We start from the raw sequence: 144179 nt of genomic DNA on the forward strand, positions 1-144179 counted from the left end.
TTCTAAGAATTAACTCTAGTTCTTGAAGTCACTTTGAAAGCCAGAAATCCCCTTCATTTTAAATGGAGTTCATTTGGGAATTTTTAGCCGTGGTCCAAAAATCCAACATTCATTTTGTTTTATTAATATTTTATTTTTTTAAGTAATCTCCATACCCAATGTGGAGCTCAAATCCACAACCCCAGGATCACAAGTCACCTGCTCCACTGACCAAGCCAGCCAGTTTATTTTGGAATAAACTTGGTTCAAATATGGAAACTAAAAAGATGTGGAAAAAAACACAGGAACAGTGCAATTAATTGTCGTAAGGTGAGCAGAATTGTGTGACTATTTCCCCAGATGGAGAAGAAGAATATAACCTGCCCTCAAAAGTCTCTTGTGCCCCTTTCCTACAATTATCTGCATCTTCCTTCCTCAAGGTAATTGCTGCCCCAAATTCTAATACCAAAGGTATGTTTTGAATTTTTTGTAAGTGAAATCACACAGTATTGATTTTTTCTTGTGTCTGGTTTCTTTGTCCAATAATATAAGGTTAATTGATGTTACTGCTTGTGATAGTAATTTGTTCCTCCTCATTCCTATGAAGTGTTCCGTTATAAGACTCTTCTATGGTTTATCCAACTGGATTGTTTCTAGGTTTTGACTGTTAAGAGGAATGCTTCTAAGAAAATGCTTGTCCATGACTATTGTTGCGCATATATTCACATTTGTATATCTAAAGAGTGAATTTTTTTTATCTTTAACTTCAGCGTATCCTATCTTAAATTTAGTAAATAATGACAAATCGTTTTCCAAATGGGTTGGACCAATTTATACTGCTGGGAGCAGCATCTGGAAGCTACAATTACCCCACATCCTTGGCAACACTGGGTATTATTGGTACTTCTAATTTTAACCTTGCAGGAGCTAGGTTAGTAGTAGTCTTTCATTGTGAGTATGTTGCATTTTCCTGATAATGAATGATTTGAGAAGCTTTTCATTTGTTTCCTTGCCCTGTGTCCAAAACCTTCTGTGAAGCGCCTGTCCAGGTTTTTTTTTTTCAACTTAAATATGCTTTATTGTGCTCTCATCACTGAGGTAATTTCTTTCAGAAAGTGGTTGATTTTCTGTTTCTAGAATTGATGTTCTTCTTCTCTTCTATAAGCCATTGGATTTGTAGGTGTTTGCAATCTTTAGATAAGCTATCTAGCTGATCTCCTGCTAGCTGAAGTAGTCTCAGCCTGCTACTTCTCCACCATCTTGACTCCTCCCCTGTCCAGGTTTTTTAACCATTTTTCTTTTGGGCTGTTTTTTTTTTTTTTTTTTAAGATTTTATTTATTTATTTATGTGTGAGAGAGAGAGGGGGACTGGAGGGACAGAGGGAGAGGTGCAGCCGACTTAGTGCTGAGTGCAGAGCCCAAAGCAGGGCTCGATCCCACGACCATAAGATCATGATCTGAGCTGAAATCCAGAGTCAGATGCTGAACCACCTGAGCCACCCAGGCACCCCTGGGCTGTTGCTTTTTCTTACTGATTTGTCGTTCTTTTTCATATTCTAGGTATAAGCCCCTTCATGATTACTTGTCTTGCAAATATTTTCTCACACTCAATAGTTTGTCTTTGTACTGGCTTAGTGTTGTCTAAATTTCTGGTTTTAGTGAACATCAGTGAATCCAATCTTTCCTTTATCGTTATTCAGGGATTTGGGATGAGGATATCCTATTTAAGACACCTGCCTACCCCGTATTTGTTATTATATTCTTCTGGGTGCCTGGGTGGCTCAGTGGGTTAAAGCCTCTGCCTTCGGCTCAGGTCATGATCCCGCATCGGTCTGTCTGCTCCGCGGAGAGCCTGCTTCCTCCTCTCTCTCTCTCTGCCTGCCTCTCTGCCTACTTGTGATCTCTGTCTGTCAAATAAATAAATAAAATCTTTTAAAAAATAAATAAATAAAACCAAAATATACCTGGAATTGATTTTTGCATATTTTTTGAGTTAAAACTAAAGAAATTTTATCAACCCAGCACTATTTATGTAAAAGGCAGGACTTTCCCCAAAATGTGTCTTTTTCATAAGTCAAATACGTGTATATGTGGGTTGGTTTCTCTTCCGGTTTTGTCTCATTGTTTATCTGTCTTGGTGCTATAACTTCACTGTCTTAAACATTTCACCTTGATAAATACTGATATCTGATAAATTCCTCCAACTTCGTTTTTTAGTGTTGTGTTGGCTATGCCTGCCTCTTTGCCTTTCATATATGTTTTAGAATTAGACCATCATTTTACACACACACATACACACACACACACACACACATTCACACACACATGAAGTCGTTGGGTTTTAATTTGGTTTGCTTGGGATCCATAGATCAGTTTGGGAAGGAGTAACACATTTTTTTTTAATGATTGATTGATTGATTGATTTGACAGACAGAGATTACAAGCAGGCAGGGAGGCAGGCAGAGACAGAGGGGGAAGCAGGCTCCCCACCGAGCAGAGAGCTGGATGTGGGGCTCCATCCAAGGACCCTGAGACCACAACCCGAGCTGAAGGCAGAGGCACAACCCTCTCAGCCAACCAGGCACCCCGGATTAACACATTTATAATGTTGACTCTTCCTATCTAAGAAAATAGTGTCTCTTTCAGTTTAGTCTTCTTTTATTTCTCTAAATAATATTTTATAATTTTCTGTATAAAGTTCCTATAGATCTTTCATTAGATTTACTCCTATGTAGTTGATTTTTTTTAATGCTATTGCAAATGTAACACTTCTAAAATTTCATTTTCTAGTTGTTTATTGCTGGTATACAGAAATGCGATTGATTTTTTTCTACATTGACCCTTCGTGCAATGACATTGCTGAATTCACTTAGTCTACTACTAGTGTTTATTGATAGATTTATTTAGACTTTCTACATACATAATTATGTCATCTGCAAATAACAGTGTTTTATTCTTTTTTTTTTCTTACCTTATTTCACAGGATAAGAATCTTGAAAAGAAGTAATAACAAATGTTCTTGTCTTGTTCCCAATCCTAGGGATAAATTTCAGAATTTTACCACTAAGTAGGAAGTTTGTTATAAGTTTTTAGTAGAAGCCCTTTAATCCATTAAGATTCCCATCTATTTCTAGTTGTTAATTTTTAAAAATGCATGCTGAATTTTGTCATTTTTCTGCGTCTTTTGAAAGGATCATATGATGTTTATCCTTGAATCTATTAATGTGAATGATGTTGATTGATTCTCAAATGTTAAACAACCTATATTCTAGACTAGATTCAAATTTGCCAGGATATATTATTATTTTTGTATATACCAAGATTTGATTTGCTGATATTTTAGTTGAGATTTTTTTTCATCTATATTATAAGAGTGATTGGTGTGTACTTTTCCTTTTTGGTGTTGTACTTGTTGGGTTTTAGTATTAAGATTGTGTTGGAGGGTGCCTCGCTGGCTCAGTTGGCAGTGTGTGTGACTCTTGATCTCAGGCTGATCTCTATACCCACACAGGGTATACAGATTACTTAAAAATAATCTTTAAAATTTCAATATTTCCTGTAGAGCTGGTTTGGTGTTTGCAAATTCTTTCAGTTTTTGTTTGTCCTGGAAGCTTTTAATCTCTCCTTCTATTTTCAATGATAGCCTAGCTGGATATAGTATTCTTGGCTGCACGTTTTTCTCGTTTAGTGCTCTGAAAATATCATGCCAGCTCTTTCTGGCCTGCCAGGTCTCTGTGGATAAGTCAGCTGCCAATCTAATACTTTTACCATTGTATGTTACAGACTTCTTTTCCCGGGCTGCTTTCAGGATTTTCTCTTTGTCACTGAGACTTGTAAATTTTACTATTAGGTGATGGGGTGTGGGCCTATTCTTATTGATTTTGAGGGGCGTTCTCTGAACCTCCTGAATTTTGATGCTCGTTCCCTTAGCGAAATAAGTCAAGCAGAGAAAGACAACTATCATATGATCTCCCTGATATGAGGAAGTGGTGATGCAACATGGGGGCTTAAGTGGGTAGAAGAAGAATCAATGAAACAGGATGGAATTGGGAGGGAGACAAACTATAAGTGACTCTTAATCTCACAAAACAAACTGAGGGTTGCTGGGGGGAGGGGGGTTGGGAGAAGGGGGTGGGATTATGGACATTGGGGAGGGTGTGTGCTTTGGTGAGTGCTGTGAGTGTGTAAACCTGGTGATTCACAGACTTGTACCCCTGGGGTTAAAAACATATGTTTATAAAAAATAAAAAATTAAAAAAAATAAAAAATAAATAAAATCTTAAAAGAAAAAAATCTTAAAAAAAAAAAAGATTGTTTTGGCCTCATAAGATGAAGTTGGGAAGTCTTTTCTCTATGTTTGTGTGAGATTGTCACTATTTCTTCCTAAAATGTGTGGTATGATACACCAGTAAAGCCATCCAGGCTTGTAATTTTCTTTGAAGGGAGATTGTATTTACAGATGAGATTTCTTTCTTTAGCAGATTCAGGATACTCACATTTCTCTTTCTTCTTGTGTCAGTTTTGGTAAGATATATTTTCCTAAGGCATTGTCTGTTTCATCTAAATTTTCAAATGTATAGGCATGAAACTTTCTATCATCTGCTTTTTATTATTTTAAATATCTGTAGAATTTGAAATGATGTCCCTTTCTCATTCCTCAGTCTTGACAGAGGCTTTTCAATTTTAGTCCTTCTGGAAAACCAGCCTTTGGTTCTGTAGAGCTCCTCTATGAGATATATATAGATATATGTGGGTATGTGATGATACATATATATATATATATATCTGTGTGTGTGTGTTCATGTAGGCTCCACACCCATTCCCAAGCCCACTCTATTCCCAAGCCCAATTTGGGTCTTGAACTCAGGACCCTGAGATCAAGACCTGAATTGAGATCAAGAGTTGGATGCTTAACCAGCTGAGCCACCCAGGTGCCCCTATCCCCTCTATGATATATTTTTACAGCTTATTAATTTCTGCTTTTTGTTATTCCCCCCTTCTCTTTTGTTATTGGGGGGTTTACTTTTTTGTTATTTTTCTAAGTTCTTGGGATAATGGATAAACCATTGTTTTTTATCCTTTTTTTCTTAATATATGCATTCAAGACTTTCTAAACAGCTTTAGCTTTATCTTAGAAGTTTAGATACATTGTGTTTCCAGCATTATTCCATTCAAAATGTGTTTTTATTTCCATTGTGATTTCTTTCTTGACTCATAGGTCATTTTTAATTAGGCAGCAAAAATATTGTTTATTTCCAAACATTTGGGAATTTCCTAGATTCTCTTTTGCTGTTGATTTCTAGCTTAATTTCACTGTGGTCAGAGAATATACCATGCCTAATTTTAATCCTCTGAAAGCTGTTGGGCCTAACTCTATGAGCTAGCATATGGTCAATTTTGGTAAATGTTCCATGTATATTTTAAAATGCTGTGATTCTGTAGATATTTGGTACTGTGTTACAATATGATTATGTTTTTTTTTACTTGTGTTACTTGAACCATCTATCTTTTTACTGATTTTTAAAATCTACTTGTTCTATCACCTCCCAAGAAAATGATATTGAAATCTCCCATCATAATTGTGAATTGGTTTATTCTCCTTTTATTTCTGTCAACTTTTTGCTTTATATATTTTTGAGGCTGTGTTATTAGTATATACAAATTAGGAATTTTATTTCTTTCTAGTGAATTGACCTTTTATCTTTATGTAATGTCTCTTTATAGCAGTATTTTTCAATTGTGGGTATTGACATTTGGGGCAGAATAGTTCTTTGTTGGAGGGATGGAGTGCCATCCTGGGTCCTGTAGGATGTTTAGCAGTATCGTTGTTCTGTATCCAACAGATGCCAGTAGCATTCCCAACCCCAGCTGTGACAATCAAGAATATCTCTATATATTGCCTAATGTCCACTGGGGGGCAAAATCACTCCTGGTTGAGAGGCACTGATCTACAGCAATACTTTGTGTCTTCCAGTCTATTTTGTCTGAATTAAGAATGGCATTTTCTATTGGTATTTGCAATAGAAAAACTTATACATTCAACCTTTCAATATCCCTATTTGTGATGTGTCTCTGATAAGCAGCATTAGATTGACTGATTTTTTTAATCCAGTCTGACAATCTTTTTTTTTTTTTTTTTAAAGATTTTACTCACTTATTTGACAGAGAGAGAGGGATCACAAGCAGGCAGAGGGGCAGGCAAAGGGAGAGGGAGAAGCAGGCTCCCCGCTGAGAGTGCTGGACATGGGACTCGATCCCAGGACCCGAGGATTATTACTTGAGCCAAAGGTAGATGCTTAACTGACTGAGCCACCCAGACACCCCCAGTCTGACATTCTCTTAATTGTAATCGAAGTATTTGTCCCTTTTGACTTTAATGTGATCCCTCACGTTTGGGTTTAAATATGCTAAATGACTATTTGCTTTATATTGAAGCCATGTTTTATGTTCTTTGTTATATCCCTGTTATCCTGTGTTCTTTTTTCTCTCCTTTCCTGATTTCTTGGGTTCTGTATTATTTTACTCTTTTGCTATCCTTCCCATTAGTTGAGCATTCTTTTATTATCCTCCTAGTTGTTGAGAGGTCACGACATGTATCTTTAACTTACGAAAATGTAATGTTGATACTTGGGCCACCTTCTGTGTTATTACCTTAATACTTTCTGTATTAGGACCTTAGACGTTTTTATTCCATTTCCTTCAATCTCACACTTTGTGAATTTTTATTTCTCCATAAATAGAACCCAAGTAATTCATCATTTCTTAATTTCATACAGTCACTGTTTATTTAGACTGACTCAAGTATTCATGTTTTCCATTGTTCCTCGTGTCTTCCTGCATCCCCCTGCCTCCATCTGGAATTATTTTCTTTCTGCCTGACTAGCTCCCTTTAATCTTTCACTTAATGCACATCTATGATTGCTGAATTCTCGAGGTTTATACTTGCCTCACAATTGTCTTTCTCTTTTATTTGAAAGACAGTTCACTTGCTTTTGGGATTTCAGACTGTGGTTATTTTCTTTCTGTGGTGAATCAGGTATCAGTCTTTTGGCCACACCATTGAAGAGAATGTAGTTTTGTGTTTGCCTTCTCTTTGCCTATGGGTTTCAGTTCTACTAAAATGTTCTTGGATGTGGTTTTCTTTGTATTAATCAGGCCCTCAAAATACTTTTTAACCATGGCTTAATAACTTTCATCAGTTTTATTTTTTTTTAAAGATTTATTTATTTGACAGAGAGAGATCACAAGTAGGCAGAGAGGCAGGCAGAGAGAGGGGGAAGCAGGCTCCCCACTGAGCAGAGAGCCCAATGAGGGGCTCGATCCCAGGACCGTGAGATCAAGACCTCAGCCAAAGGCAGAGGCTTAACCCACTGAGCCACCCAGCTTTCATCAGTTTTAGAAAATTCTTGGCCATCGTGGCTTCTGATCCTGCTTCTATCCCATTCTCTTTTTTACCTCCTCATCTGAGACTTCATATTAGACTTTCTAATCATATCACACAGATGGAAAATACCTTACAAATATCAACCAGTATAAAGTCAATGTGGCTATACTATATTATTTTCTGGTGTTTTTCCTTTCTTTTTATCTCTCCGGGCTTCAGTCTGAATATTTTTCTTTGTGGCCTATCTTCCACATCACTAGCTCTCTTTAGCGGTATCTAACCTACTATTAAACTCTGCTTTGGTTATTTATCTCTTGCTACATAATAACGTACTCCAAAATTTTCTGGCTTCAAACAACTGCCACCATTTATTTGCACATGGTTCTGCAATTTGGGCGAGGTTCAGGAGGGACAGTATGTCTCTGGGCTAGACATGCTGTGGCCTCGAGTAGCTTAACTGGGGTTGGTGGATCCAAAAGACTTCAGTCACATGTCTGACACTTCAACGAGGGGGGTTGGAAAGAGTTGGGGACTGGCCCAATGTCCCCTCTCTCTCTCTCTCTGAATTCTTTCATTCTGTGAGGTCTCTCTCCATGTGCCCTTCCCCTCCCAAACCAACAACGAATTTGTAGGTATTCACATGGTGTGTTGGAGCTCCATGAGGGTGAAAACAGAAGCTGCTACCCCTCTCAATGCCTCGGCCTAGAACTAGCCAGGCATTGTGTCTCCCACACCCTTCACTCACCGAGTAGCCCGTCGGATGGTTGCACCCAGATACTGTACTCTCCCCAGACTCCTGCAACCCTGCTCTGTGTGGCATGGTCTCCACTCCTTCCCCAACCTCCTGGTTCCCCATGGCTCCTTGACCTAGGACCCAAGACAGTGACAGGTGCATAGTGCTACTCAACAAATATTTTTTTACAATAAACAGAGAAAGGAATGCAGATGGGCCGCAGCGCTCTCTTCAGCAGTGCCATGCTGATACTGGAACCAGGCTAGCCAAAATGGTGGCCAAAGCTGCAAATTCTTCTCATGTCTTTTACATCTTGAGTCTCCTCCTGCACAAAAAGTTTAATAACTCACTAACGTCCTCCAGTTTGCTCTCAGCCAGAACAGGAGAGTGAGAGGGCGAGCGTGAAAGCAGTCGCAATGGAGGTGGCCTGTGGACTCTGGGTGTCCAGGCGTAGAGTTCCCAGGGTCTGAAACAATCCTCCTTTCCTTCTGCAAATAAGATTCCAAGTGGCTCGGGTAGTACCTTCAGAGACCATACAACGCTTCTGGATCAGTACCAGGGTGCTCTCTTCTTGCCTTAGTGGCCCGAGTATAGCAACACAACTGACCCAACCCTTGACTCCTTGTCCTATCATGTCCGTGTTGACTTGAATGGTTCCTTCTGCCGACTCAGAACGGTCCAACACTCATCGAGGGGGTGTACTCGGTCTCACCGCAGGTAGTACAGGACAGCCCCTCCACTGACTCTCAAGAAGGTGTCAGTATGTGACTGCCCTTTCTCTTTCAAGGAATGTGAGACCAGTTCCTCAGGGACATTTGAAAGACGCCTCTCGTGGCAATAGTAGTAGAAATGAACTCTGATGCAAAGTGCAGGGAACACCCTCGGACATCCGTGTGTGTGTGTGTGTGTGTGTGTGTGTGAGAGAGAGAGAGAGAGAGAGAGAGAGATTAAAACCAAATTTTCCTGACTCCCTTTCCACAGTTCTTTCCACCGCACCATGTTACCAACAACCACCACCACAAATACTACCAACTAATATTTAGTGAGTCCTTACCATTTGCCAGGCATTGTTCTGGGTGCTTTCCAGATATCACCTCATACATCATTTGGGGAGAAAGAATCGATTTAAGGCAACTGAAGCATCAGAGAGTGGGTAGAATCTGGGGGACAAATCTGAAGGAACTATTGGAGTTTTATTAGGAACTTGAGTCAAGAATACGAAAGGTGAAGGTGAAAGCCAGACGGGTTCAACAAATCGTGTGGATGTGTGTGAGCGAAAAGAGGAACAGCAAAAAACAGACCAAAGTGCCAAGAGCAGGGCAAAGCAGTAGCCCGTAGGGATTTTAGGATAATAAAATCAAAAGTGATCAAAGGACGTTGATATTATTATCATTTGTGAATTGAGTTCTTTCCAAGTTTCAGAAGCAAAATTAATGTGTTCTATTCTGACATAGCAAAGAGACCAGCTCTTGGGGCCAAAATAAAATAAAATACATCAGACTCTTAATGGTCTTAGTGGTATCTCTAAAGGGTTAGTTATTATCTGTTAAATATTTGAATAGAGCATTGTTCTGGAATAGCCACAGGAAGAGGCCTTTGCATAAAAGCAGAGGAACCAGTCTGAAAGCCCTGTCTGCAGTGAAAGCCACAGGGCAATGCTTCAACCCCACAACACTGTGTCGACAAGGTGGTCTGCGCCCAGCCTGGCTGCGGAGACAGATGGGCTCTGAGCCAAACGCATGAGGAGATTCCCAGGACCAGCCAGAAGGAGCCTGGAAGGGGACCCCCTGTGCGCTTGTTATTGACGCTGACTCGGTCAGGGCATGACAGGCAGGCAGAGGACATGTGCTGAGCCGTGAGACCAGGCTTAGAAGAAACCCTGAAACCAAAGCCTAGCTGGGAGAAATCTCTACATTCTCAAAACAGAACAAAACAAAAAAAAACAAAAACAAAAACCCTATCGACAATCCCCTCTTTGGCTTTTGTCTTCAACCTCTCCCTCGACTGCTTCTGCTCATTGTAAACTTACATTTCTCCAATCTTTGACCAAGCGACCAGTCACAACAGGACAACTCACCCTTCATGCACTCTTGAGAGACCTTCTCTACCACCGGGAATGAGGTGTCTACACTTCCTGGCTGTCACTTACGAAGCCACTGCTCCTTGGTTTCGTCCCATCACCATTTTGGTGACGCAGTTCCCACCACGGTCACCAAAGACATCTCAGTCACCAGATTCAGTGCACCCATCTCCTGCCTTAGCTCCCTTGACCTTCCTGTGGCATCTGCCTGGACAGGTCCCTCCTTTTGGAAATTCCTTATTATTTTTTTTTCTTTTTGGCTTCTCCAGCACTACTTTCCTCTTCTTTTTTCTGCCCGACCCTTAAAGGTTCATGTTGCCCGGCTCTATCCTTGGCCACTGCTTTTCTTATTTGATACAGTGCCCTGGGAACCTCCCACAGGGTTTCAATCACCACCTGTATATTAACGTCACTCAAATCTCTACATTCCGCCTCGCCTTCCTTCTCTAAGCTGTACATTCTGCTGCTCACTAAACACCTCTTTCTGGATGCCCCACGGAAATTTCAACACACAAAACCACTCATTATCTCATCCCCAAATTGCCCTTTCTTCATGGATTTCCTCAACTGAGTGCCAAAACGAATCATCCTGTTGCTTAAGCCAGAAACCAGGGAATGGTTTTTTATTTCTTCTTCCTACTCAGTTGCCACCCAGTGAGTCACCAAGCCCTGTCTCAGCCCTTCTGTCTCCTAGTGAGACCCCCCCGCCCCCGAACTGAGCTTGTGCCTCTAGACTCTTACCCTCAAGTCCACCCCCACACTGGCCTCCAGAGTAATAAGTCTGGCCCCAAACCGTGACCATGTTCCTCCTCTGCTTAAAGGCTCCCGTGGCTTTCAACTTGACAGCCTGTCTGTCCTCATTTCTTGCCTCTCCCCCATTGCCACGCTAGGCCCACAGGGAGGCCAGACTGGAGGGGGCAAGCAGCCAACAGCTAGGGCTTTGGCAGCTAATCACAGGGATTTCGGTTTGACATATGAGGATATAGGAACCGTTCTCAGGTTCATGAGCAGGGCATGATGACAGATACACAGGACAGGTCGTAGAAGTGGGAAATACGTTCACAGACTGCTAGGAATCGAACGTTGGTGTCCTCCCAAAACTCAGATGCTAAATCCTAATGTCCCATGTATTTGGAAGTGAGGCCTTTGGCAGGGGATCAGGTCATGAGGGTGGAGCCCTGATAAATGAGATTAGTGCCCTTATAAAAGAGACCCCAGAGATCTGCCATGCCCTTCCCTCCTACCTGTGGAAGAACCCAGAGTAAGGACTGTCCTCGAGGAACCAGGAAGTGGGGCCTCACTAGTGGACAGACTCACCAGCACCTTGTTCTTGGACCTCCCAGCCTCCAGAACTGTCAGAAATCAGTCCCCCCTTCTGTGGTATTTTATTGTAGCCACCACCGGAAGGGACTGACACTGGTGGCGACCCAAAGCTGGTCTCTTTGCTATGTCCTTTTGACACGGAGACAAAAGGACCTAGACTGGTCTTCCACGGTGAGAAAAGAGGACAGGTGAGCCTGCAGGACCCATGGGGGAAGGCGTGATATCTAAGTAGTAAGGAAACGCATGAGTAGGTCAGTCAAGCACTAGTAACAATGTCAACAAGCCTCAGGAAGTCTAGAGACTTCAAAGCCCCATTACTGGAAGCCCAGCACCAAGAAAGGTGCAGGGGTTGGTCCGCCAGGCAACACACACACACACACACACACACACACACACACACACTCTACAAAGCAAGCGAGGGAGGCAGGTACTGATGGAAATGAATAGCTTCTATAAAAGGGAAGAGCAGGAACGCTCAGAAGAGGGGACAGACGCGAACGAGAGCCATCCTCGTGACAAACGAAGGCCACAGCAAGTAGGTTACACTCAAGGGCTGCGCCAGTGACTTCTTACGGGTGGGCTTCGACATGATGAAAGAAGCAGATTCATCATTAGGCAGATTGAAGACACGTTGTCCGAAATGTTGCCAGGATTGGAAACAAGTGACACGCCGGAGTTAAGTCCCTTTCCCCAAACTACAGGCCTGCAAGACCCACGCGCTGGAGAAGCACGACCGCGCTTGGACTCTGGAGTCCTGTAGGTCCGCGTTCGAATCCCGCCTGTGCCGCCAGGCCAACGAGAGCCACCGCCCGTGACTCCGGCCAAGAGCCTGCCCTCGGTGGGTCACGGTGCATTGTCAAGGGCAGACCTGGGGAGAGGACCAACAAGGTCGCCGACTCCAGAGCGGGGCTCTTTGCAGGCAGCCTGAAGCGCAGGGCAGCGGGTCCCCTCGCGTCCCGCAGGCCTGCAGCGCCTTTGTGCCCCACTCGCCGGAGAGCACCCGCAGCAGTGGCCCGCGGGGGGACGGCCAGGCGGGGGCCGGGCGTGGGACTGGGGGGCGCGAGGAGGTGGGGGAGCGCCCCCCTAGAGCGGCGCGGGCCGGCGGGGAGGGGGGCGGCCAGGTGGTGATTGGCTGGGCTGCGGCAGGCAGCTCCGGGCCCAGAACAAAAGAGAGCGGGCGGCGGGCGTCCCCCGGAGTAGGCGCTCCCGCCCGCTCCGCGCGGGCTTCGGTGCTGGGGGAGGACGCGCCCGCCCGCGGAGCAGCCGGGCTGGCGCGCTCGGTTTCTGGGCGAAAGCCGGCCGTGTACCTAGGAATTAACCGGCCGGCGCGGGAGGGGAGGGGAGCGGGAAGCGGGGCGGGGGGGATGCTGAGCGCGCGCGAGAACAATAATAAGATCGTGTTTGCGGTCGCTGCCCGAGGAGGAATTCGGAGGAGGCGCGAGGCCCGGCGCTCGCGCCGCGCCCGGGAGCCCGGGAGGGAGGCCGGCGGCGGCGGCAGCGGCGGCGGCGGCGGCGGCATGAGGCAGGCGACGCGGCGCCTGTGAGCAGCGCGCGGCGGCGGCGGGGACCTCGGCGCGGGCGAGAGCCGAGCGGCCGGGGGCTCCCCTCCCCCGCTGCCGGGCCGTGATTTGCCGGGCCTGCTGCGCCCCCCGCCCACCCCTCGCCTCAGCCGCCGCCTCGCCGCTTCCCCTCGTCGGAGCGGCCGCTCGCCCGCCCGCTCGAGGCCCGCGGGGAGCGCGGCGCAGTCCGTCGGCCCACGGGGGGGCGGCCTCCCGGCATCTTCGCGGCGACCAAGGACGACCGGGGGAGGAAGCGGCCGGGATGGCGCGTCCGCGGCCCCGCGAGTACAAGGCGGGCGACCTGGTCTTCGCCAAGATGAAGGGCTACCCGCACTGGCCGGCCCGGGTGAGTACGGCGGCCGCGGGCGGGCCCGCCCGCCCACCATTTTCCCCTTCATGATGGCGCGCCCGCCCCCTTCCTCCATCCGCCGCGGCCCGGAGCCCGGCGCCCCGGAGCCCGGGCGCCCCGAGCCGGCGGCGGCCGGGGCTGGAGGCGCGGGCGGCGCTGCGCACGGAGGCCGTGCCCGGGCCGGAGCCGAGGGTTCCGGGCCGCGCCCGCTCCCCGCGAGGGCGGCCATCCTTCCGCCCCCTCTGGAAGGCGGCTCCGGCCCGGGCAGGCCCGCCGCGGGGAAGCCGGGCAGCCGCGGCGCGGGGGCGGCGGGCCCGGGCGCGAGGCAGGGCTGCGGGCAGGGTCGCGGGTGGGCCGCCGGGTCCCGGGCGAACGTCGGGGCACGTAGGGGAGCGTGATGCAAATGGCTGGCGGCGGGCCGGCGGGGGCCGCGGCGGCGGAGCCTGGAAAGGGCCAGTGGTCGTCCGGAGGCCAGCAGGAGCCTCTTGGCAGCGGTTCATCCATCCCTCGGCGCCTCCGTCGCCTTCCAGACTTGTTGAGTTCCCCCCGAGCTCCGCCGGCCGCATCATTGTCCTGGCGTCCGCGCCTGCCCGCCGCTCCGCGGACCCGCCCGGAGCAGCCGGGAGCTCGCAGCCCGGCAGCGGCTGGCGGGTCCGCGGAGCTCCCGGTGCCTTTTCACCTCCATGTTTGTTTTAGGTCGGATCCCAGACCTTCGGCTCGGCCTCCCGCTACAGCCCACAATAGCTCTCTCTTCCAGGTCGTGGCTGGCGCTTTCTCTCGAAAGCATCTGCGTGTAATACACAGCCTCGATTTTTTTTTTTTTTTTTTAAATCGGGCCCTTTGGGCGAGGAGGAGATCAACACTGCCGTGTGTGCTTTGTGTCTTAAAAATAAACCCCGTTTACTTTTGATTTTTATGCTAGTTGGCAGTTAGGTGTTTGAAAGGAGAAATAACAGTGAAAAGGAGGGTCGGGGCATCTTGGAGGCTCTGTTGGTATCCTTGGGGAACAGAATAGACGTGGGAAATATTGGCATAAATAAGAGTGTGAGCTCTAAAATGTTGTATTACAGTCAAGTGAAGGTAGCTAGACCGGGGGGGGGGGGCACCCATTCACAAAAGGAAGTGACATCACGGGTGGCCAGGCTGAAATTAGTGAAGTTGAAGTAATGGGTGGACATAATCACTTTTTTTTTTTTTTTTTTTTTTTTGCATTTAGTTCCGCGATTGTAAAATAGAAAAAAACAAAAACAAAAAACCCAAACCCACAAAAAACAGTTGGCCTGGGAATTGGGGGGCCTGGTATTGGGTTTGGGCTCTGTTATGGACTAATCATTTCAGCTGTCTGAACATCCAGTTCTGAAATCAGAAAATTATCATCTCTAGGATTCCTTCCAACAACCTCTGGTTTCCAGTGAGGTTCAGGTTCCATTAGGCTGTGATTATAACTTTGGAGAGTCAAAAACATACAAACAAAAAACCAAACCAAAATTTAAAATTTCATTAACAAGTTGCTTACTTAGGTTGGCCACCTGTAGTCATTTTGAAACAAAAAAGTGCAGAATAAGTAGTTCTAGTTCTATATCTGATTGCACACAAAATTCCTAGAAGTTGTAATTCCAAACGAAGGCAAAATGGAAAATAAAATGAGGAAACAATCAGGTGGTTAGATAAAATAAGTACAGGAAGGAAAAATCTGTGTCTCTTCCCCATTTCATGTAAACTCCTCAAAGAAAGGACATGTGTTTTCTTTTTTATAAAATGGTATTTTATAGTGAGTGGCATGTTGTAATTTCCAAGAAAAGGTAATGGTTAGAAAAAGATGTGAGTCCCTACTCTGGCAGTTACCATGTTGTATGCTCCATGGATGTTCTCAAGTTGCTTCCACTCCAGGTGGCTAAGGCATTATCCCCATTCTACACCTCGCTATAGATGTCTGTAGATGATGTTACAAAATGCTAACTGGAAAAAAAAATCCTACTTCTTCATATTTCAAATACTGGCATTCGATATGATGGCGCTCTTGTGGGGATTAGATTCTGTATGGCCCCAAGGGATCAGACAGACCTAGGAGGAAAAACATGGGGGAGCCAGATTTTGGGAGGACTCTTCTATCGAAGAAGGTCCATGCTTGAATGGAGAAGCAACTTCCCTGCCGAAGGGATGCTGTTGGGTCCTAGGCAGCCCCTTGTGAGGAATGTGGGCCCAGAGGATTCACTCCTCTAGCAAATTTGGTCAGGTTGGATTCCGCTTTTGGCCGCCCTTCAAACTCTGTGACCTTAGGCATATTCTGTAATCTTTCTAAGTTTTAATTTACTAGCCTGTGAAATAGGCATAATTCTCACCGCACAGATTCAGTGTGTGTAAAAGTACCAAGCAGCTACCTTTTTTCCTTTTTCGATTTCTGACTTTCCCCTTGTATCACTACACTGTTTTTAATTTTCAGCTTTTGAGTAGATAGGTTATTTTTTCCAACCTTTTGTCATGAATCGTTTCAAGTGTATAGAAAAGTTAAAACAGTTGTCCAGTGAACACCTTTATATCTACCACTTAAATTCTACAATTAACATTTACTGCACTTGCTTTATCTTGTGATTCATGATCCATCCCTCTATCTGTACAGCAGTCCATCTTATTTTAATGTATTTTAAGGTAAGTTGCAGGCATCAGTATAATTTACTCCTAGATACTTCAGCATGCATTATCATTAACTAGAGGTCAGTATGTTTTATAGATCCCTTTTCTTTCTTTCTTTCTTTCTTCTTCTTCTTTTTTTTTTTTTTTTTTTTTGCCTTTTGAGATAAAATTTATATAAACTGAAACACACTTAAATGTACCATTCAGTGAGGTTTGATTAATGTATATGCTGGTATAATCCAAACCCCTTGTAAGATATACGGTAGTATCAGTACCCATGAAAGTTCCCTCGTGGCTCTTCTCAGTTAATTCCTGTCCTCTTCTCTGTTCAGATGCATCATATTAGCATTCAGTGGCCAACTAGCTGTTTCTAACAGAATATATTTTATATTGCATATGACTTAAAAATACAAGTTTTATTTGTACCTACAGATTAACTAGCTTGATATTAAAAATACTTATGCTAAAATAAGAGTCTCTGAACCCTATTGATCATGTGCTCTATTGGTAAAAATCCCTAATATATATAAATTTACTTTAAATTATATCTCCATGTAAAATGCACTATTGCTTCCTACATTGTAAAATAAATACAAAAGAAAGCAGATGACAGATGATGTAATTTATGTTTTAAAATTCTTATTAGCAAAATATTGATAGTAGTAGATTAAGTCTATTTTTAAAAATAACTTTTGGAATTTTTTTGCCTGTTTCTTCTGAGATCTGACTAGATAGTCACAGTTTTTCTAAAGAGATTTTCTACAATAGAACTGTCAGCTAGGCCATTTCCTTGCTTGTGCTTACATTATTGGTATTATCTTTGCAGGACTCCTTTTAGCCACTTGTTCATTTGGCAAGAGTTCACTTAGAAGTGAATATTCCATAATTTTGCTCAACTAGGCACTCCCAAATGGCGTAAATCACAGTGTGCTCAAAGTGAATAAATACAGCCATCTGAATAAGGACACCAGTGCCCATTTATATGTTAAATATCTGTAAAATTTACTTTGTAGGTAAAAGAATAAGAAACTAAAATAGAAATTGTACCATTTTCTTCTCACAGCCTTCCCCCAAATTATCTTGTATATCTTCTGAGGTGTGAGCACTCTCTGTGTGTTACCCCTGCTCTGAAAGATGGAAGTAAAAAGCAAAGCAAAACAAAAAAGTCCCCAAACTCTTGTATTTCAACCAAAACTCTTTTTTAAAATTTAAAAACCTTCGATGAGATCTCTCCAGCATTGCTAATAGAAGAGTAAATAGATACAATCACTTGGGAAAACTGGCCCAATCTACCATAGTTAAACACACACCTATCTTGTAATTGAGCAGTCTGTTCTAGGCATCTACCCGAGAGAAGTGAGTGTTTATGGCCATTACAAGGCTTGTACGACAAGGCTCAGTCATGACAGCTTTATTCATCATAGCAGAAGATTGAAAACAACCCAGATGTCCATCAGCTGGAGAATGGCTAAACCAAACCGTAACGCCTTCATGGAGTGGCGTACTGCTCAGCAGTAAAAAGGAACAGACTCCGGAGGCCCACAAACATAGGGCTGTATTTCAAAATTTGGGATTGAGTGAAAAAAAAAAAGCCAACATGAATAGATTCTGTGTGATAACATGACCATCGAAAACAGGCAAAAGTGGGGATCAGTCTGTAGTGGTTGGAGGGGATGTTACAGACTGGGAGGAAGCTCTGAAAATGTTTGTTATCATGATCTGGATGTGATACACTCAACTTTATCAGACTGCACAGTTAAGATTTGCACACTATCCTGTGTGTAAGTTTTACCTTACCTTCATACTTTGAAGTGGGAGAAAAGAATCTAACACTTCAGACTTCATGGATTGAATTTGACCATTCTCAGCTTTCAGTGAGAATTTTATTTTTTCTTTGAGGCTTCAGTGCTACCAATTTGCATCTTCCTGTTCCCTTTTGACTGTCTGAGAAACTCGTTTACTACTTTACAGCTTTCTGTTTACATTTCTTTTTAGTTCTGGTTTCTGCCTGTCTTTGGTTTAACTATATTGGTTTTTCTAATCCTTTCATGCTAAATCATTGCTCGTATTTTTAATCTAGCTCTCAACTTCTTACCTGATAAGTCGAGAGCTAGATAAAACATTTGGGGGTGCCTGGGTGTCTCAGTCAATTGGGTGTTTGCCTTCAACTCAGGTCACGATCCCAGGGTCCTGGGATTGAGCCCCATATCGGGCTCCCTGCTTGGTGGGGAGCCGCCTTCTCCCTCTCCCTCTGTCCCGTTCCAGTGCTCCTGCTCTCACTCTTAAATAAATGAATAAAATCTTTAAAAAAAAAAAAAAAGGCACTTGATCGCCATTCTAGGACAGCTTGGCTAAACTTTTACTGAGCAAAAGTTTACTGTGTAAGCCACTGTGCTAAGTATAGTTTTTCATTTTTCTACCAACAGATTAAATTTTCAACAATTTAAAAATATTATAATTACATATTAAAGTTTCCACACCTTTTTTTTTTTTTTTAAGAGTTTTTATTTATTTATTTGACAGCGAGAGAGGGAACACAAGCCGGGGCAGTGAAGAGGGAGAAGCAGGCTTCCCGCTGAGCAGGGAGCCTGATGCAGGGCTTGATCCCAGTGTTAGGATCATGACCTAAGCCAAAGGCAGAGGCTTAACAACTGAGCCACTCAGGCTCCCCTTCGTACCTAAACACTGATTGAGAATCCTTAGTTCTGATCCATAGTACTTCCAGTTTCTTTGCTGTTACTAAACTCTGAACCTTTATTTCTGGAGACCAAGCTACATAATTTCAGGGAATGACTTGGGACTTAAATTCTTTTTAATCTCAACATGAAGTAAGATGTTTATATTCCTGTTTCTTTGGCATGAGTCCAGAGTAGCCCATCATTGGTTCATCCCTTAGGTAGAGTGGCAGGAATTCATCAGCCTTTCCCTGGAGACTATATTCATGTTGCTGAGGGACTGGCACGTTGTCTCATTTTCTTCTGCTTAAATCTGGGAACAGATAGGCAACTTAAACCCTCAGTGTCAGTATGTACATTTGCTCCCATTTCAACCTGCTGAATCAGTATTTCTGGCACATCCCCTTTGCTGTGCCGTAATGACTACTGTTTCCCCGGGATTTGGAAAATGTTAATTCTCTGAAGCCAGGTTTCTACTATATGAGATTGTGTTTCATTCTTTTGGAAAATGACTGATAGTTTAAAATTATATGACTGTATTGAAAATATCTATTAGCATAAGAAAAACATTGTAGGCTAGTAAATATGGTAAACCTAATAGGGAAGAGCCCAAATGCTCCTGTTTATTGGAGAAAGTTACCTTCTGATGCAGAAGATTGTCCAGATGTTCAATCAAAATCCAGTCTACTTGAAGCTGTGATTAGTCCACTGCCAAAAGGCTTCTTAATCAGAGCCTTGCTTACTGGGAGCATGGTCTGTGGACCGTTAACCTGTCAAGGACCAGATAAGTGCAGAAATGGAAAGTAAGAATTTAGAAAAAAATATTTAAGCAATCTGGTAGAGTAACTTCATGTTTATGAATTTAATTTTTAAAATGAAGTTTATGTTTTCTGTGACTTTATTTTTCTACTATTTCATCTTTCATGTATTTTATAAAAATGTCTGTAACAAATTAGAAATTAAAAAAAAAAATGTCTTTCACCCCAGAGTACTGACTATAGAGGATCCTTAAAGGTCAGTAGTACTCCTTGCATCTAAAACAATCTGCTCATACGATAAACTTTTTTTTAGAGATTTTATTTTGGGGATACCTGGATGGCTCAGTTAGTTAGGCATCTGACTCTTGATTTCTGCTCAGGTCATGATTTCAGGGTCATGAATAGGACCCTGCATGGGGCTGTTTGCTGGCCATGGAGCCTGCTTAAGACTTTCTCCCTCTCCGTCTGTCCCTCTCCCCCCAACACTCTGGCTCGCTTGCTTTTGCTTGCTCTCCTAAAAAGAAAAAAACATTTTAAAGTAATCTCTACACTCACGACCCCAAGATCAAGAGTCACTTTGTCCACTGAGTCAGCCAGGAACCCTTGCTCATATTGGAAACTATTTTAAACTGTCTTCAGCTATTTAAAAGAGAGAATGGATTGACTCTTATAAGTATCTCATCTGTGTAAAAAGTTTTTATTACTTAAGTAATAATATTCATTGTGGAAAGATTGCTATCCCTCTGCCTTGTCATAAGCATCATGAATATGAACCTACATATATAAGTACATAATTTTTGTAGTTATGTACAGTTTTGTAGCCTTTTATCCCCATTTAAACACTATATCTTAGGGAACTTTCTTTTTTTTTCTTTTTTTTTTTTAATACAATTTTTTATTTTTTATAAACATATATTTTTATCCCCAGGGGTACAGGTCTGTGAATCACCAGGTTTACATACTTCACAGCACTCACCAAAGCACATACCCTCCCCAATGTCCATAATCCCACCCCCTTCTCCCAAACCCCCTCCCCCCAGCAACCCTCAGTTTGTTTTGTGAGATTAAGAGTCACTTATGGTTTGTCTCCCTCCCAATCCCATCTTCTTTCATTGATTCTTCTCGTACCCACTTAAGCCCTCATGTTGCAACACCACTTCCTCATATCAGGGAGGTCATATGATAGTTGTCTTTCTCTGCTTGACTTATTTCGCTAAGCATGATACGCTCTAGTTCCATCCATGTTGTCGCAAATGGCAAGATTTCATTTCTTTTGATGGCTGCATAGTATTCCATTGTGTATATATACCACATCTTCTTGATCCATTCATCTGTTGATGGACATCTACGTTCTTTCCATAGTTTGGCTATTGTGGACATTGCTGCTATAAACATTCGAGTACACGTGCCCCTTTGGATCACTACGTTTGTATCTTTAGGGTAAATACCCAATAGTGCAATTGCTGGGTCATAGGGCAGTTCTATTTTCAACATTTTGAGGAACCTCCATGCTGTTTTCCAGAGAGGTTGCACCAGCTTGCATTCCCACCAACAGTGTAGGAGGGTTCCCCTTTCTCCACATCCTCGCCAGCATCTGTCATTTCCTGACTTGTTGATTTTAGCCATTCTGACTGGTGTGAGGTGATATTGCATTGTGGTTTTGATTTGTATTTCCCTGATGCCGAGTGATATGGAGCACTTTTTCATGTGTCTGTTGGCCATCTGGATGTCTTCTTTGCAGAAATGTCTGTTCATGTCCTCTGCCCATTTCTTGATTGGATTATTTGTTCTTTGGGTGTTGAGTTTGCTAAGTTCTTTATAGATTCTGGACACTAGTCCTTTATCTGATATGTCGTTTGCAAATATCTTCTCTCTTAGGGAACTTTCAATGGCAATGAATATATTCCTATAGCATTATTTGTAGTAACTGTCTGGTGATTTATGGTATAGACCTGTTTGTTATAAATTATAACCAGTTCCTTTATAGGGACATTTAGGTTATTTCCAGCTTTTTTTTTTTAATTTTTTAAAGGTTTTATTTATTTATTTGACAGAGAGAGAGAGAGATCACAAGTAGGCAGAGCAGCAGGCAGAGAGAGAAGGGGAAGCAGGCTTCCTGCTGAGCAGTGAGCCTGATGCTGGGCTCGATCCCAGGACCCTGGGATCATGACCTGAGCCAAAGGCAGAGGTTTAACCCACTGAGCCACCCAGACCCCCCAATTTCCAGCTTTATACTCAGATAAAATAATGCTCAGAGAAGCATGCATTAAGCTAAATCCTTAGTTAACTTCCTCAGGACAAGTCTCTGGGAATATCTCAGTCAAGTGGCATGTGCATGGTTTAAAACTTTGGATTTACATTGTCACATTGTCCTCCAGAGACGTTTTGACTGTCTTACCCAGTAGAAGAATAAGAGAATACCTGTTTCCATACATACTCATTACAAGTAGAGGTCTCAAATTTTTAAAAATATTTGTCAGTTTAATAAATACAAATATTTAAATGAATTAATTTATTTGTTTACATGTTAGGCAGAGTATATATATATATCAATCATATGTGACATATCAAATCATGTATCATATATGTCTTGATTACAAGTGAGGACAAATACTTGATAAAGCTACTGTAAGTTATAAGAAAACCAAGACTTAAGAAATTCACCTAAGGTTACGTACTGAGTAAGTGTGTTAATCCCCAGATCGTTAAGAATGCCACAGGAACATAAGAAATGTGACAAGAGTAGGTAAAGGGACTGAAGAAGCATTTGGTGGTGCATAAGACCGTTTCTGTATATATGTGGTACTGAGAAGCACCTGGGAGGCCAGCACTCTTGTGGTTGAGAACATTTATTGTGACATTAGTATATTATTACTATTTTTTATTATTATATATTATTATTTTTATTACATTATTTTTCTCTAGTCTGTATCTCTTGGCAAGCCCTTTGACACAAGGCAGTGAAAACCAAGTAAGATATTAGTTATGCATACAGAGAAAGCAGAGACCCATTAAAATCAATTCCGAGTGAATAGCATGGTGTTGACGTAGTGTAAGTTCAAAAACTTTATGTGTGAGAGGATACATACACTCTGAATACCAGGTGGAGCAGTTATGAGAGTTACTGGTTCAGTAGAGCCTAGAAGCTAAATCATAAGAACTACTACTAGCCACTGTATTCTTAATCCCTGTAACAGCATCTTCGTGTGTTATTTCACTGCCATTCATAACATGTAATAGCTTCTCGGCTGTGTTAGTAAGTGAATTTTTCTATTCTATTTTCTTACCAAATAGGAATTTGCTGCAGTTAGTCAGGAATAGCTGTATAGTCACAGGGAACCACATGGAGGTAAAAAGAATGAAGTAATCTGGGTGCCTGGGTGGCTCAGTGGTTAAGCATCTGCCTTTAGCTTAGGTCATGATCCCGGGGTCCTGGGATTGAGCCCCGCATTGTGCTTCCTGCTTCCCACTCCCCCTGCTTGTGTTCCTGCTCTCTATGTCTCTCTCTGTCAAATAAATAAATAAAACTTTTAAAAAATGAAGTAATCTGGTAACTGGTGAGTTTTAAGCCTTTAGAAGGGATAGCCTTCTACTCAGGTATCTGAGTAAGACTTCCTATGATGTTGGAAAGAACAGTGACACCAGGAGTTAAAATTCACATACTTCATTCCACCACTGTCTTGGCTTGTCAGGTTTGGACATCTTTTTTTATTATAGCCTCTTTGTAAAATAGGGGGGATGATAATTCTTAATTTCTTTCTCATTTTTCCTTGGAATCAAATGTTGAAATGTACATGAAATAAGTTTGCTAAAAGAATCATAGACCATATATGGGGAGGTGTGTGTGTGTGTGTGTGTGTGTATAGTCTGCCTAACTTGTAACCAGACATTATATACACACACACACACACACACACACAACCAGACAAATAATGTTTGGTTACAAGTTAGGCAGACTATATATATAGATATATATGTGTGTGTGTGTGTGTGTGTGTGTGTGTGTGTGTGTGTGTGTGTGTGTGTGTGTGTAGTCTGCCTAACTTGTGTGTGTGTGTGTGTGTGTAGTCTGCCTAACTTGTGTGTGTGTGTGTGTGTGTGTGTGTGTGTGTGTAGTCTGCCTAACTTGTGTGTGTGTGTGTGTGTGTAGTCTGCCTAACTTGTGTGTGTGTGTGTGTGTGTGTGTGTGTGTGTAGTCTGCCTAACTTGTAACCAGACATTAATTCAGTTACAGATTTGTGTTTATTAATACCACAGTGTCATATAGGCCATTTACCAAAGTCTGTCATATAGGCCATATACCAAAGTCCTGCAGCTAATATCATCCTCAGTGGGGAAAAACTGAGAGCTTTTCCCCTAAAGTGAAGAACACGACAAGAACGTCCACTATCACCACTGTTGTTCAACATAGTACTGGAAGGCCTTGCCTCGGCAAACAACAAAAAGAAATAAAAGGCATCCAAATCAGCAAGGAAGAAGTCAAATTTCACTCTATACTCTGGTACTCTCTATAGAAAACCCCAAAGGCTCCACCAAAAAACTGCTAAAGCTGATACATGAATTTAGCAAAGTCTCAGGATATAAAGCCAGCCTACAGAAATTTGTTGTATTTCTCTGCACCCGTAATGAAGTGGCAGAAGGAGAAACCAAGGAATCCATCCCATTTACAATTGTACAAAAAAACCATAAGATACCTAAGAATAAACCTAACCAAAGAGGTAGAAGATCTGTATAATGAGAACTGTAGAACATTAATCAAAGAAATTGAAGAGGACACAAAGAAATGGAAAAACATTCCATGCTCCTGGATTAGAAGAAAATATTGTTTAAATGTCTATACTACCCACCCAAAGCAATCTACACAGTCAGTGCAATCCAGATCAAGGTAACACCAGCATTTTTCACAGAACTAGAACAAACAATCCTAAAATTTGTATGGAGCCAGAAAAGACCCCCAAATAGCCAAGGTAATGTTGAGAAAGAAAGCAAAGTGGGAGGCATCACAATACCAGACTTTAAGCTGTATTACAAAGCTGTAGTCATCAAGACAGTGTGTACTGGCAGAAAAACAGGCAAATGGGTCAATGGAACAGAATAGAGAACCTAGAAATGAACCCTCACCTCTGCAGTCAACTAATCTACAAAGCAGGAAAGAATATCCACTAGAAAAAAAAAGACAGTCTCTTCAACAGATGGTGTTGGGAAAACTGGACAGAAGAATGAAAGTGGACCACTTTCTTATGCCAAACACTGAAATAAATTTAAAATGGCTTAAAGACCTAAATGTAAGATAGGAAACCATCAAAATCCTAGAGGAGAGACCGGCAGCAATGTCTTTGACCTTGGCCACAGCAACTTCTTACTAGACACGTTTCTGGAGGCAAGGGAAGCAAAAGCAAAAATGAACTATCGGGACTTGATCAGGATAAAAAGCTTCTGCACAGCAAAGGAAAGAATTGACAAAATGAAAAGGCAGCCGCCGGAATGGGAGAAGATATTTGCAAATGACATCGGGTAACAGGCTAGTATCCAGAATCTATAAAGAACTCATCAAAATCAACATCCCAAAAATAAATAATCCAGTTATGAAATGGACAGAAAACATGAACAGACATTTCTCCAAAGAAGACATACGAATGGCTTAACAGACACATGAAAAATCCTCAATATCACTCATTAGGGAAATACAAATCAAAATCACAATGAGCTACCACCTCATAACTATTAGAATGGCTAAAATTTACTCTGGAAACAACCGATGTTTGTGAGGATGTGGAGAAATGGGAACCCTTTTGCACTGTAGGTGGGAACTCAAACTGGTGCAGTCACTCTGGAAAACAGCATGGAGGTTCCTCAAAAAGTTAAAAACCGGGGCGCCTGGGTGGCTCAGTGGGTTAAAGCCTCTGCTTTCGGCTCAGGTCATGATCCCAGGGTCCTGGGATCGAGCCCCGCATCAGGCTCTCTGCTCCAGGAGAAGCCTGCTTCCTCCTCTCTCTGCCTGCCTCTCTGCTTACCTGTGATTTCTCTCGGTCAAATAAATAAATAAAATCTTTAAAAAAAAAAAAAAAGTTAAAAACCAGAGCTGCCCTATGACCCAGCAATTGCAGTACTAGGTGTTATCCAAAGAATATTAAAAATGCTGACTTGAAGGGGCACATGCACCCCAGTGTTTATAGCAGCACTATCAACAGTAACCAAATTATGGAAAGTACCCAAATGCCCGTCAACTGATGAATGGATAAAGGTCCGTGTGTGTGTGTGTCACACACACAGGAATATTACTCAGCCGTCAAAAGTGAAAACCTGGGGCCCATGGGTGGCTCACTTGGTTGAGTGTCTGACTTTGGCTCAGGTCATGATCTCAGTCCTGGGATCAAGCCCATGTTGGGCTCCACGCTTAGTGGGGAGCCTGCTTCTCTCTTTGCCTTTGCCCCTCCCCCTATTTGTGTTCTCTCTCTCTCTCAAAACTCAAATCTTTTTAAAAAAGGAAATCTTGTCATTTGCAATAATGTGGATGGAACTAGAGTGTGTTATGCTAAGTGAGATAAGTCAGAGAAGGACATATACCATATGATTTCACTCATGTGGAATTTAAGAAACAAAACAGATGAACATAGGGAGGGAAAGAAAAATAAGATAAAAACAGAGAGGGAGGCAAGCCATAAAAGACTCCACTGTAGAGAACTAACGGTTGTTGGAAGAGAGGTGTTGGGGGGGATGGGCATTAAGGAGGGCACTTGTGATGAGCCCTGGGTGTTACATGTAAGTGATGAATCACTGTATTTTACTCCTGAAATCAGTATCACGCTGTATGTTTAACTACCTTGAATTTAAATTTTAAAAATTGTGTTTATTAAATTTCTATTTGCTTTCCCTTCTTTTTCCGTAGGAATCGTGTTAAGATATACCTAACAGTTACCTACTAGGAGAGCACCAAACTCCTTGTCATACAGTGGTAGAAACCTAGGAAAGTCTCAGTGGATATTCTTGTGGTTGGCAGGTGTCTTTCAGTAGTTTTCTTGTGGCTTTATAATATTGACTTGGCTCTAGGCTCTGAGTGTTGTGGGCATTTCTCATTGGCACCCCTCCCTCAGATTCCTGAGTGTGGTGGGCCATTTCTGGAGGTTCAAGCTTAAGTCTTTGGGGGCAGACTGAACTGGACTGCGTTGGCGCACAGGAAGGCTCTGTGAGAAAACCACTTTTCCCACTTGAGCACAGACACTTGAGCTCTGAATGGACTCTCTCCATCTGATCATAGTCTATAAGGCTGCCCGGAAGTAGACGTTATCTGGTTGTCAGAGTGGAGGGAGTCCATGCTAATAACGAAGTCGCCTCCACGGGGACTGGAAAATTCTTGATAACATTAACGTCTCAGTTTCTGTTGCAAAATATATATAAGATGAGAGCTGTTAGAAAGGCTGGGTTTGTTCGGTTCAGAAGTGGTTGCCAATATAAAAATGAGTGTCACAGAAGATTCAAAAATTTTTATGTAGGAAGAAATGTCAAAAAATAAACTCATGTCTTCAGATCTGTTTTTCCTTTTTCTCTGTCCCTGAAGTAGAACTTTTGTGCTAATGGCGTCTTTAACTTTGGAGGAAATGCATATTCAGAGGGAGTGCTATGACAGATCCTTGGTTCATTTTTTTTTTTTTAGAGTTACATATGTTGACTAGATTGAAAACTAATTCCCTCTAGACCTCTGTTTGACTTTCGAAATGAGACCAACTACTTTCAAACAAGACATAAGTGTTCTTATTTCCCCTCACTGAACTGCTACGTGAGGATTCAGTCAATAATTTTGAAAATGTTTAGATCTTGAAAATGAGTCATTGTTGCTGATTGATTAATTCTGATGCAGTCTAGTCCGGTGGCTTTCAGACTTTTCTTGTACTATAGTAAGAAATAAAGCCCATAGTAAGAAATAACTACTAATTTCATACACACACACCTGTAATAAGGTTTCACCAAATCATACTATATGTGATGCATTCTGATATTTTTATATTTTTATTTTGTATAAAATCAGGTTGCAACCCACTGAATCAGTTTCACTTCCTACAGTTTGAAAACCACTGGTCTGGTCTGTTAGGCCAAAGGGAAATTAATCTATGTGAGTTTTATGTGTGTGTATATATATATATATATCAGTAGTTGGATTTTTTTTTTTAAGATTTTATTTATTCATTTGAGAGAGTGAGAGTATGAGCCAGGGGGAGGGGCACAGGGAGAGAGGCAAGGAGATCCCCCGCTGAGCTGGGAGCTCAGTTCCAGGACCCTGGGACCATGACCAGAGCTGAAGGCAGACACTTCACTGAGCCACCCAAGTCCCCGATGACAGCAGGAGTTTTGAAACGAGTTAGCAGTCCTGAGCATTTGATTGTGCTGTAGCCATGGTGTGGTACCTTCCGAGGCCGGTGTAGTCATGGGACTAACATTCCTAGTGGTTCTGTATTTCCTTTTAAATCACTTGTCTAATCAAAAAGAGACTTCCTTGCTATTATTAGATTAGCCTCAGTAGAGAGAACCAAGTCTTGATGGTAGTAAGGCATTCTTCGGTTTCTGTAAAAGGTGCATTTCTGAAAAGGTGTAGTAAACACAGTTTAGGCTCTCACATCCGGCTGGTTCACTCACACAAAGCAAGTACACGTCTGTTAGAAAACACGCCTGCTGTACCGAATGGAAGAATCCTGGAGCTGGAAGGATCCTATTAGGTTAATCTTTGTGCTATGCCAGATACTCCGAGCTCTGCTCGTTCTCCGGCTCAGTGCCTCTGTTGCTGTGGGGGTCCTCCGGCCCTACCCAGTGGGAGGCCAGGTGGGCGGGGAGAGACAGAGCCTGTGATAGAGTTATGAAATACGATGGTTTCCACTGTTTGTTTTTAATAAGCTCCTTGTCTGGGCGAGGATTTATTTAGCTACTAGGGATCAGGTAACCCAGAACAAGTGTGTCCCTTGTTTTGTATTGCACTAAGAGCAAATTACAGAAGTAGAGCAGTTCAGCGGGAGTGGGCAGTTGGAGCCGCTTGCTGGAGTGACAGGAGAGGACAGTGACGGGGGACGCCTCCTTTGCCATCCCTCAGTGTTACTGTGCACTCGGAGTCAGACCGGAACCTCTCCATGTCCTCGTGCCGCATCCACTGCCTCTCCTTACCCACATGTCACCTCCGAGGTCACCTAGACTCTCCCACTCTAGTCTCCTCTTCTTCTTTGAGACATTCTTCCTAGAAACCCCTTCCTGGTCATCCTTGTAGTCATCTAAGGATGTCTGCTCCAGCAGGTGCCTCCTGCAGCCGGCCGGCCGTTATCACCAAGTGTGCAGCCCGGCCCTGCCGCAGATTGCTTTCTTCTAGGTCCTCAGTGCCCCTGTCCATCCTTCTTGGGTGTTCCAGCACCCCTGTACTGTTCTCCAACTCAGATGTCTCCCCCTCGTTTTCGGCACATCATTGTACCTTCGTATTCCGTATGTTCATTCTGAAGGTAAAAGGGAAGAGTAAGGGCTTCGTGGGCAGAGGAGGTCACGTCGGCAGGGTGCCTCTGTCCCTCAGCAGACGAATGACCTTGGGTAGATTACCTAATCTCTTTGCCTCAGTGGACTCTTCTATAAAGTGGAAACAGGAAGGACTTGTTTTCTGAATTGTTTCAAGGATTTCGAACATAAACAGCCTGGAGTTTAACATGACTAAAAAATATTTGTTTCCCTCGGGTTCACCTGTTCCCTGTGCTCCTTACTAAATCCCTCCTCTTCCTTGATTCCACCTTTTCCTCCTCGCCTACAACATTCAGTAAGTATTTTTGGAATGTTTGCTGTGCTCCAGGTGCTCTCATAGGCCCTGGGAGTACAGAAGGGACTTCAGCAGCCTTCTCCCTCCTCTCGCTCTTTCTCTCCTGGCCAGAAATAATCCTCTCTCCTGTCTCTTCTAGGCACTGCTCCCTCTGCTTTCCTTGGTAGCCAGGCTTCTTAAATAACTGACCTTACTGTCTTTCTGCCGCTTTCCCAAAGGTCACCGTGATCTCCCAGTCCAAAGAACACATTTCAGTCCTCCTTTGTCGCTTCTGTGGAATTTAATACCGCCTTTAAAAAAAAATTCTTTTCTCTTGGCTTCCTTCCTGTATTTCTTTTCTCGAAAGGTCCTTCCACTTCTCTGACTGTGCCTTTGCAGGATCTTCTTTGTCTTCAAGCCACCATTTAACAACTTCTAAACCCCTTTCAGGCCCAGAATCAGCTGTTGTGGGCTTTAGACCCCTATGTCCATTTACCGTCTCAACAGCTCCATCTAGCCATCTCTCGGGTACCACAAATTCATTGTCAAAACGAATCTAGCTGCCCCTCCCTGCCTAAATATTTCTGTTTCCGTGAGAGATTACAATTCAGTCACCCCAAAAGACAAAGACCTCAGATTATCCTAGGTGCTCTTTTTCCCTCATCTCCCACATTTTACTGGTCACTAAAGATGTCTAGATGGCCATGCCAACACAGGCCTGCTGGTCGTTAGATAGAGAAAAGTGGTGTGAAGTCTGATTCATCACACAGCCCACGGCATAGTAAGGATGCTGAATGCAAGAGAACTGAGACATATTCATGTTGTAAACAGGACATAATTTCAGTAAAATAATAAGATATTAAATTGGTATCATTAATTTGGATTTTATTGATTTACTTCATTTCTACTTAATATATAAATTAACCTTGGTTTTATAGTATATGGTTATAATATATTGTTGCTATATTTGAGCATGTTCCAGAACATTATGATAAAATTTTATGACAGCTGGGGTTCTACAAGATTTTGTTCCCTTTAAAAATAATTACAGACGGGGCTCCTGGGTGGCTCAGTGGCTTAAGCCTCTGCCTTTGGCTCAGGTTATGATCTCAGGGTCCTGGGATCAAGCCCCGCATTGGGCTCTCTGCGCAGCAGGGAGCCTGCTTCCTCCTCTCTCCCTCTGCCTGCCTCTCTGCCTACTTGTGATCCCTCTCTGTCAAATAAATAAATAAAATCTTTTAAAAAAAAAGTTTAAAAATAATTACAGGGATGCCTGGGTGGCTCAGTGGGTTAAGCCTCTGCCTTCAGCTCAGGTCATGATCTCAGGGTACTGGGATCGAGCCCTGCGTCAGGCTTTCTGCTCAGCAAGGAGCCTACTTTCCCCTCTCTCTGCCTGCCTGCCTGCCTGCCTACTTGTGATCATCTCTCTGTCAAATAAATAAATAAAGTCTTAAAAAATATAAAAATAATTACAATTGCCCCTTGAACAATGAGGGGGTGGGAGTTGGGGCAATGACCCCCATGGTCAAAAACCCAAGTATAACTTTTGACTTTCCAAAAACTTAAGTACAACTAGCCTACTGTTGACCAAAAGCCTTACCAATAACATAAGCAAGTTGATTAACACATATATATGTTTATTCTTACGATAAAATAAGAGAAAGAAAATATTGTTAAGAAAATGATAAGGAATGGGGCGCCTGGGTGGCTCAGTGGGTTGAGCCTCTGCCTTCGGCCCGGGTCATGATCCCAGGGTCCTGGGATCGAGCCCCACATCGGGCTCTCTCCTTGGCGGGGAGCCTGCTTCTCCCTCTCTCTCTGCCTGCCTCTCTGCCTACTTGTGATCTCTCTGTCTCTCTGTGTCAGATAAACAAATAAAATCTTTAAAAAAAGAAAATGATAAGGAAGAGAAAATACATTTACAGTACTGTATTAGAAAAACCTCACATAATGTATATGATGTGGGGCCCTTGTAGTTCAAATCCATGTTCAAGGGTCAGATGCAATTTAAGATGCCACAGATTAAGAGACCTCAACAAATTAAAATGAATTCGTGACAATGAGGGACCTAGAGAGAAAAACATAGAAGGACATAATCAGGGATTTGAATGTTTAGTCAAAGAAGGAAAGATGTACGTGCTGATAGTGATTTTCAAATATTTAAGGGACTCACATGCAAGAAGAAATAGGAAGTGTGGGGTAGCAGAAAGAGTGTCTACTTTGGAGCCACAAGTATAGGTTCAATGAAGCTCTACCACTTGTTGACTGTGGTCTTGGGTAGATGACCTAATCTCCCTCAGCCTCTGGTTCCTTTTCTCTGAAGTGGACTTGGTATTCCCTCCCCCCACGAGGTTGGTGAGAGAACTTAGTACCTGACACATAGTTGAAGCTAAGCCAATATTAGTCCCTTCCTTTCCTGGGTAGTTTTTAAAAGGGTGGAACTAGAATATGGGATAGAAATTGATCTGAAAGTAGGCTTATTGCAAGGAAGAACAGTTAAGAGAAAGTCTTAGGACTAATTATCGAGAATTTATATGCCGTTAACTTCATCTATCAGCACGTAACCCTGTGGTGATGCATGTTGATGCCCCTTCTTTACAGATGAAAAACCTGAAGTTCAGAGAGATTTTAAGTATCTTTCCAAAGATTGCCCACTTATAGTAAATGATAAACCTGGAGCCTGTGCCCTGAACCACTACAGTGCACAGTGCGTTCTGTCTGTGGCAGTGCTTGTATATTCAGCCACCCATTCAGCACTGTTTAGTGAGCACCTATTCTACGGCAGGCACTGTCCCCCACACAGGCAGAGTGCCCGGTACAGAACATGACAAAGAACCTGCTGCCCAGTGATTCTTCTCTAAGGCAAGAAAGTAGTTGAAGGGGACAGGAAGTGCTAGCAGTGGTACAGAGTGAAGGGAGGATCTTGCTGTGTTTTATGTAAGAATGTTCAGGGAAAGCCTCTCATAACACGGCATTCAAACAGGGAACCGAAGGAAGGGAGGAAGCCCTGTGGATATTCATTTTAGGTAGAGAAGAGCAAGTTTCTCATAATTAATCTTTCTATTAAGAATAATTATTCTGAACCATTTTCACTTACTTGTTTTTCTAGATTGACTTTAGCAATACCTTGAGTTTCAAGAGAAATCACAATGGAATTTTAGTTGGAAATGAATTAAATTGTAAATTAATAGGAGAAATGATCCTTTTTCTATATTGAAACATTGAAACATGCCTGCCAGAGGTGTGGAATGTTGATTTTTCTATCTCAGTAGAGTTTTGTGGTTTTTCTTCCTAAAGGATCCACACAGTTTTAAAAAATTACTGGGTGTTGTTTCCTGTTGCTGGTGCTTTTATAAATGGAATCTGAGTAGCCCAGAACAAGCACCTTGGTGTCCCCCCGACATCGTAGCTTTCTCCCACACCTAGTGTGCTGGCAAGTCCTCTTAATTCTAACTTCAGAGTATGTGCAGAATCCAAAACTTCCACAGCCACTATCCTTATCCGAGCCAGTATTGTCTCTTAAATGGATTATTTGAGTCCCTTTCTAGCTGGTCTCCCTTTCCATTCTTGCGCTCTGAAGATCTGTTCTCAGCAGTGCGGGCACTGCCGCATGGCAGGACGGAGTGGACGTGCGCCCTCCTCCCTTCTCTGCTGCGGCGCGGCCTGGGGCCACCTCCCTGCTCCTTACCGTGCCGGGCATGCCGCTGCCTCAGGGACGCTGCTCAGGCTCTTCCTGCGTCCCTCCCAGACCGCTTCCAAGTCTCTACGTAGGCGCCAACGAGAAATTTTACCATCCGTTTAGAATATAACCCCGTCTTCATCCTTGGCTCGGATTTTGTATGGCTCTTTATTTGCATTCTTATATACTCAATGATTTACTTATTTGATAGAGTTATTTTCTATTTTATTTTGCCCCTTGTTTGTTGGTGTATCCTTGATGCCTTTAACAGTGTCTGGCTCACAAAAGAACCTAAATATTTGTTGAAGGACTAAATTCAGGCTTTTTCTTTTATATTCTTCAACCTGGTCTCTGATGATACATGCCAAAGCTTTTTATTTTTACTTATTTGTCATCCTGCTATACTGTATTTTTCAAAAAAGATTTATTATAGGGAATGAGTGATCGGGGAGAGGGGTAGAGGGAGAGAGAATCCTGAAGCTGGCTCCTGCTGAGTGTGGAGCATGACACAGGGCTCGATCCCAGGACCCTGAGACCATGACCTGAGCTGGAGTCAAGAGTCAGCTGCATAACCCCGAGTCACCCGGGGGCCCCATTCTACTGTACTTTTTAATTCTGTTTTTCTAGTGATACACTTTTTCTTAAATCATATGCAGATAATTCTTTTGTCTTCTCTGTTTCAATACTTGTTACACGGGCTGTGAATTCTCTTAATATATTAACTAGAACTTTCAGAACAGTGTTAAGCATTGGAGATAATTGATGTTCTTGTCTCCTTGGTTTTTAGGAGTACATCTTATTTTATTACTCTATGGTTTTGTCTGTTTTCAGATAGATAGTCTTTATCATGTTGAAATATTCTTGTATTCCTGTTTTTCGACGAATTCTTTTAAAGAAGTTACATTTTGTTAAATGCCTTTTTTACCATCCATTGTAATAATCATAACATTTTCTCTTTTAGCCTTTGTATTAATTATATAAACAGATATTAAATGTTAAATTGTAGCTGCGTACCTGGAACTTACCTTCCTCTGTCCCAGTAGGTATATGTGTGTTTCTTTTTTTTGTTGAGATAGAATTCAGATACCATAAAATTCACCCTTTAAAATGATGTAATTCAGTGGTTTTTATTACATTCACACATTTGTACAACCATTGTTGGCAACTTCAGAACATTTTACCACTCCAAAAGGAAACCCTGTATCATGAAGCAGTCATTCCCCATCTACCCATACCCCTGCCAATCACAAATCTACTTTATCTCTATGAATTTGCTTTTTCTGGATATTTCACTGAAGTGGAATCATAGGATGTGTGGCCTTTTGTGTCTGGCTTCTTTCACTTAGTGTCATGTTTGTCCGTATTCCATCCGTGTAGAGCAAACATCAATCCTTCATTCCTTTTCATAGCTGAGTAACATTCCACTGTGTGGATATTCCACATTTCTTAAAATCACTCATCAGTTGGTGGGTACCTGGGTTGCTTCTGCTTTTGGCTGTTATGGATATTGCTGCAGTGAACATTCATGTAAGTTTTTTATGTGGACTTAATGTTTTCAGTCTTTTGGCCATATGCCTATAAATCAAATGGCTGGGTCATATTATTACTCTATGTTTGAAAAATTGCTGGACTCTTCCAGTGCTGCCTCCTACGTTACACTCCCAGTAGGCTGATTGCCCTGGCTGAACCTCTGGTACAGTGTTGACAAGAAATCAGAGTGAATGTCCTCATCTTGTTCCTGGTTCTATGGGGAAATTATAGTGTTTCACCATTAAGTATGATGTTAACTAAGGTTTTGTGTTGTTGTTCTTTTTTAATAGATGCCCTTTATCAGCTTAAGGATATTTCCTTTATTCTAAGTTGGTTGAATGTTTTTATCATGAAAAGATGTTGGATCTTTTCAAGTGTTTTTCCTGTGTCTATTGAGATTATCATGTGGTCTTTGTCTTTGGTTCTATTAGTATGGTGTAGTGTATTGATTGATTTTGAATGTTGAACCAACCTTACATTCCTGAGATAAAGTCTTTGGGTTATGGTACATAATTTAAAAAAAAAAAAATCAAAACCAGTTTTATTAAAGAAGTTTGAAAAAAAAAAAGAAGTAGTTTGAGTCATTTCCTTCCCTATCATTCTAGCTTTCCCAGTCTGTCAGCACACATAGTTGGTACACACGACATTGAATACTGATTGACCCTTCTTATACATGCTGTTTCATGAACGTGAAACGCAGTAACAGGGCTAACCCATTAATCTTAAAAGTGTCCTCTTTTATTAGATGTTTCTCCTTGTCAGTCAGTCAGTGTCTAGCTCATTCCCCTCTGTTCAGTAGAATTAAATGCTTTCCTCATTCCAAATAATGTGCTTACAAACTGTCTTCTATTTTGGTCTTTCTTCCTAAAGGTGAGTTTATTTCCTTCACTTCTTATGATTTGGTTTAGTTTCTTTGTTTTATAATCTGTTATGCTGGAGCAGGTTCTAGTTTTAGCCAATAGGATTATTTTCCTGTCACTTTTTATAACCCTGTCCCCTCATGCAACAACCAGTTTGTTCTCTATATTTAAGATTGTTTCTGTTTTGTTTTTTAGATTCCACATATATGTGAAATCATGTGGTATTTGCCTTTCTCTGTCTGAGTTATTTCACTTAGCATAATACCATCTAGATCCATCCATGGCATCGCAGATAGCAAGATTTATCCTTTTTTATGGCTGAGTAATAATTGTATATATGTACTGCATCTTCATCCATCACCTGTTGGTGGACACTTGGTTTGCTTGTATAACTTGGCTAATGTAAAGAATGCTGCAGTAAATATAGGGCGCATATTATCTTACCGAATTTCATTTTATTTGGGTAAATACCCAGTAGTATAATTACTGGAGTCATAGGGTATTTCTATTTTTAATTTTTTGAGGAACCTCCATACTGTTTTCCCACAGCGATTATACCAATTTATATTCCCACCAGCAGTGCATGAGGGTTCCCTTTTCTCCACATCCTTGCTAATGCTTGTTATTTCTTGTCTTCTTGATACAGCCGTTCTAGCTGGTGTGAGGGGATCTCTCATTGTGATTTGGATTTGCATGTCCCTAATGACTGGTGACACTGAGCATCTTTTCATGTGTCTGTTGGCCATCAGAATGTCTTCTTTGGAGAAATGTCTATTTGTGTCCTCTGCTGACTTTTTAATCAGATTTTTTTGGCTGTTGAGTAGTATGAGTTATTTATATATTTTGGATATTAACCCATTATTGCATATATCATTTCCAAATATTCTCCCATTCAGTAGGTTGCTGGTTTCCTTCTCTGAGGGCTTTTTATTTTGGTATAGTCTCAGTAATTTATTTTTACTTTCGTTTCCTTTGCCGGAGGACAGATACCTAGGGAAATATTGGCCAGTGTTGAAGAGGTGACTATCTGTTTTCTTTTAGAAGTTTTATGGTTTCAGGTCTCACATTTAGGTCTTCAATCCATTTTGAGTTTATTTTTATGTATGGCATAGGAGAGAGGTCCAGTTTTCCCAACATCATTTATTGAAGGGACTGTCTTTTACTCGAATGCTCTTGCTTCCTTGGTCATAGTTTAATTGATCAGATAAGTGTGGGCTTATTTCTGAGGTCTGTATTCTGTTAAATTGATTTGTGTGTCTGTTTATGTGCCAGGGCCATACTGTTTTGTTATTGTGTATCTTCAAAATCTTCAAAGCCAGATTGTGTTACCTCCAGCTTTGTTTTTCTTTTTCAAGATTGCTTTGGCTATTTGGGGTCTTTTGTGGTTCCGTACAAATTTTATGATTATTCGAGTTCTGTGAAAAATGCCACTGGTATTTTGTTTTTGTTTTTGTTTTTTTATTTATTTTATTTGACAGAGATTACAAGTAGGCAGAGAGGCAGGCAGAGAGAGAGAGGAAGAAGCAGGCTCCCTGCCGAGCAGAGAGCCCAATGTGGGGCTGGATCCCAGGACCCGGGGATCATGACCTGAGCAGAAGGCAGAGGCTTTAACCCACCGAGCAACTCAGGCGCCCCGCCACTGATATTTTGAAAGGGATTCATTGAATCTGTACATTTTTATGGGCAGTTATGGACATTTTAACGATATTAACTCCTCCAGGCCATGAATACAGTATATTTTTCCATTGTGTTGTCTTCAGTTTTTTTTTTTTATCACTATTTTATAATTTTCACAGTACAAGTCTTTTCGCCTCTTTGGTTAAATTTATTTCTAGGTATTTTATTTTTGGTGCAAATATAAATGGGATTGTTAATCTCTCTTTTGCTGCATCATTATTAGTATATGGAAACACAACAGATATTTCTGTATATTAATTTTGTATCCTACAACTTTACTGAATTCATTTATTCTAGTAGTTTTTATGATATGGAGTCTTTAGGGTTTTCTATATGTAGTAGGTCCTCTGCAAATAGTGACAGTTTTACTTACTTTTTACCAATTTGGATACCTTTTGTTTTTTTTCTTTTCTGATTACTGCTACAACATTCAGGATTGTGTTGACTAGAAGTGGTGAGAGTGGACATCCTTGTTTTGTTCCTGATCTTAAAGGAAGGCTCTCTTTTTCAACATTGGTATTATATTAGCTGTGAATTTGGCATATGTGGCCTTTATTAAGTGGAGGTATGTTCCCTCTAAAACTACTCTATTGACACTTTTTATCATGAATGGTTGTTGGATTTTTTCAGATGCTTCTCCTGTATCGAAATGATCATATGGTTCTTAACCTTCATTTTGTTAATGTAATGTATCACATCGCAGATACTAAACCATCCCCGCACCCCTGGAATAAATCCCACTTAATCGTGGTGAATGATCCTTTTAAACTATTATTGAATTTAGTTTGCTGATATTTTTTGGGAGATTTTTGCATCTGTGTTCATCAGAAATGTTGGCCTGTAGTGGGTTTTTTGTTGTTTGTGTATTTGTTTTTGTAATGTCTCTGTACAGTTGTAGTACCATGGAATGAATTTGGAAGCTTTCCTTTCTCTTCTATTTTCTTGCAATAGCTTTAGAAGAAAAAGTATTAGTTCTTTAAATGTTTGCTAGAATTAAACTGTGAAGCCATCTGGTCTCCTGGACTTGTGTTTGTTGGCATATCATTTTCATAGTAATCTCTTATAGCCCTTTGTATTTCAGTGATGTTGGTTGTTGCTTCTCTCTCGTTTCTGACTTAGAATCTTCTCTCTTGTTTTCTTGATGAGTCTGGCTAAAGGTTTATCAGTCTTATATTTTCAAAGAATCATCTCATAGTTTTGTTGATCTTTTCTCCTGTTGTTGTTAGTCTCTACTTTGTTTATTTCTGCTCTGATCTTTATTATTTACTTTTATTATCTTTATTATTTATTATTATTATTACTTCCTTACTTCTGCTATGGGCTTTGTGCTTTCCCTGATTCTTTAGGTGTATGGTTAGGTTGTTTGAGGTTTTTCTTGCTGCTTGAGGTAGGCCTGTATTGCTAAACTTCCCTCTTAGAACTGCTTTTGTGCTTCCCAGAGATTTTGGCTTTTGTGTTTTCATCTTCATCTCTCTCCGTGTTTTTTATTTCATCTTTGATTTCCTTATTGACTCACTGGTTGTTTAGTAGCATATTGTTTAGCTTCCACATGTTTGTGTTTTTTCCATTTTTTTCCTTGTAATTGATTTCTAGTTTCATACCACTGTGGTAGAAAAGACACTTGATAGGATTTCAATATCTTCTTAAATATACTGATCTATATTAAATATACTGATCTAATGCGTGATCTGTCCTGGAGAATGTTCCGTGTGTGCTTGAAAAGTATGTGTATTTTGCTTTTTGGGGATAGAAATGTTCTGTATATATCTGTTAAGTCTATCAGGTCTGATGTGTCATTCAAAGCCAGTATTTCCTTTTTGATTTTCTGTCTGGATGGTCTGCCCATTGATATAAGTCGGGCATAATTCTTTTTATGTTGCTGGATTCAGTTTGCTAGTTGGTATTTTGTTGAAGATTTTTGCATCTTAATCATAAGTGATATTGATCGATTTTGTTGTGATGTCTGTGCCTGGTTTTGGTATCAGAGGAATATTGGCCCCCTCTCAAAAAATAAGTTGGGGAATGTTTCTTGTCTATTTTTTGAACATTTATTTCTGTAGTATTTATGATAGGATTATGTACTCTTATTCATCAGAGAGACATAACACCGCATCCTGAATGAGCCTTACCTTACATTTTGTTCCATTGCTTCTTTACTTACTGCAGATAATTTTGAAGTCTTTAATGAAAAGTTGGGATGCCTGGGTGGCCTCATCGCTACACATCTGCCTTCGGCTCAGGTCATGATCCCAGGGTCCTAGGATTCAGCCCTGGCTTGGACTCCCTGCTCAGCTGGGGGTCCACTTTTCCTTCTCCCACTCCCCCGGCTTGTGTTCCCTCTCTCGCTGTGTCTCTCTCTGTCCAATAAATAAATAAAATTTTTTAAAAAAGAGAGAAGGTTAAATGTTAGTACCTCCTGAGACAAGATTTAAGACGACTTCTAGTGTTGTTATATTGTTGTTGTGTTATTTGGGGGGGATGGATAAGAAAACTAAAATTCATAAATCTTTTGATTGATTTACTCAGGGTTACAGAGCAAATTGGTAAGAAAGAGCTGCTCTAAAATCGATTTTCCTCTTTACTCACCTTTATGGGATGAGAGGAAGAAGAACATGTGGAATTCACAGTATTTTGATGGTTAGAGAGAAACCTGATTTAATTTAGAAAATTAAAAGTTCAGGTAGGGAAAGGATCAAAACCAGACTTGGCATGAGCTATTTTATGTGTTTTTCACTTTCTTTTCTTTTTAATTGTGGCAAAATATGCATAACATAAAATTTACCGTCTTAATCATTTGTAAGTGTGTAATTCAGCAATCCATCACCACCATCCAACACCCCTCTCTTCTCACCGAAGTGAAACCCTGTACCTGTTAGACAGTAACTCCTCTCCCCTCACCCCAAGCCCGGCAACCACTGTTCCACTTTCTGTCTCTATGAATTTGACTCAGCACCTCCTATAAGTGAAATCATATAGTACTTGTCATCTTGCAACTGGCTTATTTCACTTAGCATAATGTCCTCATGGTCTGTCCGTGTTGTAGCAATTGTCAGAATTTCTTCCTTTTTAAGGCTAATTAATATTTCATTATATGTATTGTTTTGTTTATCCACTCAGACATTGGTGAAAACCTGGTTGCTTTCACTTTTTAGCTGTTATAATGTTACTATAAACATAAGGGTACAGATATGTCTTTGAGACCTTGCTTTTAATTCTTATGGGTAAGAGTCTAAAAGTAGAACTGCTAGATTATATGATAATTCTATTTTTAATTTTTTGAGGGAATGCCATAGGCACTTTTTTTCATAGGAACTATATATACCATTTTACATTCTCATCAACAGTGCACAAAAGTTCCAATTTCTCCATATCTTTGCCAACACTTGTTATTTTCTGGATTTTTTTTTTCTTTAAGATTTTATTTATTTGTCAGAGACAGAGAGAGCGCACAAGCAGGGGGCTTGGCAGGCAGAGGGAGAAGCAGGCTCCCTGCTAAGCAAGGAGCCAGATGCGGGACTCAATTCCAGGACCCTGGGATCATGACCTGAGCCTAAGGCAGACTCCTCACCAATTGAGCCGCCCAGGAGTCCTGGATTTTTATTTTATTTTATTTTTTGGTAGTTGCCATCCTAGTGGGTGTGTGATGGTATCTGTCCCATTGTGGGTTTGATTTGCATTTCCCTAGTGATTGGTGATTTTGAGCATCTTCCTGTGTCCTTGTTGGACATTTGTATATCTTTGGAGAAGTATCTGTTCAGGTTCTTTGCCCATTTTTTAATTGGGTTGTTTTTGGCTTTTGAGTTATGGGAGTTCTTTATATACTCTGGATGTTAACTACTCATCAGAAACATGATTTGCAAATACTTTCTCCTGTTATGTGGGCTGCCTTTTTATTTTGTTGATTGTTGTGCTTATTATAATTTATTTATACAAGCAAAGTACAGGACTCTGAATGAGATGTTTTCCAAGACAGTGAGATTCTATGGTAGCACATGTATAGCAGGCAAGAGCTAGGAAATTAGGTGCTAGGGTCATTGTGATCTGTGTTATCGTATGCATGGACTGGAACAAGAGAGGAAGTTACTGTCAGATAAAAACGGAAGTCCAGGGGTGCCTGGGTGACTCAGTGGGTTAAAGCCTCTGCCTTCGGTTCAGGTCATGATCTCAGGGTCCTGGGATCGAGGCCTGCTTCAGGCTCTCTGCTCAGCCTGTTTCCCCCTCTCCTTCTGCCTGCTGTCTGCCTGCTTGTGATCTCTGTCTGTCAAATAAATAAAATCTTCAAAAAAAAAAAAAAAAGTAAGACTAAAGGCAAACCTACCTAGTTTGACCAGCCTTAGCCTTAGATGAGGCAGTTGGATAGAATTGAGAACAAGGAAAACAAGATCGTATTTAGAAAATAATTGTGACTGATTATCTAAGTGATCAAATGAGTTTTTGCATAGATAAGGTGGTCAAGATGGTTCAGCTAAGCCACTACCTTTATTTGTCAAAAACAATCATATTTTAAGACTAAATATGGTAGGGGTGCCTGGGTGGCTCAGTTGTTAAGCGTCTGCCTTTGGCTCAGGTGATGATCCCAGGGTCCTGGATCAAGTCCCATATGGGTCTCCTTGCTCAGCTTGCTTCTCCCTCTCCCCCTGCCTGTGTTCCCTCTCTCGCTGTCTCTCTCTTTCTCAGTCAAGTAAATAAATTAAATCTTTTAAAGAAAGACTGAATATAGTTTATGGAGCGCCTGGCTGGCTCAGTCGGTAGAGCACACAGCACTTGATCTCAGGGTCATGAGTTTAAGCCCTGTTGGTTGCAGAGCCTACTTATTGTTAAAAAAAAAAAAAAAAAAAAAGTCTAACTATGGTTTAATTTTGTTTTATACCAAGAATTAATTGAAATTTTCATATGATGAATTTCATCCCTGAGGCAGAAACTAAAGGAAAGAGTCTCTGAGAAAATTAACCAAAAAGTGTTGTATTTTGGGAGCACTATTGTGACAGGAACTAAGTCTTGTCCTCTACTTGTAGAAATATAACAGTTTGCTCATTGTGTTTCGTTTTGTTCTTATTTTATGGACAATTACACCAAAACCTGAGAAGTGAACATCAGTTTCCTCATGAGCGTGCTGGCCGTTGTCTGCTCTTCACGGTGGCGTAGGTTGCTGGGCTTGCCCGTGGCCTGCCTTCTGTCACTAAGTATTTGTTGAACGACGCTGTCAGGAGCACGTGTCCATCAAAATTTGTTTTGTTTTGTTCTTTGCTTTTGTTTTTTATTTTTACATTGGTGTTTTTGGCAGAAAGACAAACTATCTTCCCATTTTTATCCTTAAAAATAGATTACAGCAGCATTTTGAACAGATGGTTCTAAACCTTTACAATCGTAATGCTACCATAGGTTAAATTTTTGAGGCATTTGATGAATTATCATACTTGTACATTGATTCAATGATTTTGTTTTTTGTCTGTATCCACAGTTGAAAGCACAGGTTCCTTTCCAGAGGCATTCAGGGTTAATGGCTGCTATCCTAGATATGAAAGCACGTGTTTTCTTCCTTCAGCCTTTCTGCTGTTTCCTCCCTCTTCCCAGGCTTTTTAAAAGTCCTTCGTGCTATGCCTTATGAGAGAAAGCCCTTCTTTGTGGTAGTCTACCACACTTGTGTTTCTCAGGGTTTTTTTTCCAATGAAGAAAAATAGTATGTGTATAGTGAGTCTCTTAAATAAAAAGGCCAGAGTATAGAGTACATAAACACCCCACATAGCAAGCAGAATCAGTGCTCCAGAAAATAGCCAAATAGAAGACAGACTCTGCAGAATGTATCTAGAAAGCAAAAGAAGTTAGAGACAAATAAAATAAGCATCAAATAAATATCTTTCAGAGAGAGTCAGCTTGCAAACATTGTGGACTCTAGCAGAAGACAGGACAAATCAAAACTGGTTATCAGGGGCGCCTGGGTGGCTCAGTGGGTTAAAGCCTTTGCCTTTGGCTCAGGTCATGATCCCAGGGTCGTGGGATTGAGCCCCGCATCTGGCTCTCTGCTCAGCAGGGAACCTGCTTCCCCCTCTCTCTTTGCCTGCCTCTCTGCCTACTTGTGATCGCTGTCAAATAAATAAATAAATAAGTCTTAAAAAAACAAAAACAAAAACTGGTTATCAGAAAAAAAGAAACCTGGCTATCAGAATTATAATGAAACTTTGTAGACTTTAACAGGGAAAAAACCCAACTCTAACACTGGAGATAGATTAAGGTTTGCCACATTTTGGACTAAGACTTTGGTCAAAGTCTTATATAAGATAAACTTGTAATTCTGTGTGCTTCTAATCAGGCAGTGGAGTACAGACGGTGTATTAGCTTATTGAGATTAATGATAAAAGCTATGTTGAGATTTTGATTGGATTTGGATTATATCCATCGATTAATATGGGGAAATTGCTACTTTATAATACTGAGGTTTCTAATACAAGAATGTGGTCTTTTTCTCCATTTATTTGGGCTGGCTTAAATGTTTTTGAATTGCTTTATAATTTTCTATACACATCTATTTTAGATATATTCTTAGATATCTTTTCCTTTCTGCTGTTGTTATAAATATATGTTTCTAAATGATGTTTTCTTTTTGTTGCTGTCCTTTAATATGGAAGGGTGGAAAGCCAAGACAAGATGTTCTAAATAGAAATAACATGGTGAGACTTAGCCTACCAGATATCAAAATGTAGAATTCTTCAAATGATAATTAATAGTAAATTAAGACAAGTTTGTCTCAGGGGGAGATGTGCTAAACAGTAGAACAGAAGGAGAACTTAGACACTGGTCCACAGATTTTATGGAACCGCGATGCAGGACAGGGGTGGCATGCAGGTGGGGGAGGGGATGTGGAGAGACTGTCAAGAGTTAAATATCTGTGTGTGTTCATGATATAGTTTCCATAGGAAATTAGATCCCTGTTTCATACAGTGTACAAAAATCATTTCTGCATAGATAAAAGTATGAAAAGCTTTTAGGGCATATGGGGAATATATTGTGTTCCTAGAATAGGGAAGAATTACCTGTCAAGACACAGAAAGAGCTATCCATGAAAGTAAAGATTAATAAATTTGAGTATATTAAAATCAAGTGCTGTGTTCAACAAAAAAAGTTCCTTTAATGAACTTGAAACTCTAAGCATGGAGTCCGTCGCAGGGTTTGATCTCATGACCCTGAGATCCAAGACATGAGCTGAGATCAGGAGTTGGACCTGTAATAGACTGAATCACCGACTCAGCATTTCTGTTCCTAGGGTTTACACCCTAGAAACACATAAACATGTTCACTAGAAGATGTATAACAAGAATATTCACACCAGCATGATTCATAATGGGAAAAAGAAACTTGGAAATAACCCAAATGTCCTTTGACAAAGAATAGAAAATTAAGTTTTGGTATATTGACGTAAGAATATTATACAACATTAAAAATGAATGAGCTACAGCTGTGCGTTGGCTGCTTTCAGCATAGGCAGGCGAGCTTTACAATGATCAGTGTCAAAAAATAAGTAATAAACACTTACTAATTGGTTTAAAAAAATAACTTACTGAATTCCTGCCATGTGCCAGACAGCATTTGGGGTGCTAAGGATTTTGTAGTGAACAAGGTGGACAAATTTCCTATCCTCATGAAACTTACATTTTAGTTCAGAGGGAACAGATAAATTAAGCAAAGCAATATGTAACGATATAATTCATAAAAGCTGTGGAAAAAGATGAAGCAAGGTAAGAGGACAGCATATAATTTGATTTGTGTGTTTGTGTTTCTGCAGATTGAGGAAGGGTTTTTTGAAAACATAACATTTGAAAAGAGTTGGGTGTCCTATGGGAGAGAGTGTTACTACTTTCTTGGGGGAAAATAGGAATGAGCCTGGCGTTTAAGGGAGTTGAAGAAGCCAAGTGTGAGTCCGATAAAGCGCCAGGACTAGGGGAAGAGGGCAGGAGAGGAGTTCAAGGGCATGGACAAAATTCATATCATGTAGGGTCTTACAATTTTAGTACTAAGTTTAGGATTTTAAAAAAATATGGAAAGTCCTTGGAGAATTTGGGGCAGAATGACATAATCTGAATCATGTTTAGAGTCTGAATTGATTGTTGGGGGCAGAGATGGGGTTTGGGAGGTGGATACAAAGGGCCCAGTTAGGAGGATTTTGTTGAAGTGCAGACATTAGATGATGGTGTGGTAGACCAGAGGTGGGGGGACAGCAACAAATGGAGAAGGAATTGGCTAGTTCGGTGATATATTGGGGGGTTTATAATCGGAAGGATTCAGTATTAGATGAAATATATCTGTGTGGGAGAGAAGTAAATCAATAAAGACCTCTTACTTTCTACTGAGCGCAGCTGGTTGGACAGTAATACCATTTACTCACCAGGGAAATACTCACCTGGGAAATGTAAGCAGGTTGGGCCGTAAGGTTAAGAGTTTGTTCTTAGATCCCTTGAATTTAAAATGTCTGTTAGACACCCAAGTATGTGAGTATGAAGCCCTCAGAAAGGAGGTCTAGAGTTCAAGGGATAGAAATAGGGGATTCATCAGCATACAGATGGCATTCAAAACCTTGGAGTCCAAAGAGACCACTGGGAGGGTGAGTGTAGACAGAGAAGAGGAGCTAGGAAAGGAGGCCGAGAAGTGGATGCGGGGAGAAGGGGAAGGTGCCTTGAGCCGTGGAGTCCAGGAACTCAAAAGAAGAAAATGGGTCAGGAGACATGTTATGTAACAGAAAAATATATTTGTAATAGAAATTACAGATATCAGGTTAATATATCACAAGTGAATAGTAAAAAGACAGTCTTACATAGAGAAATGCAAAAATGATCTGAATAGGCAGTTCACTGAAGGGTAAGTCCTAATGGCCAGTACACCTATGAAAAGATGCTTAACCTCATCATTAATCAGGGAAATGCAAATTTAAAAGAACAGTAATACCTAATGCTGTCAAAGATTGGAAGGGAGTTCGTTTTCATAGCTTAGTGAAAATGTGAATTATTACAGCCTTCTTTGAAAGCAGCCTGGCAATATCTATTAAAATGAAAAATATCTCTAATCTATGATCCAACAATTTCACTCCTAGAAATCTGTCTCCTGGAAATAGAAGCACCAGTGCATAAAAATCTAAGTATGTTTACAATAGCCTTTTTAAAGGGTAAAAACACTAAAAATAGGGTAAATGCCCAGTCCCTCAGGGAAAAGTTGAATGATTATAGGTTATCCAGTCATTGGATTATTATGCAGCTGGTTGAAGTCAAGGACCTTGAATGATGCAGACAATTTTATAAAATATGACTCATTGTGTACACGTGTGAAACACAGTAGTCTCCCTCTTTCCAGAAAAACTTTGCCTGTGTATACATTTGTATCTGTATGAAGGTAGAGAAAAGCATAGTTCTAGATAGTTCTTGTCTGGGGATAAGTAAATCTGAGGGAGATTGTGGAGGTAAGTCTCTACTCATTCATTCACTCAATAAACTCAAACACACTCATCTCTGTTTAAAAGAAGAAGGATCCCCAGGATAAAATCGTTTCCATGATATATCCCATTTATGTTAAGTGTATGTGCCTATATATAAAGATGGGGAAAGACAGTCACCAAAATTATAATCCTAAAATATAATTAACTTTTTTAAAAATAAAATGCTAAATTGGAGTGTACTTTCACCATTTTTTCTCCTTTCAGTGCTAGTTCAAATGGAGAAACTTGATGTTGAAAAATTCCATTTTCAAAAGAATTCTTCTTATTTTTATTTTCATAAGAATAATTTTTAAGTAAATTTACAAAATTAGTTCCATTTTATTCCCTTCATTAACTTCTGTTAAACATTCATCTTCCTCTTGTTTTCTTAGCTTTTGGTCCTTAACCAGCAGTTTGTTTTGGGTATAAACTAAGAATAGAAATTAGAACAGATTAGTGGTCAAACCCACAAGTAGCTATGTTCAGTTGAGTGATAAACCTCACTGAATATCTGAATCACGAGCACAGTTATTTAGCATTTACTGTATGTATCTGTCCAATAGGTATGAAGATACTTTCATACTGTTCAGTTTTAGAAAATATTTATGATATTTATTGATTTTTAAAAATATTATGTATTATATGCTTTTTAAAAAATTTGAGTATAGTTGACACACAATGTGACATTAGTTTTAAGTGCACAACGTATTGATTTGACACTCTGTACCTTATGTGGGGCTCACCGGGGTTGTAGCTAGCACCTGTCACCATGGAGCTCTATTACAGTATCATTGGCTATATTCTCTGTGCAACACTTTGTGTTCCTGTGATTTACTCATCCCGTAACTGGAAGCCTGGACCTCCCACTCCTCTTCACCCATTTTGCCCGCCCCCTGACTCCACTCCCCTCTAGCAGCCATCAGTTTGTTCTCCGTATTCATCGTGAAATCATAGAGTATTTGTTTTTCTCTGACTTACTTGACAGTATAATTCCCGCCGGTCCATTCATGTTGTCACAGTGGCAAGATTTCACTCTTTTTATGGCTGAGTCTTAATGCCTGATGCCTGTATTACTGTGTCTTTATCCAGTCATCATCTATGGCTTTAGACATTTGACTTGCTTCCTTATCTTGGCTATGTATTGTAAATAGTGCTGCAGTAAACACAGGGGGCCACATCTCTTTTCGTGGTAGTGTTTTCATTTTCTTTGGGTAGATACCCAGGAGTGGAATTATTGGATCATATGGTGGTTCTATTTTTAATTTTTTGAGGAACCTTCACAGTGGCTGCACCAGTTTGGGTTCTCGCCAGTAGGGAACAAGTGTTCCTTTTCCTTCACATCCTGGCTAACACTTATTATGTCTTGTCTTTTTTGATTCTGGCCATTCTGATAGATGTAAGTGTATTTATTGATTTTTACATTGAGATTAAAATGGACGTCGTGACTGTCATTAATTATGTGAACTTCTAGAGCAGTGTGGGAGCCTGTGGGTTGGGAAGGTACCATTTACAGAAGATTGGGGCTAGCCTGGCTGATTTTCTCTTGTCTTATCTTCATGCGTTACTTGGTATTCATCTTGACGGGTCTCCCACCTTTGCTCTTCCTCTCTGAGATTTAACTGCTGTGTCATCTTGCCTTATTTTACTTACCTGAAGCTTTGTTTTGCTTCTACTTGTGTTCAAAGCCATTTTATGATGCTAGCTAGCATCGTTCCTGTTTCTTTGGATAAGGTCCTGTAACTATTCTGGTCACTCTCTGCTAATGAAAAGCCCCCAGATCAGTTCTAGTCACAAAAGCAAACCAAGTTCTGTAAGGAGTATGGTCAGTTCTGTGTGATAATTTAAAAGTTCAGACTTTATTTAAAGCCAAAATTTCGCCCTTCCAAAGAATCTTCTAACTCCTGAAGTAGGTTGGCCTACTACAGTGGGAAGGAGGAGGGGTCAGCTACTTTTTCTGACTTGACCTGACATACTCACTGCTCTTCCAGCGTCCTGCAGCCCCCGAGGCAGAAAGTGGAGCAGAAGGTGTCAGAAAGGTTCTTACTTGACTGTGACTGTTGTGGGGCGGTGTTCATGCTGTCTGGACTTAGCAAGTGTGTACAGCTGATCATTTTGCTTATGAATTCTTTTGCAGTTTCTTCAGAGCCACCCAGTATTAATTATCTTTAGCCACATGACACATCTCTCCAAAACTTAGCGGCTTAAAACAACCCATGTTTGTTATCTCACAGTTTCTGTGGATCTGGAATCTAAACATGGCTTACCTGGATCCTCTACCTCTATGTCTCTCACAAGATCAGAGTCCTATTAAGGCTTGACTCGGGAATAGATTTGCTTCTGAGCCTACTCCAGTAGTTGTTGGCAGGATTCAGTTCCTCATGCGCCAGTAGCCCAACGGCTTCATTTCTTCACGAGCTATTGGCTAGAGCCTTCCCTTGGCACCTTGCCGTACAGGCTTCTCCACAGTGCAACTCACAATACAGCAGCCGGCTTCCTTCAAGCAAGAGGGGAAAAGTAAAAAAGATGGAAGTGACAGTCTTTTGTAACCCAATCTTGGAAGTTACATCCTATCACTTTCGCTATATTCTATTCATTGGAAGAAAGTAACGAGATGAGCACACACCTGAGAGAGGAGTACACAGGCCAGGAGTACCAGGAAATAAAGATCACTGGGAGCCATTTTAGAAGCAGCCTACCATCCCACCACCAGTATTCCTGGGATTATCTCAGTTTCACTTCTCTTGATGCAGGCAATTGTATCTCTTTATTGAGTAGTCACAACTCCCTCCTCCTTGGACATCTTTCTGCTTGGTCCCCTCACCTCCAGGTGGCCCTCCTGAACAGGATTTAAGACAACCCCCATACTATCTATCTCTACCTAATGGTGTATGGAAAACTTGCATCCTTAACCACAAAAAATTGGGGGGTACAAGCCAATCCCAGTGTAATCATCACCCATTTCAGTCTGCCACGAGAACCACCACCAGCAAATCTCTACTCTTTCCCAAGATTTCTTAGTCTTGAGTCAATCACTGGTCTTCTATGACTCTAGTTCTAGAAGACATATCATAAGCGCTTCCAAGTGGTCTTGTTGATGCTTTTTTCCCTACATCAAGGTGCTAGGGGAAAGGAGAGCCTTTTATCAACTCTGTTTACCTCCAACTTTTTTTTTTTTTTTTTTTTTCTGGCTAGAGCTGAAGTTCACAAGGAGTTTTTGTTTGGTTTGGTTTGGTTTAGATTTTTTATTTATTTGAGATTGAGAGGACGAGCAGGGGGAAGAAACAGAAGGAGAGGGAGAAGCTGACTCCATCGGGCTCCATCCCAGGACCCTGAGATCATGACCTGAGCCAAAGGCTCACCCGACCAAACTACCCAGGTACCCCTGCAAGGAATTTTGACCACATTCTTGGATCTGCAGCTAAAACTGACACTCAGGTAGTCCGTATTGACATCCTGCTTCTGCTGTTTGCTTTCTTCCTAATACTTTGAAGGCATTTGCTTTGGGTGATTGCTCATAGTTATTGTAACAAGGAAAATGATTACCAATTTATTAAATCAAACAGTGGAACATAATAGAGAAGAGATGGCAGGAAGATTAATAATGAGACAGGGAAGGGAAGAAGATAGGAGAAAGCACTGGATACCTTATTTGGTTTCAGATTAGAATAAATAGGTAAATATTGTCTTAATGTTATTGTGTAATTACTGTTGTTTTAATAGTGTCCTCGAAATGTTTGAGGCACTTGTAGAATTAAAATTGAGATATTTGAGTTTAATTCATAGAATAAAGGTAAATATGAAGAGAGAAAAGAGGCATAAAAAGCCAAATATTATACTAGAAGCATAGATGTTCTCCATTTAGACCCATAAATAAAATCTAATATAATGTTTGTAAGAGACCGACCTAACACAAAATAATGGGAGGTAAAGATTACTCCCAAATTAGAAAGATCTATTTATCAGAACTGAATGGAAAGATGACAATAATTTATATCCGGCAAAATAAAATTTAAGGGAAAAAAAGCAGGCAGTGCATATCACTTTATATTGACAACATAAAGCCCAATGAAATTGACACCAAAAATAAAAGATGTGCTCGAATTGCATAAGTCTTGTGAATTCGATTTACAAGTATCCAAATATTGTTTTACATAATTATCTTTCTTTAAGCTTTTTGGTGGGGGAAGCAGGGTTTGGAAGATCTGGATGAAGCAATAAATTCTCTTTCTATTAAAACATGCTACCTAAATCTTTGTGTGTAATTATGAAAGTTTCTCTGGTGGAGAACCAGCCAAGAATCCTTGCTGGGGAAATGCAGAAGGCAAGGGTAAAGTTCTACAAATACCGTTTCCTAGGAATTCAAACCGGGTTTGGAACTGGAGGCTTGTGCTGAACCCCCTTTGCTGTGGGAAAAGACGCTGTTTCTATCCAGTGGGTGTAAAGAAGTATCTTCAGCTGACATAGATTTCTGAGTCTGAGAAGTTTAATCGTCCAAGTACTCTTTACCCAATAAAAATTCCATTCTGCAGTTTTTGTTTTTTTGAAATCAGACTTTCTGGGGCAAGCCCTAAGCATTTATAGTTTGATTGATTTACTCTTAGAAAATAATGTTTTGGTTTGTTTTTAGTTTCAGAAATGTAGTTCTGTAACACTACCAGTCCTCCTGCCCTGATGTAACTAGCAGTGAGAGTTGGCAATAGATCCTTCCTAATGTTTTCCTACGCTTATGTAAGCATTTGTAGATAGATAGAGATAGGAAGATGCAGATACACACACACGTAATTTGATGCAGTTACCATTTTCTCATTTCAGCTTGCTCTTTTCACTTGTCCTTGATAATGCTGCTAGCTTTCCAAGTCAGTACATACAGATCTTGGCAATGGATATGCCTAGTATGGCTGCGGCATCCTTTAGTTAATCATTTCTATACTGATGGCCCGTTAGTTGTTTCTTCTTTTGGCAGAACTTCGGTGAACATCTTGGATTGTTTATCTTTACATGCTCCTGCTCTCCTATAGAATAGATTGGATCCTAGAAGTAGAATTGCTAGACATGTGGTATGTGTGTCTTTAATTTTGTAATATATGAAATCATATCCACTTCTTAAACGTTTGTAGCAATTTATATTTCGTTTATGTAATCATTTATGTGGGTGCTGATTTCCCCACACTTAAAGTTGAGCACATTTCTAGCTTAAGAAAATAATTCAGTATAACCACAAAAGTGATACAGGGGAAAATATGAGAAAATTTTTTTGTGGTCTTGGAATAGGAAAGGCCTATTAGGCAAGATACAGACCCATAAGCCTTAAATAAAAACATTAATAGCTTTTACTATATTACTATATAAAAATTAAGAATTTCTGCTGGCCAAAAAAAAGTGTTGCAGATGAAATCAAGACAAATGATAAGTGAATAAAAAACACTTGTAGAGTATGATAGAAAAAGGGCTGAGAGGGCACCTGGGTGGTTCAGTTGGTTACGTGACTGCCTTCAGCAGTAGAAGCATGAGTATTGGACTTAGAAAAGCACTCACTCACTCAGCAGTGAGTCTGCTTCTCCTTCTGACCCTCTCCTTCTCTCAATCTATCTCTTTCATTCTCTCTCTTGAATGAATAAATTTTTAAAAAATCTAAAAAAAAGAAAAGGCCTGAGATATAGATATGCACAAAATGAGCTTTTACAGATCAATAACCCAGTAGAAGCATGAGTATTGGACTTGGAAAAGCAGCTTATAGAAAACATAAAACAGATAACTCAACATATGAAAAAGTGTCCAACGTCCTCTATAATTAAGAAAGGGCAAATTAAAACACCATTTTTCACATAGCAAATTGAGATCCCCATTATTAGTGAAGATACAGGAATATGGACTCACATATGGTGGTGTAATTGGTATAGTCTCTGTAATTGACATTTTGGTGGTTTTACTTTTTGAATTGTTTTTAGCTGAAGTATTTTATGTACAGTTTTACAGATCAACCTTTGTTTATGATGAAGTACAACAGTTTCCTTTCTCATCCAAATTTATTGACTAGACAGTGTCTGTTGACTTTCTATCTTAAAAGACAAGAATATATGGGGCACCTGGGTGACTCAGTGGGTTAAAGCCTCTGCTTTCAGCTCGGGTCATGATCCCAAGGTCCTGGAATGGAGCCCCACATTGGGCTCTCTGCTCAGCAGGGAGCCTGCTTCCCTCTCTCTCTCTGCCTGTATATCTGCCTACTTGTGATCTCTGTCAAATAAATACATAAAATCTTAAAAAAAAAAAAAAGACAAGGATATAACCAACTTGGTCTACTACCCTCCTATTATCTCCATTCTACATATTTTTACCAAAGTATATTGAAAATACAGAAAAGTTAAAATACAAAGTGAACACTGTATATCCACAACCTAGGTCCTACAGTTAACATTTTCCTAGGTTGGTTTTATCACACTTCTATCCTTCTAACAATCTCTCTCTCTATCCATCAATCCACTTTATTTTTTATGTATTTTAAATTAATTTGCATAGAATTTCATTCCATACACTTCAGCATGCATATAATTAACTGGAATTTAACATTTATTTACATTTTTTGAGGAAAACTAATACACAGTGAATGCCTAAGTCTTAAGTGTTTCATAGGATGAATTGTGACAGATTTATACACCTACATAACCCAAATCCCAGTCAGCATATGGGGTATTGCCATTGTCCCAGAAAATTTTCCCACGCTTCTTTCCAATCCCTAAGTCCCCGAAGTTAGCAATGTTAAGATTTTTTTCACCATAAAGTAGCTTTTCCTTTTCTAGAACATCATGTAAATGGCATCACGCAGTATTCTTTTATGGTAAGACTTCTGTCATTTAACATGTTTTTAAGATTCATCCATGTTATTGTATGATGATCACGACATCTTGTTGATTGTTGAATATTATTCCCGTGTATGAGGACACTGCATTTCGCTTGGCCACTCTCCTGCTGGTGAAGGCCTGGCTGCTTTCAGGCCAGGCTCTTGTGAGTGAAGCTGCTGTGTACCTCCTCGTACAGATCTTTGTGTGGTCATGTGCTTTGATTTCTCTTGGATCAGTGCACAGAGTATTGTGGCAGTTCGGTGTGTTAAAAGATCATCACGATAGATTTCGCTTCATACCGAACAGCATGGCTGAAATTGGAAAGGCTGGCTGTACTGCCAAACCGTGTCGGTCAGGATGGGGAGCAAGGAGAGCTCTCATATATTGTTTGAAAGAACAATACGATACAGTAACCACTTCGGAAAATAGTCTGGCAGTTTCTTACACAGGTAAACATTTACCTAGGCTTTACCCTGTTATCATGCTCCTGGGTATTTATCCAAGAGAATTGAAAGCATATAATTTAAAAAAAAAGTGCAAGAATGTGTATAGCAGTTTCATTCACAATAGCCAAACCTGGAAACAATACAAATGTCCCATCAGTACACCCCCAGGGGAATGGGTATAGTGGAAGACTACTTGGTAGTATAAAAGAACAAACTACTTAAATAATACGAAGTCATCTCAGAAATGCATTAAATGGGTGCCTGGGTGGCGCAGTTGGTTAAGCAGGCAACTGCTGGCTCCGGCTCAGGTCATGATCTCAGCCCAAGGTCATGGGATTAAGCCCGCTGTTAGGGTCCAAGCTTGGTGTGGATTCCACTTGAGTTTCGCTCTCCCTCTGCCTCTCCCTTGTACTTGTACTCTCTCTCACACTCTCTCTTTTGAAAATAAATAGATAAATCTTAAAAAACAAAAAACAACAAACACACATTAAGTAGAAAAGGCCAATAACAAAGACTTCTTCCCTTTTTAAAATTTTTATTATTTTTATTTTTAAATTTTAAACTTAAAATTACTTTAAATTTTAAACTTAAAATTTAAAAATAAAAACTGATCTCTGGTGACAGAAATCTGGGAAGTGGTTGTCTTTGGTGGGCTGCAGTAACTGGTAGGGAAGATGAGGAGGCTTTCTGAGCTGACTTCATGTTATATACTTGATTAGGATGGATTATATGGGTCTATGATGTATCAAATTCTTATTCATTTAAGATCAGTATAATTCACTATATATATAAATTTTTACCTCAGTAAAAGTGAAACCTGAAAAACAAGTGTATTTCATACCTTTTCAAAATTGAACCCATGTGGACAGTTGCTTAGAAGACTGTGGGGACTGAGGGAGAGTTGAAGGAATAGGCCAAATTTTTAGACATTTCAATTTAAAATGTGACTTCCGAAATTTAAAAAAAAGAGGGCCTGGAGGCTTAAATGAAGATCTTCTATGACAATCATAAACCAAATCCCTTCCTTTTTGGAACCCGAGTTTTTCCAGTTGTCAGACTAGCCTTCCCTAAGGTGTACCATGAGGAAGAGGGATGAGTTAATACCCAGCACATGCCCCGTCTCCAGAATCAGCAGTGCTAGTGAAGGTCTGCGGTTAATTGTCCAGCCTGCCCCCTAGAGCGTCTACCACAAGGTTAAAAGCCCTGCATTTGAGTATATCATGACCTCTCGAAATTACTTATAATTCTTTTTTTTTTTTTTTAAGATTTTATTTATTTATTTGACAGAGAGAGAGATCACAGGTAGGCAGAGAGGCAGGCAGAGAGAGAGGAGGGTAAGCAGGCTCCCTGCTGAGCAGAGAGCCCGATGTGGGGTTCGATCCCAGGACCGTGGGATCATGACCTGAGCTGAAGGCAGAGGCTCAACCCACTGAGCCACCCAGGCACCCCACTTATAATTCTTTTAAAGATAAAATTGTCAAGGTTTTCAAAGTTCTGTGGAGTAAAAAACATGTCTATGAAATTGCTCTTATCTACTAAGAAGTGATGGTTTTTACATACTTAAAGTTATTAGGGACTGCTTTTCTAGAGATTTTTTTGAATTGTTATTTTGGGAACGATTTCCGTATAGTCATGCTTGTGATTCTTTAACAGAGTGTTATTTTCAAATATTAAATTGATGAATAACCTGTTTATCAAGCCAAATATAGCCACATTTTAAGAATTCTTTCCCCTTTATCTTGTGCACATTTCTGTTTTCTGTAATGTGCTTTTCTGATTTTACCCTGCAGTAAATCTGTTGACTCGTTTGTAGAACTCTTTATCTAAAGCCATTTTTAGAGTAACATCACAAGTTTTTTTTTCTCCCTCTGTAATTTAACTTCATTGTATACACTTTGATACCTAAAATAGTCTTTTTTTCTCTATTCTTTTCATTTTTCTTTTCTGCTAGCTCCTCAGATCTTTATCGGCATACTCAGAGACAAGTTTGCTTGTCATTCCTATTTTTTTTTTTCTTAAGCATAGAGACTCCTTTATACTATAACTTCAGAATAGTTTTTTCTTAGTAACCTGTTACTAAAAGTGCTCCATGATATGCTTTCTTTTCCCTGTCGTAGTTGGAATCACTAATTTTCTCTATGTGCGAGTGTGGGCTTCTTCATGTCCTAAGTCAATAAGGAAACCTTGGTCCTCAAGGAGTATTTATTATGCATGTATCAGGCACTGTTTTAGGCATTTGGGCTACTGTGTAAAGAACATGTTTCCCCTGCACAGAGATTATATTCTTTTTTATTCTTCTAAGATTTTATTTATTTATTTGTGAGAGAGAGAGTGAGAGTGTGTACGAGTGAGTACAGGCCATGAGAGCAGCAGCAGAGGGAGAAGCGGGCTCCCCGCCGAGCAAGAAGCCTGATGTGGGACTCGATCCCAAGGCCCTCGAAGGTGGACATTTAACCAACTGGGCCACCAAGGTGTCCCAGAGAGGTGCTATTTTTAATTGGGTTGTAAGGAAGTCTCTCTGATGAGGTAGTGTATGAGCAGAGATTTGAACAAAGTAAGGGAATGGGCCAAGGGCACTTCTGAGAGAAAAGGCATTGCCGAAGGAGGGAGCTTGAGTATGTTTGCCTGCCCTTCGGGGTCTTAGGACCCCTGCACCCGCACCCCAACCCCCGACTGCTGCATGGACTATAGTGAACGGAACCAGTAAGCTACCAGTGTGGAACCCCTGACCCCTAGTATCCTGATTAGATTCCCCTAATGTTGGTTCCAGGGTTTTCATACCCTCCTGTTCACCCTGTTGGTGAGAGAGGGATTCCCACCGTGTGATTCCGGGAATGCCTCAACACACAGCACCGCACGGACGAACTAGGCCGCAGCTTATTCATTACATGAACCCCCACCCGAGAGGAAGCGGACACCGCGCGCCGTGTGGGGTTGCACTGAGGAGCAGAGTGAACGGCCGGGGCAGTGGGAGGTGGGCTCCGGAGTATCAAGAGAGTGGGGCTCCCACGGAAGAGTGTGGTTGCCTTGTTTTCAGCACTTGCAGGGCTGGCAGTACTGAGCTTCAGGTCTTACACCACGGCCTGAGCAGAATTTGTTTCCTGGAAGTACTCTGATCTCAGCGGCATCACGAGAGTTCTCAGAGAAGATCTGATCCCTTGATTAAGAGAGGAACTTATATTTCTGAAAATAATGAATAATGACTTAAAGAAACAATGTTTTAAGTGAACATGGAAGATGGTAATCCAGTTTTTTTGTTTTTTGTTTTAAGAACCATAATTCCTTAGCAAGGAACTTTTGTTTGTTTAAAAACAAATTTAAGGATATGACAGTATAAATTCTAGGAAGTCACTAGGAAGTCTAGTGAAATACAGCATCTCTGCTAGCTACCTGAGTTATTCTGAGAATACTGTTTTTTTACCACATCTTGTTAGGAACAGGATACTCCAAGACCCAATTTGTTATTTTAACAGAGAAAGCCAACTTCTTTTTTTATCTTAATAAATATTCGATATTAATGGATTTATAAGCTCACCCTTTTTAATCTTAAGAATAAGAATAAAAAATGAGCCAGTTATATCAAAAAGACAAAATAACAAGTGTTGGCAAGGATGTAGAAAAGAGGGAACACTCATACCCTGTTGTAAGAATGTAAATTGGTGCAGTCACTATGGAAAACAGTAAGGAGGTTTCTCAAAAAACTGAAAATAGAAATACTGTGCGATCCAGCAATTCCACTGGTATTTCTCCAAAGAAAATGAAAATATCAATTTGTAGAGATCTATGCATCCCTGTTTATTGTAGCATCATTTAGAATAGCCAAGATATGGAAGTGTGTGCGTCAATAGGTGATTGGGTAAAGAAGATGCAGTGTATGTGTATGGTAGAATATTACTTGCCCATAAAAAGTGAACCATTGCCATTGGTGACAACCTGGGTAGATCTGGAGGGTTTTATGATAAGTGAAATAAGTCAGGCAGAGAAAGACAAATACCATATGATTCCACTTTTATGTGGAATCTAAAAAACAAATGAATAAAACCCAGAAACTTATAAAATTGAAGAGACTCATAGATAGAGGAAACTGTTGGTTACGAGAGTGGGGAGGGGTGGAGGTGGGGCAGGCAAATAGGTGAAGAGGATTGAGGCTACAAACTTAGTGACAAGTCATGAGATGTAAAGCACCAGGTAGAGAGTCACTATGGTCACTTTGTGTGGTGACAGTTGATGACTTACTGTGGAGATCATTTCATAATATGTAACAGTGTTGATATGATGTATATGTGAAACTAATAGGATATTGTATGTCAGTTATAGTTCAATTAAAAAGAAGAACAAACTGAACCAGCTTTGGCAACATTTTAATATTTCATTGCATATTTTTAGACTATTTGTAGTATACTGTCCCAACACAAGTAAACTTTCCTTTCTACAAACCTGTTGCTTTCAGTATTCCTTGAATATTGGGTTTTAGCCTTCTTAATCCTCTCCCACATGCTGGAACAACCCAGATACTTGACCTCAAGTACAAAACTAATCTTTTCCCATTAATAAGCAAAACACATCCCATTACATTGCCTACCTGGTTACACTTCTGTGCCATGATTGTTTTTAAGTGTAGTCTCAATCCCCTTTTTGATAATTTTTAAAAAAGATTTTATTTATTTATTTGACAAAGAGAAAGCACAAGCAGGGGAGCAGCAGGCAGGGGGAGAGAGAAAAGCAGAATCTCGCTGATCAAAGAACCTGACATGGGGCTTGATCCCAGGACCCTGGGACCATGACCTGAGCCAAAGGCAGACTCTTAACCAACTGAGCCACCCAGACACCACCCCATTATTTACAATTTAACCAAAGTAACTAACCTCTGTTTCACAGAGTCAGATAACTTGAGGGATTATTGTCGTTATAAGTGTTTTAACAAACCGTCAATGCTCACAGGCAAACATAGCACACATATCCTTTCTCTGCCTCCTTAGACTAGCAAAAATAGTCACCACACAACATATAAAAGTTCACATTCTATATATTTTAAAACTACACATCATTACCAATGTTTCAGTATTTTATTTTATTTAGAAATTATTCAAGGATACAAAGATTATCCATTCGTTAATTCAATATGATACTAGTCCAGTGTCCTAAAGTTAACTTTTGGAAATTATGTTTAATCTAACATACCACAGAATATATTACCATTGATATAGAAAAACTTGTCAGGAATATAATTCATTTACATTTTCCTTAATCTTTAACATCATATGGAAGTAATATTAGCTTGATATCAGTAGACCTGTTTAAGAAGTTCCAATGTAATTAGTGTCTTCATTAGGAAACCAACCCAAATTTTACTTAAGAAAATAAAACATTTGCTTATATCACATTCTACAATGATTAGATCCACACAAAGTTGTTTTTACACCAAAATTATCACCAGTCTGATTTGTTCACTTTGATTACTTAAATTTGGATTTTTTATATAGATGCCTCTGACCTATCAGTTTCTGTGAGAAGGATTTTTTTCTTAGATGGTCACCACATTGAACATAATACAGTACTCCTTTAATCAAAAACAGAAATGTTGACATTTTATACATTTTAAAGCATTAGGAAAACAATCCTGCATTGGTGCATTTTTGCAGTCTCAGTGCAAAAGTCCTGCAGAAAAAGTGAGACATATTAATCACAAGAAATGAAGGCAGTCCACCCGCAGGAACCACAGCAAGAGGCCTGGAACATCTTACAGTGTAATTCAGAATCAGCTGGAGTCTTCTTAAAACATTGATTCGATTCTTGGGCTTAACTCCCAAGGTGTCTGTCAGTTGGTTAGGATTCTGGAATGAGAACTAGCATTTCTAGGAAACACTAAGGGTGAAGGTCCACGGATGAAACTCTTAGGTTTTCTAGGAAATAAGAGGTTGCCTTCCTCCCATAGGGCTGTAGACCTGTAGACTTCAAGGGGTAGAGGCTTGGTCTCTAACTGACATCCCTGAGTGTCTCTCTAATGATCAAAGCAGACAAATGAATAAAGAACAATAAGGCTACCATATTGAACATACTGTACATTCACTTCTTTTTCTCCTGAGGATTCTTAGGTTTTATATTCCTTCATATTATATATGAATGTAATATAAAGAAACCTTATGTTTATGTAATATGTGTATTTTTATTTATTTTTCCATTATATCACATTTTTGTAAGTCATATTAGTATCTGCAAACCAATAAAAAGAGCTCTTTTATTTTAAGAAAATTATATATAATTTGTTAAGACCATTTTCTGGGTAGAAAAATGTTTCAAAATCACAAAAGGAGGGGTTTGTATTGTCAAGTACAAACACAGAGAGCTTGTGGCTTCAGGTCTACAGGTTCAGGTCCAGGTTAAAGGAGGCACAGAGCACACACATTCACTGATCTAGGTCTCCAAAGGGCTTTTCTTCTTTCTAATAGAAGCCAGACATTCTTCTGCAAACGGAAAGACTAATACACCAGATTGTTTTTTGCCATATCATTCCGAAAGGCAAGAGGTCACCATCATCCTGTAATAGGGCATAACATTTGGCTGTGTACAGACCAAAATCAAAACCAAACATAGCCAAGAACCAGAAACAAAAGTAAAAATAACAAAGTACAAAGTCAGGAAAACAGAAACAGAGAAAAACAAACTCTGAAGATAAAGTCCTGTAGCCACTTGCCGTTCACTATGGGAGCCAAAAAAGAGTGCCTGGGAGGTACATTTTTTAATTAGTTCAGGAAGATGTATCTACTTGAACAACTTGTTACTCCAGAATTGCCAACGTTTTAATTTTCAAAAGAGTTAAAAACAAAGATTCTCAATAAAATGCTGTGAGTAACAGCTTCCTGGTGGTAAGGCCGGCTATGCTATTTTTGACAGTATTTATTACAGGGACACAGACTCAAATATTCCAAGGGGCCAGGTAAACAATATAAATAAGGAACACAAGCATTTACATTATCTAGAAAGCGATGGGCATGTAACAAACACACTCGAGGGCACATACTTTGTCTAAAGGTGGCAACCGTTGAAAATGTTCGCAAACTGTCGCCTTGTGGGAATTCTTGCTTATCCACGTCTTTTATATTTTTTTTGACAGAAGCTATTAACGTGGATTTCAATGTGAATCTTCCCATTTTAAAGTGTTGGTAACTAATTCAGTTAAAAAGCAAAAAACTCTGTATGAGCCAAACAAAATTTGTTTTCAGGCCAAAAATGGCCCAAGGGCCATCACTTTGCAACCTCTGCAGTAGATGCTACTTATGTAACATTATAGCAAAAGAAGAGTTTAACCAAAAGTTGTATTTTTGTTGGAAAGAAGATTTTAAAAGATTTCTTTTTAAATTGTATACTTTCAGTTTTTTTTATAAGAGTGACAAAACAGTATGCCCACCACATATTTAACATGTACTTCCATTTTAAGTTCCATTTTTTGGTCCATTAAAAATACAGTTATTCACTTTCTGGAGATCTGTGTCACAACAATGAATATTGTTACTACTGAACTATACATTTAAACATAGTTAAGATGGAAAATTTTGTGTTTTTTTTTAAAGATTTTATGTATTTATTTGACAGAGAGATCACAAGTAGGCAGAGAGGCAGGCAGAGAGAGAAGGGGAAGCAGGCTTCCTGCTGAGCAGAGAGCCTGATGCGGGGCTCGATCCCAGGACCCTGAGATCATGACCTGTGTCAAATGCAGAGAGAGGCTTTAACCCACTGAGCCACGCAGTTGCCCCATAAAATTATGGTTTTTATCATATATTGCCACACACATGTATTATTGAATGTTTAGTGAATTATATTAATAATGATAATTTTAAAATTATAATATATATTATAATATAATATATAGTCTATAATAATATATATTATAATAATTAATAAATAATAAATTAATTCATTTTAAACTGTCTTTGTAGGGCAGTATTGAATGTAACGGTGTGGGATGGGGGGAAGCCTGGAGACAAGGAGATACTTAGAGCGCTATAGCGGCCTTGTTGAACGATCTCATGAGAGCTTGTTCAGGGAACTAAATTTACTAATGGGAGTGGTGATCAATTTGAGAGACATTTCCGGAGCTGATCTGGGAGAATTAGATGAAAAACTGAATATGGGGCTTGAGGAGATAATAAAAAGATGAAGGTTTTGGGGCGCCTGGGTGGCTCAGTGGGTTAAAGCCTCTGCCTTCAGCTCAGGTCATGATCTCAGGGTCCTGGGATCGAGCCCCGCATCGGGCTCTCTGCTCAGCAGGAAGCCTGCTTCCTCTTCTCTCTCTCTCTCTGCCTGCCTCTCTGCCTGCTTGTGATCTGTCAAATAAATAAATAAAATCTTAAAAAAAAAAAAAAGATGAAGGTTTCTTTCTTAGTAACAGATTATACCAATAATTAAGATTAAGAAAAACAGATTCAAGGGAAGTTAGTTCCGTTTTAGACAAGCCATGGTATTTCAGGACTTGAAGGAAATCGAGAGGTCACCAAGTGCAACCACCTCATTTTATAGATGTGAAAGTCAAGGCCCCAAGAGATGATGTGATACCTTTGATGTCGCAGTTTAAATCAGAAGCAGGACTTTACATGTTCTAGACTCAAAGTTCCCCTTTCCTCCACACACACGGTGTCTGTTCTGACACAGCTTCCTCCGGTTCCGGGTGAGCATGTGCTGGTGTCCTCCCCAGGCCGTGTGTGAGTGAGGGGGCCTGCACAGCTCCTCGGGGGACCAGGCCCCACGCCCTGCCTCTTGCTCTCTGAACTGCAGTTGGGCCCCTTCTCCTCTTCATAGGCTTCCTTCAGCTTGAGCTGCTTGGAGGACCTGTGAATGGAAGTGGTTTGTAGACCTCGGCAGTCTCCTGCCTGCAGGTCCGTGTAATCCTGTCCGAGTCATAGGAGTTCAGAGGCAAAGCTGGGGCTGCAGATGGAGATTTGTGAGGCAAGGACCATTTCCTGACACACTGTAAGGAATTATGGATGTATAAGAATATAATAGCTGAAGGGTTTTAACTTTATCTTACTAGAGGACCTCAAGCCCGGCTATATGTAGGAATCAGTAAGTCCCTGGGGGAGGACTGAAGCGTGTGTGTGTGTGTGTGTGTGTGTGTGCGTGTGTATGCAATATGTATATTTTAAGATTTTATTGATTTATTAGAGAGCACAAGCAGGAGGAGCTGCAGGCAGGCCGCGGGAGGAGAGCTCGATGTGGGCCTTGAACCCAGGACCCTGAGATCATGACCTGAACCAAAGGCAGAGGCTTAACTGAACCACCCAGGCACCCCCGAAGTATATTTTTTTTAAAGTTCCAGAGGTTTCATATGCACAGCTAAGAATGCTATAAGCAATGAAAAGTTATAGAAGGATTTGAAGCAAGAAAGTGAGATAATCAAATGTCTGTTTTAAAAAGGTTTCTAGGGACACCTGGGTGGCTCAGTCGGTTAAGCATCTGCATTTGGCTCAGGTTCTGATTCCAGGGTCTTGGGATTGTGTCCTGTGTTGGGCTCCTTGCTCAGTGGGGAGCCTGCTTCTCCCTCTGCCTGTCGCTGCCCCTGCTTATGCTTCCTTGCTGTCTCTCAGTCTGTCCCTCTGACAAATAAATAAAATATTTAAAAATAAAAATAAAGAGGAGGGCTCCAGAGTGGCTCAGTCAGTTGGGCATCAGACTCTTGATCTCAACTCAGGTCCTGATCTCAGGGTCTTGAGTTTAAGCTCCATATTGGGCTCCTTGCTGGGGTGGAGACTACTTAAAAAATAAAATGAAATTTAAAAAGGTAATTCTAGCTTAAATGGGTGGTAAGAGAGACTTGCAAAAGCTCAGGCAAGAGATGATAATTTTTAATGACAATATATTTCATGAGTTAATTTTCATAATAATTCTTTATCTTACAGCACATGTTTCTGGGGGTGTGGGGGGTGTGTGTGTGTAAAAATTCACTGTCATCTCCAGAAGATGCATCTTTTGGATTTTTTGTTCTTAATACTACTCTTTTTAACTATTTCTCTAGGACAGATTCCCAGCAGCAGTTCTGTCGAGTCAAAGGAAATGAGTAGTTTTGGCTCCTGGTTATGTATTATAATGGTTATAATCAATTTACAGTGTTATTCTCCACATGGTGGGCCAAGTAGGAACTTTGGAATCATTTGTAAGATTCAAAAAAAGAAAAACTATTGGGATTTTGGTTAGAATAATTTTATTTTGAAATTATCAAAACAATGTTTATATCATGCTTATGCTATTTTACATGATTTCACTGAATATTTAATAACTAAGTTTATTTTTAACAGATTGATGAACTCCCAGAGGGAGCTGTGAAGCCCCCAGCAAACAAGTATCCTATCTTCTTTTTTGGCACCCATGAAACGTAAGTCAACAAAACAACTTAAAGCTTCAGCAACTCTAATTTCTACTAAATTACGATCTTATACCTGTTCTATGACATTTTATATGTTATTAAAAGGATCACAATTATATAAAATTACCAAGGTTAATAACGTATTTTTCTTTTTTTTTTTTAAGCTTTTATTTATTTATTTGACAGAGATCACAAGTAAGCAGAGAGGCAGGCAGAGAGAGAGGGGGAAGCAGGCTCCCTGCTGAGCAGAGAGCCTGATGCAGGGCTGGATCCTAGGACCCTGAGATCATGACCTGAGCCGAAGGCAAAGGCTTAACTCACTGAGCCACCCAGGCGCCCCAATAATGTATTTTTCTTAATGTGAAGATTTTTCATTGATTTCGCTTTCGAATGTTATTTCTATGTAAATGTTGGACATCACCCAGAATCTCCTTTAGGACACTTTTAAGTCCTAAGGTATCTCCTTACCGCTCTCAGTAAATTTCTTCTATTGCTCTTGTACATTTCCTTTTAGAGAAACTTCATCCATTTATAAATTGTACAACAAAGTTATGTTTTCTCAGGCTCTTTAATTTTGTTGAACCCTGAAGCAAACATACCACCTTAATAAGGTTTTTAAATTGCATTGGTTAGAATACAGGCCAAACTGCTAAATAAAGGAACCTCAAAATACAGTGTCTTAAAGAATACAGAAAATTCTTTCTCTGAATCAGTCCAGGGATAGGCAGGTAGATGGAGGTGAGTAGACTACTACTTTGCTCTAGGGACCCAGGTTCCTTCTGTCACATTGTCCTGTCATTGCCTGGAGTGTTGCTCCTGTCTGCTTATTTATTATTTATTTATTTTTGATATTTTATTTATTTATTTGACAGACGGAGATTACAAGTAGGCAGAGAGGCAGGCAGAGAGAGAGGGGGAAGCAGGGTCCCCGCTGAGCAGAGAGCCCGACGCGGGGCTCGATCCCAGTACCCTGGGATCATGACCTGAGCCAAAGGCAGAGGCCTCAACCTACTGAGCCACCCAGGCGCCCCCTGTTTGCTTATTTAAAAGCAAACAAACGAAACAGGGCTTAGCAGCATCTGTGCATCTTACAGGTAGAGGGAAGGGGAAAAGAGAGAACATGAAGAACAGGTAACTTCTTTGTAAGGAAATGACAAGAAAGTTGCATATATCACATACACTTGCATTCAGTGCAGTGGCACAGACTGGGTCACGTGGCCACGTGTTACTGTCAGGAATTGGGAAATCGGCCACCAGCAGGGCAACTCTTAATGGGGAAATAATTGGAAGGAGTAATCCATTAATAAAAAGAAAGAAGACAGTAGATACTAGGAGACGGTTGACAGTCTTGACACAATGGAAATGTTTGTGGTCTGTCAGAGCAAGGACATAATTGAGTAGGAACTGCAGATGTGGGGGAAAGCTAAACACTGTCTCTTAACAGTCGTCAGGTTCAGGGCCCTCCCTTGTGTTCATTTGAAGTAGTAGAGTCAGGCGCGAACTTCTTAGCTTGCGTCTTGCGGTCTGTGCCTTTCTGACATCTTCATTCTTACCTGGAAAGAGCTAGCGACGGGGTGCCTGGGTGGCTCATTGGTTGAGTGTCTGACTTGATTTCAGCTCGGTCATGATCTCAGGGTCATGAGATCGAGACCTGCATTGGGCTCCGTGCTCACCGTGGAGTCTGCTAGAGATTCTCTCTCTCCATCTCCCTCTGTCCCTCCCTGAACTCATGCTCCCTCTCTCTCTCTCAATAAAAATAAATAAAATCTTTTAAAAAAATTAAAACAAAAATAAAAAAGAAAGAGAGCTAGTTAGGAGACTGAAGGCCCTTAAGACATATTTATTTCTTGGCTTCATGTGAGACATAGTTTTGTTTCTTTCAGAAAGTTGGTTTTATTTTCTTTTGTTTTTATCTAAAAAACACTGTGTAGGGGCTCCTGGGTGGCATCTGCCTTCGGCTCAGGTCATGATCTCAGGGTCCTGGGATCGAGCCCCACACTGGGCTCCCTGCTCAGTGAGGACATGCTTCCCCCTCTTTCTCTGCCTGCCTCTCTGCCTACCTGTGATCTCTGTGTGTCAAATAAATAAATATAATCTTAAAAAAAAAAAAAAGACACTGCATACATACTATGCACCATTACCATAGGTTTTCTTCCATAGAGGTTGCTAGAAAGTTTAGAGATTAATGTTTTACCTAAAATAAGTACAAAGGGCTTTATGACACATATTTTTCTCTTTGCTCCATTCCTGTCTCCAGTTTACATCGATACCATTACTGTGCTTTTTCTCTAGGACCTATTTCCAAACGATTGTATCGTATCCCTGGGACCAGGCAGGCTTTAATAAAAAAGATTACCACATTTCCACTATATAGGACAAATCAACCATTTACTGACATGATGTGGTCACTTTTATTTACTTAGTAAACATTTTCTAGGCATTCCTTAATGCACTGTAGAACTAGGAGCTTGCCACCTGGTGTATTGCTGGTGAATGTAATAGGATCATTCCAGTGAACAGTGTGAAGGGTTTCACAGCGCTGTTTTTTACAGCATCCCTAATGGAAGCCAGTGGCATCATTCCAGGCCTCAGTTCAGTGAACGTGCTACCAAGGAGAAGTATCAAACAATCCATATATGAGTTTTTTGCTGGTTTGATCATCCAGAGGTAGATTCTTAAATATCTAGAGGAAAATGAACTTCACAAAACCAGCTGTGAGTTCAAGTTTCAGCAGACTGTGTATTGGGTATTAGGTGCCCCGAGCCTGTGGCTGTATGCCTGGCCCATAGCCAGTGTTCAGCCTCTCTGCGGAGGCGGAGAGTGCGTGGGGTGGCTGACTCCCGTGGGCACGGTGCCTGCCAATGGTCAGTGTTTAAAATAATCACTGTGGTTTGAAATTAAATTAAAAAGACATAAAAGAAAGAGGGAAAAGTATAGGAAAGGTGAGGAACTTCACAGGAAAGCTGTGTGCTGGTCAGCCAGAGGAGCACCCCCAAGCAGACTAGAGGTTTCCTCAGAACATCGCCTTGAATTTATTCTGGTGCCCAGTCAGACAGGTCGTCGCAGCCCCCAGTCTCCGCCGTGTAACAGCCCAGCAGGTTTAGTTCGGACACTTCTCAAGGTGCGTTAGCCTGGAGGGAAACCATTCGCAGAACATGGACCTGTGAACGCTTTTGTTTCCTGGCCCATACTTTAAGACTTGTGAAGCCTGTGGAGTCACTAACCAGTTGGGAGAAAATTTGATGTGCGGAATTATCTTTCTGTAATCTAGGAGAAAACGAGGTTGTGTGTCAAAAATACGTTGTTTTAAGACAGTTCCTTCAGGGCTCTTGTTTGTGGCCACAGCTGTGATGGCTACTGGACCCATGAGCCCTGCCTCAGAAGAGCACAAGCAGGCTCTGGTTAGCAGCAGCAGCTCATGGGCCCTCTGCTGCCTCACCCACAGCTAATTCCTACACTGGGAGTCCGTTGCTGGAGGAAGGTCAAAACCGTAGTGGAATAAGGCCTGACAGACTTCTCAGAAAGTCAGACGGACATACCTAAAGTCCATTTCTTTTCTCATGTTCCATTTGTCACACAAGACTGTGACGTGACTTTGATTAAAATGTCCAGCAACCTAATAAGTTATGTCTGGATTCAGTGAGATAGAATCATGTTGACCAAGCAATTAAAATTGGTCAAGGGAGTTTTGGTGGTTGGGGTAAGAAAACTTCCCCAGATACTTTTGTCAAATTAAAGTTTTTGATCAGCTAGGTAATGCGGAAATCAGTACTAAGACCCAGTCAGAAAATGGAGTATGTGTGTGTGTGTGTGTGTACACATACATACATACATACACAAATACACATAGATGTATGTATAAAATATATGTATATTTTGGTGGGCAACAAAGTTTATTGAGAGATGGCATCAAGCGATAGTACAAAGCTCCTGATGAGGGAGGGCACCCGAGAAGATGGCCCAGAAAATGGCATTGATAAAGATCGACAGTACACTGTTACCACACCTCTCAGAGCTTTGATATCTCCAGCTCAGACCTTTCCTCTGAGTTCCAGAATCACGTCTCCAGCTGCCGACTTGACCTCCTCACTTGGATGTCAAACCAGGTTTTCAAACTTAACATCTCAAACTGAGCTCTTCGCCTTCAAGTCTTGTTCTCTCAAAAGCCCTTCAATTCGGTACATGCCACTCTGGTCTCGTTTCCCAGCCTGGCACCCTGGAGACAGCCTCACCTCCTTCCTTTCTCTCACATGGCATCTCCAGCCCAGTAACAGTCACGTCGGCTCTTTCACGGGCACGAGTTCAGAATCCAGCAGCCCCTCAGCCACTGCACCCCGCACACCCTGGCCCGAGTCACTGTCATCACTCCGGGGGCCGATGGGTCCCCCTGCTTCTACCCTAGTGCCCACTTCTTCGGTCTCTTTTCAGCTCAGCAGCCAGAATGATGCTATTAAAACACAAATCGTCACGTGTCTTCACAGACCTTTCATGGTTGCTCATCTGACTCTGAGCCTCGATAGCGGCCTTCAAGGCCCCACGTACTCTGTGCCCCCAGCTGGTCCCCTCTCGGCCCTCCTCTCACTCTAGCCACGCCGGCCTCTTCATTTCCTCAGCACAGTCGGCATTCCCACCTCGGGGCCTGTCGTACTCACTCTTCCTTAAATGTGCCCCTGTACCCGGAACACTGCCCGGCCTGCTTCCTCACCTCCCGGGCCAGGGAGGCCTTCTGCGATCCGTGTCTCTGAAGCGACCACATGGCACCCCCAGCCTGACCATCCCCCTTCTCTGCATTCTTTATGTTGGCACATGGTACTGTGCTTTCTGCTCCCTGTGTCTGTCCAAACCCTGCTCGCCCTCCTAGCACGTGTGCCCTCTGAGCGCAGAGGTGCTCATCCGCTTGTCCCTGCAGAATCCACGGCACGGCAGCAGGGCCTGACCCTTCATGGGTGTTCAGTCCGTCCGGTCTGTCGGACGGAAGGGTCTCGGAATCTCAGTTTGAAATGTAAGCTTCTTGGGTGTCCCGCCAGGATGTGGGCCTCTCCCGTCTCATTCACCAGCTTGATATGTTGCCAGTGATACTGCAGACTCTGGTCTGAATGCTCAGATCTCTTAGCTGGCCCCAGGATTTGTCCGAACTCATTTTCTTTTTCTGGTTATGATTAAATGAGGATAAAGCTTAAGGGGCACCTGGGTGGCTCAGTGGGTTAAAACCTTTGCTTTTCAGCTTGGGTCATGACCCCAGGATCCTGGGATCGAGCCCCCCATCTGGCTCTTTGCTCAGCAGGGAGCCTGCTTCCTCCATTCTCTGCCTGCCTCTCTGCCTGTCAAATAAGTTAATTTTTTTTAAAAAGGCTTAAATTGCATAACATTCTATGTTTGCTACATCTGACTTTTTTGTTTGTGCCTCATTAATCACTGAAATGATTTTTTAATTTATTGAAATAATAGTGAATAAATATACTAATGTGATTATATAGAGCTAAAGTCACTTTTTAAAACCAGTGTTTGTATTTTTACTGTAAATCTCATAAAACCCTTACCTATGGAAGATTAACATGAATAAGTCTTAGTTTAAGGTGATGACATAAGTGGTCAGCATTAGACATCTTTAAAATTACGTGTGTAACTGAAAGTCTTAAAACAAAAAATAAATTGCTAATTTAAAAGTAAAATCCAAGTTACATGGTCTAGAATTGCTGGTCTATATAGCCGGCCATTTTTTTCTGCCTAGAAGTATATTTATAAACTTTTTAAGATTGTATTTATTAGAGAGCGAGCAAGAGTACGAGCCAGGGGCGGGGGGTGCCACAGAGAGAGAGAGAGAGATTGAGGAGGAAGCAGACTCCCTGCTGAGTGTAAGAGCCCAATATGGGGCTCGATCCCAGGACTCTGAGATCATGACCTGAGCTGAAGTCAGACACTTAACCAACTGAGCCACTCAGGCACCTTATATATTTATATATGTAAATGTAAACTGTTTTATGATATGTACCCAACTCAGAGGGTTTATACTTTTAATTTGTTTACTGAAATATACTGTGACACCTTAGTTGATATTGATATTAAAAATAGCTTGTATTTGAAGGTCAAAGTATCAATGTTATTTCTAATCTATCTCTACAGTGCATTTTTAGGTCCGAAAGACCTTTTTCCATATAAGGAATACAAAGACAAGTTTGGAAAGTCAAACAAGCGGAAAGGATTTAATGAAGGATTGTGGGAAATAGAGAATAACCCAGGAGTGAAGTTTACTGGGTACCAGGTAATGATTTGCTTCATTGTTAGATCTCATTTCTTTGGTTTTTAACTCTCTTTGGGGTCTTTCTTACATGTCCTTTGTACTGGTAGTTACCCTCCGTCTATTTGAAATCAGAATTCTTTTTAGCTCCAGTAACGATTTGGATTAAATATAATTCTGTTACCCAAGAGGGTTCAAGTCAAGTGGTCATGGAAAAATTGAAATTGACAGTCCTTTATTTTGAAAATCTTAAAAGTAAGCTGAACCTTTTCAGGTTAAAATAGAATGATTCTTTTCACAGTCAGTATTCTTTACTATTTTTTTCAAAAATGTAATTAGCCAATATCTTGCTATTTCTTAGGCAATTCAGCAGCAGAGCTCCTCAGAAACTGAGGGAGAAGGCGGGAACACTGCAGATGCGAGCAGTGAGGAGGAAGGCGATCGAGTAGAAGAAGATGGAAAAGGCAAAAGAAAGAATGAAAAAGCAGGCTCAAAACGGAAAAAGTCCTACACTTCAAAGGTGACTGAAAACCTTTTCCATTTATTAATGTTATATGCATGTTCTTTAAGGTTTTAGATGATTCTTAATTCATTCCTTGGGTGCAGGGAAGTATCCTAGCTCTGTGGACCTCTGCTTCCAGAGACAGTAAGATAGCCAAGGGGGATAGGACAGGTAACCTTAGACGTGAGGGCATCTTCAGGGCTGATCTGGCACTGAAAATACCGCTTCTCAGAGAAGGACTGTTAGTAATGTGTGTTTTAGTTAGTAATGTGTGCATCAAGTGTACAAGAGTAGGTGTGCCTCCTATAGGAACCTCCAGATGAACTTGGAAGAATTTAGGAATATAGGAGACCCGGTACCATTCACAACAAGTCTATGCAAAGAGAATGATTTACTCCTAACCTGTCTTTCTGCTTTGAAGACTGTGCATATAATAACTATAAATTATGAGGGGGTCTGAAGGCAGTGAGTGTGAAGAGCATGTAGTTCAGATAGAGTGGCCAGGCTTTTCTGAAGAGGCAAAGTTCATGCCAAGGCCTGAAGAAAGAGCAGAGGAGGAGGGATGGATGGGGCAGAGCAGCTAAAATCTGAGGCAGAAAGTGTCTGATGTGTCCTGAATTGAAGGAGGATGAGCATCGTTGGAACATCGTGACCAAGAGGGAGAGAGGCAGGCAGAGGCTCAGTGATTGAGCCTTTGCAAGAATTTGGATTTTTTCCCAATGTAATGATAGTTTATTGAAGGCTTTAAACAGAGGAGTGACATGATCTTAGGTATACACACTGAAAGTCTAGGTTTTTCATATAGTAATTTAGACACGCAGTTGAACAAACTATGAGATTGTAAAAATTGTTCACCTTTAGAAACTGAAAGCAAGATAAATACATCTTTGAAGACCAGAGATTGGTACAGGTTTCACTATAATTGTTCTTTCACATGACTGACTACTTGGATAAATTATTTCCCTTTAGATTCTGGTATTTAGTGGCTGGCCAGACTTAGGCAGCTCCTTAAAAACCAAGTACCAGGAGCTGATTGGATTATCAGCATTTTATTTTACCATCTATAAAGTGCCCCCAGCTAGCATACAGGTGGAATTGTGTGATCACATATTACTTCCTGCGTACCTAATGAGAAACATGGTATCTGCCTTGAATGGGGATAAAGTTTGCAGATCACAACAAAATAATTAGAATTTTCCTTGTCAGACTGTTATCTTTCATCGCATTTTTTAAAGATGGTTTTGTTTTGTTTGTTTGTTTTTTAGTGTTTTGGATTTCACTTAAATACCCAATTCAGTTGATATTTTTATTTTTATTTTTTTAAAGATTTTATTTATCTATTTGACAGAGAGAGAGATCACAAGTAGGCAGAGAGAGGGGGGAAGCAGGTTCCCCGCTGAGCAGAGAGCCTGACGCGGGGCTCGATCCCAGGACCCCGGGCTCATGACCCGAGCCGAAGGCAGCGGCCCAATCCACTGAGCCACCCAGGCGCCCCCAGTTGATATTTTTAATTTATGATTGCCTGCTGAGCTGTGTGATGTGTTGTACCCTTCTAAATTACGTAAGCTACCTGAGGTATCTGAGGCATTTGTTAGTGTGGATATGCGGCTTTTCGGTGTCATTATTTCCTCATTCGTTGTGAAGACCAGAAGTCATGGGGCTCAGACCTGATGTGGATATATAATTTTAAAGCAGTGAAGGGGTAAAGACATACTTTACTTACTAAGGTTTACCTATTTTAAATTAAGGAATCATCTTTTCTTTTTCTTCCAAAGATCACAAATTCCATGATCACTCAAGAACCATGATTTTTAAATTTGATTTTTTACCATTTTATTTATTGTCGAGATAAATTACGCACAAACACAACAATTTTGGAAGCACATAAATGATTTTTAATTTTTAGTATTGACTGAGAAACTTAGCACAGTGGTTCTCAAAATTGCACACGCATCAGAATTACCTGGAGGGCTTATTAAAAATACACATTACTGGGCGCCTGGGTGGCTCAGTGGGTTAAGCCGCTGCCTTCGGCTCAGGTCATGATCTCGGGGTCCTGGGATCGAGGCCCGCATCGGGCTCTCTGCTCAGCAGGGAGCCTGCTTCCTCCTCTCTCTGCCTGCTTGTGATCTCTCTCTGTCAAATAAATAAATAAAATCTTTAAAAAAAAAAAAATAAATAAAAATAAAAATACACATTACTAAGCCACTGCCTAAATTTCTGTTTGAGTAGGTCTTGGGTATGCGGGTCTGAGAATTAAATTTTCAGTTAAGGCTGATGCTGCTGATCTGGGAACCACATGTAGAGAAGCACTTTCCTGACATAATCTCCTTTCCCCTTGGCTTCCCGAATGTTTCCTTTTTGTTGAGTATGGTTATCTTTTTTTATACCTTCTTCTTAAGGTTGAGTATCTTCCTTTGCCACTGAAAACCAGTGGTTCACAAACTTTTAACTGCATCTCAGTCACCAAGCAGATTTGAAGGAAGTTATGTGTCTGTCTCTTTGGTAGTAAGTAGATGAATGATTCCTATCTGAGCCATGACAGGTGCTGGTCAGAATATTTTACACACACATTATTTACTGTATAAAGTAGGGCAGGTCAGAGAGCCTCACAACATTGGTGATGATGCTAACCCACTAGTCATCTTAATTAAAGAAACAAAGGTGGCAAGAGTTGGACCCCCAACCAATTCAAGACTATAGTGCTGAAACATTTGGAGGGTCCTTCCCCGGAATTACAAGAATTGCCATGATCTGAGTTTGCTGACAGCTTTGCAGCGTTACCAAGTCTAGCTGGGCAGCCAGATTTCTTCGAGTACTGAATGTGACCCTTGAGCAGAACTTCTGTACTGCCCTAATTCTGGTCCGTGTGCCGAATGATAGCACTTACAGATCCACGGTGGGGTTGCTTGTTAGGATCGTTGGTAAGCATTGTGAACTTTAGGGAGTTGTGTGTTACTACCTCGAAGAACTGTAGGCCAGAAACCATTACTTGAGAATTACTACCTAAAGCAGTTACTACGTTTCAGTAACTATACTGTATTTACTAGGGAAACAAAAAGTGGTTTGCTTTCTGTATTGTCAGACTTGATCTTAGCTTTACCTGTAGACACTCCACATTTGGATTATTAAATCTCTGCTTTTCCTTCCTGTGAAAAGTAAAGATGACCTCATTTTAAACTGACATTTGGGCTTAGTTGGTGGTTTCAGTTAAGTAAAATAGAAGCAGTGTAATTACATGCTCCATCATGTAGCTAGAAGATATTTTCTCTTTGGAAGTTGGGTTTAAAATATTGATTGTCTGAGGAAGCTCCAATTTGCTAATTATTTCTGGAAGACTGAAAGTGACATGGCTAAATCAGTTTTGCCTCAGCTCTTATTTGCTGTGTGCTTAAAGATTCTTAAAATTCTGGAGAGGACATGTTAGTGAGATGGTAAAAAAAAAAAAGTAAAAACTTTCTTAAAGGTGCACAGCAGGGCCAGCTTTTGATCATTTTAATGCATTCTGCAAAACAGCTCTGGCTGTAAACTAGAACTGTATTTTCATCTTCCTTAGAGTTCATCTTGATTTCAAAGGCAAGGTGATAAGAGAAAAGGGCTGGTTCCCTCAGGCTCTTCAATAATCATCCGTAATTTAAAAAGATTAAAGTTAGTTTCTATCACATGGTGATATAAATGTTTTCTGCTCTTAACCAGGCAGCTTCAACAGGTGTCCTAACATGAATATTCATCTATTGTCTTAGCTAGTTCAGCTCACTCTCCTGAGACCTGAGTTTCTGCTGTGAAATTCGGGGAAGCCTTCTAGCCCAGGAGCCCCCAAAGGTGGCGCCGGGCTGTCCATCTGGCCGTCATTCATCCTTTGGCAGTGCCCCAGGGACATGAATCTTTCTTTTCTGCTTTTACCATTGCACTGCTGGAAAGAACGAACAGGTCATCGAGTGCACCTGTACCTCCTTTTCCAGCTGGTTACACTGAGGCCCGGTGAGGTGACACAGTGTGTCCCAGGTCACCTGGCCCAGCCTCGGCACACCGCACTGTGGTGCTGGTATGTCTTGTAGCGAGTTCCCTGATTGGATGTAAGTCAGCCACTTCTGTGTTTCTTACCTACACTTGTGCATTGGAGTTGTGCTTTTGACTATAATTTTTAACTTGTCCAAACGTTTAGAAATCCTCTAAACAGTCCCGGAAATCTCCAGGAGATGAAGATGACAAGGACTGCAAAGAAGAGGAAAACAAAAGCAGCTCTGAGGGCGGAGACGCCGGCAATGACACAAGGAACACGACTTCAGACTTGCAGAAAACCAGTGAAGGGGTAAGGGCGGCGCGTGGTCTCGCGCTTCTTCTCACCTAGAAGACCGGCTGCTTCGGAGCCGCCGCCGGCAAGCCCTGTCCCCATAAATGAGTAGACGCAGGGGGCCGGCAGCCTCTGGGGGTCCCACACTGCTCTTGGGTACATAATGATTCAGAGCACAAGAGGGCGGAGGTCTACGCCTGCCTTACAGGTTGGACCCTAGGAACAGGTCTATTCTTTTTTAAACTAACTGCCACAACTTGATAGTCTTTTAAAAAGGAAGGTGGGAAATATTGAAATCATGAAATGCCACCTTAAAATTGTATAATTGTATTTCTTTTATTATAAGACAGCACATGCACAATAGGGAATTTCATATTACACCTTCTTTCCTAGGAGTTTGTACTCTAATGTCCCCAGTGGGCCTTTAAATGTTTAAGTATTCCAATAACACGTGAAGACTGGTACTTGAAGTATGGAAGGGGAAGACTTGTCCACTTTAAATTTTGTTAACTCTGTCTTAAGGTGGCGTACAATAGCGTATGACTTTGAGGTACACAACAGTGAGCCCACACTGACCGACGGTACTAAATGCTCACTGTGATAGTCTGGCTCCCATCTGTCATCATAGCCAGTTATGCCAACATTACCGTCTCCGTTCCCCATGCTGGCCTTGCACACCTGTGACTGACTTGTTGTGTGATGGAAGTCGGTACCTCTCTGTCGCCTTCACCTGGTTCACCATCTCACCCACTCCGCTCGCTGGTGGTAACCACAGTCTGTCTCCTGTATCTGCGACTTGGAGTTTTGTTTTGTAGATTCCATGGACGAGTGAAATCAGATGGTATTTGTCTCTTTGTCTGACTTGTTTCGCATAACATGGCACCCTCTAGGTCTGTCCACGTTGTCACAGATGGCGAGCTCCCATTCCTTTTACAGCTCAGTAACTGTCCATTGTACACGGACACTATCTCTTTATCCATTTCCCTGTCGCTGGACGCGTGGGCTGCTTCCGTACCATGGCTGCTGTAGATAGTGCCGCGGCGGACAGAGCGGTGCATGGATCTCTTGACATGGGTGTTTTCATTTTCTTCAGATAAATGCTCACGAGTGGAATTGCCAGTATTTCTCACCTTTTAAGGGCCCTCCCTGCTATTTTCCACAGTGGCCGCACCAGTTTGTAAGCACTCCCTCCAGCAGTGCGCCACGGTTTCCGTTTTTCCACATCCTTGCCAGCTCGTTACCTCTTACTTTTGGATTCCAGCCGTTCTGACAGGTCCGAAGTGATAGCTCACTGTGGTCTTGATGCGTGTTTCCCCGGATGAGAGGTGGTGGGCATTTTTTCATGTGTCTGTTGGCCATGTGGATGTCTTCGATCTTAACTTCTGTTAACCCCTATCAACTTTAAAGGGTTAGCGAAGGCACATTTTGCCCCTGGTCATTTTCTGTTAGTCTTTTCTCTGTGAAGACAAATGGGACAGTGGTAAATCATGTTGAAACAGTACTCCGCAGAATACATTGTTATTGTTGTTCTGTGAGGTTCTGGTTTCAGCTGAGTGCTGGGCGTTCTTGTCAGTACAGTTGACCTCTCAACAGCTCCCTCGTGCCGTTTTCCAGAGTCACTCCCCAGTTGTGATTCTCATTGTTCGCTCATCCCTCTTAGCCACTCAGCTTTACTCTGTCCTCTGTATCGTTCTTCCCTTGACCTCTTCCCAGTAACGAGTCCTCTGTCGTTACCTTTGCGAGTAGTGCTCCTGGGACCAGTCCTGTTAACAGTCCCCAAAGGCCGGAGTACCTGACTCGTTTGATTTTCTCTTTATCGCGCCCGCCGTCTTCACCGCAGCTGGCTTCAGTGCGCATGCAGCAGAAGCCTCACAGCTCGTCTCCCTTTATGAACTCCCTTCTGTCTGCACGTCTGTGCCAGAGGAAGCGGCGGTCTCCACCCGTATTGCTCAGAGTGTGGTCGGTGGGCAGGTAGCATCCGTGTCACCTGCAGGCCTGTTAGAGATGCAGAATCCCAGGCCCGACCCCAGGCTCTGCGAACCATTTTAACTAAGCCCCAGGTCACTCACATGCACTTGGAAGTCTGAGATGCATTATTCTGCGCCTGTCTGTTCCCAGGGCCCAGAGGTGCGTCTCCTCCTCCTTTCTCCAAGGCCGCACCCGGTCATGGTCACCTGTCACCCTGGACCTTTATCTTCTTTTCTCTCTGCCTAGAAACAGTGTTAGGCATCCCTTCCCCCACATATCCTACTCTCTCCGCTCTTCTCTTCATCTCTAAACTTCCAGATTGAGTTTCTTGCCTCCAGTGTCCGGTCCCTCACCTGCTCCTGCCTTCCCCCGGGCGCTCGTGTTGCTTCATCCCCATGGACAGAAATCGCTCTTGTAAAGGTCCATGGCGGCCCTCTTTTTGCCAGATGCAGGGTCAGGGTCGTCGTTAGTTTTGATTTTATCTGTGCAGCATTTAAAGGCACTAGCCACCTTCCCTCCTGACTTTGCCTCCAGGTCACCGGCCTCTCCTGCTCCTGCGTCAGTTCCTTCCCAGAGCGCCTTCCTTCCGTCTCTCTTGGTGTCCTGCTGTTCGGAAAGCTTCCCCTGTGTTCATCTGCTCCCCGCTCCTGGTTTCAATCATTATGTACTACCGGTGACTTCCCACCCTGTATCTCCTGCATTGTAGACCCATTTTCCTAATGGTTCATGAAACCATTTCAACTCCGATGTCTTGAAAGCACTTCAGAAAATCCTTGCTGTTAGAAGCAGCAGCAGCAGACTCAGAGTAGTGATGGCTGCCATCTTACTCTGTGCCACAGACTGCCAGTGCATCGTCTCACTTGATTCTGCACAAATCCCAGGATGTATCATCTCCATTTGCACCTGGGGAAACTCAGGCTGGAGAGACTGGCCCAGGGTCACATAGCTGGTGAGAGCCTGACTGTAAAGAAGGACACTGAGATCCGTTCATTTATTCTTTCAGTTTTTGTTTAAGTTGAAGCACAGCTGACACATGTTACAGTAGTTTCTGGTGTACAGCATGGTGATTTGACAGGACTGTGCTTGCGCTGTGCTCACCACGAATGTAACCACCACCTGTCAACACACAGCACCAGTACAGTACCATCCATTGTATTCTCTCTGCTGTACCTTGTCCCATACTCATTCATTCCAGAACTAGAAGCCTGGACAAAATGGGCCCATTTTGCCCATTCCCTGGCCCTCCTCCTTGTGGCAGCCATCTGTTTGTTCTCTGTATTTATGGGTCTTCTTCTGTTTAGATCCCACAGAGAAGTGAAATCGTACGCTATTTGTCTTTTTTGTCTCACTTAATTCATTTAGCATAATCCTCACTAGGTCCACACGTGTTGTCACAAATGGCAAGATGACCTTCCTTTTATGGCTCAGTCGTCTTCCATTGATACCGCAGCTTTAGCTGTTCATCTATGGATGGACACTTAGTTTGTTCCCACAACTTGGCTTTTATAAATAATGCTGCAGTATACATAAGAGTGCATAGATCTTTTTTTATTGTTTTTTTAAGATTTATTTATGTATTTATTTTAGAGCGAGAGTAGGGGGCTGGGGAGTGCGGAAGGAGAGAGCAAGAGAGAATCCTCAACAGACTCTCCCTGCTGCACGCGGAGCCTGGTGTGGGGGTTGATCCCAGGACACTGAGGTCATGACCTGAGCAGAAATCAAGAGTTGGCCAATTAACTGACTGAGCCACCCAGGCACCCCCATATATTTTAGTGGAATTACTGGATCATGTGGTAGTTCTACTGTTAGTTTTTTGAGTAAGCTCTGACTGTTTTCCACAAGGGCTACACCAGTTTACATTCCCACCAGCAGTGCACGAGGGCTCCTTTTTCTCCACATTTTCGCCAACACCTGTTGTTTCCTGTCTTTTTTTTTTTTTTTTTTTTTTTTGATAGATAGAGATCACAAGTAGACAGAGAGGAGGAAGCAGGCTCCCTGCTGAGCAGAGAGTTCAATGTGGGGCTTGATCCCAGGACCCTGGGATCAGGACCTGAGCCAAAGGCAGAAGCTTTAACCCACTGAGTCACCCAGGCACCCCTCTTGTCTTTTTGATATCACCATTCTGACCAGTCTGAGGCTATCTCCTTGTGGTTTTGATTTGCATTTCCCTGATGACTAGTGATGCTGAATATTTTTTCATGTGTCTGTTGACCATCTGGATGTCTTTGGGAAAATGTCTACTGAGGTCCTCTGCCCATTTTTTAATAGGAGTATTTGGTTTTTCTGGTTTTGAGTTGTATGAGTTCTCTCTATATATATAGGATGTTGAGTTGTATGAGATATATATATATATATATATACCTCTAATCAGATACATCATTTGCAGGTATCTTCTCCCGATCCATAGGTTCCCTGTTACTTTGTTGATGGTTTCCTTTGCTGTACAAAAGCTTTTTATTTTGGTGAAGTGTCAGTGGTTTATTTTGCTTTTGTTTCCTTTTTCTAAGGAGACACATCTAGAAAAATGTTAAGCCTCATGTTCAAGATGACTGTCTAGGCTTTCTTTTAGGGGTTTCATGGTTTCAGGTCTCAAATCTAGGTCTTTAATCCATTTTGAGTTTATTTATGTGTATAGTGTAAGAATATGCTCCACTTTCACTCTTTTGCATGGAGCTGTGCAGTTCTCCCAGCACCATTTATTGAGACTGTCTTTTCCCCCATTGTACATTCTTGCCTCCTTTGTCAGAGATCAATTGACCATGTAAGTATGGGTTGATTTTTGGTCTTTCTTTTCTGTTCCACTGATACATATATATCTCTGTGCCAGCACCATACTCTTTGATTAATGTAGCTTTGTAGTGTATCCTGAAGTCTGAGATCGTGATACCTCCAGCTTTGTTCTTCTTTCTCAAGATGGCCTTGGGTATTTGGGATCTTCTGTGGTTCAGTACAGATTTTAGTAGTTATTTGGGCCAATTCTGTGAAAAATGTTCTGGTAATGTGATAGGGAATGCATTGCATCTGTGGATTGCCCTGGGTAGTATGGACATTTGAGAATATTTGTTCTTCCAGTCAATGAGGTGGAATATCTTTCTGTTGATGTCGTCTTCAATTTCTTTCATCAGTGATTTATTGTTTTCAGAGTACAGGTCTGTCAGGAACTTGGTTAAGTTTCTTCCTAGGTATTTTTTCTTTCTGGTGCAACTATACATGGGATTACTTTCTAAATTTCTCTTCTGTTACTTTGTTATTAGTATGTAGAAACAACAGATTTATGTATATTAATTTTGTCTTATAATTTTTACTGAATTCATTTATTCTGATAGTTTTTTGGTGGAGTCTTTAGGATTTTCTATCTGCTTTATCACATCATCTGCCGATTGTGACAGATTTACTTTTTCCTTACCGGTTTGGATGCCTTTTTGTTTTCTTGTTCAATTGCTGTGGCTAGGACATCGGTACTACGTGAATTAAAATGGCAAGAATGGACATCCTTGTCTTATTCCCGATCTTAAAGGAACAGCTCTTAATTAGCTGTGGGTTTTTCCTATATGGCCTTTATTTATTTATTTAATTTAAGATTTTATTTATTTGTTAGAGAGACAGAGAGAGAGCGTGCAAGCACAGGCAGACAAAGTGACGGGCTAGAGGCAGAGGGAGAAGCAGGCTCCCTGCCGAGCAAGGAGCCTGATTGTGGGACTCAGTCCCAGGATGCCAGGATCATGACCTGAGCCGAAGGCAGCTGCTTAACCAACTGAGCCACCCAGGCGTCCCCTATATGACCTTTATTATGTTGATTATGTTCCCTCTAGATCCACTCTGTGCAAAGTCAGATCCTTTTATTTTTAGCTCATTTTTAATAATACATTTGTCATATACAAAAGAATATATATGTACTATAAATTTAATATGGTATTCTCATGAATACCAGTAACCCTGCCACTCAACCTAAAACAGAACAGTAACTTACATCTAATTCCATACTCTTCCTACCCAGGGATAATCACTAGTGTTGTATTATTTCCCTTCATTTTCAGAATTTTTGCTCCTATCTAATGTATCAGTATATCCTTAAATAATACATTGTTTAGTTTTGCTCATTTTTGAGCTGTTTAAACAACAGTGACGTTCACTTACTCGTGTGCTTCCAGGAGCCCCTCACACAATTGTGTGCGGAGTAGCTTGTTAACTCTTCGATGCTGTGTGACACTCAGCCTTACGAATACACCACACTTGATTCAGTCTCCTTTTGACGGTCATGTTGGTTGTTCCCGGGTTTTCACAATTCTGAACTGCACTGCTGTGAACACCCTCCTGTTCGCCTCCGCGTGCACAGAAGCTAGAGGGTCTTTACTGCACACGAGAGCTGGCTGTGCCAGGTCAGGAGCTCACGGTTGCTAACTTTAGAAGAGAGAGCCCAAGGACGTCCCTAAGTATCTGGGCCAGTTCACACTCCGGCCGTCCGCGTACAGCTTTCCTGTAACTGACGTGTCATTGTCAGACTTTAAAATTTTGCTTATAATCATGAGTGTACATTATAGTCTTAGTTTGCAATTCTTTGATGAATAATGAGGCTGAGCTTCTTTTCACTTGTTTATCTACCATCCAGGTTCCTTCTGGCATCTCCTTGATTTTGTATTTCTGCCCGTTCTATTGGACTATTTTTGGTGACTGATATGTAGGACTCCTTTACGGATTCTGGATTCTGACTAGTGTGGTTGGTCATGTGCATTTGTACATATCTTCTCCACACTTGTAGCTTGTCTGATTTTTTTTTTTATGATACCTTTTAGTGAACTGACTTTCTCTCCAGTAATCAAATGTCTCAGACTTTTCCTGTTATGGTTAGCATTCTTCTGTCTTATTTAAGAAACCTGTCCCTTTCCCAAGATTGGAAAGATACTCCCCTATATTTCCTTTTAAATTTGTAAGTTTTGTTTTTAACATTTTAGTGTTTAATCCATCAGGAATTGATTTGGGTTTATAAGATGAGGTAGGACTATTGCCTTTTTTCCCCACAGAATAACCATGGGAACCAGAATCATTTTTTAAATTGTCCCTCCTTCCCTCTCTGACCTGCAGTGTCATCTCTCACAGCCATGGGTCGCTCTCTGGGTTCTCTGTTATGTTTTTTCGGTCAGGATCATACTTTTCTTAGTTATAGTAGCTGTACAATGAATCCTGATGCCTAGTACGGCTAGTAGACTAATCTTAAACTTCTTTTCAAATACTTAATAATCGTGGTCCGAGAGAGAGTCAAGAGGGGCTTTTTTTTTTCGATGGGAGAATTTACAGCCCATGTGCTGGTAAGAATGATTCACATGAGGAATGAATGAGCACAAAATGGTAATGTAGGAAGGAGTTGCCAAAGCAGTACTCTTCAGAAGACAAGGAGGCGTAAGATCTAGAACACATCTGGAGGGCTCCCCTGGCTCCCCCGCTGAGGTGGGAGGGAAGGCAGGTAAGTGGGTACTTAGTTAGGGTGAGAGCTTGTAAAATTTCTTATCCGATTGCTTCTGTTTTCTCAGGAAGTAAGGTCAGCATTTGAGAGTTGATACCGGGAAGCAGTGTTGGAAATTTTGAGAGAGAGAGGAAATGGGACAAAGTAGTCCCCTAGAAGATGAGAAGAGTGGATAGACTTGGGGAATGAAGTGAGGGCTTACTTGAGGTTAGTGGCCGTGACTTAAAGTGAGAACAGTCGTCAGGATGGGTGTGCGATCCTCTCCAGGCATTCCAGTGTTCAACTGTGCAACCACAGAAAGGCAGAGAATCGAGTGCAACTAGGATGGAGGGGGATGGAGGCAGAAATGGATTTTGTGCAAGGAAGGGAGCAGTTACAGTGATGGATCATTGAACCAAAATATGTTTGGAAGGAGAAAAAAAGGCATGAGGAAGGGAGTGGGTCAACAGATTTTCAGTATCAGAGAATTATTGAAGGTAGAGTCCTAGCTAAAGAGAGGAAGCCGGGGACAAGTGGTGGTGGACGAGGGCGGTGTTCCATCAGGTTGGGGAAGAACTGCGGGGGTGGTCGCCCTGCAGGTGGGGCTGGTACTTGAGTGGGACGTTTCACTGGGTGAGTGCCGTTCGTGGCACAGGTCCCTTGACGCCTGCCTGTAAAATACCAGACAGCCCCCAAGTTCTTAGGACAACCAAAACTGCCTTCATAATCCCCCCCCCCCCCAAAACAGTGGCTTAAAACCATGTTTGCAAATACAGCTGTCCCCCCTTTATCTGCAGGAACTCTATTGCCAGAGCCCCTGTGGATGCCTGAAACCATGGATAGTATGAACCCCATATATACTGTATTTTTACCTACACGTATGTGCCTATCATAAAGCTTAATGTGTAAGTTAGGCACAGTAAGACGGTAACAACAGTAGCTAATAAAATAGAACTACTGTAACAATATCCTGTAATAGAAGTTAAGTGAGAGTGACCTCTCTCAAAATATCTCCGTGCGGTACTCCCCCTTCTCGCTGTGGTTGATGAAGGGAAATGACAGAACGCCTGTGAGATGACAAGTGAGGGGGTGACGCAGCCCCTGTAACGGAGGCTACTGGCGACCTACTGCTGGAAGGAAAGTCCAAGGGAAGACCGTCTGCTTCCCGACCACAGCTGACCAAAGAAAGTGAAAGTGCAGATCTGTGGGGTCTCCTGTACTTCTGGGGCGTGAGCAACACTTGCCCCAGTGAGGGTCTGAGCGAGGCTGGAGGAGGAGAGAGAATCAAGGCACTGAGAGGTCGGAGTTTCGGAAATACAGTTCTACACCGAGAGCGTTCCCAGTGGTGAGGATCGCGAATGACAGTGGGAGGAAGGAGTGGTCCCGGTGGCGTGGAGGGGACGGTAGGCAGGAGGGGCGGCAGTTCAGATCTGGGAGGACTGGGTGGTCGGAGGAGAGCACAGCGGAGAGGAGGAACGGCTTAGGAACCGCGGTGATGGTCAGGAAAGACACCTTCCCCGCCTCTGGGCCGTGGTACGAGAGCTGCCGCGGGAGGCCTGTGGGAGAAGCAGCAGCCGTCCTCAGGGAGAACTAGGTTTCTGTTGGAACACATGAGGGGGCAGAGTGGCTGAGAAATGCAAGTTGGGAATATGGGAGACTTGCTTGTGGCTGACTGTGATTTCCAAGGGGCCTGGCGGAAGAGATCAAGGAATGTGGGTGGGGGCAGGAGAGTTTAAGAGATGAAGTCGCAGCCTAACGTGGACACAGCTGACTGGGCGTGAGCATGTAGGAAGTGACATGCCCAGGAGCCCGTCGTTTAACTACAGTAAGCATAGGCCATAAGGAAAGGTTTGAGGGTCTCGAGGCAGATGGTATTGCGGTTATAAGTACTGGTGAGGGAAGGAGAGAAGAGATTCTTAGGAGGAAGCCACAGACTTTTGGGGACCCCTTTACTTCCAGAGGCTCTGACAGCATCCTCGCTGCTCATAGTTCGAAGCATGAAGCAGACAAGGGCAGGCTCCAGAACACATGGGGCGCCCTTCTTGATCCACGGGGCTGTGACATAGTTACTAATCTTTGTGACAGGAAGACTGTGCACCGACTGGCTTGGGCCTGCTGTGGCAATGATGCCATGTAACAAATTACCTCAAGATGTAGTGGCTTAGAACAGCATTTATTATCTGGTATTCTCCATGGATCGGGAATCCGGACAGGCATAACTTGTTAAGCCTTCCATCTCTGGGTCTCCAAAGCTGCGAAGAAGGTGTTAGAGGCTCAAATCATTTTGAGGCCTAGCTGGGGCGTTGGTCCTCTTCCCGGCTCACTCAGTAGATGTTGGCAGGGTTCAGTTCCTCCCTAACTTTGGCCAGAGGTCCCCTAGGTTCCTTGACACGTGAGCTCCCCTAAGGCAGCTCCGTCATGCCAGAGAGCTTCATCCTCGAGAGAGAGTGTTAGCAAGATAGAAGCCAGTCCTCTGTAATCTCGCAACCTCATCGCAGACACTACATTCCCATCACTTTTTCCTCATCCTGTTCATTAGAAGTAACTCACGAGGTCCGGCCCACACTCAGGGGGAGAGGGCGTTACACAAGGGCATGCTGGAGACCCTGTCCGAAAGTCACCCATCCCTGAACCAACCACTGATGATTGAGACTGGGACCAGTCAGTTTCTCCCCACTCCTAGAGCAGGAGTCAGGTCCCCAAACCACAAGGCCACCATAATAGCAGGGAAGAGCAGAGGATAAAATAAATATTGGGGGACAGCTGTTGCGTTTGCTGTAACCACTAAGCAGTGTCCATGCATTTATCCTTCCGGCCCTGACCTTTTCTTTCTGCTGTAAGGGGCTATATCCTTAGTCTCCCCAGTGCCCTCAAGATCAAGTCCAGACTCCTTACTTAGGCAGATGTTGGCCTTTGTACTCAGATCCCAGGTTATCTGTGCAGCCTTTCTTCTAACCCTGTACTCGGTATCTGCTCAGCCAGTGATTCTTCAAACTTTTTGGTCTCAGCGCCCTTTTAATTCACTTATAAGTTATTGAGGGCCCCAAAGAGCTTCTGTTACACCTGTGAGCATTTATTTAATTAGGAATAAAAACTTATTTTAAGGTATTTATTAATTTGTAAAATAATACTCAATATAAATAACATTTTTATGAAAAATACATTTTTTAGAAAGTGTTTTGAGAAGAAAGACATTGTTTTACATTTCATTATTTTTTTAAGTTTTTATTTAATTTTTTTAGCAACCTCTGTACCCAGCATGAGGCTTGAGCTCACGACCCTGAGATCAAAGAGTCACACGCTCTACTGAAAGCCAGCCAGGTGCCCCATAATGTTTTGCATTTTAAAATTTCTTTAATGTCTGTCTTAATACGAGACATCAGGGTTCTCATATCTGCTTCTGTTTTCAGTCTCTGGTTGAGTTATATGAAGAGATGTGGCCTCACATAGATATGTAGTTGGAAAGTAGAGATTTAAGTATTTTAATAGTTTCTTCAGATCATTGCGAATGTTCTTTGATATTATACCAGCTCTGTGAAAGAGATATTTTCTGAAAGGTTACTAGCCATGTGCAGTCTGAACTTTTTGTATTCTGTTAATGAAGTCAGTTGGACTGTCTGGGACTTTGAATAGCTCTTACCCATTTGGAAGATACTGGTTCCCTGAATTAGTTGGGTCTTCCAAATCTTTCATTATAAAGTATTTTTAATCATATTTTTAAATACCAGGTATATCTTGTCAGAAAAATCCTTATTGGGAAGTCTTGACTGTAGAGGACTAAGTTTTCCAGAATTCTAAGTTTCACTTAAAAGCTCAAGTTTCGTCGTTGGCAACAAGTACTTCCACTTGTCTTCCTTGAGGGAATAGGCTCATTTCAGTGACTTCTGAAAAAGCGTCCAAAAACTATGAGAAACTGTGAGAAAACTATGGTTATAGTTTACCTGTCATCATTTTGTCAAGTGACAATGGTGCTCCAGGAAAAGACCCTGTGACTTCCACCATCTCATCACTTCCGCTGTGTTCGGGGCTCCTTCAGCTCTGCGCCCACCCACAGCCTCTTCCTGTGCCTCGCGTCCGTGGGCCTCGGGGGCCTGGTTGCGTTAGTCCGCCGCCCTGGCCTGGCGCGGAGCACGGCTGCCGGCAGAGGGAACCACTTCTTGCTGCGGACTTGGAGGAGATGTCCAGGCTAGCACGTGCTCCGAGCACCATGTCCAGGATACGTACCATTGTGAATCAGCAAGACGGTTTTTGATGCGGAGATGCCAATAGAGTCGTGGTGGTATATGACAAGTTAAAAAATGGATTTGTAATTCGCTTTTTATAAGCACCCATTCGACAGTACCTTGTTGAAAGACACTGCACCCCGCTTCCCCCCCCCCCCCAAATTCCATGTCCTTGCAGTTGTGGTCACAGGTATCGCCTTTTCTTTGAGCATTAATTGTATTCCAAGGTGGCTCTGGGACCATCTGTCCCAAAAAATGTTCTTCAATACAGTTTGAGTCGTTGGTACTATGAATGTTCCACCGATGTCCACACAGATTTTATTGCCTTTCACACTGGTATTAGTGAAAAGACATTGTTAAATAAATTCCTTTGGTTAATAATTTTTCATTGCTTTAAATGGGTGTCTTCCTCCTTCACCAGAGAGGAAAACCCCCCAAGTCTGTGAGTATAATCATATCTAGTATTTTTGTGTGTTAATAATTAGGAGTCACTAGTCACTGCATTTTGCAGGTTCACAGATTTGAAATAAGATTTTGTTTTTTTTTTTTAGTTGACTTTCTCATTCAGGTAGGAAAAGAGCAGGCTGGCTGTAAGAGAAGTGTATTTCTTTTCTTTTCTTTTTCTTTTAATTTTAAAGATTTTATTTATTTATTTGACAGACAGAGATCACAAGTAGGCAGAGAAGAGGGTGGGGAAGCAGGCTTCCTGCTGAGCAGGGAAATCCCAGGACCCTGAGATCATGACCTGAGCCAAAGGCAGAGGCTTTAACCCACTGAGCCACCCAGGTGCCCCAAGAAAAGTATTTCTGCCATCTTGAGGTTTAGTAGCTTTTCCTGTTTGAAGGTCCTGGAATTATTTATGTATGGCATAATGCACACTATAGATCTGGACTGTATATGTGAGAACATACCCACGAGCGAGTATGCATGAGCTCACACGCAAGTTCATTCACTTAGCAAAGGAAAGAATGGAAACGGGCTGTTTTAGGAGAAAATACGGGGGCCCGAAATCCCTCTTTCCTTTGTCCCTTGAGAGCATGCGGGGTAGGGGGAGTAAGGTATTTGGGTTAATGATGAAGAAAATAAAAACAGCGTCCCTATGAAGAAACGTAACCTGGTAGGATTTATGGTAGGACCCAGACTGAAACAATTCTTTTCTGAAATGGAAATATTTTGTCACACAGATGCCATCTAAATTTTAAAAGAAATCAAGACTTCCTTTCTTATCGTACATCTTGATTTTGTTAAATCTTAAATCTTGTATTTCTTCGAGCCATATGTCCCAAGTAATTAAGTTATAAATATTATACAGAGTAATTTGCATACATTCCAAATGCTTTTTAAATTTGAAGCAGCTTACCTTTCTTTCTGACACCACAGTCCTCACAAAGATGGATTATCTCAATTTCTCCAGTGACTTTATCCCAGCAATACATTGTCCTGAGCTGTACGAGTGCAAACTACTGCACTCTGTCCCTGCCAGACAGTAGACAGAGTTTATTGTTTTGTTTCCTTTTTTTTGAATGGCACACTACAGATGCCCTAGCACCTCTTTTAGCTTGCTGAGCTGACCGGTATCAAGCACAGCCTCACCAGGCTGTTCTTGCTGAGTATTGGTAATGCTGCAGTACAGATTAAAATCTCAGAAAATCCCACTTATTATACTTTATAGGTATGGAGCTTTTATTGTTAATGTCCCAAATCATCTAAAGTCTTGTTTTCTTTCTTTTTTTTTTTACAGACCTAACTACCATAATGAATGCTGCATATTAAGAAAAACCATAAGAAGGTTATACATTTGGTTGTCTAATAATCTTGGATTTGATATGAACCAACACATATTCCTTGTTGTCATTGACAGAACCCCAGTTTGTATGTACATTATTCACATTCCTCTCTGTTGTGTTTGGGGGAAAAAAAGACATTTTAGCCTTTTTTAAGGTTATTGATTTAATTTCATGTTATTTGGTTGCATGAAGTTGCCCTTAACCACTAAGGATTATCAAGATTTTTGCACAGACTTATACATGTCTAGGATCCTTTTATCAAGGCAGTTACGTTCATCATTCTCCTGCCTTTACTCCACTGTCACCAGACACTCCATTAAATATAAATTAGCACTTTTTAAAAATGACCACTCAACATAATGCTTACGGGATTTCCTCTCTGTGACAGAACCCAGGAACCAGTTCCTAAACACATAATGTTGGCATATTGAAGATGAAATTAAATTGTCCTTCAGTTTTGAGGCCATGTGTAAAGTTTAATCACATTGTAAAATATCTATTCCGCATTAGAAATAGCTAGTCGACAGCTTATACTTCTCAAAACTCATATTGTTACGTACAAAAACTCAGTTTTTATATGTGAAGTTAGTGAGTCTTTTGTGTTACTCCAAAATAAAGGCAATGATTTATTTTTTCCCCAATGCCAATACAATTTGAGCTAATCACTCAAGGTGGATAATTTACATTTTAAAGCTGGAATCAGCAGTAGCCCTATGGGAAACCAGACCAAGCATTGACTTTTAAATGAACCATTGTTTTCTTTTGGAACTAGAATTAGAATAGTTGATATTCATCCACAAACCATTATTATGTGTACATTATTGTTGCTATTGTGATAATAGAGAATTTTATTTATTTTTATGCCAGCTTATATTGTGAGAACACATTTAGTCAGTTTGGGTTTTATCAATCCTGTTATGCTTGTCCTTGGAACATCTTTCGCGTATTCGAGGTTTGTAGTTGAAAAGTTTACTGTAAAAAAAAAAAATCAAAAACAAAAAAATGTATTGTTTTTACAGAATAAATTTATTGGAATGTGTACTGGGAGTAAGATTTGAGGTTGTAAACAACGAAGTTAGTGTAATTTGGCTTCATCTATGTAATGTGAGGTATTAATGTAATTCATATATTAAAGCAAAAATTGTTAACAGCAAGTTGACAGTAGAATCAAGTGCAGGTGAGGGTTTTCTTTTTCTTTTTCTTTTCTTTTTTTTTTTTTTTTTTTTTTGCACACTGTCTGGGTGTTACGTTTTTTGTAAACATGGAGGAGGGAGAGGAATGGCTACATGATTGCTCACACATCTCAGACAATATTTACCAGCTCAGTGGACCCTAAATTCGCACACTTGACATTATCCATGCATTGCCTTGGACTCCCATTTCTCTTTTGTTTTCTCACTGTGGTGAAGAGCTAATAAATAACATGAAGAGAAAACGTGAGCTGTTCTGCAAGCCCGAGGCCACCGAGGACAGCGATGGTGCTGGTGCTGGTGCTGGTGGCAGCGCGCCCGAGTGGATGGAAAGCACCAGTCTGCTTACCACCCTAGGGCGCACGGATTTTTAGTTTGCTTCTCTCGCTTAACAAATACCAGTTTTTTTCTCTATACTCATAATTCCAAATATGAAAGGTTCATTAGAAGATAAAAGGGATGCCAATCCAGTTCTTTCTCCCTTAGAAGTATTTTTTAGTTTTGAGTGCTGTAATTTAATTTTAAATTAACGAAATTTAATTAATTCATCAGAAATCCCCTTCATTGCTCACACTAAAACATAAGGAGAATGTAGATGACATTTTGAATTGGAACATGTAACTGACAGATTTTTAAAATAAAAACCCTAGAGACTACGAAACTGTTTCTGAAAAAAAAAAAAATACAAAATGTTTCCAGTTTAATAAGATTTGTTTTCATAAAAGGCCAAAAAAATTTATTAAAAATATACACAGAAATACAATAGAAATATTTCCAGTCACCGATAAAACCAGTATTCATTAAGAGTAATGATAAAGTTATTGATCTCTCCTTAGCTATTTAGGCTCACAAAAAAATTTTACTAAAAGCAATCTTTAAAACAGCAGTGAATATAATAGACTTTCCTTGGGAAAACATTTTCAAATAACATTTTAAAATACTGTGATGATTTGCTTTTTATATTGAGGTTAATAATGACGCATATATGTCTTATATGCAAAAAGTATCTCTCCAGTATGTATTTGTTGTTTTGAATTTTTTAATATGCATAGGCCATATTCACTTTTGAATAGTTTCATTTTCATTCTCACTATTGTAGGAGCTAAATTGTAATTGTTTACAGTTATATTTAATATGTGCAAACAATATGGAAATAGATGGTCAAGTTTATTCACAGATAATTTTGAATATATTTCTTTAAGCAAACCGTTTCTCAACTTCACTTTTCCTTCAAAGAAAGAAAATTTTACCCACACAAAACCATATGAGAGCTCACATACAGTGCAGAACAAGACTTTACGTAGAAGTCTTCCTGAATGAGAAGGGAGTGAAATGGGACAAAATTATCAGTCCCAGGATAACAAAGTCAGTAATCTAGAGAGGAAGAACATGAAACAATATTTTTATTCAACTTTTTCATCTGCCTTTGTTTTTATAAAGAACTCTGGTTTGTAGATACAACGATAGGCCAAGAGCTGAGGAAGAACTCCATATGCTATGTTTAGTGCTAGAAAAAGGGTTTTCGCTTCTTCGGGGACTCTGTAGACATAAGCAGTTCTAGCATGAAGAGAAGCACCGATGTGAGAAAACTGAGCCTGTTGCATTTAAAAAAAAGGGAGGGGGAGGTAAGCATGGATTCTGTGTTCAGTTGGATTCACAATGTGTTCTGGGTGATTCATTCAGACCCTGCTTCCTGTGCCCTCAAAACCAGTACTCAAGCAATCGATAGTCTTCAGGATTTCATTGAATTTAGGGCCAGTCTTAACATAACTGTCCAAATAAAGTAAACCTTCCTTAGCGAGGCTTTATCATGCCGGCTGTTTAGTCACCCACCAGTGTCCCTTACCAAACATCAGTGGCTCAGTTTAAAAGAAAAATTGAGCAAAATCTCGGTATTTTTGTTTTTGTTTTTTTCTGATTTGCATTCTGGAGATCTATTAGGCCATCACTTGTGGCTTACTAAATGTGTTCCAATGAAGATGAAGAAAGTACAGAGTTTACAAAGTGGAAATATTTTTAATGCAGCTATTTAAAGAGAAGCACTGAGGACCTCGGCGTCATAAATCAGTCTTTGACCTGTTCCCTGCAACAAGAGCTCAGAGCCCTTTGTTCTATATTTTTTGTTTGTTTCTTCAAGCATTGGGTTTTTTATGCAACTTTAAAAAATACTAGTATGTAGGGTTGTCACCAACTTGGATGGGGGTAGGACTGTGGTTGCTCTTTATAAAATGGTAAATGTACCTGCCGGCAACCTTTTCAAGTTGAAGTCTAGTTTATTTAGAAGTAGAGCCAGTCCCAGTCAGCATCATCTGAGCTAGAGCTTCCGGTTGGTACGTACATACTTGTTATAACGTGCATTCAGGATGTATCTTTTTTGATACTTTTCGTAAGCACAGGGGAAAACTTTATCAGAAAAGGCTTCCAGTGAGGATTTCTCAGGGTTTTCATATTGTTACAAAATGCAACCCTGGAGTCTGCGTGTTCGTATCTCACTGAAATCTAAACTGTATGTGAATAAAGGATTGGAAATTAAATATATCCAAGTGATGGATTATTAGTTCATCAGGATCAAAGTGAAGAGAGAAGATACTATAATCCAAAGAAGTCACAGAAGAATAATAAGAATGAAAAACTAAATAATTTGCTTCAAATTCGTATGAGTTACCTTATACTTCCTTCCATATGAGATCAGTCTGTTCTGCTAAGTGGTTCACAGATAAAAGTGTTCCTTAGCATCTGACTTTATCATGGGAAGAAAAGGACACGCTTTCATCGGCGGCATGTGTATGGATTTCTATCAGTGACGGGTACTTTAACAGGCTACATTTTTACAAATTACTGGTACATTCTAGGGACCTCACAGTACAGTTTTGCTACTCTCTGGAGATAAGAGATTAGTGTGGTGTGTTACCAAGGACCAACACAGAAACTGTCCACCCCTGTGTTGTGACCCAGGAGGCTCTGGGAGGGCTCGGTCCCCAAACACACGTCCCCCAGGCAGATACCCAGACAGCGCCCAGTAAGCATTCCACCTCCGGGCTCTGAAGACAAAAGACCTTGCGAGTTAAGGGCACTGGAGAGGCTGCCCTGAGAAGCCGCTCTTGGGCAGTTCTAGGAACACAGACCAGGAGCTTGGCCCCTGTTGCTGTTTTTCCCTAGGGCCTCTTTTGAGTAACAGTGTTTTTCTGAATAATATAACCAAACTTCCGGACTAGAGGCCAGATATGAATCTTGACCTTCAGAAATGTGGGTTTGGTGTCTCTGTCTTTAAAGACGCTTGTACACATGACAAAAATCACCAGGTTTGGGGAAATGCCAAACATCCTTTGAGAGATTAATAGGAGCAATCATGCCTCCTTGCATAGGGAAACCTGCATCAGAAGTCAGTGAATTCCGTAGGCTCTTCTCCTGCACTCCCCAGTGCAGTTAATACCTCATTTTCAAAAACCACAAAATCATGGCAACGTTACAAAATGATCATGTCCTTAGATTAGATTGTAAGCCCACCGGGCAGGTACTGTGTCTTATGTTTCGTGTGGCACCTCTCGCATTGTTAGAGCTCAATAAACATTAAACAACAATGGTCTTGTGACTGTCAAAATACAAAAAGGTTCTACAAAGCACTTCTCTATTTTTATACCTATTTCGGTAGGCCTGTCTTCTCCAGAATTATTAACCGAGGGGTACAGATCTACGTTCCTAATGCAGAGCGGTGGCTTCAGGTGAGAAGCCTGGGGCCCTATCCCGCAGTTTCTGGCACTTGCCTGCAGCTCTAACAGGTGTGTTTACAGTGGCCACACCTCCCGCTGAGTAAGCCCCTGACCACTGCTTCCTTCCAACCCCTGTGCTGTCCGCTTTGCAGAGTTGCGAAGTTTCAGAAAACCCTCCATCTCCCCGGAGAACGGTTTCCTCCCCGAGCACACAGCTGCTAAGGGCCTGCACAGGCGTCCCGTGTGACGCCGCTCCCAGCACACGAGGCCTGCCGACGGCAGGGCCGAGAGCTCAGCCTGGCACCCGCTGGCTCTGGGCTCCTTGCGGCTGAGCTGTCACCCAGGCTCACGGGTACAGCTTGTGGAGCGCAGACATTTCTGCCGAATTCAGTGATGTGACATTGAGCCCCTAATCTTTCTTGCCATTCCAAACCTGCTTTCACCTCAAGTAAATTTCAAAGATAGGCTTTGATCCTTTTATTAGTGGATGATTCGAATGGAAAATGAGGCCAAAGAAAGGGCAAAGAATGGTTAAATTTTAATAACTCCCTTTCCTTATATTTAGAGACAACATGGAAAGGATGACTAAAAGTCATGACCTTGAAGGCAGAAAGGAGAGGTGAAAGTTACCCTGTGTCCACATAAGTATCCTAGGCCAAAACTGATGTGAGCCCTGGGACAACAGCCAGACTATTTGGCTGATACAAATATGAATAGTTAATCCAGAACTATGTCATTTTTTAGGGTTTTCTGAGCAGCACAGTCCAGGGGTTAAGAACACTGCATCTGAACCAGACGGCCAGTGTCCGATCCCAGCTCCACCAGCAGCATGACCTTGGGTTAGGTATGTAACCTTTTTGGCTTCCTCATCTAGAAAAGTCGGATAATAATGGAGCCTACCTCATAGGGGTTGCTATGCCCACTCAATGAGTTGATCTTTGTGGAGTGCTTAGGACAGTGCCAAGAGAATCACCTGTTCGTGATCTGGCATTCTCCTTTGCTGACCACTCAGGTGGGCTCTTCTTTTTTAGATCCCCTTGCTGACCTTTTGACGATTTCAAGACGGTCTGTCTCTAATCTTAATGCTAAATAAAGATGTTTACCGATGAATTACACTGGAAGCAAACTAATTAGAATTTGCATTAGTATTCCCAATTATCCATGTTCTTCTAAATCTTTCAGGTTTTTCCTAATGGTTTCCATAAGGGAAAAACATAAAATTCGCCTTCAGGAGGGTCAACTCTACAACCAGATTCTCCACAGATAAGCTTCTAGACCCGTTTGTGAGAAAGGACACAGCACCCGCAGTAGCCAGGGAGTGTGAGAGTCTTAGCTGCGAGTGGGAAGGGGCACTGCCCCACCCAAGGCGGGACTGTTCCCGCTTCCAGGGCTGTGGGTATTACCGGACGGGCGGCAGGCTCCCTGCCAAAACCCACTGGGAGTCAATCCCAGATCTCTTTCCCTGTCCCTCTGATCTTTAGGTAATAATGTCTGTTCCACATGGCTTCAGATGAATGAGTCTTTGAGCAACACAACGCACTTCCTCTCCAGACTCCTGTTGGGAATCTTAAACCAACGATGGGAACAGCAACAAAGACCCAGGGCGCTTTCTGTGCCAGGCCCTGTGCTAAGCCTTGTACACAGAGGCTCTCATTCAGCCCCCCCACCCCCAGGAGCTTTAGCAGAAAGCTCCTATATTATCCTCACTTTCACAGCAGAGGAATCCAAGGTGCCAAGGTCTCGAGCTCCCCAGGGACAGGCTGAGACATGACACAGTCTCTCCAGAGATTGTGCTCTTAACCATACTGACTGGATTGTTTTTTTTCTAATGCTCAGTGATATTTTAGCAGAGAAAAATTCTTCAGTTGCCAGAAGGTACTAATAATAAGTGGATCTAAGCAACCTGGAATACTTTTCAAACAAGACTTGAACTTTAATCCTACAATAAGAATTTTCTAGGAAAAGATACTTGAGTTATGAATAAGTCCCCACTGGTTCTTTGGCGTAAAATGTGACCTGGTTTTCATTTAATTTGATTTTTTTTTACTTTTTTTTTTTTTTTTTTTTTTAGATTTTATTTATTTATTTGACACAGAGAGAGAGATCACAAGTAGGCAGAGAGAGAGGGAGAGGCAGGCTCCCTGCTGAGCAGAGAGCCCAATGCAGGGCTCAATCCCAGGACCCTGGGATCATGACCTAACTGAAGGCAGAGGCTTTAACCACTGAGCCACCCAGGTGCCGTTTCTTTTACTTTTTGATTTATGTTTTTGATTTTTAAAGACTGCAGATTTTACAGATTTTTACAGATTCGTACAGGATCTGAAATCAGGGGCCTTGTAAGGACTTAACGTGTTTTTTCCACTGACTTGTACTGATCTAGAAATTTTTCACTTTTTTTCCTATTAAATCAGAGTCTTAGGAGTCCACTAGGCTTTTCAAGAAATGAAACTTTGATAAAATTAGTGGGATCGTGAGTGCATAAAGCTTCTAAACAAGGAGTGCGGCAGTTTTAGTAGGCGAGGGATGCGAGTTGGGTTACGGAGGGTGTTCTCTGTGATCAGTGTGTCAGATGGCCTCCCAAGACAAGAATTCGTTTTGTAAGCAAGTATTGGCTACGCAGAAAACCAGTTACGTGACAGTCTCATCGCGGGCACTCTGTTTCCAGGGTGGTTTATAATTTTTCCTTTGGCTAAACCCTGGAGTAGCTAGATACTAAGGCCCCGCGCAGAGTCCTGGGACGGTCGGACGCCCAGTTCTCAGACGACGCCATTTCTGGGTGGGGAGAAACCTGCTCCTGGCACTTGTAGGATCTAGTCTGTAGCCTCCGGCCACCTTGTCGCACTGGGCTGTGGTGGACAAGCCGAAGAGTTCCTGCGAGGCTGGGGCTCTGGCTGAAGCCGCTAGTGCTGCTGCCCAGAGCTGCCTGCTGGCCCCCTGGCCTTCCCGGGAGCGCTGGGCCAGAGCTGCTGGGCCTGGCTGCAAGCCTACCCCTCACCAGCAGCTACAATCCTGGGTTCGGCTCAGTGCTGTCACTTCAAGCACACCCCCAAGCCCCCAAGGTGTGACCTTCCCAAGCCTCCTGAGTGCCCCCTGTCCACCTGACTGGGTCCAACAGTGGCCTCACTCTTGTTAGCTTCCTCGATGGGGACAGTCCGGCTTCTGCAACACGGCCTGCTATGGGGCAGACGCAGGTCCCCAGGCATGGAGAAGGGACCATGACTATCAACTCTGAGCAAGCTAATCCTCGAGGAAGGGACAGGTAAGAGTGAGGCTGGTGGGAGCCCTTCTCTCCTGGGCGGCGCAGGAGAATGAGGCCAGGAAGACAGAAGCCAAGGTTTACTCCCCGCTGTGACCTGTCTCAGCTCCTAAGCGCTCTCCCCACCTAATGCGCCCTAACCCAGCCTACCCAGGCCTAGCCCGGCCCTCACAGCCCTGCTCCTGTGTCCCTGCCTCCCAGCCGCGGTCTGGGGCACAAGGTCTAGCTTTGTGCCAATGGGTAGGACTCCACCATGGCTAACGTCTGCATGAGGAAGGATACGGGTAGAGAGAAACATGGGCACTGGGGTCAGACAGGATTCCAGATCCCTATTCTGCCAGTTAGTAACTGTGACCCCAGGCAAGTAACAAGCTGCCCTGAGCCGTCCCTTTCTTATCTTTAAGTGAGGCTTTAAAAACCAAACAGAACTGCGGGGCTTGGGCTGTGTTCATCACTCCAAGCCTCCTGGGGCGCACAGGAAGACCACAGGATCTGCTTCCCTTGCAGTCATGTTGATGCCAGGCCTGGCTCCTGAAAATACCCCCCATGCCCTTTGCCCAAGCAAGAAGGCAGACTTCACTGTGCTAAGCCACTGAGTATTGGCTATGCCAGCAGAGCTCACAGCCTGGCCTCACCCAGACAAGTGAGCAGAACACTTAGCCTGCTTTGCCTCCCACAAAGTAAGTAGACGAGGGCACGACCACTGCAGGGCCAGGAGCTGCAAGCAGCAGGTGTGCGATTCCTCCGGAGACAGAACTAACTGGGCCTAGCGATGTGCTACACGTAGGGGTGAGGGCATGGCAAGGGCTGTTTGCAGGGATGGGCGACGTGGAGGATAAGGCGTAGGGAAGGTCAAGAGTGCTGTTTTAGACACTAACTCCAAGATTAGGATTCGGTCTAGGAGTCTGGGAACAGCTTGGCCTAAAGACAAAATCAGAAGTCAGCTTATAGGGATACCTGCGTGGCTCAGTCTGTTAAGCATCTGCTTTCAACGGGAAGCCTGCTTCTCCCTCTGCCCGCCTCTCTCCCTGCTTGTGCTCGCTCGCTGTCTCTCTGACAAATAAATAAAATTTTTTAAAAGTCAGCTTAAGTTGGTATTGAAAGATACTGGCCAGAGGAGTCGGCTGTTCGGAGGCCTGCAAAGAGCAAATAGTAGTTCTCTTCCATCTTAAGTCCTTCAAGGAAAGGACAGGAACCCTTACTTCCAGATGCTGTACCAACTTTTTGGTACTAATATTCTAATTCTGTAACTGAGAATTACCTCAGACTAGAAGGATTTAGCTCAAAGTGTTAACCCCTGACCGCCACAGCTGTTTTCCAGCCCGTAAACGCCAGGGCGTCGTGCTGCCTTCCCACACCAGGACTATGACGGACACTGTCCAGATGAGCTTTGTTCTGCTCGAAAAGAGCAAGATGCAAGAGTGACTTTACAAGATAGATTCATTTGTTTCTTTTTTATTTATAGTGAGAAGTGGGGAAAGAAAAATTACTGAATAATTTTCTTCCCTGTTCATAAGATCAGTTTGTCTTGCCAACTGTTAGCTTGTAAAAATGTACTTTAAGTAAGATTGCACTTCCATAGGTAATTTTATTTCCAGTTCAATGAAGTAAGCATTCACTGAACGCTCGCTAAGTGTTCCGTGCTAAGAGGCCAGGGGCTGGACTGAGTAGCAGGGGGGGAAGGAGAGGCATGACTGGGAGCAGAATGTTCTCCAACCTGGTTTCCCTGGCTCAGTGCAGGGTAGCACAACAGAATTCTGACATCTTTGGTGTGATATAGACACCTACAAGGTGACAACTCTCCATTCTTGTTAGTAGCCGTGGTGTTCAGAGATGGGGAAACCGCTCCAGAGAACCAGCAGGGCCCCTTGCTGGGTGTGTGACCGGGACAGATCGCTAACCTCCCTGGGCCTCAGCTTCCTCCCCTGTACAGCCAGGTGACACACTACCACATGGTTATAGCGCGATCTGAATGAAATGCATATGCAGAAATGCCTCCCAAGGCACTGGGGAACCGAAGGGGACGAGTCTAGGACCCGCTTCCCACCCCCCGAAAACACCAAGCAGAGATGTTTCTCGGATTCCCGACAAGGATAGCCAGACCCCCAGCGGACGTTGTGAACGGAGGGTATGTTTAGTACCTGCGCTAGACCTCCGGCGTGCATCAGTGTGACGTCAGGCATCCAGGAGCATCCAGGAACCACCAAGCCATAGAGCGCAAACACGAAGTAAGGGACAGAGTAGAACAGATACGCCAGCATCTGCATTGAACAGAGAAATAACATCATCAGCAACTTCACAGTCAGCCCCGCCTGATGAAAAGCACAAAAGATGAACAGTCTCATCTCTGAGAATATTCACTCCCGTTTCCTACATGGGTGCCCGTGTTCCCATTCTTAAAGAACCGAACACCCATGTTAGAAAGACCACGGGCTTCATAACTACTTGACCTGGATTTTAGGATAAGCAGCGGGATCCTTTAGGTAGGGCTCTTGAAATTGCGTGTAAAATCGGCAGAGCTCAGCCGGGCAATCCAAAGCAATCTGGGAACAAAAACAAATTCATTACATAGTTGCAATCACCTCGGATTCTCAGCCTGCGCTGGGAGGGCTAAAGGTTCCAGGTTCAGCCACAGACCACTTTACCGGCATATGGTAGTAGAAGTTTATCAGTAGGAGGGAAGAGAAAAGCAATGATCTGCAGATCTGCTCCGAGGAGACGAAGAGGTTAACAGTGGAGCAGGAAATACCTGAGGCCCTATTCCTGGGTACTCCTTCAGTGCCAAGATTCCCACTGGCCAAAACACCGCTCCCGCCAGATGACCAGTTTCACTCTTCCCGGGAAGAAATAACTAGCCAGCTGTTCTGTGCGGGAAGAAAGGGACATCGCTAGCCCAAACTCCTCTCACTATGCTTTGCAGAATTTAAAACACAGCCTCCTGCGCTCTGCAGCGCCTCACAGAGCACATGGCCGCTGGGGGCAGTAAAGGGTGATCCGAAAGCAGGGTCCTGTGCAAAGCCATGTTCCGTGTCCACCTTGAGAGGGAACAGCAGGGCAGAGCAGAGTGGGTCACAGCAGACTCCTGGCCACGGAAGAGACACAGTCTCCTTAGCACATCATCAGGTCCCTCTGAGTCACCTCCCTCCTGCATCGCTTGTGTCCTCGGTCATAAATGTCCTGCCTAGATGACATCTGGGAACACAGGCCAGTGATGGAATGGGTACAAAGAGGCCCAGGCAGAAAAGCCCATCTGCAAAAGTCCCGCGCCCACGCCCACATCTTCCTTGCGCACAGAGGAGCGGACAAGGCTCGGCGGGGCTACAGCCGGGGCTCGTTTTTGTTGCTGTTCTCTTCTCTTTGCCACAGCAAACTCACCAAGGACCAGTTTTAAGGTCGCCTGGCTGGCTGGCAGCACGAGTGACTGCTGATCTTGGGGGCCTGGGTTCAAACCTCATGTTGGGCATGGAGATGAGTTAAAAACAAAACAGTTGTACCACTCTGTACTCTGAGCAAACCCTCCGGCCTTCCCCCTTACATCCCTTCCCCGTGCCACCCCTCCCATTAGCTGACTCGACTCCGGGAAATTTCTGGTGATCTACTGCTGGAGACCAGAGCTTCTTGCTCTGAACCCAGCCAGCCGCACAGAGCGTACGGTTCCAGGACCCCCAGACAGTGGGTCAGGTACATCAGCTCACGCTTGCCACTCGCCTCACACTTGCTGTGCGAGCCAGCAGGCGGAGAGCAGTCATTGTCACCGAAGCGGAGTATCATTACTCATGGTGCTGGCCGCTGGAATTCGTTTCCACTAAGAGCAAATCATGGTACTCGGCATTATGAAGGACCATCCACCAATAAAGATGGTAACGAGTGACCCTACGTGGTCAACACTTACCACGTCTAAGGCCCTCTGTTAAGTGTTTGATGTTTGTTCTCTCATTTAATCATCAAACCAGCACCGCAAGGTAGGTGCTGTTACTTTACAGCAGAAGAAGCTGAGGTCAGAGAGGTTAAGTCATTTTTCCAAGGCCACACAGCTGGGAAACAGCCAGGACTCTAACTCCTTGCTCTGGACCCCGCCTCATTACCCTGTCCCTACTCCCGAGAACACAAGGCATGCTCTGTGCCACAGTGTCACTGGCGTCTTCAGGAACAACCCTTCCCAAAGACAATGACATTTAAAGCAGAAACAACAAAGAAACCAAAAGAATGAGACTCTACTAGCTCATTTTTCAGGCACCCTAACATCGGGGAAGGAAGAGACTTCTGGGTGGGCTTAGTCTAAGGAGGCAAAGGAGGTGCATGTGGCAGCCCAGTGCCCCCCCACCCCCGAGGGAGGAAGGCTGGGGGCCGACCTGGCAGGTGGTAGCGCGGCAGCAAGCCGGGCCGGGTTTTGTCGGGGCACTAGGGATCCGGATTAAATACATGTTTTCTTTAACGCTCCTGTGATCTGTGCCGCTTACCAGTCCTCTAAACAGACAAAATCCAGTTGCGAGGAGGAGGCACACGACCAGCATTAAATCAAATGGTCTTCTCGTCAGGTCCTTTGCTTGGGCTTCGTGAATGACCTAAAATAAGAGTTTGTACCAATGAGCAGGCCCAGAGCGCCAGAGAAGCATCAGAGATCTACGGACGGCTAAGCGCTCTGGTGCTAGACGGTGAGAGAATTCTCTGGATGGGTGATTCGTGTCATAAACCACTGGCCGCCCAACCTAGGAAAATCGTGTCCCGCCTCCTCTCTGCTTCTGCTTTGCTCACGTGACATGAGGAGACGGGGCCCGGCGGTCCTGAAGGGCCCTTTGCGCTCTCTGAATCGTTCTTTTGGTTTTTGTTTTTTTCTTGCAGTAATGGTTTTGTGATTATAAATGTAAGATACATTCATTTAAAAAGGTAAACCGTAAACCCAGCACATTATTAGGAGCCACTGTTTTTCTGGAGATATCGGGCTACTTACCTATCTGATCTACATGTATTTTTTTTTTTTACAAAATTATGACTTTATGTATAACCAATTTTGTATTTGTCCTTTTGACACTTAACATCTACCTACTTTACAAGCACTTTCCCACGTTACTAAAACCTCTCCTGACACGTTGTGTGACGCGGAAGCCCCGCATTTCAGCCCTGCTCTCACTGTCGGACATCTGGGCATTTGCACCGTCCATGTGATGATGAGCGATCCTGTAGGAAAGTCTTGACCACATCTCTCTGACGACCGTCCGAGGACAGGGCCCTCGACGTGGGATTTCTGGGTAACGGGGTTAAATTTGCAAAGGCTGATGACAGCCCCAAACTGCCTCACAGAGCGAGTGTGGATTTATGTTCCTGTCCATGCTGTGTGACGATGGCCATTTCTTCCTGCCCATCACTGTGTCTGGACATTTACAAAATGATACTGAACAGTTTTCTGTGTCTCATGGCATGAGCGGTGTTGATACACTGATGCGGAGATTGTTTTAAAAGCGGTGGAGCCCAAGGCAGTGGGTACTTCCTGCTGTTTAACAGGAACCTCATTCCTCAAAAGGATGTCAGTGTGTTACCCTGAGTGTGCACAGCAGGTGTCTAATTGTTTACAAATGAGGTTTATAAATTACAATGCATTTAATGAACTCCACTAAGTCTTAGAGTCAACCAAATAATCAGGTTCTAAAGATCGCTAGTAATTCACATTCCATGTTTCACTTTGCTTTATGGATCTTGCTTAAGGGTCTAATACCAATAAGAAGAAAAGAAACTTCGATGTCACTAGCTTAGAAGTAAAGACCTTAACAGAGTATCTGCCCGGCCAGCACTGCTTCACCTTGACCACCTTGGCCGTGAATGCAAGGGAAGTGTCTCAGAAGACGTCCTGTAGCCAGTCTCCGGATGCCTGGATCCCATGGTAAATTAGACCCTGAGGCTGTGTGTGCAGCCCTGCCCAGCAGGAGCCCTGCAACCTCCCCTTGGGGCGGTAAAGGCACTGGCTTCTCTGCAAGGGGTGCCCAGAGGCCTAAACACCAGGCCTTTAAGCGCCTCAGAAAAACCACACAGTCCACGCACTAAAGCAGGATCTGATGGGAACAGCCAGTGTGACAGGTGGCACAGGGAGTTCCAGAAAGCCCAGCCCATCCAGCTGCAGCAGAGGTGTTCAGACAGAAACAGACTATCTCTGCCATTGTAACTGACTATGACCAGTGTCCAGAATCCGCACCGTCAAATGGACTGGCCGGATGGTCCAGTGCGCGGAGGCACGGTTCGAGCCAGTAGCCAGGAGATGTCGGCGAGCCCTGTGAGTTTGGGAACAGGTTACAGTTAACATAATAAAATCACCTTTGAGGGATAATTATAACTTTCTGATGGCTGATTATAGATTCTGAAACCAGCCCAGACAGGAAGACAAGTATACGGTATGCTTAAGATAAAGGCAGGACAAATGCGGGTTCCATACTTCCCTATTTAAAAGAAAGAAAGAAAAAGTCAAAGTCAAAAATTTGCCAAAAAACATCTCTAAACACGAGTAACGTTCAGGACACTCAACTCAAGTAATTTTAACTCTGTGCTGTGGACCAGGCAATACTCTTTATGAGACCAAATAAAACACGTCAATTTAAAACTACAAGGTACTCATTACCAGCACATCCTAGCTACCATATTTTTTAAAGAATATTTAATATAATGCCCTGAGTGTTTACACACATAAACAATAACCTCTTTCACGTTAGCTTTCGAGAGCCTTAATACTCTTAATACTAAATAAAATACATTTATCGAATGTGTCAAAGAGTTACATACGATAAAAAAAAAAAAGTTGTAAGAAATATTTGCACATTGCAGGTAGCCACAGACACAAATACCCCCTCTAAATCCTAAACGTCAGGAGTCGCTGATTGTCTTATCGATCAGTGTACACTTCTGAAAGTTGCTCAAAAGCATTTAACAGGTGAGATGACAGAGGGGAAAAGGAAGAATTTGGCATGCCGCTGTCTGGTAGGCTTGCAGTAACAACCCAGACAGCTTCTCTGTCTATGAACATTGTTTCAGAAGAGAATAAACTTTAAGGTGAAGTTTCTTACCCACAATGTTTCCCGGCACAAAAACAACAATGCTCATGATAATAGATCCAACCCAGTAGAGGCCAATGGTTCTATAACTTTCCCTGCAACGAAAAAATCTTGGCTTAGTGCACTCGAGTTAGGATACAATTAGCAAAAGATGACCCACGTGATTAGCATTACCCTAACTAGTAAAGTGTACGAATCGCAGCTTACTGAACCGATAGTCATCAGTCAACCCTAAGGGGCCCTAGTGGTCAAATTTCATGCCCATCTGTGATACGATAGAACCCTATTTGTGTCCTTTTGATAGGAAGTACACGTCTACCCTGATCACCTGTTAAACTACAACACGGTCAGTCACGGTCCAGGGAGGCCTGCATTCCACTGTGTCCTGTGAGGCTCACGGCAGGGAAGGAAAAATAAAGTTCACACAGAAAGGAAATTGGTTCCATGCTTTAAGGCATTGTAAGTATGAGTAACAGGATGTTAAGTGGACTTCCCCTGGTGTCAGAAGGATGAAGCATTCAGGGCCGTCCAGCCCATGTCCTAACGGAGCGGCAGGCACAGACCCCGAATCCTCACAGGGAGGGTGGCCAGAAGCTCTTCCGGCTGGTACCCCTGCTCATCCCCACTCCGTAAGGGGTGATGAGAGTCCGCAGGGAGATTCTCTGAAGGGGGACAGAGGGGCCACACTGCGCTTTCTGCCCTGCCCCATGCCCCAAGCCAACGGCTGCTGCTTCCCAAAAGGCCAGTTCACGACGGCTGGGATTGTCAGCAGGACCGGCGAGAACCTTCCCAGCAGAGATTAAGTGGACCCAAAGAAGACCCGACCCACTCCCGGCCGCCTGCAAGCAGAGCCCAGGCATTCTCAGAAATACCTGATGTGCACCCTGGAGGCTTGGGAACGTTCATGAAGAGACAGGCTAGGACCTGGAAGAGTCCCAGAAGGACTAGAGCTGTCCCTGGGCTCATGACTCAGGGCTCTGAGGCTCGGGGCAGGCGGTGGGTCGAGGTGAATTTCCACCTTGTCTGGGCAAGAATCCATTGTTTTCTCCAACCTGGAGCCACGGGGAGGCCTGGGAAGGTGGCCAGGCTTGAGAGGATCCTGCCCCAAAGGGTACACCTTCTTGGGGACAGGGACACCAGCAGAAAGCAGCAGTGGGCGTGTCACCATGGGCAGGGAAGTCCCACGAATTCAGCCAGTGAGAGCGCCACTCACCTGAGGGCTCTGTGCCATGCAGTGTCCCGGGCCGGGGTCTCCGGAGAGCGCACCTCCGTGCCCCCCACGACAGGCTGGCGTATCACAACTGAGGGCACGGATGCCCAGAAACCAGAAATCACCACATAAGACTGCCCTCGTGCCTCAGGCCCACGTGTATGAACATGCGAGGAGCCCCCTGGAGAGGAGCCTGTCCTTACAAGACAACAGTCAGAAGTGGAAGGGTCTGCCCAAGCTGTCCCTATGGCTGGGGATCGTCCAAAGGGACGTGTTCAAAGGCAGCGGTGCCAAGGAAAGACCTTGTGCTGACTCCGTCTAGCCTGTGTCCCTGGAGCGTATCTCCCCATTCCTGGGTACCTGTTCGTGCCTTTGCCCCGCCTGTGGTTTCCTTACACAAGCACGTCTCGGCGGCTAAGCTGACACAGGGACACACAAGCGGACGGACGGACTTACTCCCATGCGATGGCCGCCACCATCACCAGATACATCAGATAATGAGCAGAGCCGTCCCAGTAGCAGATCATGTGCCCGTACGCCGTGTTCAGATACGGCTCACCCTAAGGAGAGAGTCAAAGAGTGGTCGGCTTTCAGTCGGACGCAGACCGCCCCGCACACACCGGCCCGGGCTCCGAGGAGAGCGGAGCAGGGAGCTGGCTTGGGTTTGTCCGCAGAGATGAACCGAGGCAGAGTCCCACACTTCACCGTGAAGCCGCTATTGCTGAAGATGCCCGTGGGAGAGCCCTGAGCCTGCCTGGCCATCGTCTGATGCATTGGGTGACACGCGTGGGCGGTGACACGAGGCAGGTGACATCACGGACAACCGTGGTGGCACAGCTAACTCACCGAGGCCGAGTCAGATCTGTGACCAGGTGCACGGCTCTGGCCGGAGGGGCTGCAGAGGGGACCCTGCCCGCCCAGCCACCAGCTGCGCCGCATGGCCACCCCCAGGCTCGCGCCTCTGAAGCTGCTCCGCACCCGGGCTCTCAGACAGACAGACAGACAGACGGGCACCCCACTCCCCCAACCTTCCCAGCCATCCTACGGGACACACACAACTCAGTCCGCTCTACACACGAGAAAACAGGGCTCCGAGGGGTCGTAGGACCGGCCTAAGGTCACATGGCGAACATCAGCATGCAGCACACCATCAAAAGCCATACTTCTGAGAAATTAATTTTATCAACGTGACATTACGGCGTGCGCTACGTTTCCCTCCTCCAGACGGCCCGCAGACAGCCACGGGCTAATTCGCAGGGGTTGGTGTCCTTCCGAGCCCCCGATCTCCTTTCTCCTCCCCTCCACGTTCATGCTGTCCTGCCCTGTGCACCCCCGAGACGCCCTCCGTCCCATCTGCAGCAGCCAAGAGGGGCCCCACGGAAGCCTCACGCGCCCAGGGCAGGGACAGCCCCGTCGTCTGTCCCCACGAATCAGATGGAATAAAGACCGTGGAGGAAGTGGCAGGAACACAGCAGCCGCTCTCGTGTGTTCATGCCTGGCCCGCACCTCCCTCTCTGACGTGCTCTGGCTGGACAATCCAATCCAAGGTCATGACTTCATTTCCCGCCGGCCCTCCAGCCGGAGCTGCCTCTCCTGGCAGCGGGGTGGGCGTCTTGAACTGGGCGGCCCGCGGGCCCTTCCAACCCCCTGAACTCCTTTCCCTCCGCAGCTTCTGCCCTCTGCCAAGCCCAGCACCCAGCCTGCCGGGCTCAAAGCCACAGGCCATCTTTGTCAAGTCCGGCCAATTCTCTCTCTCCGAGCTCCCCACGGGCCACCCTGCCTCTCCGCACAGCCCCGATCAAGCCCTCGGTGCCCCTCACGGAGCCGGTCCCGCACGGTCTCTCGGTCCCCTCCTCTCCGATCCACCAGCCAAACGAAGGGTCGTGAGGCCTGGTTCTTAACATGTTGCTCTTGTGCTCAAAAGCCTCCTCCCGAGGCTGGGTGCCGCCCGCAGGCCCGGCCCTGCCTCCCCCATCTGGCAGCCGGGCACCCCGAACCTGGCCCTGCAGACCTGCCCAGAGCAACACCCCCTCCCACCTTCTCACACCCTTTGTGCCTCCCCGCCTGCCACCGCCACCAGCCCAGCGTCTGCGCCCTTCGCAGCCACCTCGTCCCAAAAACCTCCCCGTCCCGGACTCAGGAGGTCCCAAGCTCTCCGGCTCCTCCACCTGCCTCTCGGCCTCACAGTCCGCTGCGTGCGGGGGCTCTTCTGACCATGGCCTCCACTCATTCCGGCCTCGGCCATCCTAGCGCTCGCCCTTCTCCCCAGCAAGACTTCAGGTACCGTGTCTACTCCGAAGGCCCCCGAACCTCTCCATCAGGAAGGAGACCTGCAAAGCCCTGCCAGCGGAGACGTCTGCCGGGATGTCCCTCCACCACCCGAAACGCGACATGTCCCCACATGAACTCCGCGTCATCCCTGCACACCTGCACCCGGGCTGACCTGGGGAGACCCCTGCTGCTTCTCACCTCCAGGCTCTTGCTCAAGCCGTCCCTTCTCCTTGGAGGGCCCTCCACCCCCCTCGTCCATCTGGAAAATGTCCACCCTCCACTGTCATTGCCATTTGAAAAACTGCTAGAGTGGTGTCACTAAATCAACAGGGACTCCCCTGACCGCTTCCAGCCCCGGCTCTTCCCTGCATACAGGCAGACCTTGTGCTCTGGGCCCTTGGCTTTACGGAGCCTGCAGACATGGTGTTTTCACACGCTGAAGGTCTGCAGCACTTCTGCGTCACAAGTCTCTCAGGAAATGCCGTTCCTGCGACGGCATCTGCTCACTTTGTGTCTCTGGGCCACGTTCGGGTAATCCTGACGCTATTTCAGACTTTTCCATTATTATATTTGTGATGGTGATCTGGACCGGTGACCTCTGATGTTGCTGCTGTGACCGTGTGCGGGCCCCACACACGGCGGCGACTCTCGGGTGTGGTCTGACTGCTCCGCCTCCCTGCAGCCCGCCCTCTCTCTCCCTGTCCTCAGCACACTTCACCGTTGTCGTATTCTACGAAACTGCCACAGCCACCCCAACCCTCAGCAGCCACCATCCTGATGGGTCAACAGCCAGCGACTTCACAGCAAAGACCCTCCACCAGCAAAAAGATGAGGACTTCCCGAAAGCTCAGATAATAGCAAGTTTTTAGCAAAAAAAAAAAAAGTATTTCAATATTAAGGTATGAGCGGGCTTTAGACTATAGATCCCACACTACAGCATCGTGTAAATATAACTTCTAGATGCATCAGGAAGCCAAAAGCTTGACGGGGCTTGCTGTGCTGTGAAATTTGCTTTATTGCGACCGTCTGGGACCAAACCCGCGCTGTCTCCACGGTGGGCCCTGACCGCCCAACTCCTGTCTGTGGGACAGAATTCCCCTGCAATCCCTCGGGTTTAACAACCCCAGCATTTTCCCCAAAGCAGGAGGCAGATGTCTTCTTCGACCGTCTCCCCGTCTCCCCCAACTTATCCCCTGAGCCCCATCCCCTCCAACCCCTCAGAGTCTCTGGAACTCGTCCCTCCACCCCCCTCCTCTGCTTGGCTCTGCCTAAGCCATCCCCACACCCTTCCCGGCCCTGCAAAGCCTCTGGACTTGTGTCCCAGCTCCCAGCCCTGACGGTCACCTTTAAGCCCGTCCTTCCCAGAGCCGACTGCCTCGTTCCCTGACTGAACATCTTCCCTCAAATGTGAGATAAAGTCCAAATTCCCTTTGCTTAACATACGAAGCTCCCCGTTGTTTGAAACAGAAATGAAGACTGTACTTTCCTGTGTGACCCTGAGTAAGTTACTTAACCTCTTGGGCTGGATTCCTCACCCCATGAAACAAGGAAAGAGGAGTAGCTCCCTCAAGGGCAGGTGGCCCTACAATACGATGACAGGAAGGGGAGGATCTTCAACACCAAAGGGCTCCCTTCAGTGCCTCGGTGTTCTCCAACACACATAAGAACGGTCCGGGCTTCTGGATATGGTAATGTTTTAATAAGACACTAAACACTAACTCCTTTAGAGTGTACCATTTATATTAAATAAAAGCACAGGAGAAAGGTGGTGGACCAGGTGTGCGGGAGGAGGGATCAGACCCCATGCTGGAAGGAAGTGCCTCGCCTGATTTAATCCCAACTTTCTGCCTCACTCTCCACAGGAATAAACCACCTACGTCTGTGGCAGTACATGAAATACCACGGGTCCTCCCCCCTTACACTAAACGCAGGCATCTCCTCTGTCATCTCTGAGCGATGGGACGTGGGTGGCCGACCCTTCGGCATAAGGCTAAGGTCACTAAGCAATTCCATACCTCTCTCAGGTAGTGCGTCATGAACCCGTCAATGACTCCGTCCTGTTCCAGGCCTATGATGAGGCTCACCACGCTGGTGAATCCAAACACTGCATACACTAGAGCAAAGGAAGAAGCCGTTATTTATGTCTTTATCTCTCTGCCAAGTTAGCTCTACACCCACTGTGGGGCTTGAACCCAGAATCCCCGAGATCAAGAGTCAACACGCTCCATGCCTGAGCCAGCCAGGTGCCCCAAGAAAGAGTTTAAAAAGCAGCAGCTCGGGAGGCAATGACGTAGAGCTTGGCATTCACCGAAAACAGTGACTTGGGCTTCATCTTTTCCAGAAGACGCTGCGGGCACCGTCAAGAGGGACTAGCAGAAGGACCCTCCTGTGCAGAAGGACCCTCACCCTTGTCATGGATCTCCACGTCATTGCCGGAGAGCTCTCTGAGGGGACACGCCCCGGGGGGACAGAATCACACACTCACCCGCTAACTCTGTGCCACGGGAGCCTACCCGGCCACCCCGTCCAACCTCCACAACCTCCCAGTGGCCGCCGTGGGCCACACCCGCATCCCCCCTGCAGCCGGCTGGCCCCGTGCTCGCCTGTTCCACACTGAAGAGCCCGAAGACTCTGGACAGTGACTGACGGGCAAGTTGGAAGAAGAAAGGCCGCTGATTTTTTAAATGGGTCCAAGACGGCCCATTGAATGTGAAACAAGCCAAGCCACAGCATCTCAGGAGACTCTCACTCAGGCTGTGAGAATCTCCTAAATGGCCCACGAGCTCCCAGCAGCAACCAGCTACGGAACGAGCCCTTTACACGGCAAGGGGTCAAACTTAGCGCATGTTAGTTTATCGGCAAGGCCGCGTTTTCAAGCTGTATCCCATCACAAGCCACGTGGCGGGCACAGGCAGGACAAGAATTTGAAGGTGGACAGAACAGCCATGACAGAATGAAGTTCTTCCCGGAGAGGGGGAGCCGGCCTCGCCAAGTCCGCAGCCGGGGCCGCGGCGCCCACATCCTCTCCAGGCTGCAAGGCCCACGCGTGCGCCCTGCCCCGCAGACCCGGCCTCCCCGTGCACCCCCGGGCCTGTGCCCCAGATCATGCTGTCAGGATCAGCCACCAAATGTCCCCCCGAAAGAAAGCACCCGCATCAGATCACTGAGGCCGACGGGGGTGTCCCGTGCTGGGTCTGAGGCGACCAGCCCGGCGCCAGGGATGCAGTGTGCTCAGGCTGGGACACAGACAAGACCAGACGGCTGCAGGTGGCGGAGCAAGCGTGCTCAGCCCTGGGGGGCTGGGAGAGACCCAAGTCAGCGAAGCGTGAACTCCACGGATGGTGGGAAGACAGCAGCAGGAGAGCACTCTTGAAAGCTGGGCAGGGGTCAGAGCACAGGCAGGTGCTGTGCGGCAGGAGAAACGAGGCGGGCCTTGAACTCAGGGCCAGCTCCTCTACCCTCTGGTTGCCCAACCTCAGACAAGTCACGTCATTCACCCAAGCCTCGGGGTCTTTTACACGCAAGGTGGGAGGAATTAGTTACTTACAATGCTTTCCCTCCCCACCTTTGCCAAGACCCACGGTGGGCAGAGAATATTCCCTATATGCCATTGATGATGGACGCAGCCACACGACGTGGTTTGGCCAGTGGAATGTGCATGGAAGTGACAATGGCCACGTCCCCGTCTCCTCTGCCATGAGAAAGGCCCACCGTGGGGAGCTGCTGGTCCAAGAACAAGGAGACACGTGGGGCAGCTCTGGACGTGGCCCACAGCCTGACGCACAGCAGTACCAGCCGATGGGCAGACCCATGAGCACGGACACTAAATGTTTACACCCAGGACTGGAAACACCTGGAGCGTGCGTCCATGGACGAATGGATAAAGAAGATACGTGTACACACAGTGGAGTATTACTGAGCCGTAAGAAAGGAGGAGGGAAGTCCTGCCGTTTCCAACCACCTGGTGGACTTGGAGGGCGTTACGCTAGGTGAGAGGAGCCAGCAGAGAAGGACCGAGGCTGTATGGTCTCCCTCACGGACGTGGAACCCGAGCAAGCTGAGCTCACGGGAACAGAGGCTGGAACGGTGGCTGAGCGGCTGGCGAGGGGGAGACATGGGGCAATGCTGGTCGAGGGGTACAGACCCACAGTGACAAGATGAGTAAGTGGTCAGCGCGGCGATGGTGGTGAACGAGGCCGCACTGTACACTCAGTGTTCCCACCGCAGGCCATAAAAGGTAATGATGTGACGTGAGGGACCCTACGGTGAACGACCTTGTCGGGGTCACCGTCTCACGGTATGGCCGTGTGTCACACCATCCCAGGGTAACCCTTACACCCGCCCCGTGTCGGATGTCAAGTGTGTCTCAGCAAAGCGGTGGAAACATGGGGAACGTCTGTTGCTGCTGCAGGACACCGAGGTCTGGGGGGGTCTGACCCGCAGCCTCACTATCACAGACTCGGAACCAGGGAAGGCCCAGCCCAGCTCCCAGAAGGTTAAGCGCTCGAAGGCGGGGACGGCTTTGCCAGAAGCAGCATGGGGCAAAGAGGAGCCTGGCTTCTGGGGTCAGTGACGTTCTCACTGCATGACCTTGACCACCTGTCTCAGCGGCCCCGAGCCAGCTTCTTTGTCTGTAAGTGGAGAGGACTTGTCACAAGGATTAAATAAGCTAATACGGCCCCAGCGCTCGGGGCCACACCAGGCACATAGTAAGTGCTGGATCGGGGTGTTTTTATTTATGTAATACACGTGTATTTTTCAGGCACTGCTTAAATATTCGACTAATATCACTGAATGCAGCAACCCCCACGGGGAGCGTTATTATTTCCTCATCATGCAAACGTGCGGATCAAGACACTGTGCAGCTCAGCTCCATGCCAGGCGGAGGGAGCGGCAGAAGCGAGGCAAAGGCAGGAAGCCCGGGAAGGAGCTACTGCAAGAGTCGAGGGCAGAGGTCAGAGCACGGCTGGGGGTGGGGGCAAGGAACAGAGGCGCCTCCTGCCTGGCGCTGGCATTGACCTTCTGCCATGATCCCCGCTGGGGAAGGGCGGGGTCCACGGCCCAGAGGAGGTGTTCGTCTTGAGGGGAGGACTGTTGCCCTGAAACACTCCTGCTTCCTGCCACTTCCCCATGGGGCTCAGGGTACTGGAGGAAGACGACTTCTTCACGGGGGGACATGAGGAAGGTGAAGGCCGAACGCTGCGCTGTGAGGGGGACACCAGCCACCTCCCTCCCCGGGAGACGTACCATAGAACAGTGGGTCCCGGGGTGGTTTTCTTTTGACCAGGACACGAGCCAGCACGGCCACCAGGAGCAAGATGAGGGCAGCAACCCCCACGATTGTCCAGGAACTGCAACAGCCAGAACAGGGAGGCGGTCACTTATCGAAATAAACATGTGGATGCGTGGAATTTCCTGGCTGTGAATGCTCTCGCCCCCACGTCTGCCTCTGCCTCCAGCTCCAGTGCCGCAGGCTGAGCTGGGTGCACCTGCAGCCCTCTGGCCCCTGCGGGCCACCCGTGCGACTTTCACAGACTGGAAGCACCAGTTCCTCACTCGTCCTAGCCTGTGCACCTTCACCCTCCCCGCCATCCCACGCCCCCTGAAGACGGTCCCTGCCCCACCCCCCCAGCTCACCCCTGCACCTCCAAATCCTGTTCCCCGGTGACTGACAGGCCTAACCGCTGCATCCGTCGCCTCTCTCAGGGCCGGAAACCCTCGGGCCGCACTCCAGGGAGCACAGAGGAGTCTCAGCTACACACACCTTCCAGAAAGACCAGGAGGAAGGGCCCCAGGCCACGTGTATAATCCAAGGGACCAAAGAATAAGACCAATCCAAGGAGGGAGGAGTTCGGGCCAGAGCTGCGGCCCAAAGGAAGGAAGCCAGATCCCCACACCAGGGCCAGCAAGCCAGAGTCCAACCCCACACCCGGAAGGTAAGGTGAGGCTGAGGTGGGCACAAAAGACATGGTACCAAGGAGACCAGGGTCCAAGGCCCCTTCCCCATGGGGCAGCCCTAGGGCGTGAGGCTTGGTTGAGTTAGCAGTCAAGACACCTGGCGTCTAGGACCCCCTTCGCCACTTGAGCGACCTGAGAAAGCCATGTCATTTCATCACCTGCTTATAACTCACTTTAAAACACATTAAGGGTAAAATGTATTATGTACCCATGTGGGCCAGGCACTGGGGATGAATGGAGGCCATCCATCCCTGTCTCATGGAGGGTCCAGTCTCCGTGGACTCTGAGCGCTCTCACCCAGGAGGTCACCTCCAGTCCTGCAGAGATGCGCTCTCTATCACCCCCCGGCACCCAGCAGGGCTGGCAGGGCTAGACACAGGATCACGTGGCCCTCTCCAACGGCCCTCTGCACCACCGCCTCCTCAGCTGAAACCCCGTCCACACCACCACAGCCCAGGAGCATCTTTTGGATCACCTTTGCTATATGCCCCTGGGGCTTCTGGAAAGTACCTTCCTCGGTCACAGCTTCCACCAGGACCCAACAATACCTACCAACAGCTGAAGGGCAAACCCATGCTAGAGCTCGCTCCACCCGCCCCCCTGCAGCTGGAATGGGTGTTAGAAACCTGCCCCCAGCGTAAGAAAGCTCAGTGAGGAAGTGGGAAGCGAGCCACCCAGGCTGCAGGTTAAATGGGCCCCCAGCGAGACTGGTCGCGGGTGCAGGAGAAGCTGTATCCCCAGCACCTGCCCTCAGGCCCACACAGAGTCAGGGAATGGGCTCTGGGCCTCAGGAACACCCAGATTTCCAAATGCCGTCCTCCACCTACAGAATCAGGGCCCCTTGGGTTGGGGCAAGGGAATATGCAGCTTTTTTTCAAGATTCCTGGATGAGTATGACAAAGTCCACCTGGGAACTCCTGTCAGGGTGTATAGGAATTAATGAATGGATGAAGGAGGGAAGGAGGGGAGAAGAAGCCAAGAAGGAGAAATGGATGGATGGACGGATGGCGGATAATGAACGAATGGATGGATGGCGGGTGGTGGATGGATGGACAGACGGACGGACGGATGGTGGATGGATGGATGGATGGATGGATGGATAGATAGATAAGAGATGGTGGACGGATGGATGGATGGTGGATAGTGAATGGATGGATGGATGGACAATGGACGGACGGACGGATGGTGGATGGATGGATGGATAGATGGATAAGAGATGGTGGATGGATGGACGGACGGATGGTGGATGGATGGACAGACGGATGGTGGATGGATGGATGGATAGATGGATAAGAGATGGTGGATGGATGATGAATGGTGGATAGTGAATGGATGACGGATGGACCACGGATGGACCACGGATGGATATATGATGGATGGTGGATGGAGAATGATGGAGGAATGATGGATGGCGAATGATGGATGATGGGATGGATGGATGACAGATGACGGAAGGATGACACACTTCTGTGATAAGAATGAGGATGACTGTGTCAATGTCCAGGTAGGATGCTGAAGCAGGAAATTTCTAGTGGTGCACATCCGTGGCTCTTCCTGTAGGGATAAGCCAAAGAGCAAAGGATGGAGGAGGAAGCTGATGTGGGTCAGGAACATGATGCTGGACTGAAGCATCCCGTGAGAAGCAAAGAGGTCCGGTGTGCTATGTAAGCTGACAAGCACTTTAATCACAGCCCGAGGCAGGTGGTGGCCAGGAAATGGCCCCCATCCCTGCTCCTACTAGGACCTACGCACCGTCGCACAGCGGGTGCCCTCGGGGGAGTGTGAGGGTCGCATAAACTGCGCTCTCACAACTGCCACCTGGCAGAGGAGCAAGGAGTGAAGAGAAACTGGGGCCGCAGATTCTGGGAGTATCCCAGGGACCACCAAGTGCAGGACTGGCTCAGAACCGAGAGAGAAGGATCCGGCAGGACTTGGTGGGGGCGGGGGCTGCTGAGACACAACAAAGGGTGGAAACTTTGCTAGTCTTGGACTGGGGGCAAGGGGGGTTACTGATGCCCTTCCATGAAAGGGACGTGTATGGGTGTGCATGAGAAGAGAGATAAAGTGTGTGTATGTGTGTGTGTGTGTGTGTGTGTGTGTGTCACAGAGAGATGATGAGACTAACGGATCCTAACTCTTTCCTGACTCCGTAACCTGCCTTGCTTTTTCTGGTTTTCAGCCTTTCATAAACAGCCTGCTGGGAAGGAAGCTTCAACTAATCCAGCGGATTGGAACCTGACCGCATGCCCGCTACGCACAAGGCCCCGGGCTGGGCCAGACGACGCCACGGTGAGCTGTGGCCTGGGAAGGTGAGTTCTGACCACAGCAAGGGAATTCTCTTGGGAGAAGCGCAATCCCAGGGGGCCAGGTAGACAGAGAGATCCTGCATGCTTGGAGGGAGGGTCTGGAAAACGTGGAGGTGGCATGGTACCTGAGGCTATCAAATCAGGGATGGCTTCCACAGTCGGGTCGGGGAGGAAGTCCTCCCAGTCAGAGGCGAGAGCATGAACCAGGGCAAGGAGGCAAGGGCTGGGGCAGAGAAGCTCCTGGGGGAGGCTTGGCAGGGCCTGGGGTGGGGAACCGCAGGGAGGAAACAGATGTTAGCCCAGGCCTGGGGCCAGTGTGGAAGGGGACAGTGGGGGGAGGGAGTGGAGGAAGAGGCCAGAGGAGCCAGAGGTCACTGGGATTCTACCCTGCAGGGGGCTGGGAAGAATGACTGGAACCAATTATTCAAAACTCTGCAGGGCTTAGCGATGTGCTCAATACTACACGGCAATACATAATTCAGTGTGTGCTTAGTAAATGCCGTCACCATCCTGCCAGGGGCTGAGGCCAGAATCTCAGAGTCATCCCCAAACCCTCTCCAGGACATGCAGACCTTCAGGAAGCCGCACTGCTCTCCTGCCCAGATACCCTGCACCCAGCCGCCGCACCCCTCTCCTCCCTCTGCTCCCTGTTCCCCTACCTGGAAGGCTCTGTCCCCACCTCTTCCCATGCCCACCTCCTGCACCTCAAGCCTCCTCCTCCAAGAAGCCTCCCCTGACCACCAGTCGCCTTCCCAGTCACTCATGTCACCCCATTTTTTGATGTCCTTTTCAACACCCACTTCCCTAACCTTTCCTAGCTTGTCCATAGCTATATCCCCAACACCTGGAACAGCGTCAAGCACAGAATATGTCCTCAATAAATATTTGCTGCACTGCGCACAATGCCACTGTGGACGCTGTATTCACAGACACGTGACATCTGCTGCCCGGAGCTGCAGCTCCCAGGAGATGTACCCCGAGACGGGGTCAGACCAAGGGCAGTCACGGCCAATGTCCAGGCAGTGCTCCGTATGGATGGGGGCCATCTGGATAAGGCTATCAGCAAGTGGTAGCCCCAGCAGAGAGAGAGAAGGGGGTAGGAAGTCACCGCCCTGGAGGCAGACCCTTATCCCCAGCTCAAGGACTGGAGGGGGGTTGCCACGTGCAGACTGATGCAATTTCCTCAGCACCAACTGCTGGGGAAACCTAACAGGTTAACTTCTTCGCCCCCAAGGACAGCAGGGAACACCAGCAGGCACGGAGGCCTGGCACCTCTCCCACCATCCGGGCAGGTCCCGCAGTGCCGGGTGGCGTAGCCCGGGATCCCTCACACCAGACGGAGGCGGGGCTTTGAACCAACCCATCTGTGGCCTGTCAGCCCCACCCATTTCCTTGGCCTTGAACGGCCTCGGCCTCCCTTACCCAGCGCCTCTACACAAAACGGTCTCTTTGGATCCTGACAATAGGATACAAATATAGGCCATTTCACAGACCAGAAAACTGAGGCCACGCCACACGGGTCGTGCCAAAGGCACGCCTAGAACCCGGGTCTTTGCTTGTCGGCCCGGCGCTATTCCTGCTAGTCATTCACAACAGTTTCTAAAATTAATAGGAAACGAGAAGTATGTGCGTGCCCATACATGGAAACGTCCCTGTGAAATGCGAAACGAACCCGGCACAACCCGAGGGAACACGGCCACGCTCGCAGCTGGCGGCGTCTGCGCCCCCACACCCCGGCCCCTGGGCTCAAGGGCAGGGGCATTGCCTCGTTGACCTCCGTCACCCCGGACACCCGGGCCGGCGCGCGCGCGCCCCGCACTGGGCTCCAGAACCGCACCGAACGGCCGGGACGCCCGCCCGAGCCCAGCTCCCCGCCCCCCCCCGGGCCCGCGCGCCCCCCTCGCGCCTCCCCTCCCCCGGCCCGGAGGGGGAGCCCCCGCAGGCCGCCGGCCCAAGCCCTACGGTTGGCGGCTCGAGCCCCATCGGAAAAGTTGCCGGGGGCGCGCGCGGCGCCGAGGCCACTTGGCCGCCCACCCCGGCCCCGGCGCCGCCCCCCGCCGCGCGCGCCCACTCACTCGTGCTGGGCCGCCAGGTGGTTGAAGACATAGGTGACCGGGATGGCCGAGAGGGACAGCACGAAGACCCCGGTGGCCGCAGAGGCACTCATCGCCGCCGCCGCGCCGCTCGCCCTTCAGCGCATCCCGCGCGGCGCCCCGCCCCAGCTTCCGGCAGCGCCCGCGCCCCTCGGCCGTGCCCTTCGGGGCGTCCCGCGCCGCGCCCTCAGCAGCGCCCCCTCGGCGCGCCGGCCCGCAGCCGCCCGGGAGCGCAGCGCCGCGGTGCGGTCCCGGGGGGCGCCCTGGCCGCGCCCCGGCCGGGGAGCGGCGACAGTCCGCGGCGCGGGATAGGTGTCCCGGGGACGCGCGCTCTGCGGGAAGGCGGCGGCGGCTTGGGAGGCGGGCACTGCCGGCCGCGGATCCTCGACGACCTGGAGAGGCTCTGGGCCGCGCTGCGGGCGGCGGGGGTGGGGCGGGGGGTGGAGTCAGACCCTCCGGCGTCGGAGCGGGAAGGGCCCCGCGAGCTCATCCACGTGGGGAGCCCTAGGCCGGGGGGACGGGAGGGACGATGATCCCGAAACCGTGGATCGTCCCCGCCAGAGGCCGACAGCGGGCAGCAGGCACAGCTCGGTGCAGAGAACCGGGTCAACCCCGGGCTGCTTGCGCGCGTGCCGCTGACCTTGGTCCAGTTACTTAGCTCTTTGGTCTTTTCCCTTCTCTGTCCAATGGGAATAGCGCGCACAGCGCAGGAGGCGATGAACTGAGCCGCTGTGTGCGGATTGACCCCCCGCGCCGCTCGGAACACCGGGGTCTCCTGCAATTCCCGTTTCTGGGGGGTTGAAACTCACCCTGGGAGAAACGCTGTGATTTGAGAGACCAGGTAGCGTTCCGGGGGCCGGGCTTCTGCGGGACTGGAGGCGCGGGGCCCTGCGCGGGGAATGAAGACCGGGAGGCGAGGGCCAGGGGCTCAGACCGCCGTCAGACAGTCAGACGGGCGCCGACTATGCCCGAGGCTGCTTGACGGTGCTGGGGGCGAGGTCTCAGAACCCCTGGGCCTCAGCCTGGCACCGTCTGCTGTCCCGGGAAAGTGGAGGACAACGAGTTCCAGACAGACAGCAGCTCGGGCGACCCGGAGAGGGGAGCGGTACTCAGTACTTAGCCAGCAGCGGCCCAGGGCCTGTAGGCATCGTTCGGCTCCTTTTAGAGAGGACGGAGATGAGCCACAGAGAGGCCGTGACCTACCCCTCTGGGGCCACTGCACTTTCCCAAGCCAGCTCTCCTGATCGCCTACCTGGGTGCACCCGGGAGGCTGGGGTCTAACTCTGAGGGGGTAATGATAAAACCTTGGCCCAAATCGTGACACAGCCAAAGTTTCCCCCAAGAGACATCCGTGCCTCTGACCGGGCTGTCACCCTCCCTCACAACTACTCCGAGTGCTTGTCACTGTCCTTAAACTCTCTCTTCCTCCAGACAACAAACCCCTCTGAGCCCCCCACTCTCCTCCTAGCCCTTCCCTGAGGCCAGCCGAGCCCCTCCCTCACCACCCAAACCCGCTACATGCGGTTTACCTTCTCTCTTATACCTTGAACCCCTCTGGCTGCCCTGGGTCCCTCCCCTCAACCTAGGCACACGCAGGACTACGTCCCAGTGTAGCCATGGCTCCCTGGGCCAGCGGCTCCTCTGTTAGCCGCCTTCTCTCCTTTCTCACGCGCGCTCCGATTTAATGGCCGAGCTCCGCTGAGAGATCCCAAATTACGGTCCTCCTGCTGGCGTCTCCCCTCAGCGCTGCTGCATGGCACCCCACGGACTCATCCCAGTCAACATGGCCAAAATGGATTTCCTCATCGGCCATGAGACCAGCTTCCTCTCATCTGGTGGCCACCACCCCTCACCCGACAGGCCAAGCCAGACACCTGGGAATGCACCTCAGTTTTGGCCGATCCTCCTTCCTCTGGTTTCGGCAGCACTGCCGGCGCTCCCTTCTAATACTTCTCAAGTCTGCGCCCCCACCGTCTGTCCGGGTCTGTCTCCCGTGTCCTACCCCTTCCTCATCTCTCTGGCCTCACCTGACCCCCACCCTGGGCCTCCCTCCCCCTGCATCAAGCTTTGCTCTTCAGAGCGCTTCCACTCTTCCAGATTAACTTGCTTACGTGTCTGCTTTCTGTTCTGTGTCTCTCTCTCCATTATGACGTAAGCTTGGCAAGGTCAGGAACGCACCCGTCGTGTTTATGGTTCTATTCCTATCATTTCTATTAGCAGAAGAGGTGCTCGAGAAATCTTTGTTCAGTGAATGAATGCTCAAGTCATCACTGTGCATTGGAAATATGTGAGCCGCATGTGTAATCTTAATTTTTTTTTCTTTAGGTAAACTCTATATTCAACATAAGGCTTGAACTGAAGACCCCGAGGCCAAGAGTCACACGGTCCACCAACCGAGCCAGCCAGGTGCCCCTGTAATCTTAAATTTTCTAGCAGCCACATTACAAAAGAAGAAGGACGCAGGTGAAATTATTTTTCATGATATAGTCTATTGAAGCCATATGTCCAAAAGATTATTGTTTCAACAAGTCATCAGTGTCAAAGGTATTAAGATATTTTACACTAAATCTTTCAAATTTCATGTATTTTACACATAACAGTATGTTCTGTTTCAGACTAGTCACATTTCAAGCACTCAACGGCCACATGTGGCAAGTGGCATCTATACCGGAATCATGGTTCTAGAACTTTCTCCCCCTCTCGTACTGTCCTGGCTTCAGCTGTGCTCTCTGCTGGCTACTGTCAAGAATGGGTGTGATATTAAATCACTTATAAGCTTACTCAAGTGTCCTCAGAGAGTCTACCATGTTTCTAGCATTGTTCTAAGACATGGCCATGCAAAGATGAATCATAAACACATCTTCCCAAGAAGGCCACAATCTGGTGCAAGAAAGGGATATGTAAACAATTACCATAAAAGGCGTCAAAGATGTATGTACAGCTTGTTAGAGGAACCACCGGTTCTGTCTGGAGGAGTCAAGAAAAGCTACGAGGAGGAGGTGAGGCTTGCGCCCAGACTCGAAGAGCAAGTAGAAGCTGGCCAAGCAGACCAGGAACGGGTGGGGCTTCCCAGGCAGTGGAGACAGCACACGTGATGGCAGAAATGGGTGGGCACATGCCACGGGATGAACTTCAAGTCACTTGCTTTGCTTGAAAATACCAGGATGTCATGCACAAAGGGGCTGGCAGGAGGTGAAGCTGGACAGGTGACCTGGGACTCAATCTCGGATCAAGTGCAGGGAGCATGTAAGGTTCATGAGTGGGAGAGAGTACCATCTTCAAAGCCCCGCCTGGCAGCTGGTGGGGACCACGGTTTAGAAAGAGGAGAGACAGGAGGCAGGAAGGCCAACTAGGAAGCTAGGACAGGGGTCCAGCGACAGATCATGAGGACACGAACCAAGGAAGTTCGAGGAAGAAAAGGGTCTGGAGAGGGATCGTAAGGGGAGAAAGTTGGGAGGCGGGGACTGAGCACAGGTTTGGTTTCAGACACGTGGGGCTGCCAGTGCCCATGGAGTTCCTGGGAGGAATGGTCTCATTGGCAACTGGGGATACCAGCCTGTGGCACCAAGAGAGGTACAAATGACAGATATAGATCTGGGGGATCAGGAGCCTGGAGATGTGGCTGAATATCAAGGAGATGAATTCCCTGTCCCAGGAAGAGGGTAGAGACAAAGAGAATAGTAACAGACACGGCCAGAGAGCGGGTGGTGGGCCCTGCCCAAGGGCATCTGAACGCAGTGGCGTAGGCCTTCAACACCCCCACCTCAGGAGCTGTTCCCTCAGAGTCTGCAAGAGACCCGGGGGCCACTGCAAAGCTCAGGTGCTGTGATATACATGTTGGAGATGTTCCTCTTAATGCTGAAAGTATGAGTGGCCAGAACTCTTGTAGTGGAGGAGCCTGTCCGCTAGAAACCCTCCAGCAACCTGCCCAAACCCAGTGAAAATTATCTCATTCCACAACACTACTGTACTGTGGAAACTCCAAAGTGTAGTTAACCTTTGAATAATGCAGGGGGGTTAGGGACCCCCTCTCTACCCGCTCAGTCAAAAATCTGCATATACCTTTTGACTCCCCAGAAACTGTTGACCAGAAGTCTTACCAGTAACATAAATGGTTGATTCATGCATATTTTGTATGTTATCTGTATTCTACACTATTTTGTTATGATCGAGTAAGCCAGGGAAAAGAAAATGTTAAGAAAATCATAAAGAAGAGAAAATACATTTACAGAACTGAGCTGTTTATTTACCAAAAAAGAAATCCACGTATAAGTGGGTCCATGCAGTCCCAACCCATGTTGTTCCAGGGTCAAGGGTATTTCCACTAATATTATCTCTTTTAAGCTTCACAGCAGCTATCTGAAGAAGAGAGAGAGCCCTTTATGGATGCAGAAAGTGAAGCTCAAAGAGGCCACGTGACTTGCCCAAGGTCAAAAAGCTAAGAGAGAGGGTCAACCTGAATTCAGTCACTGTATCTATGAATCTATGCCCAGTGACTGAGCCTAAGTCACTAGACCCACGTTGCCACAGCTCACTGAGCACCACGTTGGACTCCTTAGAAATGGTGGATGGACACGCTACAGGCTTAGCCAGCTGCCTCCTTGCTCAGGAAGCTGAGGTCCGGAGTTCTATTCCACGCCGAGCAGTAAGCATTAAATTCCCATCTTGAAAAAGGGCTGGATATGACTTCAATGGTACTCGGACAACAAAGTAGTTTGGTTTTTTATTTTGTTGTGAGTTTGTGTGTTTGTATGCTTTTTAGGAGCATCAATCTTGCAAGCCATGGAGACTAATATTGTAGCTGTGAAACTTGACTCCAAGCTTCCTGCAAGCAAGCAAAAATAGACCCGTGGAGGTACGCACCGTTCTGTGGTAAGAAAGACACAGGTTTGGGGCGCCTGGGTGGCTCAGTGGGTTAAGCCGCTGCCTTCGGCTCAGGTCATGATCTCAGGGTCCTGGGATCGAGTCCCACGTCGGGCTCTCTGCTCAGCAGGGAGCCTGCTTCCCGCTCTCTCTCTCTCTCTCTCTGCCAGTCTCTCTACCTACCTGTGATCTCTCTCTGTCAAATAAATAAATAAATAAAATCTTTAAAAAAAAAAAATAAAATAAAAGAAAGACACAGGTTTTTGTCACATTGATTCAAAATAATTGACAGATCAGGAATTCAACGGAAGCAGCCCTCACCATGCCCATTTCTGCCACAGAGGGGAAGTGAAAGCAGAACATGAGGGAACTTGGTCCTCAGGAGCTAAGAAAGAACGTCGGGAGGGTAGGACGGAGTAACTCCTCTGAAAGAGTAAAGTGGAAGTCAGCCCACACGTCTGCTGGCCCCCAGCCCCAGAGCTCTTGTTCTGCACATTTCGGTTTCGCCCTTTTTAATCCTCCTTTAAATGTTGTGTTCATGTTTTTATGAAAGGCCGCACGCTCGAGATGAACGTGCAAGGGGTCATCAAACAGATTGGTTTGTGGGGTGTATAGGGACGAGACAGATAACCTGAGAGTGACCAAGGTAAGGCTGCTGTGCCTTCGTGGGTAGACCACTAGGATCCTGTCCAAAGAAGGCACCAGACAGTGATGAAACCCCTCGGAGAAACCCCAAGTCACTCTAAACACTAAGTCACACTCAACACTAGATTTCTTGTTGGTAACCATGAGTGCCCTGATAAGGGCTGCGGTTAGTGACATGGGTGTTTTGGGGTGACGACTGCTGTCTGTCCAGCACCTAATACAGTGCCAGGCATAGAGCAGATGCCCAATAAATGTGGACTGGAGAGAAAAAGGGGGAGAGGAAGAAGGGAAGGTGGGGTTTAAACTAAAATAGGAGGGGAGGGGAAGAGATGGAAGGACAGACGTCTGCAGGACAGTGAGACGGAAATAAATGAAAGGAGAGATGAAGTTAGGCTATAAAATGTTCGTCAAAAGGTCTAGTGCGCTCGCTCGCTGGTTGGGGCCTGGACCGTTGCCCTGGGTTTCCTAGCAACCAAAGCAAGGAAGGAAACATAATAACATTCACAGTATCCATAGGATAAAAACAGATCAGTTGTTCAGAAGCTCTTCCCTGGTTCCTCTTAAAGGAACACTGTGTCATACAGTATGTCCTCAGCAACATTCCTACAGTAAATATAGAATCAAATTCTGAACAGTTGTCTCTCAGTACAGCCTCGGTGCGGGTGATCGGCATGGCGCCAAGACCCACTCAAGGAGCCAAAAGAACTTCACCAGATAAGCAACTCTCTGAAGGTTTGGCGTGGGGCTGTGCTGCATTTTATAATGAGAGCAGAGCTCTCCCACGGAGATAGAGCATCACCTCACAGACCTTCTCAACCCCCCCACAGGGTTCTTCTCCCCTGCCAACCTGAAGCCATCTCCAGCTGGGGTCAAAGGGAATCCAGCAATATCCCTCCAGGCTATGCTCAAGGAATAGCATTTCATGTCATAATGTTTCCATCGAACAACACCATAGGAAGTTTGAAATTTTAGGGCTGGCAAGAAGGAAGAAACCATCTACGTTGTTAAGTAAGGACAGAACGTTACGGTTTGACAAGCCAACGGAGGGCAACTTGACATTCCTGTGTGAAGGAGCTGAGCACTTGGACAAGGACTAATTTCAAACCCAGGGTTGCTGCGGTATTCAGACCGCTCCTGGGGGATAGCAGAAAGACCTAGTTAGGGTTTGGGTTGGACAGAAGTGATTGAAGAGGAGGTAGGAGGCTTCCTTGACAGTTACCTCCCCTCCTCTAGATGCCTTTTGAACCTCTGATTCCAGAGGTGACATAATAGGTAACAGAATAATTAACATTATTAACTGGCCAATAAATGTGTGTATATATATTTGGGGGGTGCTTGAATGGCATCTGCCTTCAGCTTAGGTCACCCCTGGGCCAGGCTCCCTGAGCAGTGGGGAGCCTGCTCCTCCCTCTCCCTTGGCACCCCCCTCCACTCATGTTTTCTCTTTCTTTTAAATAAATAATAAAATCTTAAAATATATATATTATATATACATTTACGTAGGTAGGAATATAATAAATTTGCAAATATATTTGCATAGCTTCCTACCTACCTTCCTATATATATATATATATATTTGAGAGAGCGAGAAAGAGCGCACACGCACACGCATGTAGTGGGAAGGGGCAGAAGGAGAGAGAATCCCAAGCAGAGCCTGACACAGGGCCCATCTTACCGCCCCGACATCAGGACCCCAGCTGAAACCGAGAGTTGATGCTTAACCAACTGTGCCACCCAGGTGGCCCCAATAACTATATACTTTTAAGAAAGAAGAAATAATCCAGTGCTTGAAGCAGGAAAGGATACTCCTGGTCAACCAGAAACGTGAAAGATACCTAGAAGACTGTGGTAGCCTTGGCTTTGGTGGCCCCACGAGCCACCGTTCATGCCTCGTGGTAGATCCTACCGCCTGGACTCTGGCTTGCTCTGGCCAGTGGGACCTTAGCATAATTAAAATAGATATCGGTAAGAGCTTACACGTTACAGTGTGTCCTCTGGGGATACTGTCTTGGAAGCCAGCCACCGTGCAGTGAGGAGGCCCGAGCAGCCACGCAGAGAGGCGGGCATGGGCCGACAGCCCAAGCTGAGATCCCAGCCAGCAGCCAGCCCCCACATGGAGGAAGGCTGGTCCAGACCTCCTGACCCTCCCGACATCAGCCCCCCATGAAGCAAAACAACTGCATGGTCAACCCACAGGATCATAAGAAAGTAACTCATTTTTGGTGTTTAAGCACTGAAGTTTGGGATGGTTTGTGGTGCAGCAGCGGACGGCTGACAGCAGAAAGCAGAGCTGGAGGAAGAGCAGAGGGAACATAAGGCTCACACCCGGGATGCCTCCCGAGGGAGACAGGGAGCAGGTCCACGTTCAGAGTAAATAGACACGGAGTGGAGGCGGCTCTGAACAGCGCTCAGGGAGGGGCGGCGCCGCGGGCCACTCTGTCAGGCCGTCCTTCTGTCTCCAGGCGAGAATACGGAGTAGCCAGAGGCAGGGGTGGTAATCAGGAGCCCTACTCTGTGGAGAAGCTGGGCCGTCTGCCTTGAGAAGGTCTGAGGTAGGCTGTAGGGCCAAAGAATGAAGCAGAACCCTCTGGGACAACTGTGGGAGTCCCTAGCCTGACTGACTGCTTATGCCTCATCCTGGTACCCAGAAAGATTTCTGTGTCTGGAACTCGACGGCCAGAGAACCCTCAGACGGCTCCGTCGGCCAAGGGAGAGGCCGGAAAGGGGCCGACAGATCTGCAGAGGCTCACGGAAGCTACCCAGGCTCATTCATACAGCCCTTCTGTCATGTCTGCAAACAGAAAAGCGAGGTTGCTAAATGTAGTAGGAAAATCCATAGCATGGAAGAGGAGGGTCAAGTTAAACCAACAGAAACATTTACCTTGAGGGCGCCTGGGTGGCTCACTCAGTTAAACGTCTGCCTTTGGCTCAGATCATGATCTCAGGATCCTGGGATCGAGCCCCACATCAGGCTCCCTGCTCAGCTGGGAGCCTGCTTCTTCCTCTCTCTCTGCCACTCCCCTTGCTTGTGTGCCCCCCACCGACCTCTCTCTCTCAAATAAATAAATAAAATCTTTAAAAAAAGCAGAAGAAGAAAAAGAAAAACTGACTTTGGAGGAAACAGAACAATTTAGGAAGGAAGAGAGCACTTCATAAAAGTTGCAATTAATACCCTTAGAGAAACTTGAGATGTGTTGGCTGAGGAAGGGGAAGGAATGGCCATCAGAAGGGAACAGAGAACAAGAGAAAGTTCTTGGAAATGAAAAATGGGATTGCAATAGGAAAAATTCAGTTAAGGGGCTGAATACTAATTTTGATGCTGCACAAGGCCAAGCAGTTAATCTGGAATCATGGAATGTTAAAGAATGTAGAGCAAGAGGAAGAAAGAGGAAGACAGTATAAGAGCATGGAGAGGAACCCAAGAGATCTATCATCAGTCTCATTAGGAAAGAATAGAGAAAGTAGGGAGAGAAAATTACCAGAGAAGGAACAACAGTATTTTCTTAAGGTCAAGGAATCCATGAGTACTCAAGATTGAGAAGGCCCACTAAACAAAATTAAAGAAAAGAGACTAAACTCTCCCTGCTAAGTTTACCAACCTCCCTTACCCTGATCCACTCATTCCCTTCTCCCAGAGCACTTTCCACTTGCTAGCATGCTATACTTTCTTATCCATTGTGCATATAATCTTATATATGCACATTCTTATATACTTTCTTATCCATTGTGCATATAATCTATGACCCACCGTTCCCTGCTAAATTGTGAGCTCCAGGAGGACAGGAATTTGATTCCAATTTGTCCCTTGTTCAGTGAACCCTGGCACCTGCCCTCTAGTAGGCGTGAGTAAATATTTGTGTTGAATTGAATTAAAATCTAGATAGACATGCCGGATATAAACAGATCCTAGAATCTTTGGGATTTCCTACAATAGGACGAGAAACAGAACTGTCATCTAACATTAATAACAGCGGAGCCTGGAAAATAAGCAAGTTGCTCTCTTCTACATCCTGAGAAACACTGTCCCAGTCCATGGCTAGAGCAGACACATCTGCGAACCTAAATTAGGCATTGGGAAGTGAGGTGTGATTGATCACCAGAGGAACCCAGTGGGAAAATCAGCCATTTCCCCCAGAACAAACCACCAGTAGAAGTTCACATCTCAAACAGTGGTATAGAATGGTATAGTTTCACAAGGGAGAGTTTTCCCCCTACTCTGAGCTCAAACCACGACACATAAGTTTCATTTTTAACTCTTAAATGATGGGAAATGTTTGGGGGGTTCACCCTTTTATCACAGATATGTATCTCCTTAAAGGTCCCAGCTATCTTCAGCAATGTCAGTTTCAACCTTCTGCAACCAGCAAACTCGAAGCCAGGTGTCCCAGCCTAGGATAGACATGAAAACCAAGTTTCCAAGTATTTGAAAGGACACCCTCCCTAAGCTGCACATGCCTTATCACTCAAGACTCCAGGCCCCCAAGCCTGGTTTCCTCTTAGCCTCTGGGGGTTTCCCTTATGTTTGTGCGGGTCTTCCCATGTGCTTAAGTGATTCTGTTATATGAATTATATGTGACTATTTTCAGGTGTTTTTTAAAAAATATTTTATTTACTTATTTAACAGAGAGATCACAAGTAGGCAGAGAGGCAGGCAGAGAGAGAGGGAAGCAGGCTCCCTGCTGAGCAGAGAGGCCAATTCGGGGCTTGATCCCAGGACCCCAAGATCATGATCTGAGCCAAAGGCAGAGGTTTAACCCACTGAGCCACCCAGGTGCCCCTCAGGGGTTTTTTTAGTGGGAGAGTTTGCAGACGATTCGGTCCAGATAGCTCAGAAATTTAACTTGGAAGAAAACTTGAAAAAATGAAACTATCAGGTAACGGGTGCCCCCCCCACCACCACAAGGGCATTTTCAGAAATGTGAGTTCTCAAAAAATCAAACTCCCTTGATCTTTTTCTCAGAAAACTCCTGGAGGATGTGTTCCACTGATATAGGGACGTGTCCAACACTGATTCAGAAACAGAAGCTCCAGCCCATGAATAGGGCCAAGGGGTCCCCAGGATGAGGGGCAGCAGCTGTGTAGCCTGGAGAACACGCAGCCTGCTTAGGGCACAAAGAAGGCAACTCCAGGAGAGTATCTCTAGAAAATGATGGAGTCGTTAGATGACCGAGTGTTTTGTGTGAAGGTTCTTAGAGAGGAGAAACAACAGAGTTTGAGGCTGAAGTAGTGAGAGGAAGTCGAAACTAAGCACACCGTCATCATTTCCTGCATAGCAGAAAGTCAATAAATAACACTAAGACCTGAGAAAAATCACAACATAGCAGCGTCAACGTGTTGCTTGGAAATATGCAAGCAAAAGCAAGCATTGGGAGAGGTTGCCTTTGGAAGCGGAAATCAGGGGTGGGAAGGTCGGATAAGTGTGACTCCTGCCTTCATATCCAGCCTTGTCAATGTACTTTCATTCAATACACATATAGCTTTGATAAAAATAAATCAGTAAATAGAATGGGTATGATAGCATAAGACAGTGTTCATTTCATTGTTGATTTTTGCAGCAAGACAGTTTTGATCCAAAGATAGGCATCTTTGCGTAAGTGTTCAAGAGATGACTCAGTTTTCCAAAGGCAGCTCTTAACCCTTTCATGCTTGGATCACCATCTCCGGGGCACCCATCCTGTCTTCATCTTTGCCACTTTGTTCTTCGTTTATTAATTGGTTTTATGATCAAATTCTCTTTTGTGAATAAGATGCCTTTCTCCGGCATCGCTTTCATCAACTTTGTGAAACTCCCCAACCCAACAATCCCGGAGACGCGGGCTGACTCCTGGGATAAAAAGCCATTCTTTCAATGGGCGGGGATAGACGTTGAGGCTAATCCAGTGGGGACCAGTTTCGCACTGGACCAGTTCATTAGTGAACTTGCTGCAGGGCTGATGGCTTTTGTTACTTTACATAAACTCAAACTGTGGGGTCTTGATTAACGAATAGTCCATAAGAATTCTGCTTGTGGGAAAACGGACTGTCCTGACAGCCACGTTCACGGCTCAGTCATTGGTTCACCACCTGCTTGACGTCCAGCATGGAAGAAACTGGCCTAACGGTGGGCAGCAGAGAGAAGGAAGAAGGAAAGACAGGTGAGGACTACACAGACTGTGCATTTCACCACGGTTCCAAGCGCTAGTGTGCAAGAGGAACGCCTGTGCAAATGACACCCGCCCCCCACCCCGGGCAGGGAAGCTAGTGACAATTTTAAGCTGTAGGGGGATAGGTTCTGTTTGGCTCTCTGAGGAGCCTACCCTGGGAGATGTGCAGAGATTGAGGTGGCTGAAACGGGGCAGAAGGAGGAGAGGGGCAGTAATGGACCCAAGAAACAAAGGAGTTTGCAATCAGGGCAGAGAGGGTGACAGCAGGAAGGCCAAGCTAATTAGGACCCGAAATCAGAGTGTGTGGCTACTTGGATCGGAGGGGCAGGGACCAGAGGAGGAATTAGGAATGGCAGCTGGCTGGGGAGAAGGAAAGGAACAGCCATTCTGTAACTGTTGGAGATGGGAATTTCTACTAAACTCGGAGGCTCAGATGTAGTGAAACCTGTTGGGTTCTCCTCTAAGGCTCCAAGACGGTCCTCCTCGCTGGGGCTTGTTGCTGCCCAAATAAAACCAAGTTTTAGAAACGAGGAGAGAAAGAACTGGGACCACCTTGCAGGGCTGTTTGGAGCACTTCGAGTTACAAGTAACAAGATAACATGAAGACAGTTGAAAATCCGACATGACAAGAATCCTGGAGAAAGCAGCTTCCTGGTCCGCTGCAGCGGCTTGAGGACGTCCCTGAGGACCCAGGGCCACTTTCTGCCTTCCTAACCCCCATCCTCAGCATGGTGGCTTCTCCCCCTTAAACTGGTCAACACACAGCTCTTTCCTCTCTTGGCTTCTATTTTTTTATGTTTTTAGATTTATTTATGTTATTTTTATTTTTTTTGTAAAGGTTTTATTTATTTATTGGAGAGAAAAGCACAAGCAGGAGCAGAGGGAGAAGTAGACTCCCTGCTGAACAGGGATTTCTCCCCCCCACTCCCCTGCCGAGTGTGGGGCTCAATCCCAGGACCCTGAGGTCATGACCTGAGCCCACCTAACCGACTGAGCCACCCAGGTACCCCTAGATTTATGTTTTCATTTTTAAGTCATCTCTACACCCCACCTGGGACTCAAACTCACAACCCCGAAATCAAGAGTCCTAGGCTCCATGGACTGAGCCAGCCTGGTGCCCCTCTTGCCTTTTGTTTTTGACTGGCCTGCGAAATGCTTCCCAAGAGCCTGCTCCCGGACTCCTTCCATCCCCCTGGCTGCTTGTGTGCTCTTTGCAGACCAGGCGCTAACAGGGCAGTGGTGAGCCTCCAACCAATTAACAGCTTTTCTCGGTGGCCCAGTCCCCACCTTGTAGGTGTTGTCGCCCAAATGCAATCTGGTCTGACAGCCTAGAAAGATGAGATAAGAGGTAGGTAGTGATCTTAAGTCATATTTCCTGCCTTCAAGACCCAGGAGTCTTGAAGGGGGACAAAAAGACAAAAAGAAATGACCCAAGTCAGCTTCCTCCTAAACAGCTCCTGATCGCGTTTACAGGGGAAGGAAAACAAAAAGGCCTTATCTATACGAGGCACTTGCCAGGATACAACTGGTCTATTTAAGTTCCTTATGGAAAATATGCCGGGAAGGGACGACCTGGTGGGGCCTAACCTACGGGAAAGCGCGAGCATCAGCTGGGTCATTACCGGAGGGTAAAGCGAAGCTGTTTCCTGCCCCGTCTACGCACGCAGTGCCCCACGTGCAGCTCTCACCAGCGCTCACGTTCACTCTGGACCAGGGCGTGCCAGCGCGTGATGAGGAAGGATGTGGAGCTACCCTGGGCGGCCCACACTTCTTCGTGTCTCCAGTCTCAAAGTCTCCTGGAGCTTTGGAATGACTAGAAAAGGCCAATCCTGGACAAGATCTCTGACTTCTTGTGAGTTTGATGGAAGAATCTCGACTTTTGTGTTATCTCAGGTAGGTGAGCTGCAGTGCTGTTTACCTTGCTTGAGAGATGGAAAAGGGGCCCCTTAGCGAGCTGAAAACCTTGCCACACTCACCTTGCCAGCAATGAGCAGGCCAGGAAAGGCTTGAGGCTTTGCAGCCAGAGCTCCCGCTGACACCAGGACAGGGGGTTGAGCCCATGGCTTCCCTCAGCCCTGAACACAGTTTTACCACATACAGAACACAATTCTGCTGCTTTCGGACATCAACTGATCTATTGAGGCCACAGGCTAAAATCAAACAGCCAGATGTTCTTTTCACTTGATTATCAGGATTTCAGCTGGATTTTTTTTTTTTTTTTTTAAGCCAGGTAGCAGCAATTAACTTTAGAAGGTGTTGGAGGAAGTTCCAGGGAAGGAGATGTCATTGACTCGGTCTGATGTGCTTGTGGGACTCCTGTAGCTGCATTTCTAGTGGACATTCAGATGTCTCAAACCAGGGTTATGCTAAGAAGAATGATCAGGGGTGAAGACAGAGACAGAGGAATCACCTGCATTGGCTGAAATCATGGGAACAGATGAGGTTGTGCAGAGAGTGAGTTTGGAGGAGGGAAAAGGAAAGAGAAATCAGGTACCAGTGCTTATGGCTGGGGACAGACAAGGAGCTCATCCTGCAAGAAACTGAGAAGGAAAGATTAGAGAGGCATGAAAAAAAAAAATCACCCAACTGCAGCATAAAACCCAGGCAGAGGGGCTGGTCCCGTACCACAGCCAGCAAGATCGAATGACATGTGGATTTGGCAGTTAGAAGATGACCAGTCAGTCAACAGCCTTGAGGTGCCCAGCGTAGTGGGGCCAAAGCCAGACTCTTGCTGGCTTGGGCAACGGCAAGAGATAAGGTGTGCCGTGAAGATTCTGTGATAGGAAGGAGAAAGAAAGAGGCCACTTCGAGGCTGACATAGGGTTGAGGACATCTTTTCTGTTAGGGGACATATGTAAATATTTGTGGGTACCAGCCAAAAGTGCCAGCAGGAAGAGAGAGCTGAAGTCTCCAGAAAGAAAGGAGATGGTCAGCAAGAGAGCGAGGGGATGACCTCAGAGCGAAGGCAGACAAACCAGCCTCGGCAAGAAGGTTCCCTTCAGAGGTGGACGGGGAAGTAAGACGACGACCGACTTAGAACTGGGTTAATCTTGTGTCTGTTGCTGGGAAACGAGTCGAGATGGGCAAAGTTAAATGAAATGTGTTCACATAATCAGGCTGGTCTATATTTACTTTCCTGTAACCGGAGAGCGGCATGTCCTAGGGATGTGCACTCTGAAACCCAGCCCGCTGTTCTGAATCGCATTTCTGGCCATGACATGCTTCTTCGTGGAAGGTCATATTTAGTTCCCCGCAGCCGTCTCAGCAACCACTCAGCCTCCGTGGCTGCTTTCAAAGGCTCAGAACATATGGGGCAGATCCTTCCGGCTCCTGAATGTCCTCGGAGCCCTAATACTATTTTTATGAACTTGACAACAGCTTTGGTCATGGGGGTATACACCGGACTCACTTCGGTTGTTTATCTTATTGTTGATTGCATCAGAGTAGTATGTGAGACAGCTGATAAGGCAAGTACAACTGGGCAGTTAAAATAGATTAAAAAGGGGAAAAAGCCGCAATGGTGACAAAAATTTAAAAACTACCTTGCGTTCCACGGTAATTACAGGAATGTCAATATCATTTGAAAAATGAGGCTCTTTCTGTTAAGTAATCAAAAGCAAAGTCAAATGATCCAATCTATGTGAGGTTGACTTTAGGAAAAGAGCAATACGGAAAGTGCCAGGGAACATTGAAATTGGTTCAGCTCATTGAATAATTGCTAATGTTTACTGAGCATTGACTCCAAGAGTTCAGCAGCTTGTCCAAGGTCAGGAAGCAAGGAGGTGACCCCGCCACACCTGAAGCCAGGAAGCTGGATTTCAGAGCCTTGTTCGGAGCCAGTACTCGATTCCTGCAGCAGCCGCGACATTCTCAAAGCTTAGCGACCCTTTGTGCTGAAAACACTCAACAGAACCCAAAGCTGAAATACTCAACAATGAAAGACTAAAACCTTCACACCTAAAATCAGAAGCAAGACACGGGTGCCTACTTTCACGACTGCCAGTCACTGTACAGGAAGTCCCAGGCAGAGCAATTACGCAAGAAAAGAAATAAAGGCTTCCAAATTGGAAAGGAGGAAGTAAAATTGTTTTTTAAAGATCTGTTTATTTATTTAAAAAATTTTTAAAAGATTTTATTTATTTAACAGAAGGATGGAGAGCACAAGTAGGCAGAGAGGCAGGCAGAGGGAGACGGAGAAGCAGACCTCCTGACAAGCTGGGAGCCCGATGTGGGGCTCGATCCCAAGACCCTGGGATCATGACCTGAGCCGAAGGCAGACGCTTAACTGACTGAGCCACCCAGGCGCCCCAGAAGATCTACTTATTTATTTTACAGAGAGACACAGAAAGAGACAGACGGTATGTGCAAGCGGAGGGATGGCGCGCAGAGGAGAGGAACAGAGAATCCCAAGCAGAGTCCGTGGTGGGCATAGAGCCCTGTGCGGGGCTCGACCTCCCAACCCTGAAATCATCACCTGAGTCGAAACCAAGAGTCAGATGCTTAACTGACTGCTCCACCCAGGTGCCCCAGTAAAATTGTTTCTGTTAACAAATAGCATCATATATAGACTATCCCAAAGAGGACAGCCACAGTAAACCTAATAGGGCTACTTACTGGATTCTGCAAAATCGTCACATACAAGATTGACATGCAGAAATCAGTTGTATTTCTATATACTAGTGATGAACAATCTGAAAATAAAATTTAAAAAAAAATCAATTCCAGGGGCTCTTGGGTGGCTCAGTGGGTTAAGCCTCTGCCTTCGGCTCAGGTCATCATCCCAGGGTCCTGGGATCGAGCCCCACATTGGGCTCTCTGCTCAGCTGGGAGCCTGCTTCCCACCCCCCGCCTGCCTCTCTGCCTACTTATGATATCTGTCTGTCAAATAAATAAATAGATAAAATCCTTTAAAAAAATTCCAGTTATAATGGCATCAGTAGCATCAGAAAGAATAAAAATACACAGCAATCAATTCAGCCAAGTTGGTGTTACGACCTGTGCACTGAACACCACAAAACATTGCTGAAAAAAATATATTTCTAAATACATGGAAAAGACATTCTGGGCTTATGGATTACAAGACTTATTAACACTGTTAAGATGGCAATACTGGGGGCACCTGGGTGTCTCAGTTGGTTAAACGTCTGCCTTTGACTCAGGTCATGATCCCAGGACCCTGGGATCAAGTCCTGCATCAGGCTCCGTGCTCAGCAGGAAGTCTGCTTCTCCCTCTCTCTCTGTCCCTTCCCCCTGTTTGTGCTCTCTCCCTCTCTCTCACTCTTGCTCTCTCTTAAATAAATAAAATCTTTTTTAAAAAATGGCAATACTGCCCATTGTAATCTATAGATTCAATAAAAGCTCTACAAAAATCCCAATGCTGTTTTTTGCAGAAATTGACAGGGTGATTGTAAAATCAAAAAAGAATTGCAAGGGGCCCTGAATAGCCCAAATAACCTTGAAAAGGAAAAACAAAACTGGAGAACTCACATTTCCCAATTTCAAAGGTATAGGAATCATGGGGCAAATGTGTGGCTCTGTGGGTTAAGCCACCACCTTCGGCTCAGGTCATGATCTTGGGGTCCTGGGATCAAGTCACGCATCAGGCTCCCTGCTCAGTGGGTAGTCTGCTTCTCCGTCTCCTTTTGCCCCTCCCCTACCCCCTGCTTGTGTTCTCTCTCTTTCCCAAATAAATAAATAAAATCATTTTTTAAAAAGGGAATCAAGACAATTTGGTACTGGAATAAGAACAGATCTGTAGATCATGGGAATAGTATTGAGAGACCAAAAATAAGTCCAAAAATCTCCAGTCAATTGATTTTCAATAAAAATGCCAAGAGCATTCAATGGAGAAAAGAAAGTTCCTTAACAAATAGTGCTGGGACAACTGGATATCTTCCTGCAAAGGAATGGAGTTAAACCTCCACTGCACACAATATACAAAAAGTAACTCAAGTGGATCGTAGACCTAGAGGTGAAAGGTAAAACTAAGAACTCTGAGAAGAAAACATCGGGGTGAATCTTCATGAGTTTGAGTTTGGCAAGAAATTCTTAGAAATGACACCAAAACCACAGGTGACAAAAGAGAGACCAAACCAATTGACTCAATCAGAATTAAAACTTTTGTTCATCAAAAGGCACTACCAAGAAAGTAAGACAATAACCTACAAAATTGGGGAAAATATTTGTAAATCATATATCTGATAAAGGTCTGGTATCTGGAATATAGAAAACCCTTACAACTCTACAACAAAAAACAACCCATCTTGACAACAAAAAGGCAACCCAGTTTAAAAATGAGCAGAGAATTTGAAGAGACAAATGGCCAGTAAACACATGAAAAGAGCTCATCACTAATCATTAGGGAAATGCAAACCAAAACCACAAAGAAGATGCCACTTGATACCCACTAGGATGACTACGATCAAAAAAATGGGAAGCCACAAATGTGGAGGTCGTGGAGAAATTGGAACCATCCTACACTGCTGGTGGGAATATAAGACGATGCAGCTGCTCTGGAAAACAGTTTGTCACTTCCCCCAAAAATGAAATGTAGAGGGGTGCCTGGGTAGCTGAGTCGGTTAAGCAACCAACTCTTGGTTTGGGCTTGGGTCAAGATCCCAGGGTCCCATGAAATGGAGCCCCATGTTGAGCTCTGCCCCAGGCATGAACCTGCTCCAGAGCCCTCTCTCTCCCTCCCTCTGCCCCTCCTCTCCGCTCGTGCCTACACTCACTCTCTATCTCTCTCTAAACAAACAAACAAGTAAATGTAGAATCGTCGTGTGATCCAACAATCCTTCTCTTAGGTAGCATACTCCAAAGAACTCAAAACACACATCCCAGCAAATACGTGCACACAAATGTTCACAGCATCGCTGTTGCTAGCAGCTGAAGGGTGGAAACAACCCCAATGTCCACCCACCGATAAATGGATAAAGAAGATAGGATATATTGATTGTAAATGGGATATAAGAAGGAGTGAAGTACTGGTATGTGCTACCCTGTGTGAGCTTCAGAAACATGGTGCAAAAAATAAAACAAACGAACAAACAAAAACAAAAAAAAATTTGTGCTAAGTGAAAGAAGAGTCACAGAGCGGGTGATTTCCTCGATATGAAACATACCAGATCGGCAGATCCATAGAGACAGAACTCAAGATCCATCAGTTACTAAGAGTTCAGGGGAGGAGGAACAGGGAGTGACTGCTTAATGCACACGGGGTTTCCCTCAGGGACAATGAAATGTCACAACTAAAAACAGAGGATCCTTGCACAGTAGAGCGATTATGCTAAACACCACCAAACTGTGCACTTCAAAATTGTTAATTTTGTGTTCTATGAATTTAACCTCAGTGTTTACAATGTATTTACTTAAGAAAGCATTGAGGATGTGCGGGAGCTTTCGTTTGGGGTTAATATCTATCAGTATTTGTTGTGTCAGAAATCAAAAATGAATACCTAGAGGAATAAATATGTAAAATTTTAAAATAAGAACAAAATTCTTTTATGGAAAATAACTTTATTTTCCACAACAGAGATTAGGGAGAAGAGTGGGATTGCTTAACACCTTTAAAAGCCTCTCGAATGCCTGGCGTAATAGAAGACAGCGGCATTCTCTCTTCTGCTTTCAGCCCGTTAAAATACCCCACTGTCAGGCAACTTTGGAAGAAGCTCAGCCTGCGCTCCTGAGACAGTGAGTGTGAAGAAGGTACATTATGTCTCTGTGTTACTGTGAAAGTAGTTTTGACCTCACAGGACCCCTGGAGCCCCCAAGAACCCCAGGGGCCCTGATCGTATTTTAAAACCTGCTGCTGAATGCCATACAAGAAGGGACAACTTCATGGGCGTAGGACCAGTGCAGTCACACAGGACCCTATGCTAAGTAGGTTTTATGCTCTGCTGTCCCCATCTTTAAATTCTGGGGAGATTTTATCTTTGAATTTATGTTTTGTAGGTGAAGTCCGCTGGGCTGATGGGGCATGCACCAAGGCTTAGAACTTTGGCTCATCTACTCTTGCCCCCTCCTGCTGCCTCCAGGGACCAACTCAAGTCACCTGTTCCTCGCTGGTCCCTTGGGCCTTACCTGGCCTCCCCTCCCAGCTCTTGCCCAGCAACACGGTCACCCTCATCCATGGTGGGGGCCTTGGCTCAGAATGGGAAGGACCCAAGTTTGGCGCATACACCCCATGCTGATTCCGAGGAAGGCCTGGCCGCACCTGACGTCCCCCAGGAGCGGAAATGCCATGGTGCATTCAGCAGACAGTCCACAGGGCAAATCCCTCACCCACCCCCAGACCTAGTACCTTCCAAGTCCTGGCACGAAGATGGCAGTGCCCTTGGGTGTCCCTCCCAATGGCTTGGGGCAGCAGGTCCATGGGAGGGGAACATCTCTGACATCACTCAGGTGGCTGGCTGGGGGTAGGGCGCTGGCAGCTGGTGTGGTCCTGACACGCTGCTTGGGGACGGCCCTTGGGGGCACCTGTGAGGTGGCTACTCAGCCTGCTAGTATCCCTGTGCCCAGGGATGGGCACATTAAATTAAATCGCAAACAGAAAGCACCAGGACAAACAGGGAGGGGAGAAGAGAGAGGGACAGTGGAAAACACAAAGTTTCCAGTTTGAGTACTTAGAGGTACTTATTTACTGCTTTTTGGACCAGGGCCTGCATTTCCATTTTTTAGGGGGCTGCAAAGTATGTAGTAGGTCCTGCATCTAGTCTCGGAGGAAATAATTAAGAAGACACCTGAGTGTTCTTGCCCTCTGTCCTAATGAGGCTACAAAAGGAAATTATCCTCAGCAAATGAATTCGAAGGGGGAGAAACCTACAAATAAAGGCACGTTAGCTGTATTCCTTATTATAATGAAAATGCAATCTAAGTGACCAATAACAGAAGAATCACTGAGAAAAATTAGTTTTTCCTTTACCGTCTAAAATCTGCTCCTCTCCTGCGTTTCTTTCTCTCATCTCTGTCCACTGAAGAGAACTAGAAATAGTAACCAACCCAGAATAAGTGAGCTTCCTTAGAGGCCAGATTCTGGTTTCTAAATATATTTCTCACTAAAAGGAACAAAGGTTCCTTAGAGAAAAGGTTGATTCCAGGTCTGGGGCAGCAGATACTCCAAAGAAAGGAAGCTCTCCAAGACTACTGTCCTCGTGTCCCGTGATTCAGAAATGCAGAGCTTTGAGCAGTGACTGGCTGACAATGAAAATGCCTAGACACCAGAGCTGAAAACAAGCCCAGAGGCATAGGTGGGATGGTGACCAGGGAACATGTTGGTTGTCTGCATGCCTTCTGTCTTTGAAATTTGTTGGCAAGGTCTGTCATTCTTCAAAGATTTATTTATTTATTTGGGGGGGCAGAGGGAGAGAGAGTCTTAAGCAGGCCCCACACTGAGTGTGGAACCCAACGTGGGGCTCAGCCTCATGACCCTGAGATCATGACCGGAGCTGAAACCAAGAATTGGACACTGCACCGACTGAGCCACCCCAAGACTGCCATTCCTCTTCTAGATCAAAACCTGGCATGTGGTTGTTGTTTGGGTGGGTTAGGTAGATGGTCAGACGATGAATAAATTGACAAAGTAAGAGAAACAAATTGTTTAACTCATGAAGAAAGGGATGGCGGTGGGCAGTTGCAGTGCCAGGAGATTTCTTCTCAAATCTGTTCAAATACCTAGAAAAAGTCCTAAAACAAACTATTTTCAGCAGCAGTGAAAGTTTACGAGTTGAAGAATGTCAAAGAAGAATGAACACCAGAGGAGAAGAGAGCTGCAAATCCAGTCACACTAGGGTCGGAAGCGCTGCCGAAATACAGCTCCTTTGTTTATTTTTAAGTGATCTGGTCTTTCCAGGACCCACTGATCAGATGACAAGGAGACAAATGTATTCTAGTCTATTCCAGCACAGTTAGTCCAAGCAGGGATTGTGACTGATCTACGTCAAGCTGCCTCGGAGGCAGAACCACTCAGTCCATCACCCACTCACCTCTCCAGCTTATCTCCAGTAGCATTTGGGTTCTGGGAAGGGGTCCTGTGGGACCTCAAGATATTGCCACCTCATGCTGCCCTTGAGCCCGTGTTGGGCTGGTGACCACTGAAGTGTAGCTAGCCTGGGCCCTGGCTTCTGGTGTCCACAGCTGACCCCTGCAGTTGCTGTCACCCATAGTCCAGTCTTGTTTCTCTTGGTTGGAGCCTGAGGGTTGCTCTCCAGCTGGCCCTACCTCACCTTGGCTCTCACTGGCCTATGGGCTCCACTGAATCACTACCACATTGTCCATCTGGCCCCTGACCAGGAGGTCCAGGCAGTGGGGTCACCTTACCCTCATCCCTTTAGATCCATGGCGGGCCACTGGCTCTCAAGCCTGCATTCCAGGGGTCTAAAAGAAGCTCAGGAGTGAACACTGCATCTTCTCCCTAGCCACCCTAATTTTAAACCATTCTCCTCCATAAAGAGGCCAAACATTCACCCTTCCCTGCTCTGGGAAGATAAGCATCCTGTTTTAGAGAGAGAAGGCTACGAGAGAACACTGTGTAAGAGGGAAATAAAACACAACCATTTCTTGTGTGCAGAACATCGTTACCAATACTCGGGCAAAACCGATCTAAGGGAAATGACAGTAAAAGGAAGAGCCTAAGGAAAATTTCTTGACTAAACCATCTTGAAGAAATGCAAGCATTTGCAGAACAGATCTCCAACATTTTTTGGAAAACTCTAATGGAATCTAGTCTTCACTGAAACTGGCACACGTCCTAAATGTATAGTTCAGTGAATGTTCAAAATGGGTTCTACACCCCTTCAGTAACACCCAGATCTGGAAACAGAACATAAGCAACACCAGAAGCCCCCCTCATGCCATTTCCATTGTTTAGCTTCTCACACCAAAGATTAATTTCTTGGTTCTGCTCTTTACATATGCAGGATCATACATCATATACTCCTTGGGGTCTGGCTCTTTTTAATTCAATAGTATGTTTGTGAAATTCATTTATTCTGTTACTTGTATCAATTCATTTTCTGTAGATTTTCATTGTGTGAGTATGCCACAATTTATATTTCTGTTCTACTGAAGATGAACACTAGCATCTAGTTTTTATTACAAATAGCACTCTGGGAAGATAAGCATCCTGGGTGGCTCAGTTGGTTAACCGCCTGCCTTTGGCTCAGGTCATGAGGGTTCTGGGGTCGAGTCCCACATCAGGCTCCTCACTCAGTGGGGAGTCTGCTTTTGGCGAACATGTGTATGTAATTCTGTTGGAATTATCCCTAGGAGTTGAATCTCTAGGTCATAGATGATAGGTGTGTTCACCTTTGTGAAATAATGTCAAATCATGTTCCAGAACCACAAAATTGATTTACATCCCCTGAGTCTCCCCTGGGCATTCTAATTGTTCTACGTTCTTGCCTACACTTGTTGTTACCAGCCACTTAATTTTTTGCCATCGTGGTCCTAGTGCAGTGGTATCTTACTATAGTTTTAGCTTACATTTCCCTGATGATGGCGATGTCAAAAAGCTTTTCCTGTGCTTCTGCCCTTTTGCATTACCTCCTTAATGAAGGCCCTATCCAAATCTCTTGCCCATTTTGTATTCAGTTAGCTTCCTTTCTTTTATCCCTTCACACACATGGGATGTAGTTCTTTGTCAGATGTACGTATTCAGACATATTTTCCTAACTTATGACTTGCCTTTTTTATTCTCTTCATTGGCATCTTTTGCTTATTCATTTTTCTTTGGTGAGCGAAATGCTCTTTATTTCCTTTTTGTGACATTTCTGTCTGTTCCAGTATGTTCTTCTGGTTTGTTTTGTTTTGTTTTTTTTTTTTGTTTGTTTGTTTGTTTGTTTTGTTTTGTTTTGGAGGGAGTCTTTCACATTTAGATCTGTAATAGATTTGGGGGGGATCATGTGAGGTCCACCATTTGTAAAAGAGAGAAAAGAGGACATATATCTAAGAACAATAGGCCAGGGTTTAAAAAAAAGTTGTTATGAAAGGTTCATAATAGATACATGAAATTATCACTAACACAACTATGGCAGTGTCTACATAAACCGTTCTCAGTGTTCCCCGACTTAGATTTCTATTTGGTTAACAAGTCAAGCTTCCCTATACACTCCTCTTTATTGAACAACCCTCTGTGCACGAGTCAGCTAAAAACCTAACATTTGGTTCTGTTCTCCTGGCCCAGGACAATGCAATGCAGAGGATGGGGGTGAAGTTTTGACATAAGATGATGGGTTCAGGGAGTCCGTGAGAACTTTGTAGGATCTAGGGTTCCTGAGAACATGGTGGGAAAGCAATAAAGATAAACTGTGTGCTTTGGTTTGGGGCCAGCCAACGTGGCAGATGTTGGAGTGAAGAAACCAGGGCTGTTTGAAGTTACAAACAACAGCTTTCCCACATTCTTCTCCCAGAAAGCTGGATCCAAGGAATGTTCCTGCCTGAGGGAACCTTGGAGATAGGAGAGGTCCACAGGTAAAGGAAGTGTAGACATGATCTCCTGTTCTCAGACAGGAGCCAAATACCTCAGGGCTAGAAATCTCTTTGTTGTGGGTAGACTTGTCCCCTCTCCCAGGCGAGGCACAGACTAAAACTGTGTGTCGGTCAATCGATTCTCATTCAGGTCCAGAAGAATGACTCGTAGGCAAAGTCCAAAGAAAATGTTCTTTCTACCTGGAGGCAAGGCCTGTCTGAGGAACATCCCTGGCTTCTCTCTCCTCTTACTGAAGAATAGTCTGACACCGAGGGACGGGGGTCAGACGTAAAGAAGAGAGAGACAACCCACAGAGAGCCCAGGTAGCTCACCGCCACTTGGAGCCCAAGACAGAGGGGACGGTCCAGGTGGCAGGGGAAGGGGAGACTCAGGGACGTGTCCTGCTGGAGTCTGAGGAGACATGAAAGCAGACAGGACAGAGGAGAAGGATGAAAGCTGGACAGCCCTGATCTGTGCAAGTGGAGACAGCGGACGGTGGGGACTCTGACAGAGGAGGTCGGCGAAGTGAGGGGCTAGGGTGTGGAAAGATGGTGGAAAGCCAGGCTGCTTCAGACTAGGGATGACCCTCTGCCTGTCTGCTCTTTAGTTCTGGGGGCCGTGCTTCCAGAAAAGACTTCTCAGGCAAGCCCCCAGGAAACCTTCAGAAACCAATAACCCTTATAACCCGAAGGGCAACCTCCCCTGAGATTTTTAGGGCCAAGGCCAACCACACCTTCCTGAACTGTGTTGCTGATGCCCAGCTGGAAACCAGTGAAGTGTGGGAAGAACATGACTGCGTCAGCTCAGAGATCTTAGAACTAAGTCTCTGCTCTGGGTTCCAGTTCCGGTGAAGTTTGCTCAAGATTGGGGCTGGTTTGAGATTTACAAGAAGGGCAACCTTGGGTCCATCTGACTCTTACCCTCCCCTTCTTCCCTGGAGCTCAAACTCGGGTCACAGGCATGTTTGGAGCCTTATGAGCTGGGGGTATGATTTCACATGCTTATCGGCCTCTGCGGGACACGTGAGTCTTTTTCTGCCTTTAGCTTCTTGACCTTAGCTTCTATTTATACCTACAATGCTCATCCTTTCAAATCGAGGGTAATCCAATAGCAGCTACATTTTCATGCTCTTCTGGAATATAAAAATCCTAAGGACATAATAATTGCCTTTTATACTTTTTAAATGTCTTCTCTTTCTTTGGCATTAAATTAATTTCCAAAATAGATCTCTCCCTCCTTCTCTCTCCTGCCTGCCTTTCTAGAGTTTTACTAAATGTTTTTTTGCCAATAGGTCTTTTTCTTATAAGTCCTCACATTTGTTCTAATTATAAACTAGCACACATGGTGACATATATTACTTTCCTAGGCTGAATTCCAGAAAGCAATGACAAGCAAAGAAAGAAAGAAGGGCTCCTTAAGTAAGCTGAATTTAGTCTCGGGCATGGCAAATTGCCTTTGCTAGGGCATTTTTTTTTTTTTAATCCAAAAAAGAAGTTTTATTTCTAGCTGAGTAAGTCCCAGTGGGTTTCCCCCTCCTACTAAATTATTAGCTTCTCTGGGGCAAGTCATATGTTCTAGTCATCTTGGCAATCTCATGTCTAGTGCCTTGAACCTAGGGGTTTGCTCTGAGTGTGGATCTGAGTTAAGTTGCGTTTAGTCAAATGAGAGGTGATACTTAATAGCAGGTCAGAGAACATCAAAGAAATAAACCATCTTATGGCGTGGGCATGCTACTGTCCTTGCCAAAGATTACCGGTTACCTAACTCAAAAATCATATGTAGTCAAATCTCACAATATATGTATTTTTTAAAGATTCTATTTATTTATTTAGTTGACAGAGAGAGAGCAAAAGAGGGAACACAAGCAGGGGAAGTTGGAGAGGGAGAAGCAGACTTCCCACCCCGTCCCCCCCCGGGACCCAAAACAGGGAGCCCAACATGGGGCTTGATCCCACGACTCTGGGATCATGACCTGAGCCAAAGGCAGACGCTTAACAACTGAGCCACCCAGGCACCTCAAATCTCAGAATATTTTTACTTAAAAAAAAAAAAGACCCTTTCTTATCCTCAAATTAAAAAGTAGGGAGAGGAATCACAATTCCATCACACTGAAAAAGACCACATTCATAACAGTGGTTGTAAACCTCCGGTCTTTGATATACATAATCCAGACATTTAAACAAGATGGTGTACTCTGAGCCCCTAGGGCAAGATGGGAGGCTGCACACCTTGTTCTGTAGCCTGCTTTCCCTCAGCATTGTGGGTCGAGAACATTCTCTCATAATCCGTACACACTCTTCAGTAGGCATTTATTGCCCCATTACATGATCGATTGTTCAATAATTTACTTAAGCAATCATCTGCCTAGGTTGTTTTCTTTTTATAATTTTTTATTTTTTTTTACTAACATATAATGTATTTTTAGCTGCAGGGGGCTGTTTTCATTTTTAAAAGTATCGTGTTTTTATATCCTTGTTGTTTTTAAATTCTGTACCCAGGG

General features: G+C 44.7%; 2 protein-coding genes across 8 annotated transcripts; one reads left to right on the forward strand and one right to left on the reverse strand.

The window, feature by feature from the left end:
• The first annotated feature begins 13061 nt into the window (after positions 1-13061).
• HDGFL3 (HDGF like 3) lies at positions 13062-88629 on the forward strand. Its single transcript, XM_059179875.1, has 6 exons — positions 13062-13404; positions 64015-64091; positions 70206-70344; positions 70682-70840; positions 74988-75134; positions 88489-88629. Exons 1-6 carry the CDS (start codon positions 13321-13323, stop codon positions 88492-88494), a joined length of 612 nt encoding a protein of 203 aa, XP_059035858.1. The 5' UTR covers positions 13062-13320; the 3' UTR covers positions 88495-88629.
• Positions 85704-117757, reverse strand: TM6SF1 (transmembrane 6 superfamily member 1). Of its 7 annotated transcripts, none has more exons than XM_059179871.1 (10): positions 117548-117757; positions 112456-112559; positions 109224-109321; positions 105394-105497; positions 103740-103822; positions 102997-103118; positions 101151-101255; positions 99141-99233; positions 98832-98951; positions 85704-86408 (listed from the first exon to the last, which is right to left on the reverse strand). In XM_059179871.1, the coding sequence occupies exons 1-10, from the start codon at positions 117637-117639 to the stop codon at positions 86394-86396; spliced, it is 936 nt and encodes a 311-aa protein (XP_059035854.1). In that variant the 5' UTR covers positions 117640-117757; the 3' UTR covers positions 85704-86393. The 7 variants fall into 7 exon arrangements, with proteins under 7 accessions (XP_059035854.1, XP_059035853.1, XP_059035852.1 ...); XM_059179870.1 differs by lacking the exon at positions 85704-86408 and adding an exon at positions 86415-87080; XM_059179869.1 differs by lacking the exon at positions 85704-86408 and adding an exon at positions 88108-88223.
• Positions 117758-144179: the final 26422 nt, after the last annotated feature.

This window comes from Mustela lutreola, chromosome 7 (genome assembly GCF_030435805.1).
Source record: "Mustela lutreola isolate mMusLut2 chromosome 7, mMusLut2.pri, whole genome shotgun sequence".
Taxonomy (NCBI): Eukaryota; Metazoa; Chordata; class Mammalia; order Carnivora; family Mustelidae; genus Mustela; species Mustela lutreola.

Excerpts from the sequence above, each read along its gene's own strand:
- HDGFL3 (XM_059179875.1), top strand. The coding sequence starts at position 13,321 with ATGGCGCGTCCGCGGCCCCGCGAGTACAAGGCGGGCGACCTGGTCTTC. Across the intron at positions 64,092-70,205 it reads TTTTTTGGCACCCATGAAAC|TGCATTTTTAGGTCCGAAAG; the intron begins GTAAGTCAACAA and ends CTATCTCTACAG. Across the intron at positions 70,841-74,987 it reads AAAAGTCCTACACTTCAAAG|AAATCCTCTAAACAGTCCCG; the intron begins GTGACTGAAAAC and ends CCAAACGTTTAG.
- TM6SF1 (XM_059179868.1), bottom strand. The coding sequence starts at position 117,639 with ATGAGTGCCTCTGCGGCCACCGGGGTCTTCGTGCTGTCCCTCTCGGCC. Across the intron at positions 103,823-105,393 it reads GTGGCGGCCATCGCATGGGA|GGAAAGTTATAGAACCATTG; the intron begins GTAAGTCCGTCC and ends TTTTCGTTGCAG. Across the intron at positions 99,234-101,150 it reads TTTGTCTGTTTAGAGGACTG|ATTGCTTTGGATTGCCCGGC; the intron begins GTAAGCGGCACA and ends TTTTGTTCCCAG.